Genomic DNA, 144,179 nt, shown 5'->3' on the forward strand with positions numbered 1-144,179 from the left:
ATGAACTGGTCTCCATGGATACTGCCATTGAACAACTGAGTAAATAATGATGTTGAGAGCTAGGTTTCTCACTGCTGGAGTAGGGGGCTACAGGTACGCAGGGGGCTACAATGATCTGTACAGTAACAGATTAGAGTTGTATACATCAAGAAAAACCCACCTTTAGCTTCCCAGAGATATAGATGGTTACAGATGGAAATATTTCTAGACACGCATATACAAAGATTAGTGCACACACACCTGTATCTCCTGGCTGTGTCAGCAGAGAGGTCCTAGAAATAATGGCTCTCCCGCAGTAGTGGACATGCCTACTACCGCTAGATCTTGTTTTCTAATGCCATCCAGTAAAAGAAACCAGGGCTCCTCGGAGAAGTGACTCATTCCAAGCCTGGGGCTGTACATACACGATAAGCCTAGAGCATCTTACAGTGCCGGAAAGTTAAGAAGTGCTCAAAACCGGGGCGCCTGGGTGGCTTAGTCGGTTAAGCGTCCGACTTTCGCTTAGGTCATGATCTCACGGTTCGTGGGTTCGGGCCCCGCGTCGGGCTCTGTGCTGACTGCCAGCTCGGAGCCTGGAGCCTGTTTCAGTCTGTGACTCCCTCTCTCTCTGACCCTCCCCTGCTCACGCTGTTTCTCTCTCTCTCCTAGAAAAAAAAAAAGTGCTCAAAACCAAGTAAACCATCAACTGCAATAATAAGGGTATGTCAAAGAAGCCCACCAAAACAGCAGACAATGGCATCTGCTGGAAAAATTCAAGGAATAACATAAAGTAGTAATGGACTATAACCCCCAGTATAAAATGAATATCCATGAGTCTATACTGATGGGAATAGATGACTGAAGAAGTAAATGGGGAAGAAGAGACAAACATGCACAGAAGAGTTCCAAGTAATCTCTTTAGATACTCCGCCGTAAGAGATGGAGCGTTTAAGTCCTCGTTCCTTAAGTGTGAGCTGAGTATACAGAATTTCTTCCAAAGAGTACAGTACGGAAGCTGAAAACAGTAACTTTGCAGCACAGAAAGCTGACGACTGTTATCTCAAGCGAGGTGATAGTTAAACTCAACAGTGATAAGACACATGGAGAGTGTTCACTCTTGATCCGGTATGAGGAGAATGGCACCCTACCTCTATGATCCCCTCCCAATCACACAGAACTCCAGCCTGGTCATGAGAAAAGCGGAGGACATGCCCAAAGGGAGGGACCTTGTACAAAATTCCTGACCCATACGCTTCACAACTGTCCAGGTCATCAAAAACAGAGAGAGTATCAGAAACCGTCTCAGACCAGAGGAGACTAAAGACACACAGTGACGAAATGTAATGTGGTATCCAGGCTGGGCTCCATGACAGTAGGGACACACTGAGGAAATCTGAATCAAGTGCTGCTTTAGCTAACAATAACATTTCAATATTGGTTCATTAATCGCAAGCACTGTACCATATGGTGTGGGATGTTAATGATAGGGGACACTGGGTATGGGCTACGTTAGAACTCTTTCCACCACTGTCACAGTAATTCTGTAATTCTAAAGCTGTTCTAAAATGTCTGCTTTAAAAACGCAGTGGAAATGCCTCACTCTCAGTAAGCTCTCCACAAAATATTCCGACTGCCGAAATCTTTAGGGAAGCGTAAGCACTGGTGATTCTCCAGATCGACTGGCTAGAACAAAAGTCACTTGTGAAAGACAGCCTCTATCATACCCATTTGCCTGACTGAAGAGGCCAGCTGGCACCCCGTACTCCACCCACTTCGGTCCCTTTGAAAGCCTGAAGGAGACACGGAGGACACTAACTGCGGAAGTGGAATCTGGAATCGTTTGTCTCCAAGGCCATTGTGTCACTGGGAATCCCAATACCTTCTGCATCTGAATACTGACCCTTTGACATTCAACTCAGAAGTCTTATGAACTGCCATGAAATCATAGGAAGGGAAAAAGGAAAAACCCCACAAAACTGTGTCATCTCCAATCCGTTTAATAGTTGTTAACCTGCCGCGTGTCTTGTCAACAGTTAGCAGACATCACGAAGCTCCCATGGTTAGGACAGACAGACCGCTGACACCTTCACAGTCTAGGGGGATGGCGAATGGGGAAATGTTACCTTGGTGGAAGATATTTGAGAATGAGGTTTTAAATACTAGAAACCACTGACCTGTTATTAACTTAAAATTTTTTTCTGTTTATTTATTTTTGAGAGAGAGAGAGCGTGAGCAGGGGAGGGGCAGAGAGAAAGGGAGACACAGCATCTGAAGCAGGCTCCAGCCTCTGAGCTGTCAGCAGAAAGCCTGATGAGGGGCTTGAACCCACAAGCCGCAAGATCGTGACCTGAGCCAAAGTCGGACCCTTAAGCGACTGAGCCACCCAAGCGCCACTGACCTATTACTAACTTCAAAGGAAGTGCCTTTCAGGGGGGGATTCTTTCCCCCCCGCCCCCCCCCCCCCCCACAATATAGGGTATAGTAAAGAATGATAGATGCTGGCTTGAAGCATAGCTATAAAAATATTCAAAGATTATTTCCCAAGATCATCAATTCTCAACACAACATTAAAAGGGAGTCATACAGAAGTCAACCTATATTCTCTGGCATGATATCTTTTTGTTCATTGCCATTTGTAGACTATAACAATACAGAGATCTTTGGTCTAATGCAATATCTATCATCTATCTCTCATCTCTGGAAGCTGCCAGTGATTTATCAGATCTTTGATGAATCAGCTGGTGGTAGATTCTATCCAAGTGTTGGAGAACAAAAAGCTTTCAGTGCAAAGGTGAGTGGAGGTGAGACTGACGGATGACAGTGGCTTGTGGATCCAAGGAGGGTAGGGCAATATAAATACAAAATTAAAAATACCAGTTATCAACCGTAGCTACATACAGATTATGTATATAACATCATATATTATACATTATAATGCATGCATCTTGTATCTGTAGTATATATAATAGATATTATATGAGTATGTATGATTAATATATAACTTAAAGTTAAAAATATAGAATTATAGATTTTATATAAATAATTGAGACCAGGAAGGAGTCCAAACATCAGACAAGAAAGCATAACTACAAAGAAGCAAACAAAAATTCTTGGATAAATGTAGAGAAAAGAGTAATAAAGTAAAATGAACCCAAGGAAACAGGAAAGAAAAATACTGCAAAGAACCTCACAACACGGCGAGAGAAACAGGGGAGACATGACCTGGGAGGAGCGAGCTGGGTGCAATTTGGGGCTGCCTAACAAACCATCTAAGGGTCACCTGGATAGGCCAAGGCTGGTTTGAAGTCCAGCCTTCACTCCACTGAAGCCACCGATACTAGCCGCAAAGTCCCAGATCTGAGAAGGGGAGAATTTGCTCTTCATTGAACATCAGCAGTTCTGTTTTCTCCTTGCGATTCCACATTAGCGCCTCTGAGCTGACCTCTCTTGTTCAAAGCATTGCATCTGCCTCTTGCTGTTGACATTGCACTTCGAATGCAATTCTTTTAAGAAGATTCACCAGAAAACCCCACTCAGCCTATCTTGGGTGCAGGTGCCTTGATTTTTCTTGGAACTGCTGTCTGGTGCAATGCGGCCTCTAACTATTCATCACACACACTTAGTCCATGTGTTACACGATTAACTATTTGCTTTATAGGAAAAGTCTGGAGCCACTGGGCCCAAACAGGGGGAATATCATGAAATCCAAGTATCCCCACAGTAGGGGTACGATTTCACAGTTAAATAAATTATTAAAGTCAGGTGAATACCTTCTTTTTATTATTCAGTGGCTCTCGATTTCACAGCTGTAAAAGGGCAGGAGGCACGACTGAGTACCCTGCTTGGCTTTACTTTATGGAGGAAAAAAAAAAAATCCCACCACTCTAAACACTTAAAAATAAGTGAAAGCCATACCGTTTCCTTTGGAAAGAAAAGATTTTTATGAACTGCGACCATTCTCTCAAAGGAGTCAGAATCCTGCCTTCCATATTCTGAAGTCACATTTCCTCCATGTGTCTGGCTTGCTGGCTCGCTCTGAAGGCAACGCGCAAACACCTCTATTATTTCAGGGCCCTAGCTCTTCCTAACTTTGTGCTTGAAGAATGGGGTGTCTGAACGGGGACAGTGTAAACTATACACGGACAAACTAAAATAGGACTTGTCCTTCAGAGCAGTCACCTTGGGTTCCCCACACTTACCCAAAGGACTCTGTCACTGGAGGTCTGCTTCGGGAAATTGCCTTTACAAGAAAATCAGACTCCACTTACAGCTTCCAGTTGTTTCTGACTACCAGTGCTGCTGCCTAACTGCATCGTCTGCTTGATGGAAGATTACTTTGGGCTTGAAAAACGGGAATCTGTTCTCCAAGGTCAAAGGTTTACCATGTGGACTGCCAAAAGGTATCTAACAGAGCCTGAAGAAGGCGGTGAGGCACGGAGGAGTTCCGGGCTCCTGTAAGCGCCCCGGGAATATGTGACTAGACGCCGGGTGCTCACGGGCCAGGGGATCGCGTTTATTTGGGGACAGAAACTGTGGTTTGAGGGCCAATGACACAAACCAACCACACTGCTTTCTAATCTCACAGAAGACGCCATTCTTTGTGTCTCTCAGCCTGACTCTCAGATTTGAATAGCTGCCCCCAAATGTGTCTTTTTCGACACTCCTGGGAAAAGATTCTGATGAGATATTTCCCTCTTCCGTTGCTGTCATTCAAAAGCTCTGATCACAAAGACTGCAAGACAAGTTTTGTTACAAACTCCTATTAACTGAGGAGAGCAAGAAATTGGTCTCACCTCAAGTATTTTCGCTCCAGCACCAAAAAAAAAATCCACTTAGACATATAACCAAATGTTATTTAATATCTTAAAAAGTAACACAATCCAAAATGGATATTTCACACAACACTACATAAACAACATGAACACAATATTACCATATGGAGGGACTTTCAAATATAGACTTACAAAAAATCCCTGTGCTTTTTTTTCCTTTTAAGTTATTATACTAAGCATGACAGTCATCATCATTTACAATATGGCACACCGGCACAATAAAAACCATGTTACAAATGTGCTGTCATAAATCAGTAACATTAGGGAAGACATTTCATGAACTGTAATTATTTCATATGAAATACTATACAATATAAACAGAACATCCATCTTGGATGACCTTTACAGCAACCAGAGACCAAGTAATTTAAAGTTTTTTTTTTTTTTCAGTGCAAACACATTTTATTCAAGGCAGTCTTGGCTGCAAAACTCCTTTCTAACATACAGTAAATCCCACTTGCACTTCTTAATTCATTTACCCTAATGCAATAGTCACATTCAGTCACTCAGAGAAAGATACCTGCAGAATTATGATCCCTTTAAACTTAACGTTGAAACTTAATTCTCTTCTAGAAAGTAGTATCTATGTCAACTACTCTACGGACCTTAATTTGTAGCTGTCAGTACTTACATGAAGGTGACCTCAGGGCAGCCCTAGTCCTAAGCCATCACGTGTGCACAATATCGCACACTATTTTGCCCTTCCAGTGTGGAAACCGTGGTGGTGTGTCGGTATCCAGGCGGGGGAATGGGAAGAGGCAGGGAGGGAGGACCTCCGAGGAAAGGCAGGCAAGGAGCTGCTGAGAATTTTCCATGACTGCAGAGGACGGACACTGGAGGGGTTCTCGGATCTCAGATTTGGTACCTCTTTTTGGTGGGAGCAAGGAACGGGGGTGTCAAGGTCAGCCCCTGGACAGGGAGGCATAGGCGCTGTACGCCGACCAGCCAAGCCTCTAGCCTTACATTTGCTTCCAGAGTCACTGCTGCCTCACTTGTGAAACTCCCCCTTCCCTCGCTGGCAGGGTGTGCGCGTGCGCGTGCGTATGTGTGTGTGCGTTCACATTTGAAGCCAACAATGAGCAATTAAAGCCCTGTAACTGATAATATACAATCATAAGAAGGTTTAGTCCCCCATGAGCCTTGTAGAATTTTCAACCTTGCAAATCAGCAACTGTAAGTCATAGAACAACTGTACAAACACAGGATTATGTGTTGGAGGCGCAATCACGGGGGAATCTCTATGGGATGCTGCTGAAGACGACGCAGAGAGTAACTCAATCAGGGAGATACCAAGGCCTATTTCAACATGCCAGGAGATTTAATCATGAATTTTTTCGTATATATAAATTTATGAAATGTCTCCTAAATAAAAATCTATCGGAAAATACCGGATGTATCCTTAAAACTGTAGAACCTTCTGGGAGAATGACGGAGTGACAGCTGATTCTTTTATCTTACTTGGCAAAGATCAGACTGATCGTAACCTCCTTCCTGCCCATATTTTAGTAACCCAAAGCAAAACAATGGTTTCCATGCTTTTGCATTCGTTCTTCCCGTGTCCTGGCTTCCCTGAGCCCCAAACACTTGCAGAAGCATGGCTCGCGAACAGAAGAGAACGGGCAAGGCAGTACCGGGGGGGGGGGGGGGAGGACAGGAAAGGACAGGATCACTTCTGCTTGGGGTCCGCTATCGCCTGACAGCGTGCTGCTGGCTGGTTCTGGGACTGGCCCGTGGCAATGGGGAAGGTTCCCCAGCAAGGATCTGATATCTCCCAGTTTGAGAAAACACTTAGAACTAGATAAGCTCCCTGGGAAATCCAGATTCTTCCAGTAGGACTCAATATATTGTACTAAATTTCTATCGTGCCCAAAGCAGCACTGGGAAGAGTACTTAGATAAAGGTTTAAATCACGATTCCCATTTTAGCACCTTCCATTGCCAGGAGCGCGTGTTCCTGAAAGATGGTGTTTAGCACGGGACTTACAGAAGCCCAGTATGAAACTGTAAACAAGGGTGTATGTCTGGGATCTGCCTCTGACCGCACTGGGTGGGTTTTGTAGGATTCCAAACGCCCTGAACTTTTTGAATGAAAATGGACAAAAGTGTACAGTTGTATTTGTTTTCTTCAACTTTATTAGCACACATCAGAAAAAATAGCATTGTGTTTAGTGATTTCTCAGGACGGTCTATCAAACAGATAGAAAATAGATCACCAGTAGCTGCCACTGAGTTTCTGGGTCATCTTAAGTCACTCCTTCTGTTTGTCCATTTCAAGTATGGGTATTACAAATAGGACCTGCTTTGTTAATTGTTTGTCAATCTGAATGCTTTGGAAGCACTTTGAGATCCCAAAATGAATGGGCAAAGTCACGATAGTTTGTTGTTGGCTTTTAATCAAGCTCCGAATACCGCCCACGTTATAAATGGTGGGACTTTTCAAAATAGGTTCACTATTGGATTGTGAGCAATACGCCTATAATTTAAGTTAAAAACTTTATCTTCAAGTACACTTGGTGGCAATAAGTGGTTTGTCCTGGGTAGGGTTTTACAGAGCTGTGCCAACCTCAAAAAGCACACAGTGCTTTCCTTTTCATCAAACAGGTTTTTTCCTTCCCCATGGCGATTGCGATATAATTTAAATTTACATCTTCGAACCGCTGGCTGGGCTCTAAGAAAGGGAGACTTGGGAACAGCTGGTGTTCAGATCATCGTTACTTCAGATTAACTTTCAATTTATGCTTCCTGAACTTGTACTTCGCCACATCAGAGAAGCGGTAATTTGGTATTTTTATCCTGCTTGGTCCCCATTCGGCTCTTGTGTTTGTTTTCTCTATTTGGTGGCACCCCCTTTTCATATCCTCATTAAGGTCCCCTGAGATGTGCAAAATAGAGAAAATGGAACACAAATTATTTAACACACGTGGCGAGTACACAGCACTGCTCTTTTAATTAAAATGAAGTTTGGGCTTGGTATGGTAGCGTGTGCGTGAAGGCAGCGAGGCCCAAAGTACTTCAAAGCTGGCACGGTCCACATTTCTGGTGTGACTTCTGTTACTGAAAACCTAGAATTCAAATCAGATTCTTACAGGAGTAAAGAGCTTGCTAAATTATGTTTACCGATCGGCTCTTGGCCAGAGAGAACTCTTAGCAGAACGGGGGGGTTTGTGGGGGGTGGGGGTAGGGTGAAAAGACAAGAAATTTAAACTTCCTTTCGTTCGTAACAAAATTGAGTGTGCTTTTGTGGGAAAGAGAGGAGAGACAGGTTTACATCTGAAAGCGAAATAATGCCGTAAAACAAAACCACGGCCATGAAAAAGTCACGAGCCCGCATGGGCAGTCACTGACACACACACAGAACGCCATGGCCGAATGTTCACGAAAGTTTTCAACTTTGCTTTTCTGAACAATACACTTGAACACACTGCTGCCGCTTCATCAAATTTATGGAGGTAGTTCTATGTAAAAATAAAAATTACCATAAAGTAATATGCTGTATCATAATAATACATACGTGTGCAAAATGCCGACAGATGGGTTGACCCTTTAAAGTTGAACGCTACACAGAGATTCAACCAGATTCAGCTTTGTAAACCTTTCAGCTGAGAAACTCTAAGCGAAGACTAGATAAGCAGCCACGGAACACAAAGCTATCAGCGCGGGGGAGGAAACGGGTGCTGGTAACCTTGGTGCGGGCCGAGCACATGGTCACCAAGAAGCTCGCCGTGGACCATCTCGGGTCACATCTGTAACACGCTTCCTGTCGCCTCACTCCTCCCCCATCTGAGAATCCTGATTAGATTCAGACGGGGCTAGTTCCACACGGAACGTCTGCTTAACATCGTATCGTCTTTAAAGCCCATCTTTTCTACGCTAATGGCTCCAGGTCTAAGGGAGTTTCTGGTTGTTTTTAAAATCACGTTACCCCAATAGCATCAGGCTAATAGTATACACATTTTATTTGAATACCGTCTTTTGTAAACCTATTTCTTATGAACTATTGATAAAGTCATATTTTAAAGCTTCTCTTTAAGGGTAATGCTTTTCTTTCCTGTCCACACAGCATTTGATTATAATAATGGCCACTTTCAGAGGATCAACTAGAGGCTGATGTATTGTTTCAATGGTTACGTTATTTATGAGCTGATAGTATGATTCAACACTTGCGAGCAGTTCTTGGGGGGCGGGGGGGGGGAGAAAAACGAATTTAGAAGAATTTGGTAACCGTATGGTTATACAACTCCCCAAGGAAACGGACTCTGTGTATAGTCTATTAGATACATTATCATTCCTTCTGGACATATTTAAGCAATGAGACAGTTCATTTCTGGGCAATCAGGGCATGCCTTGGAAGAAATAAGGCATGAGATTCAAAGCCAACTGACTTAAGCATTTTAGTGGTATAGGGGCTTACCAAGAAACGTGCTTACGTTTCATTATGAGCATAAAAAAAGGTATCTTAAGCTTGATGAGTCAAGTTTGACCCAATGCAACTTGCAAATATCTGAAAATGCATGAGGGAATATCCATATGTTTCAAGAATCAGTCCAACTATATCTAGGACCGTGTTCTTTAAACAGATCCCTACTGATTGAACCTAATGCTGAAGCAGAAATGTTTCACACATTTTTATGCCGCTTACTGAAGTCTGAGGTGGAATGACTTTAGATTTATTTTTGGATATATTATTTTATGGTATACGGCTCCAAACATCACATGCCACCAAACTAAATAAAACTTTCTGCCAGACGTTGTGTCCTATGTAACCCTTCTGCAAATATCTTTTCGTCATCTACACATTTAGCCCATGGTTCTCAAAGAATAAAATGGGGGGAACTTTGAAGTGTCTCTTTTCTGTAAAGTGGAGCCCGATCATTTGTAATCCCTTTAATGCTTAGAGTCTTTTTCGTATTCAAGGTGACGTTGTAAACCAAAGCCAAATGCTGACAAACCATTTTGAAATAAGTTGGGCTGATAACTATACATCCACCTAAAACGGCCTCCTATAATTGGTTACAAAGTATCTGTAAACATCACTCTGGCATAGTTCATGTATGCATAATTGTCATTCTGATAAATTTCAGGGGAGTACAAGTTCGGATTATACCGTACTTGCAGAATGAGCACATTCTGTTGGTAAGTATGTGGGCACATGTATAGTTCTCATCAAAAATTATTTTTTAAAGTTTTCTCTATAGATATCTTTCCAGGAATAAAAGGCCTGAAGTTCAACTCTCCCTAAATCTGCTCTTTCCTATAACCACTAAAAATGATCTCCCGTAGCCTAATTTAGGCATTCTATTTAAAACTACATAAAATAGATTAATGTCCTTCCATTAGAAAGAATAACATCCCCAGGCCATACTCTTCATTTGTATCACAAAGAACATTTTGCTTTTAAACAAACTAATTATCATTATCTATTATAGTAAGATAGGATCATCATAAGTATCACAAGGAGGAAATGATCTTCCTTAAATATTTGATTAACACCGGTTAAGAGTCCACATTTCCCTCTTCGATCACCCAGTGCCGTGCACCAGCCAGGCTGGGGGGTCCCCTTCCTTCGTCCACTTCAGAATCAAAGGCCTATATTCCTGTTTGTGATTATGGAAGGTTAAAAAATCAGACAAGCATCTGTTACACGTAAAAACAAAATCCTGAAAACAGACACTCCCAGAATTTCGACCACAACCCCTTCTGACACACTTCACGGGCTCCTGCAAAATCGTGTCACGAAAACTCACAGTGAGAAATGACTGGTGCATGACCAATTTACACACAAAGGGGCTGGGGTCCCTTCTGGTCAGTCTGACATGGATCTCCCTCCAGGCGGACCCTCGCATTTGTGGACATTTTGTGGTGGCTTATGCTTTTTTTTTCCTTTCTTTTTTTTTTGGAAGTGTCAAGGATCAGTTCCGTGGCACCCTCTGACCACAGACTGGGAGCAACACGCATCTGTGGCATTTAAAAATGGAATTGGCAACTTCATGACATTGGAATGCATATCACACTTACAGTGTCTAGACTTTCCTTTTGTGTGCTCAGTTACAAGTAGTGAAGCAAAAGTATACATATCACCCCTACTACTGCTATTCGGTTGCTACAGAGCCATACATGTGAAAAGCAATACTCAGAAATAAAGATTTTTGTTCTTTTTTTTTTTTTTTCCCTAGCCTACTTAGCAGCACAGTTTAAGTAAACACAAAAACTGTGGTCGAGATGCTCGTCTTTCCCAAGATGTAAACATCAGTCCCAGTGTCGTAAACTTGGCTGTGTCGGAAGGAGCCGGGATATCTGAAGCAGAGCGACCGTCACACACTAGTAACAGAAGCCTGCAAGCAGTTGGAAGGTTTCTGTAATTTCTCAGCTTCGTTTGTCGCGGGGTCCGTACTTGCTCGGAAGCTGAAAGCCGGTCCGGCCCCACCGTGCACCGGGCTCAAGGTAACGTTCTGACGACGGTTACTTTCAACAATGCTTGACGTGTTGGAAGCCAGGCTCTCCCGAGTGCTAAAAGAGTAAAAAGGGTTTGTTTTGTTTTGTTTTAAACACAAATAATTATCTCTGGAGCCCCAGAGGAAGAGCAAATGATGTAGTTAATGGATTTCCTCTGTCGGTTCATGATGTCATACATGCCCCATCTCACACTGATTAGTCACATATGCTCCTCCAGCGTGGGCTCCAGAAGCTTTCACACACATGTTACAGTAAATGGCACCCCGAATGACGGCTTTTCATCCTACTAAATGCATTGAAAATGTTTTGCCCTTCCCTTCCCATTCAAGGAAACTGCTTCCAAATTTGATGTGCTAGATGGCTATCACATTCATCAGAGAAGAGAATCCTCCCAAATACATATATGTAACGACTTCATCTCAGGCTGGAAATTCATTGAAAAACCTGCTCCTGAATAAACTCAATTTTGTCCCTAGTGATTCTGTTTTCATTCCTGATTAGCAGATCTTGACTGTGGTTAGACTTCAAGCATGCCATTAGCTAATCGGCCACACTGATGGGAATACAATTCCTCTTAAAGCACTTGGGACCTCTGTTTCCAATCTTAACACTTTCATGGAAATACATTATATTTTCAGAAAAGGACTCTCAGAGTTTCCTCATTCATTTGTGAAGTTTACATCCCCTCTTCCCCTTTAGTAGAAATATTTTATTTTTTCAGAGTAGAGTGATTTAAAGGCTTTAGTATTTCTATTTCTCTTTCAGTTTTTCTAAGTTAGAAACTCTTGAATTTTATTGTTCCAAGAGATTTGGAACATTAACATTTTAAGTGTGTAGGGCAATAGCATTAGAAATAAGATTCCTTGGCCCGATTGATAGGAACTGAACAGGTTCCGTGTTCAAGGTCCTCAAAACTGTAGTAAGAAGCTTAGTTTATAAAGAGATTGAAGAAACCACAAGGACACTCAAAATATCCATCCATCCTACTGGGCAGATTCAAAGTTTAGAAAATATTCTATGAGAATTGGCCCCCATCCCTGATGTCAGCCTGCCGAAATCAGTCAACGGGTCCAACTACTGCAGTGGACGACCTCACCACCTCTCTTCTACTCCCGTACGGAATTAACAGCACTTCTGTCTGAACCCCATGCAGGTTTTTCCCACTATCTACAGTAGGATGTTCCCATGAAACCTTTCATAGGCCGAAATCGCTCTGAAAGTATACAGTCGCTTTCCAACTGTTTGCACTGATGCCTCTTTGCTTTTACAGAAGACCTACATTAGTACCTGTTTCTATGAACCGAAAGAAATCCAAAGAAGACTCTTGCTTTCCGAGGAAAAGTCATTACTAACATAGGGTCTTTCGTCCAAGCAAAGGGCTGTGAACGCAAACTTTGGGAAGGCGCGACATGCCTGTACGTTGTTTGGCAGCACTTCCTAGAGAATGGATTATTTCATCCTAACCCCTTGTGACCTTGAGTTTGCTTCTCATCCAGGAGCCAGGTAAACAGGGAACTGTTTAAAAGGAAGTTTGTTCATCGACTACCAAAAACAACAACTGGACCTTTCTTGACTGCAAAGTGCGTGTCCAGGAGGTTAATATGTTCACAAGAAGTAAATCAAGTTCTTTTGTTGTGCTCTCAGTGGTTCTGAGCATACCTAAAGACTATGCCAAAACATCAGCACTAAAGGGATGGAAAGTGCTAGATTCACCTATTTATCTGCCTTACACTTTCCCTAAGAAAACCCATCAGTGGCTTTCTAGTACCATAGTTGAAGCACGTGGTCAGGTGGAGGAAGGAAGAAGGACAATCAACATGGAGAACCCCAAAGATTTCCTGACATGTTCTTCAGTTTCATTCTTAATCGTGATAACAACTTTTTATGGTACCTGATTTCCTCACCTCTAAAATGGGGAGAGTCATGGGATTCACCTACTCATAGGGTGACTGTGAAGAAGAAATACGCATCCAAGAAGCTGTACATTAAAAAGCTAGGTACATATTATTATTTCGGTTGTACACCTGGCCTCTAACAAATTAAGTAGCTACGATGAGTTGGTTTCAGAATCCATACATGACTAAATGACATCTTTTCTAGGGCAAAATGCACTGTAAGGTCCAAAGGACCTTAAACCGGCTTAACCCTTTTCAACCGGCTTTTAAGGCATGCCAGTCACCGTAAACACATCTCACTATCAGAGACCATCTAAGTTGGGAGTAGTCTGGGCTCTGAGATGCCTCTGACCGCCTCTGGCCAGAGTCATTAAGAGTGATAAATATCTACAGCACTCCAGTTTCTCCAGAGGGATCGATCTCATTATTGCCACAATCATAAGTGCAGGGCACGCAGTATTCATGAGGGTTCTGGGTGTCATCCTGAAAAAGCTGATGGTAAAAATACTCCTCAGACTAAAAGCTCTTACTTTCTTGAAAAAAAGAAAGCCATAGTGGAGGGCAACCTTAAAAATAAGATTTCAGGATTTTGTAAGCAGAAGAGGCAAACCAAGACGCTGTGTGGCTCGGCGCCCTGGCTGAGAGAGCCCCCTCCCCCAGCCCTGCGTGCCACCAGGCACGCACTCCCACGGTGCATTAGGCGGACACCTCCTTCCCTGGCTTTGCTACCTGATTTTCACCTTGTGTTTATCAACCAGTTTTTGGCCTCAGGTTTGGAATAGCAGGCTTTTTAGGTCAAGATGTTTCATGTTCAATGTTAGACCTCCCAGGACTGAAAGCTGGGAGTGTGGACATCATCTAGGTTGGTCCATCTTTTTTTGATTGTTATTGTTGTTGGATCTTAGTTGCCCAGTACTTAAGTACTGGAAGATTCGAATAGATGGCCCACTTAAGACTTCTGTATCTCATGGCAGTAGAGAGGTAGCAGCCTCATAATGCTCTATGGCTAAAACACTCCTCGTGCTGGAGAGTAAACCTCCCTGTAACTCACCCATTCTCCTTCACAGACCCTCCTCACGCATCAGAAAACAACCGAATCAAGTGAGGTGTACAGAAAATACAGCTGAAAAACAGAAATGGTAAATAAGTGTTGACCTAACTTCTAGCCAACGGATTAAATATGAAAGGGGCAAAATTTGGAATTGTTCTGTAGATTGTCTAACTGCGTGAGGTTTACAGGCGGTCAGCATATTCCTGTAGAGAAAATCTCCCTAATAGGAGCGGATGGACATGTACCTAAATGTGAGACAGTTGTCTCCTCAGAGAGATCTTACTTCCTACCAGAACAATGTGTGTAACCTTACGTACATTATGAAAGAAATGAAAACTTATTTCAAGAAAGAGTCCCATTAGTAAATTCTATATCCTGCATCTCAAATTTAGAGATAAAACAATAGATTCTGTGGCGAGGCTGGTTCAACGATTTCATGAAAGTATGTGTTTATCTGCTCCCAAACCAAAAACCTTTCAGTATTATGTGCTGGTGGGCTTTTGAGTTAAAACCCACTGAGCGACTCTTAACGTCTTCTTAGCAATGATCTCTGGAGCACCAGCCTTCCCTCTGTGGAGGTACAGGGGCCAAGCGGGCACTGTGCTGGGTTGAAAGCTGTGGTATGCCAAGCACTGGTCAGGTAGAGTCTATATGGTAAGAAACAGTCGAACATAAGGTACAGGCAAAATTAACCACACCTTCCGTAAGTGACGATTCTGAATATCTATCCATCAGTTACAGATCTTCAAAGTGCCTCTCTTGTGCCCACGATTAGAAATTCAAGAGGAAAAAAGAGCAGAAGACAGAAATAGAAAGAAAAGTATTTACACATTTGATTTGATTTGATTTGATTTGGGACTTAAAAAATACTCAGCAAAAGCTATATTTTAGAAAAGCTATTAATAGGTAGACCAGTAGTTTTCAGAGTGCCATGGACCCTGAGGTCAGTTAGGGCTCTTTCACGGACAGGTAGAGATGTGGGGCTCCTGGCCTCACACTCTCTTTGGCCAGAGCACCATCTCTGTGGTTTGTTTAGACATTAGACTTCTACACAATTGTTAACTTGGGAGAAAAAGGTTACATGGCAAAAATCATCATCATCATAATCAAGAACCAGCCCTTTAAGAAATAATAAAGGCCTAATATGGGACAGACAGATTAACGATTCCCAATTCTGATTTGGGAATGCTCCATCCCCAAATTATCCAGACTAAGGTGAAATCACAACAGAACTACATTGAATTTGTAATAATTAAAATAATACATGAAGCATGTAATCATATCTGGGTACTTGTTAAAATGATAAAATGTATCGTAGAATCTTGGGAAATCGCAACTCATGAGAAATGTCAACCTGTCAGTAGTATTTCTGCATCTCAGAGTCACCAATCTGGAGTAGAATTTAGAAGAAGGATTAGGTCCCCAGTTGCCCTTTGAGGAGAAGGAAGAGTTAAGGAGAAAAAAAGGAAGTTGCATAGACTCTGTTTTGCTTTCTTAAGCCCTGAACCACGTTAGTGTGCTGGACATGCCAGCCAGGCATTACACGCTCTCTGCTGTTAACCCTCTGCTGAAGTGCCAGCTGTAATTAGAGCGCCTAAATGGGTTGTATCAGTTCTGCGGGAGGAGACAGAAAAGCGTGGGCACACGTTTTGATCTAATGGAGCAAGGCCCCTAATCTTTCTGCGAGAGATACAAGGTTCCATTTCTCTGTGAGTCTGAAGTGTATGAGCAAAGGGGGGAAGGGGGTGCATAGTCAGGGCTGCCGTGGCAACAGGCATCGGAGCCCCGGGAAAGGTGTTGGAATCTGTCATTCCCACTAGAGGGACCCCCATCCTTGAGTCAACTAATTGACACCCGCCCCCCAACTGACTACTAACCACTCATTCTACTCAAAAAGGTACTATTTTTGAGGACCTAAAAAACCAAAAATAACACCCTTCTTTTACCAGCACTGGGGGGCAATATACACACAGAAGAAAAATACTGGAAAATGTTGGTCCTATTAGACTGGCCTGATGCAAGTCAGAGGGAGGGAGCCAACCCACCAGTCCAGATTGGTGATCTCTACAGCTGCAGAAACCTGTGTTTCAATTCCTGAAAGAGAAGTCAGAAACAGGGTGTTACCGATACAGCTCACACACCCCTTTCCCCGCATTCACAGAACGAAAACTGGGAAATCAGAACCTCTTCAAGTTATTTGCATCAAGCCCCAGGCCCGGGATGCGTGCGTGCGTGCGTGCGTGCGTGCGTGTGTGTGTGTGAAGAGGCGCCTCTCCCTACCGTGGGGAGTTGAATCCACTGTCCACGGTGATGCTGCTGCTGTCCATGCTGTCGAGGCGCGCCGAGTGGGTGGCCCTCTGAGTGCTGCTGCTGTCGCTTTCTTTTGGGGCAAGGAGGGTGAGGTTCTTCTCGAATTTCCTCTGTAAGTCTCTTTCCTTCTCCCTCTCAAGGAGCCACTGCATGGTGCCCACGTCATCCCTGTTTTTCTCCTCCTCCGTGTTTTTATTGGCCCCTTCCTCAGAGTCGTCGTCGTCAGAGACGTTGTAATAGTCAAAGGAGGCTTCCTGGTTCCCCCCGGACTCCTGCTGACGCTGGGAACCAGGCATGGCCGCGGCCACCGAGGTCCCCAGCGGCGGCTCCAGCTTCTCGCATCGGCCTGGCAGTGTGTCGGCAGGGGTCTTCGGGAGAGACTTGAGGAGGGACAGGCTCGACTTGTGATAGCTGTTTACAGACAGGGTGCTGTGAAGCGGTTTGAACAGCGTGTCTTTGCTGAATATCTCTTTCCTCTTGTCCAGGCTGCCGGGCTCCGCGCTGTGGTGCTGGACGAGCCGTCCGTTGGCCATCCCTTCTGCCACCGCGCCCGGAAGAGCCGGGCCCCCACCTGGCCCTTTGGGGGACTCCTCCTTGTGCCCCACGGGCTCCCTGGAAGAATGTGGGGCCTGCCTATCGGACAGAGGCAGCTTTTTCACCCCTTCCGCCAGAGTCAGAGTGTCATGATCCTCTTTATTCTTTCCCAGGGGCGATGGTGCCGTGAGGACCGTCTCACTGGAGGTGTTGCACTGGAAATAGTCGTCTGTGGCTGATTTTGCTGGACAAGAGTTGAGTTCCCCGTGGGACGGCAGGCTTTCAGGCGCTTTGCCCGGCTCCAAGAGGCTACAAGCGCTGGAGAGCTCCTTGCCGCCACCGACTATTTCTGGAATGCACACCTCTTTATAGCTGCTGGACGAAACATGAGCCCTTGGAAGACCAATCGCTTGTGCAGGCCGTAACGTACTGTCGTCAATGTAGGATTGGCTGGGGGTTTGGTCGTCTTGGCTACAGCCTTCGGCCAGGTCTTCGGGGGTCCCTAGGGAAGAAGCACCCAGCGGGCCCTTTGAGTTGTCCATCGATCTGGATCTCTCCTTGGCTTTGTTGGATCTCTCATTCCTGGACCTCCGGTCCTGGGTATGGCTGTGGCTTCGGTGCACTTTTGAATGGGAGCTTCCCCTGGAAGGTTCAGGAAAAGGCATCTCAGTTCTCCTTTTGGCCAGTTCCCCAGACACATCCCATTCTGGTGTCATGGGGAAGTGAGACTCAATCACGTTCGTGTTACTATGCATGATGAAGTTATCTCCTTTGTGTTCAATGATGAAGCAGCCCTCCCTGGGTGCCCTGGTAAGAGGATCACAGAAGTCATACTCTCTGTCACCTGGGATATCCAGATGAGAACCGTCTGAAGGGTCTCCTTTAGACACCCGGGTCTTGCTGTGGGACCGAGACTTCCCGTGGGACTTTCGATGAGTCCTACTCTTTTTACTTCTTCCGCTGTGATGGGCCGAGGACCCCGCTTTACTCCGATGCGCTTTCTCTTCTTCAAGTTTCTTCATCAGTGCAGTGTGCCTCATGACATTTTCCACGGTCAGGTCCGGGTTAATACGCCTAATGATTTCCATCTCCACCTCCCTCGGGATAGTCGTTGGCATGTCTTCATCTCGCAGGGGCCACTCCTCGGGAGGAAACTGGGCAGAAAAATTGGCTAGCTGTTTGGTCTTATCTTTTTTAAAACTTAGCCGGAATAACTTCAGCCCAAATTTTTTGGACTGCTTTTCCCCGTCTTTAGGTTTTGAGAGAGTTTCTGTCTTGTAGGAAAAGTTGACAGTACTTTTGCTCTTTTCAGTGGGGGGGGCCTGGCAGAGTGAAGGGGGGCAGTAGGGGTCTTTGCAGTCCTTGGCAGGTCTCCTCTGCAGAGTCGAGGCGTGCATGCTATGCACATCTTCTCTGCAGCAGTGGCAAGAGTCGCAGTGGTTTCTGGGCAACGTTCTTTCCCTGACGCAGCCTGAGGCAGAGGGCGTGATGGTTCCGGGTTGCGGGGAGGTACACTGAGACCTGTCAGGTATCCTCTCGTCCAGATGGTACCATTTACTGTTAGTTCTTATGAGAGAAGGAGTAATGAAGTAAGTCTGCGGGGTCACGATGAAATAGCCATCCGGAGTTGGGTAGATCTTCCTCTCCCGCACCAGCGTGTTCAGCGTGTGCCGGAGAATCTCTTGGCTTGGGGTGGGAACACCTAAAAACCAAAGGAACACACTCATGAGAATGTAGAGGGAACTTGTCGTTGGTTCCCGATTTTTCAGAATCTGCTGTGGACCGAACATTTGTATCCCCCCCGCAAACATTCATATGTGCAAATCCTAATCTCTGGTGTGAGGGTGGGGCCCTCAAGATGCGCCCTTGTAAGAAGAGGAAGAGACCAGAGGCCCCCCTCCCTCTGCCATGGGAGGGTATGACTGGCTTCCAGCCAGGAAGAGGGGCCTCACCAGACACCAAATCTGCAGGTGCCTTGCTCTCAGAGCTCCTAGCCTCTGGGACCATGAGAAATAAATGTCTGTTGCTTAAGCCACCCGGTCTATGGGAGTTTTTACATAAGCCCAATCTAAGACAAAATCCTAGTACTTTTGCCAAGCTTCAACATATCATCACAGGGCAAGCCAGTGGGACTCAAAGGTGTTCAGGTAGAGAGACAGAAGTTAGTGAGATTGTTACAGAGGCGGTGCAGTGAGATCGCTACCGTTGTCACAAGGCCTTTCCTGAACAGAGCCGTGAAAAAGCCGAGTATTTTTAAAGGAGGGAAAATGAAAAATGTTTTACATGATATAATAGACATTTATAGAAAAGCCTTTCTCAATACAAAAAACAAAGAAAACTGGGTTGAAATAGCTATCTTGGAAATCAAAAACCAATAGGACATATACAGAGGCCACCATAGACACTTGAAGCTACTCTATACACTCATTTTTCAAGATTAAGCTTACTTAATAAACTTTGTAAGTTACATAAAAGGGCAATTAGACTTGACCATTGTTCATGATGTACCTTCCAATTCTGAAATCATTACCTTTAGTTTTTGTTTTGTTTTTTTAATGTTTTACTTATTACTGAGAGAGCGACAGTATGAGCAGGGGAGGGTCAGAGAGAGACACACACACAGAATCTGAAGCAGGCTCCAGGCTCTGAGCCATCAGCACAGAGCCCGACGTGGGGCTCAAACTCACAAACGGTGAGATCATGACCTGAACCGAAGTCGGACGCTTAACCAACTGAGCCACCCAGGCGCCCCTCATTACCTTCAGTTTTGAAAGTGACTACATTATTCACAAAGTTTGGGTGAGAACGTTCTCCTTCTTGGACTAAGTCAGCAGGATAGAGGTAGTATTTCTAACTCATAACCAGAGAGCCCTAATAAATACATTTGTAAAAACCTAGAAGCTTCTATGTCTGTCTGGTCACGAAGTCCAAAAATGCCATTTTCATTAGACTAGAGATTCCAGAAGAAAATGCCAGATACTTCCTGGTACCATGACTGATAATGTGTTCAAAGGGTTTTGTGTGCATGTTTATGCCTTGTCTGTCTTTCTTTCTTTTTCTTACATTTATTTATTTTTGAGAGACAGACAGAGATAGAGCACAAGTGAGGGAGGGGCAGAGAGCAGAGGAGACACAGAATCTGAAGCAGGCTCCAGGCTCTGAGTTGTCAGCACAGAGCCTGACACGGGGCTCGAATTCACAAACTGTGAGATCATGACCTGAGCCAAAGTTGGACACTTAACCGACTGAGCCACCCAGGTGCCCCTATGCCTTGTCTTTCTTAAGAGATGGAATTACAAGTATAAATTCTTAAGAGAGTGTAAACTCTCCAGGTTATAGAACATTTACTTATTTCTGGGATATTCTTCATTCCTCAGTGCCAGGCACACCAGAGGACGATAGAACTGACTAGTTGGATCTGGATGATAGAATTTGGAAATAGGTCAGGTGGAATTATACTGCCAATATTCAACTGTGTCTGACCCACAAAATTGTAATTTCATGTGATTCAACTTGTGACACAGTTAAGGTAGCGTAATGCGGAGACTGACAGCCTGGAGCCCAGGGTCACACTGCGGGACTGAAACCCCAGCTCTATTACTGTTAGCTGGTGGCAGTGGTTGAATTATGCTAACCCCTGCCTACCACACCATTCCTCCATTTAGACCTTATCCCCTAGACCTCAGCATGTGACCTGGTTTGGAGACAGGGTCTTTACAGAGGTAAACCAGTCAAAATGAGGTCACCAGGGTGGGCTCTACTCCAACATGACCGTGTTCTTCTAAAAAGAGGAAAGTGGACATAGAGACATGCACAGAGAGAAGACAATGTGAAGAAACATTGGTAGAAATGTCCATCCACCCGCCAAGGAGAGAGGTCTGGAACAGTTCCTAACTAACCTCACAGACCTCGGAAGGATCCAACCAACTCTGCCGATACCTTGATTTTGCGCTTTTTGAACTGTAAGAAATTACATTTCTGTTGTTTAAACCACCTGTACTTCGTTAGGGTTATGCTAGAAAATGAGTACTGCTGGTATCACCTTAGGCAACTTACCTAACCTCTCTGAGCCTCAGTCCACAGTCATCGGGATGTGGATAATAACCACGTGTACCCTCATAGTATAGCTGTGAGTTTAAATGAGCTTAAGGCAGGGGTACCTGGTGGCTCAGTTAGTTACGTGTCCAGGTCTTGGTTTTAGCTCAGGTCATGATCTTGCGGTTCATGGGATTGAGCCCTGCGTCAGGCTCTGTGCGGACAGTGTGGAGCCTGCTTGGGACTCTCTATCTCCCTCTCTCTCTCTCTCTGCCCCTCTCCTGCCCACTATCTCCTTCAAAATAAATAAATGAATAAACTTAATTTTTTTTTAATGAGCTTAAGGTACGTAAAGCGGTGCCGGACTTATACGGGGGCTCCATGAACTTGAACTATATAGTCTCAACTTTGGGGCAGGACTCATGGAAACCCAGATTACCTTCAAAGAACATGTGTAGCAACCTAGAATAGCAGGGTAAACTAAGTTTAGGCTCCCCCAATCCTTCCAAAACCACAAAGGTGGGATATGACAGCACTAGTAATGGCCCAGGAGACAGTCTACGAATGTGACGTAACATACATGTCTGTCTGTGTTACCATCTTCAGAAGGCATCCGTAGTGGCAAGGTGGGAAAGGCAGTATTGCTTATGAATAATGCATTGTTTAGTATAATTATTTAATTTTTTAGCTGCATAGTTTCCCTTTAGTCTAGAGCTCTGCTCTTCAGAGATGTACTCTGGTTTTTACGCAAATGGCTTCAAGGCTGATATAATAACAATTTTTTAAAATTTTATGATCGTTTCTGCACAAAATGAACTCCATATGAATTAGTGATATAACCCAAACCATACATATGAAATTCTTGAGTGCCGTCATAAAATAAAAAAAATACTTGCATATAAGAGAAGCAACTTCAAAGAGCTCCTATGCCCCACTAACAACGAGGGCTCCTACTGAACAAGTCTGGGGTACCATTCAAACTGACACAGACTAAAACGCTCCAGATGAGACTGGATTCACACCAGAGGCTCATGAATGATGCCACTTGGGCTGTGTGGCATAGCAATCCCGGGTATCAAACCCATACTGAAAACTAACTGTATCCTACATGGTAGCTTGCTTGCAATCAACACTGTAACAGAGATGAGTTTTTCCAGAACATGGCACGCCTCATTTATAAGAGTTCATGACTGGCCAGTTTACTGTGCTGTCATAATAAAGGAGAGCTGAGAACAGCTGTTACTATGAACCGGAACTGTAATGGTATTACAGAATGTGCTGACTGTAGACCTTACAAGTGCTGATCACAGAAAACCTACAAAACTATACAGAATCATGACCACAATGTTGTCATGTTTACTTACTATTAAAAATAAGTGCTCCTGATAAATGGAAAATAAGAACGAGTTTCCAAAGAGAATTTACATCTAAAGTCTTCATGTCTTGGATTCTCATGTATATTGGTCAAATACTGTCTAATTTGAAAAAACAGGTTAGAAACACCTCTTGTCCAATTTCCCTTCCACACTTCTTACCTGTGAGTTTTCAAAGCTTTAACTGAAAGTCACTGATATTTATGATGCTTATATTATGATGAAGCCTCAGTATAATGTATTGTATTTTCAGTTGTCTGTGAAATCCAGACTTCCATGAGAGGTCTGCAGGGCTCCCCTGGGACAGAGATGGCTGTGATGCGTACTTTCAAAGTTTGCACATTCAACCACTTCCAGATTCTCTTCCCAAAGTTCATCATGAATTTGGATTTTGAGGGCTTAAAGAACAAAAAGATAACCTCTGTATCCAAATAAGGCTGACACCCGACTTCTCTCCTTTTCCACACCTTTACATCTTCCAAAGCAAAACCAGAGACCTAAAAACACTGCATGACAATGCGATGTTGCTTAGACTTACATATCTCTTTAATCCTGCAAATCCGAAAATTGTAGGAACAGAGTGCTTACATATACCTTCTATATGTTAAACATTTTACACGAAAACTTGCAACGGGCTTCTCTGGATTATTTCTTCTCATTGGTGAAGAATACTGGCTGAGGGAGAATTTCCAAGAACCGATGTAAGGGGATGAGATGGGAGACAGAATATGATGAATATGTATACGTATCCCCTCATCATGTATATTCATGTTAATATTCTCTAGCAAATTCAAAACCTCAACCGCATCAGCAGCCTATAGGTCTCTTTCTCTGAGGGTCAGCATTCCTCCCAGGAAGATCCAATCATAACAACCCAACAAGTACTCATCCGATTTAAGTGATCCTTCTGGATGGATGGATGAGGAGTACTTACATAGCTGAGAAGCAAGTACTTATTCTTTTTTCTACTTAAAAAAAATTCTTGTTTCTGTAAAGGAAATTTCAAAACTCAACCAATATAGAAAGGTGATAAAAGAGTTTACATTTCAGTAGGTCAGGGATTTTGACTAGGAGACTTTTTGCTAAAAGCTTTCTTTAGAATATGGGTGTCCGGGGGTGCCTGGGTGCTTCAGTTTGGTTGTGTCCAATCTCAGCTCAGGTTATGATCTTGTGGTTCGTGGGGCTCAGTGAGCCTAGCGTCAGGCTCTGTGCTGATAGCTCAGAGCCTGGAGCCTGCTTCAGATTCTGTGTCTCCCTCTCTCTCTGCCCTTCCCCTGCTCATTCTCTCTCTCAAAAATAAACATTAAAAAAAAGGATATGGTTGTCCAAAACAGTAACAGAGGTCCAAATCTAGACTATTCTTTATACCTATAACATATGCATTAAATACAAGAGCTCAAATGTTTTAATGATACTCAATTAGCTTCCAAAACTTTATTTTCAAGGAGTAAGTCTTACCTTAAGAAGATAAAACTGCCATAAATATGATACTTAAATCCCTTCAGAGTTTTAGCACTGTGTTTGAAAATACATTTTCAAATAGAATTTGAATAGTATTAAGTTTCTAAATTGTTTTGTTCTGAAGTACTTTATAAATTTTTTAAAATGTTTTATTTATTTCTCAGAGAGAGAGAGTGAGCAGGGGAGGGTCAGAGAGAGAGGGAGACACAGAATCTGAAGCAGGCTCCAGGCTCTGAGCTGGCTGTCAGCACAGAGCCCGACGTGGGGCTCGAACCCACAAACTGCAAGATCATGACCTGAGCCTAAGTCGGCCGCTTAACCAACTGAGCCACCCAGGCGCCCCTGTCCTGAAGTGCTTTAAATGATAGCGCAAAGAAGGAAGAAAATCAAAGAGAGAAAAGAAAAGGATGGAGGAAGAGAGACAGGAAGGATGAAGGAAGACAGCCAGGAAACAAAACCTCATTTTATGAAATACTAGTTTAAAATATGGAGCTATTGGGGCACCAGAGCCCGGAGCCTGCTTCGGATCCTGTGTCTCCCTCCCTCTCTGCCTCTCCTCCACTCAACTCTGTCTCTCTCTCAAAAATAAATAAACATTAAAAAATAAAATGAAATAAAATGTGGAGCTATTGCTGAACAAAGCTTTAAATCATTACTACCATGCCCTAAACCAGTAGCTGGCAAGAGCCAAATGTAATTATTTTACTTCGTGAGGCATCTGACCTTCTAGCTGCAACTACTCACTTCTGTAACTGCCACATAAGCAGCTAAAGACAATACATGAACAAACAGGAAAGGCTGTGTTCCAACAGACTTCCAAATAAAACTTTATAAGCACAAGTGGTAGGCCACACGAACCTGCACCCATGGTTTGCCACCCCCTGCCCTAGACTCACATTTGTACAGCGTCCCCGCAATCTGGGGTTGTCATCAGTGTCACAAAGATGACAAAGGTGGGGTCAGCTCCTCTGGGTCCGTCTGACAACAAGGCACTGGGATCTAAGTTCATGGACCATAGAAGCTCGCAAAGCAGTTGCTCATTTAAGTACAGGTGACCTATGAGTTTCTCTACAAAAGTATTCCAACTTAGTGGTATTGTAATCAACTGCTAGGCAATTTACTATTTTCTTTTGCTATTTTTCACAATATATTCTTACCTACTTGGCTCTGGGTTCTTTCCATTCTCTATTTCATGGCCCAGTAAAGGGAGAGGTCTAACCAATTTTGGAAAAGCTATGTGATCTCTCATGAAGCTACATAAAAATAGATTTTAAAAGCTGCTGGGGCGTTTGATGTCAGAAGAGGCCAACCAGGTATAAGGCCACCAGGAAGGGTCTCCCTTCACAAGGGCATTACGTCCATGAACGGCATCTGTCGCCTTAGATCGCTCTCACCTGGGATTCTGCTTAAATAACTACTGAAAGGACAAGGGTTTGCCTGGAAGTTAACGACGAAAGACAATCGGGCAGTGAAGAATATTCAGAGATAATGTTAGAAAATTTAAGGTAATTTATAGGCTGCAAAAGGTCGGTTCATGTTAGAGTTTTTAAACAGTACACATAATTTCAAAACATGTTAATTAGAAAACTGAAGGAGGAGGAAAAAATCACTGGTGGAGAAATGTAAAGCTCCTTTGGGGCAAAAGGAAAAGTGGGGAGACTCCATACGACAAACGACTATTTACTTTAGAAGAAGTCCTTTCTTGGGGCGCCTGGAGGCTCAGTCAGTTAAGCACCCGGCTCTTGATCTCAGCTCAGGTCATGACCTCACGGTTTGTGAGATCAACCCCTGCTCCGGGTTCTGTGCCGATAGCTCAGGGTTCTCTCCCCCTCCCTTTCTCTGCCCTTCCCCAATCACACGTGGGTGCATTCCCTCAAAATAAACAAACCTAAGAAGCAGTCCTCTCGCCCTCTGCCATGGCTGGCGTGCATGTTCTTACACCTGGACTGGGAGTTTGTCCAGGTCCGTGTTAGCCAATGGAACGTCAGCGGGCATGGTGTGACCACAAGGCTGAAGAGCCTCCGTACAACCAGACTTGTTCTCGTGTGGCCTCTCGCGTTCCTCTGAGCAGAACGGGCCTCTGCTTGTCCCCTTTTCCAAAGAAGATGGGGCACAGGTGGGACAGGGCCACCTGAGCGGGGCCGGTCTGGATCAGCTGATTCCCGGAGAACCCACAGTGACTTGAATAAACGCTCACTGCTGTGTGCCACTGATGTGCTGATTATTACCCAGCATTTTGGTAGCAAAAGTGAACTGATTCGGCCCGTAGCTTCTCTTTTACCAAGTTCTCTTCTAGGTCGAATGAAAACCATGTCAAGGGCTCATTTCAAGACTTCTATTTCCATCTAGGTATATCTTGAGTCCAAGGTGGCAAACTGGTGGCCCAATAATGTGTCTTATTCGACTTGCAAGTGGCTGGCACATATGTGTTAAAATGTACACACACACACAACACACACATAACTGCTGATAGTTAAGGAAATCTACAGATGTCACATAAAGCTGAATTTCCAGATTGTCTTGAAAAAGCAGTGGAAGATTTGAAGCTCTGGAAGGGTTCGACATTTTGGGGTGCAGGGGGCAATACACTGGAGCTGAGCAGTGGGCTATCTCGCTTGAGGTAGGGCATACAGTCCTCAGCTCATCACCATTCCTCACATCTTCTTGGGCTGGAGGCACTGAATGCCGTTCGTATGGCAGCTGGCCTACTGTCCCCTTATTATAATATTTAAGAGAAAGGAAACATTTTTTTTCTTTTAAAATGAGATCTTAACTAATTTATCAAATGTCATATTATTAAAACTCATCAGGCCATGAGACAAGCATGCAAGATACGCTTATTTTTGACCTTACTGTCTCTTTAGTGTAATCCCTTGGGACTAAACTTTTCTGACACGCTCCCATGCATCATGTATTTAAAGAAGGTCAGGGGAGTCTGGGTGGCTCAGTTGGTTAAGCGTCTGACTTCGGCTCAGGTCATGAGCTTGTGGTCCATGGGTTCGAGTCCCGTGTCAGGCTCTAGGCGGACAGCTCAAAGCCTGGAGCCTGCTTCTGATTCTGTGTCTCCCTCTCTCTGCACCCCCCCCCCCACCCAAACCATTCATGCTCTGTCTCTCTCTCACAAATACATACACATAAAAAAATTAAGAAGGTTATATTGAAGTTGACTAGGGGTGGTTTTTGCCAGCATTCTTCATGGATCCTAACTGCATTTTGTCTTCTCGGTGCCACTTACAAAATGTATCACACTATTACCTGAAGATGGCACATTATCTCAGAAGTAAGAGAGGTGCCTTGATTTTTAATTACAGCCCTAACAAACGTTTCTGGTCAGTTTTGGCAAAGGATTTTTTTTTTCTATTACATTTCAATGAGAGGAATGGTCCATGTCAGGTCCCACAGCGACCGGCACACATGTCTGTTTGGAAAGTGATACAGCCTCTTCCTGTTACCTGGGAAACATGTGGTCAGGTGCTCTGTCAGTGCTTCCTGGGTGACGGGTTTTCTCGCGGAGTTCATTGCCGAGATGGCCAAGCACAGGATTTCCCCGAGTGGAATGAACTGAGATTGACTGATGGGAGACATGCTGATGGGTGACACATCACCTGCAGGAAGACAATTTTCAAGGAAGCGGTTCATTAGAAGACCCAGCCTTTTCTCACATGCGTACATGCGCGCGCACACACATGCACACACACACACACTACGACCCTTCCCTGTTCCCTGTATCATGAATACGATCAGCTCTGAACACTGAAGCCTGTTACAGCCACACAGCCGATGCCCCTCATGTGGAAGGGTGCCCCCAAGAGCAGTGGAAATTCCAACGGCCTCGACAAATAGAATCTGCCTCTAAACCCTGAGTTCTCCTTTCCAGACTTCCAGCTGAAGGGCGTATGACACGGGACTGAAAAATGATCTCTGCTTTTATTAACTTGGAGCCAGTCTACTCAGGAACTGCCACTTCCACCTCAACAAATGCACTTGTGCAAACGTGAGGATTCATTCATTCAGATGTTGAGTGGCTCTTTCCGGGTCAGCCATCTGCTGGGGGCTTGGGATTTACGTGGGAGAGGGAGTGAGCTCCCCTCCCCAGATCATCTCTGTTCTCAAGGAGCTTTTACTTAAGTGGAGGAGACAGGCACGTAGACCAAAGTTCTCAGTTCACCAGAGAAGGCTGAATGACAGACTCTGGGACAGAGGGGACAGGGTGGTGGTATAGCAGCACCGGGGGTGGGGGAGCTTAGAAGCTGGAAGGGAGAGGTTTCCCCAAGGACGGGCAGCCTGAATCCAGTGCTGAAGCGGGAGTGTGCCCGGCGGCTGGGAGGTGTGGGGGGACGGCGCCTGCAGGCAGCTGCGTTCTGGGACACAGTAAGGAAGACTCAGGGCCACCATGAGGAGACAGCTGAGTGCCCAAGGCCTTCATCCTGTGAGGGACGGTCAGCCACAGAAGGAATTTCAGGAATGACAGAGTCAAATGTGAATTTCAGAAACCAGATGGACTGGCGGGAGCAGGAGAGAGATCACCATCCGCAAGGGACCTGGCCTCCCGCACATGTTCGCAACTAAGAGACTCCGTGGCAGCAGGAGAGGCTGAAGACCCAGCAGTGAGAGGCTGCAACGTGAGGTCTGCTGAACGTCTTCATTTCTGTGACCTTTATGTCACAGGGTGCTGTTTTTCCAGTTATGTTCTATGGGTTCCTAGAACTCCCTGGAATGATCTTGGGGGTGGGGCTGGGGCCCCGGCAGAGTGAGAGGCTGGAGGGGCAGGAAAGCCTGATCCTGACACCTGGGGGCCACCTGTTTCACACATCGGGGCTCGGCTGGGTCTCCCTCACAAAAGAGCCCCACAGGAGGAGGGTAAAGTTACCAGCGGAGCAGAGGAACTAACTGTGAGCTTCTGAGCTGATGTCCCACGTGTAGCTACATAACGTCTCCTTTTTTGTTTCCTAAGCCTGATTCGCTTGTGTAATAAACTACCACATGGCTGGCCAGGGCCTGGGTACTGGGCAGCCTGTGGCACTGGGCAGTGGCCTCCTGGGATGGTGTCAGGGGTCAGGGTGGACCAGCCTCCTCACTGTCGGGCACTTAACGCTGTGACCGGCCACACCCCCTGGTTTGCTGGGAGCCCGGAGGCCCTTTGAGAAAGAACCTGAACGTGCTTGGGTGGACTAGATGCCAAAAGGTTTGATGGATGAAACCAGGCAATAGGGCGAGGACTGAAAGCCCCAGAAGAGGGTTACAGCTAACAGGTGCAGGGGTGAAGCAGCAGGGACCCAGGGTCAAAGGCTGGAGCCCCAACACCGCCCACCAAGCGCAGCTCAGTCCAGGGCTCCCGTCAATTCTGCTGTGGCTCCGTGCTCTGCAAGACGGGGAGAAGAGTAGTCAGAGCGGAGGAGGGGTGGGGGTGGGGGGTGGTGGTGCCCAGATCCAGAAGGAGAGAACTGCAGAAGGCAGGAAGTGACCAGAACCCAGGCATGTCTGGGGCCAATGGAACACAGAGAAGTATCATAAAGAGAGGCCTCTTGCAAGCATCCGGTGGGGTAGCAGTGGGTGGAAGTGAGAACGCGAAAGTTTGGCTGTCACTGGGGATACAATCTTCACTCACTGGCTGGTAAAGCTCAATTCATACTCATGACTCAAAAATGAAAGAACTCTGTGGGCTGGAACCATCTCAGTGGGCAAGGATGCTACTGCCTAGAACAGTGTATATCTTCTTTTTTTCTTAAGTTTCTTTATTTTGAGAGGGGGGAGGGGCAGACAGAGGCGGGGAGAGAAAGAGAGAGAGCGAGAGAGAATCCCAAGCAGGCTCTGCACTGTCAGTACAGAGCCTGACGCAGGGCTTGAACTCATAAACCTTGAGATCATGACCTGAGCCGAAATCAAGAGTCTGACGCTTAACTGACTGAGCCATCCAGGCGCACCCAGCGTGTATCTTCTTAAAACCTATTGTACCCTCAGTTCAGACTAGATTTTATTCTAAAGGCTCAGGTGTAATAGACGAACCAGCAGCAGCAGTGAGGTGCAGGGGAGGTGGGGGTCTGGAGCTATCTTCGTTCAAATCTCCCCTCCCCACAGTGGGCCCTGTAGCTCAGCCCCAGCCACCCAGTTAGTTGCCAGGGTAGCCGGTGTAGACCCTAAAGTCACCTGGGGTCTATGTGACTTTATACATGAGATGAAAAGGCAGCTAGAGTCAGCGGGCCATGGGGGAGATCAGTGCAGATCCTGTGACCTTTAGACCTGTGACCCATTTGGGAGTTGAACACCTTCTGAACTTTGCCTATGAGGATTAAGGACTTCTCAGAAGGCCAAGGACACAAAAATACTAAATACGATTTTTCTTAACGCAGGTCTTCCTTCTGGTTTTATAGAGGTTACAGGGAACATGCAGTCTCCGTAGAAAAGGTGGGGCTGTTAGTGAACTGACCACTTGAGTTCAGGCCACTCTTGTCCTTTTGCTTTTAGCTGAAACCATTTGTTTAGTTGAACTGCTATCTTCTAAGTTAATTTCTTTTCATTCTTCACTGCCAGCTACAAGGGCCAGCACACTTCAAGTGTGTCTGAATTGCATTTGGGTTCGAAAAAGCTCTGTTTTGCTACAATATTAAATATATGCGCCGTAACTTCTCACTCAGGGTATAGATGGGAACGGAATGTGGATGCCCTCCGTGACTATCGCGTCACTTCAGTTTTTATACTGCACCAAGATAAATTATTTTCCACTCCCCCCTGGTCCCCAAGTCCGGTGGCAATCCCTGTCTAGGCCATGCCCACGTGCTGGCTGGACGGGCCCCTCCGCTCCACACCCACTGCTACCTGTCCTCCAAAGCACCACTCTCTCCCCTGACCCACTGGGATGGCTTGATGTTGTCGGTTTTCCCTGTGACCCGACACTGCCTTCTCCACAGGGCAGCCAGGTCTCTGAGAAACAGAAAACATGCCGTCCCTCTGCACAACATCCTACAGCAACTGCACACAGCACCCCGGAGAAGGATCGTATCACCTGCGGGCCCACAGGGTCAGGGTGTCCACCCACATCTGGGCACTACCGCATCCCCACCGTCTCCCTCGGCCATGCTCACAACTTCCTCTATTCTCTGATCACGACAAGCTTTTTCTGCACTCAGGGCCTCTACATTTGTTGAGCTCCTGGGATGCTCCCTGCACAGACCTTTGCTGGACTGGCTTCTCTTCCTTTGGGTCTCAGTTTAAAAGGGGACCTCCTCAGGGAGCCCTGTCTTGACCGCCCGATGCAATGCTGTCCCAATGCTATAAGCGAGACACTCTCTCCTGTTACCCAAATGTGATATGTGATTTATAGTAAATTCATATTTGGTCTCTATCCTCATTTCTTGCACAGAGCTTCTAAAACGGGGAATGGGGGGGTGGAAGGGGATTTCCTAAATGATGAGATATAAGGTGTCTTTTGTTATGTTAACAAGGTCACTTTGAAGCTGCAGATGGGGGCTGGTGGCCAGGAGGCTAACTGTGATTAGAGAGATGGAACTCTCAGTCCTACGCCCAGCCTCCAGGGAGGGGAGAGGGGCTGCGGGTTCAATCAGCTGCCACTGGCCAAGGATTTCATTAATTATGTTTCTATAACGACCCATAAAAACCCAAAGGATGGGGTCCAGAGACCTTCCTGGTTGGTGAACACGCGGGTATTTGGGGAAGAGGGGCGTGCTCGGAAGGTTCCAGGGTCATGGAAGGTCCCAGTCCCTTCCCTGCACTTGACCCTATCAGCTCTTCTGAGTTGTATTCTCGTCTAATAAACTGGCGCTCTAAGAAGTAAAATGTTTCCTGAGTTCTAGGAGCAAGTTAACTGAATCTGAAGAGGGGGTCATGGAAACCTCCAATTGATAGCCAATGGTCAGAAGTACAGGTGACAATTTGGGCTTTCGGTGGCTTGGAAGGAAGGCAGTCTTATAGGAGTGAGCCAATCACAGCTACTTCGCGGGTGAACACATTTTTTCTGAGCCGCCATAATTCATACTGTTCTAAAACGAAGGGGTAAATGGGTTTTACTTCACCTTTGTTTCCTTACAAACATCCATTGAAGTACAGTCCTCAGGGAACATCTGTCAAATCCAAAAGAATGCAGGCAACACCTGTGGGATCTGATGCTATCTCCAGGAAGAAGGTATCAGAAATCAGCTGAACCAGAGGACATCCCACTTGTATTGGAGAACTGCTTGGTGGTGTGGAAACCCCGCCCTGCCTGCATTGGTAGCAGAATCTCAGCAAACTACTGTCTTCACTGTCTGAGTGTGTGCACGCGTGTCTGTGTGTGCTGGGTCACTGTCTGTCTCGCCCACTTGACTATAAGCTCTGTAAAAGAGCAACACATCAATGCTACATTCCTACTAGATTTCCAATGCCTAGAATCATGCCTAGGGTACACCAGACATCCAATAAATGTTTGCTGAATGAATGAATGAATAAATGAATGAATGAATGAATGAGTGGATAGCTATGGATAACACTGTAATCTCAGGAGCTTCTCAGGGTCTTTAAGGGATTGTGACTTCCCTCATGCATTTTGCTAAATCATTTCAAACAAAATAGCAAGAGACCTAATATACTAAACCATGCAATTTCTAAGACTCCCTCTAATAATTTCATCAACAACAGAGCAACCAAACACAGCAGTTACCATGGAAAAATAATCATACACTAAATGAGGTTTAGGACACCCATTTAAGGTCTGTATTAAAGGAATCATAGGTATCTCTCAATACAACACAACATATCATCCAAGTTTGCCGTGATTTTCTATGGATCTTTTATATAAAGACCTGCTTAATGAGCCAGCTAATCGCTCTTAATTAAAATACTAGAAAATTCTTCCAACAACTGGAAGTTACAGTCAAAGAAGAAAACAAGGGAATGTAAATACTGCCAAAATCTCATGGATCACCATAATCTATGGAAACTACCACACTGTGTATAAACTATGAATTGTTACTTGTCTGTAATTTATGGGACAGATTTTCTTATTGTCAGAATTAGTTCAGAATGCATTCAATAAAGACAACTCATAGCTACTTTGCAGACTAACAAATTCTTTCTGGGCCACAATTCTGTCCAGTTGTTCCACAAAGAAGGGGTAAATGGGTTTTACTTCAGCTTTATCTTCTTGCAAACATCCATTTAATTACAGTCCTCGGGGGACATTTGTCAAATCCAAAATAGTTCAGATAAAACCAAGCACGGAGCCTTGGACAGAGGAGGCATTCCATAAGTTCCTGGTAAATAAACTGAAACTCTGAGAAGACATGAAAATATTCCAACTGTAAGCAACCCTCTTTGCTTTTAAGAGCATTCGATATTAAAGTTCAATGCCTCAGCGAACATTTGGACGTCGCTTTCATTTAAGGTACGGGTCAGCTGAGAAGCCTGAGGACGGAGGAGACCACCTGCCCAGGGTTACGGGGAGAGGGTGGGGATCCCCGCAGAGGCGGGAGAGAGCACATGCGGGGCTGGGACCACATGGCAGCCCCCCCCCCCCCCCGGGGGAGAGCTGGGCACACCTGGGCACAGCTGGGGCAGGCTGGGGTGGGAGGGCGAGGAAAACAGGAGCCAGGTCCTGGCTGACCAGGGGCTTAGATCTAATGCTTGATGCTGATGGCGGATCTTTGCGTGTGTTTGTACAGAGGAATCAGGTGACGTGCTGATGTCAGAAACTCAGTCCCATGCCACTGTGGGAAACAAACCAGGACTGCAACAATTGCCCAGGCAGTTGACAAGGGGCGTCTGGCACAACAGGCAGAAATCGCCCATGTGCCGACTTTCTCCATCCCGCCGGATCTACAGCTAGTTATTTCCACCTCAGTAATATCTGTAGCACGAGCGTATGTTTTTACTAGTGGAACCCCTCTCTCTATTTTCCCTTCCAACTTCTGGCCGGTTCGTAGTTGGAATTATTTTAAAAAAACATGCTCGATGGGGCGCCTGGGTGGCTTAGTCGGTTAAGCGTCCGACTTTCGCTTAGGTCATGATCTCGCAGTTCGTGGGTTCGAGCCCCGCGTCGGGCTCTGTGCTGGCTGCCAGCTCAGAGCCTGGAGCCTATTTCAGAGTCTGTATCTCCCTCTCTCATTCTGACCCTCCCCTGCTCATGCTGTCTCTCTCTCTCTCCCCTAGAAATAAATAAAAATATTAAAAAAAAAAAGCTCGATCACGTAATTCATCCTTTCAAGAAATACATTTGAGAGCCTGTTATATATTCAATACTTTTAGGCACTTGCCTTGCAAAGTGGTCCCTATCTTGATTCTATTCGTGAAGAAAGAAAGAAAGAAAGAAAGAAAGAAAGAAAGAAAGAAAGAAAGAGGAAGGAAGGAAGGAAGGAAGAAGGAAGGAAGAAAGGAAGGAAGGAAGAGATAAAGACTGTAATAAAGCTTAGTTCTTTTTAAATGCCATTTTTTTTTCAGTCATTAATCTAGGTTCTCTGTATTCCTCAGTCTCTGCATATGAGGGAAGGCAACATATAGCCTATGAAGACATCACTTTCGTAACAATTTATACCTATCTCTTCCCAGATGATACCTGCAGCTTTCCAAAAGACACCTCTCATCTTCAAGTCCCCATCTTCACACAGCTCTGTAAAAGAGGACAGCCAAAGGGGCACCTGGGTGGCTCAGTCAGTTAAGTGTACAACTTTGGCTCAGGTCATGATCCTACGGTTCATGAGTTCGAGCCCTGCGTCGGGCTCTGTGCTGACAGCTCAGAGCCTGGAGCCTGCTTCAGATTCTGTGTCTCCCTCTCTCTCTCAAATAAATAAATGTTAAAAAAGGAAAAAAGAGAAGGACAGCCATAGTTCTTCCAGGTGAATCACATCATAATAAACTACAACACTGAAAGTACCCTGAAGCCCATTTTCTATCTTAACCTTCTTTAAATAATCCAGTTTTTTCAAGCACCAGCATTATGTTTAAATTGCCCTGTTTTCCTCTTTATTTTTAAAGACAACTTTTCCCTGTAAATGTCAATTTAATCTGTACTCCGGATTGAAGAGTTACCTTTGACCCTAGTGAAGTTCATGAATCAAAGCGACCTACTTCCAAGTGCGGTTCTGAAACTGTACTAGTTTATAATCGGGAAGTTTCCAACATACAAAGGCATTCAGTAGGTACTTTGCTAAGCACCCGGTTTCTCATAACAAAACGCAATTACCACTCCGCGCTGCTGTTTCCTCGTCTGTAAAATGAGGGTTTGGAAATAATGTCAAAGATTCCTTCAGGCTCTCACGGATTCTGTGACTCTGTATCAGTGCAGCAGGATTCTAGCATCAAAGCATAATACAGTACTCATGTAAAGCTCTATTTCCACCTTGCTGGAGAGACTATTTTAATAATCAATCCAATCTGGAAAAAAAAGTAGGCTTTAATTTTAAAAAGAATAGCTAAATATATTGGTTATTAATCTTTTCCTTTGTAATAAGGGCTTCGTCATTTACTCTTTCTCATTCAAAGTTTCGCTCAGCTTTGCTCCTCGGGACGAAACTGTGCCTGTTTTTGTTCTCTGTGTTGCCAAAATTAACACTAAAGTTAAAATTATAGATGCCAATAAAATTACCACATGCGGTAGATACTGTGACTCATAAAAATGGTCAAACATGCCTATAAAATGTACAGTGGGCACAGTGGCAGTTCGACTCTGTTCCTTTCAATGAACTATTCACAGAACTGACAAGCCAAGTTTTATCTGAAATGCCCTTGAGCCTGGAGAAGTCATAAGCTCTCTGAGGTTAAGGGTACAACGTCTCTGATGCAGGACACTGGACAGACTTTGTGTTTGACAAAGGAGTTCAATTTATGAACGCCAATTTTATTTGTAAGTGTTGTTTACTTCTTTGAACAGACGGTCTACAATATTTTTTTTTGCTCGAGAGGAACACACAATCCCTTCCCATACCCTCTGGAGCACACAGCGACCCCTGCAGGAAGGCAGAGCATTACAGCCACGTTATTTTAAAACAGGTTTCCCTTGAAACCAAATTATTATACTTGACGTTCGAATCTTTGTATTTGAAATCTAAAAGGAAACTAGCATGTTTGGTTTAAGTGCCACTGTCTTCAGAAATTTAAGGCTGGGCCTTCACTGCAATAAATAGTCTGTAGCAGTAAAGATGACATTTTTTTAAAAGGAATTTTAGAACATTTAGAAATTCTGCAACAGCTTTTCTAAAGTCACCCAGTGCTTTATTTCAACACATGATGGATCTCTTAGAGAAGGTTCATTTCCTAAGCTATCCTTTGAATAAATACACTGTCTTAATCCCAAAGAGAAATGTAAATAAGGGGTTCCCATTAATAATACTAAAGTTAATGGTGTCCGTTCCCTACGACTTTACTAAGAAACTTCTGATGAGAGTAAACAAGAGCAATCATGTTGGCATATGGCTTGTGTGCATGTGCGCGTGTGCGCGTACACACACACACACACACACACACACACACACACACACTAATGGGTTTGTGTGTACCACATCTCCTGAATCTTTCTGCTAATCAGTCTGTCTAATGCACAGACATGCAGCTAGGTGTGATGACAAATCAATTGGTTCACCAGTTTCTAGAAGAAACCCATTATCTTCCTTAGTCTACAAGCCTTCATTAGTTACATTAGCCATCACTCTTGTTACTGAAATTTGACTACTGATAAAAAAACGTGTCACCGGATAAGCAGAGATGGGCAAGCCGGAAAGGGTGGGGAATGAGGTAGAGAAACGCAAGAAACGGGCAGTGATGGCTGAGAACTCCCTGCTGGGGGCCATTGTCACCGTCACCAGGAATGACTACTGACATCTCTCTAATCAGAGCCAGTTAACACTGCTGGACCATTCTGCTCTTGTGCTAGATTTGTAGCTGAAAAGTTAGGATGGAAATATGAGCCATCAGGCCAATCAAATGCTTCAGGAATTCCAACCTTTGCTTGGGCCCCACACTGTCCCATGTGGTGTCCGTTAGGCCCTATGGAATAAATCCTGGCAGAGCGCCATACACAGGCAGGCACGCAAATGTTTGCTGGATACCGAGGTACTGCACATACATGGACAAGGCAAGGTAAGACCCTGCTAGCTGCCAGACATTTCCATCACCGGCTGCCTCCTTCTCTCTAGACCCTCACCCAGGGCTAAGCGACAGTCATTTACCCCCAGGGATAAAATCATGATGAAACACCAGTCCTAGTTGAACAATTAATAACATCTGAGACGTCACGCACCTGTAGGCACCTGGCCAACAGAAGTCCTGAGGAATCCAGTGTCCTCCTTGTGCACTGCGTGGGGCAGTCTCCAGGCCTATGGTAAGCTACCATGAGCTTCTCTTCCCTCTCCACCCTGGACCAGCCAAACACCAGTGACATATAAGATGCTCCAATTTCTACTGATGACATTTCTCAGCGACAGTTCAATACAGGAGTCTGACATCTCCAGGGTCATTCTCTTCCACCATTTACAAGTTAGAATCACCACCGCTGTTCCTCGGCTTCCGTACTCCCTAATTCCGCAGTGCTGGTATTGCAACCATACTCTGATGGATTTCTCTAAAATGCGATCACACCAGAACAAGACGGCCTAATTAAAGGACCGTTCCCACACTGCAGCACAAGGGTACTGAATGACGGCTACCAGCTCCCCAACAACCGGACATTCTAACCATCCCTTCCAAAGGCCATGGAGGCTGTTAGGAAAGTTCCACGTATGAGTCTGGAAGGAGGTACAGAGGTCAGAGGAGACACACAGAGAAAACACCCAACTCACTGTGCCAAGAAGGAACTATTCTCTCCTGAGCCTGGCCTCACAGGACGCGTAGAGGCCATGGACTCCGCAGCCTAAACTGTAGGCTTGGAGCCCAGTCCTGCTCTTTGCTGGCTGCGGGGTTTGGGGCAAATCATTTAATTTTGGGGGTCGCAATTTCTTCTCAGGCAAAGCACACCAAGTGATGCTCACCTGACAGAGTTGAGGGGGTTAAAGAAGATAAGGGATATTGGGTGCTTACACCCCCGCCGAGACCTAATAAATATTTGACAAATGTAGTAGTATTTTTACAATTACCTTCCCTAGCCCATTTAAATTTATTCCATTTATTCTTTTATGGTGTTTGAATTTCCACCGATAGCAATTCAATAAAACCATCACTCTGTCCTAAAAAGGAACTTTTTTTCCTAAACAAAACTGAGACATGTGCAAAAAAGACTAAGAGAGTAGCAGTCTTTGTTACACTAGTATGAATTAGTTTAATCAGACTGCTCATCTCTTAAATATGAGCATGAGCACTGAGCAAATGGAATAGTTTGGGAAGCAGAAAATTTAAGATATATGTATTATATATGTGTATATATGTGTATTATATATATAATATATATTATATGTGTACATATACACACATATATTTATATGTATATATACCTATATGTGTATATATATGTGTGTGTGTGTGTGTGTGTAAACATCAGCATTTGGGATGTATTCCTGGGCTGGGGGAGAATGGTGTGAAAGCAAGGGGGAAGAGAGAAGGGCACCAGAAGATGGGAAACTGTATAGATAGAGAGTTACGAGGGCACCAGACAAAGCTGGCCTCTCAAAATTCTGGCTGGGCCACTCTTACCTGAGAGAGGAAACTCGGCCCTTGAGGAGGTACTCTTAGGTACCTTAGTGTCACTAAAGACCAGTGACACTAGGAGCTACATCTATAATCTCCGACAGGACCTGGGCACAAGGAGCCATGATGGTTACTCCTTTTAAGGAAAATATCCTGTGGGATTCAAGAGAGTCACCTATGCACAAAATCTCGGAATTCTGCACACTCCTTGGCTTGTCCGGTAATATGCTTTGTAATCAGGTAAACCATAAACAATGTCCACATGGAAAGGCCACATCTTTACATGTGTTCTTAACAGTAACAACCCTCTATGAGCCACGTACAGCACCGTCCGTAACCACATCTCAAGGTAAGAACAATCACCATGGCTATAGTCTGAACTCCTGACATCCACCCTGCAGTATCTGCCCTGTGAAGACTCTTAAAATGAACAAAACAGACCATTCTTGCCCTCTAAGATGAATGAATGCATTTTAAACTGCCTCTCTTCTGAATCCACTATGTAAGGAGTGGTTCCCGTGTGCAGTAAACTAGTAGGAGATGGGTTCGAGCCCCGCATCGGGCTCTGTGCTGACTGCCAGCTCAGAGCCTGGAGCCTGTTTCAGAGTCTGTGACTCTCTCTCTCTCTCTGACCCTCCCCTGCTCACGCTGTCTCTCTCTCTCTCCTAGAAATAAAATAAAAAAAAAAAAAAAAAAAAAGAGATGGGAACTGTAGACAAAGGCATAAGTCTTGATCCTTGCCTTCAGTGAGCTTATGATTTGGGTGGGGAAACATGAAATAAATGCATGAAAATATAAGCAGTTAGAACATATTCAAATTACTGTTTACAACAACCTTAAATGAGATACAAGAAAATACATGAATGACTAGCAAATTAACTCAATAATAGCAATTTATTAATATATAATTATATTCATCTATCCATAGAGCGAAGTAAGAATTCTATACCAGCATTAAGGAATGACTTCCTGTTGGAGTAATCAGGGAAGGCTTTACACAAGAGGGAGACGTTGAAAGGGTATTTAAGGAAGAATCAAAATGATGGGTGTGGGGACCTTATATAATTACTGTATATTCTCAACACACTACGATGTCACCAAGCATCCTTTAACACTGACTCTACATCCTCGACTTTGCTTTGAAGATGCAGAGCACTGTGCACAAAGAAGAGACACCTTTAACCATGTGGAAAGGAAGCATGTTTTCTGCCCCTCAGTGGAAGAGTGAGCAAGGACGATGGATATGAAAGCAAAGACAAGAAAAGAGGTTCAAGGAGCCTACCCAATGCATAAGTTTGCATTTTGAAGTGTTCTCATTATGATTACAAATGACATCAGGGATTTAGTGCTCTCGAAATATCTTTAATAGAAAAGAGTGCTAACCCTATAAATTTGACGAGATGGCTAAACCCATGCTTTTGGATTTGCCAAGTTTGCAAATCACTTTGGAAACATAGCACGTAATGGACTTCCGAGGACCGCATTTTGGCATCTCACTATTAAAAAAAAAAAAAAGCTTCTGTGTGAAAAGCCCATGGATGTTGTTAGAAAACAGCTATGTAATCACTTGCATCCTAAAGAGACGAGGAAGAAATACGCTTGCTTCCTTAGTGGTTAAGAGCAACCTCAGTCTGATGTTAGTGTTGGAAACAGTCCCTGAGCGTATAAATCAGGCTCTCTTAGATTTCAGAGCATGTAGGTTAACAGGCCAAATAACATGCCAAATTTCAGGGACTATATTAATTGAGAAGAAAGTATTTCCAACAGTATTTGTAGACTGCCCCCACCAGAAGAGTAGAAGAGATGCTAGGTGATGGAAAGCCGAAGCGGTTTCATTCTCTCTTATTCGCACATCCTACAGCTGTCTGACTTTTCGGCTCTGACGGGACTTAGGATGAGTCATGCTGGTGAGGTGGCCTCTGGTGGGCGTTTCCGCTGCCTGAGATGGAGGCTGCCAGGGGTTTTTTACAGCAAGACCTTCTTTCAGAGGACAGTGTACCTGTCGGTACCGGGTGTCGGCAGTTTACCACATTGCTTCGCACACAACAAGTCTTGAGAGAAAAGCAGGGGACACGTACCTGGCCCTTTCTGGACTGGCTCCATACCCCAGGCAGCTCTGACGCTAAAGCCTGGTGCATGCTAGGGGGTTGCATCCAGGCACAAGAAGGAGCCAGTGACAGAAACGGACGTCCTAGAATCTGGAATAAGAAGACAGAGTAAACCTTCGAGTAATAATATCCTGAATGAGCATTTCAGATTGGCCACTGAGGGCATGTGGAACACAGCAGGAATCTGGTACTTTACCTTCGTAGATCTACTTTGAAAAGCTGAGTTTTCCAGAACCCTCAGCTCTTCTTACAATTCGGGGCTTGACAGACTGGTTCAAGTTTGGTTCGAAAGCTGGCCAAGAAGCACCTTAAAAAGGCTCTGTGAATGGGCTCTGCCGGTAACGATTTTAGAAGAAAACACAAACAAACAAACGCATCCTCTTTACCAGTCTTTCCTCCTATGCGCCCACACGGGACAGCTGGGGCCTGTCCCCTGCCTACTCCACGCTCCACGGCCGCTCGCACCGAGCCAACATGGCACTGCAGTGCCTGGGGAGTCTGCAGTATCACTCCTCTTCTGCCTTGTTCTCTGCAAAGTGAAGTCATAGGGACGGATCAGCCGACCTGACTTCTCACTACCCTGCCCAGAATCCTTTGTGAACTGAAATGAGTCATCGCTCCAAGAAAAGCTACAGCCTCTGGTTGTCTGCGCTGGCTCTTTTGTCTGTGCAGCGCGGAGACTCTGGGCTGGGAACGCACCCCGGGCCTGGGGCTGTGAAGGGGTGCATCCTCATTCCGAGGGGCCCAGGGCCCCTCCCATGTATTGGCGCCAACTCAGATCTTTGCATCATTGAAACAGCAAAAAAGGGCAAATGCCTCCGGATGCTTGATGAAAAAACACACACATAGTGAAATTGATCTAGCGTCATATACTCACCAGTCTGTAATTATAAACCTGACACATTTTCTCTCTCTTTTTAAGGCTGGCTTTTCATTGTGATGCAGGACGGATCTCCCTCCTGTGTGTAACAGGCGGCTCAACTGTAACACTGGATCAAAGTTTAGCCGCAGTGAGCTATTTGTCATGAATTCCAGCCGCTGCGCAGGCCCTCGCACGCCCGGGTCTCCCCACTGCTGGCACAGCCCGCAGGCTTGCAGCGCGGCCCCCGCCGCAGCCCCGGGGAGGCGGCCTTGGGAATGAGGTCACTGTGTCAGGGACTCGTTCTGGCGTGAGCTTCTCCTGGGCTCGCCACACGGCACGGAGTGCTAGGATTCACAGCGTGGTGGCTGGTTTTCTTTTCTTTTCTTTTTTTTTGTATCATGGCTTCCTCTGCCTTTTTTTAAAAAATTTTCTGTGTCTCTGATCAGTAAGGCCAGAAAAATCAATTATATAGCTGTGTGAAAATGTCTTTTTCGCTGCACTGTGTGTTAGCCCTGCACCGACGAACTCATGCATACGCATGTGTACGTTGCTGTATTTATAGACCCACGTACACAGCACGGGGCCTTATTTCATCAGAACCAGAGAGGAAGTGCTCCATCTCTATTTCGAGTACAAGGAACGACATATAAACATCTCCAGAGGAAAAGGGGGCGGGAGTTTGGGAGACAGGAAAGGAAGATGGGGATATCAGCCACCTGCGTTAAAAGCGCAGAGAAATGGAGTCAGAGAGGAAAAGAATAAGTAGGGAAGGAAGGAATCCTGTGCTACTTGGAACGATGCTGTCCAGTCTGCCCCAAAAGAAAAGAGACCACAGCGGGCACCTGTCACTCTCTCCACTCAGGAACCAAAGAGGTATCAATAAATCATCCGATACACAGAAACCAAATAGATTTGGGTGGCAGAGGATGTGTGTACAGCGAATTCCCCACATCCTCGTGAACACGGCAACTGGCCTTCCACAAGTATGACTGACAAGGCCAGCCAGGGCTGGAACAAAAAGGCACGGAATCTCTCGGTGAGGCTACCCCAGATTGCCGGGTTAGAAGGGCCCCCAGGCTAGAATCCTACTCAAATCACATCCTATCATACCTCCTGTCACGTGGCCTGTCTCCCACAACCTCCTCCCACAGCAGCTGGGGTCTCTTCCCAGCCTGGGGAAGGCCCCCACTCCACGAGCTGAGTCCTCTCACCCCAGAGGGATGCCCATGAAGCCCTTGGAAAATAAAAGACTTCTAAGCCTCTTCTGCCTGACCACTCACTCGCTATCCACAGATAAAAATCTCATCCCTACAGATGATCTAGTCTCTAGTCGCTTACAGTTTGGGACACTTCATAACCACACACACTACATGCTCATTTATTGACTGACTGATACACGTAGTCTTTACATCATTAAATAAAGCTTCTTCAGCTACTTCAACCATCTGACACTTTCCAAATCCTCTGCCCTCATGGTTTCCCTCCTTTGCTTCTGCTCTGGCGTATCAACTTCCCTCCTAAAATGTTGTACAAAGAACCAGGGCATCTGGGTGGCTCAGTGGGTTAAGCATCTGGCTCTCGATTCCAGCTCTGGTCATGATCTCACGGTTTCGTGAGCTCGAGCACTGTGTTAGGCTCTGCATTGACACCATGGAGGCTGCTTGGGATTCTCTCTCTCTCTCTCTCTCTCTCTCCCCCTCCCCCACTGGTTCACATGCTTGCTTGCTCTCTCTCAAAACAAATAAACTTAAAAAATAAATGTATAAAGAACTAAATAACTCTAGCTGTGTTCTCGGGATCACCTCCCTTGTACTGGACTCTATCTTCACACAGCCTGAGATTATACAGTAGGCTTTTAGCTGAGTCACATGGTCAACCCCAGAGGACTTCTTCACATTAGCTGCTATTAAATTAGGTCTCATTCATGCACTTAGGAAAACCTCATCCATGATGCCCTATGCATTTCCTCAGAAATGGTTTAGTTTTGATTTTCCTTCTGGATGTATTACTTCCTCTCATTTAAAAAAATTTTTTTAACATTTTTTTTTTTTTTGAGAGACAGAGAGACAGAATGTGAGCAGGGGAGGGGCAGAGAGAAGGGGGCACAGAATCTGAAGCAGCTCCAGGCTCTGAGCTGTCAGCACAGAGCCCGATGTGGGGCTTGAACTCATGGGCCATGAGATCATGACTTGAGCTAAAGTCATAGGCTTCACCAACTGAGCCCCCAGGCACCCCTACTTCCTTCCTCTCATGTAGTATGCCACCTAGAGTCTCATCCATGACACAGACTGAGGCTGTGGCCCCTCACTGGGGCCTCCTACCAGGACAGCTCACCTTGACTTGACCCCCTCTGAGCGTGGTTGTGTCGTTAGTTATAAACCCACCAAATCCTTCCACCTCTCTGGCTATAAATCCACCTTACCCGCCTCATTCTTGTCGGGCACAGTCTGATCACTGCAAGGTTAGGAGGTGTGCCTAGTAAGCCACTGTACTGTAAGAGTGCAGTGATGTAACTATAGAATAAATGTATTAAAAATGAAGTTCTAAATAGAGATCCTTTAGCTCTGGCAACATAAGGGCCTCTGGAGAAGCTCTGGGTCACTGGACCACCTCTTGATAGCTAGAAATTCAAGTTTCCTCTATGATATAGAGAAGGTAAAATAAACGGATAAAGAAAAAAAACACCCAGAGAAAAAGGATGGAAAAACAACAAATAAAAATGTATTCAAAATTTCTAACATCCAAATACGTATGTTTCCACCTATACATGGGCCTCCAAGGACCGTATTAGAAACTCACCTAAGCTTTCCAAGGACCCAATACAGTAAGTACTGTCGTTATCCCCATTTTTTTGGTTTATTTATTTTGAGAGAAAGAGAGCACAAGCAGGATAGGGGCAGAGAGAAGGAGAGAGAATTCCAAGCAGGCTCCATGCTGTAAGTGCAGAGCCTAATGCAGGGCTTGAACTCATGAACTGCGAGATCATGACCTGAGCAGAGATGGAGGGTCAGACGCCTGACCGACTGAACCACCCAGGTGCTCCATTATTGGCTGCATTTTAAAAAGATTCACTACCTTCCTCAAGTGCACACAGCTGCTAAGAGGCAGAAGCAGGATTTGAACCTGTGGAACAGGTCCCAGAGTCCGTGCTTTACACCACCACACACTGGCGCTCCTAGGGGGCTCAGCCGGTTGAGCATCCGACTTTGGCTCAGGTCATCACCTCATCGATTGTTGAGTTCCAGCCCCGCATCGGGCTCTCTGCTGCCAGCGTGGAGCCTGCTTTGGATCCTCTGTCTGCCCCCTCTCTGCCCCTTCCCCTCTGTGCTCTCTCTCGCTCAAAAATAAATAAACATTAAAACAACGACAACAACATCACCACGCAGAGCCCTCAATTATTATAATAAATAAAATAACCACTGGTAACAAAAATTTTTAAAAACCCATACCTCAATTTTTACATTTAAACTGAGGGCAATTCACGTTGTTAGCACACGGAGCCAGCGAGATCAGGTTCATGGCGGGGGGTCCCCTTCCTAGCAGTTACCTTGCCCAGTTCTGCACCCCCTGATGGGCTGGCTCTGGCCTTGGCCTCTGCCAGCAGACCGTTACTAACTGATAACCATAAGCTCGTTCTGCTGTCCTACTAACAGCACAGTGAGTTTTCCGATGGACGACCGTTAGCCTCAACTCAGAAATAGAGGCAAGAAAGGTACTGATGTTCTAGGCACCGGTCTCTGATGGGGAGACACACTCAACAGAGACATTATTAGCAGTCCTCGTCCTCTTCCCCCCTGCCTCTTGCTCCTCTTTTTAAAAAAATTTATTTATTTATTTTTGAGAGAGACAGAGAGAGTGAGTGGAGGAAGGGCAGAGAGAGAGAGGGAGAGAGAGAATCCCAAGCAGGCTCCACACTGTCAGCACGGAGCCGATGTGGGGCTCGAACCCACAAACGCTGAGATCATGACCTAAGCTGAAACAAAGGGCCAGACCCTTCACTGATTGAGCCACCCAGGTGCCCCCTTCTCCCTCCTGTTAATAACAGCTTCGGTGTTACAGCAAAGATTTACAAACATCACACAGACTACCGCAGAGGTGATCTGATCAGTTGATAAGGTGTGGGCAGAGGCTATGCCTGGCATTTGACTGGTTCCTTGGCAAAAGACATCGTAGCACCACCCAGTGACACAGTCACGCAGCACCTTACAGCCTTAGGGCTACTGTACGTGATAAAGCACAGCAATAAGTATCTTAAATCGGTTAAAAATATTTATCAGGTGCCCAGCTGCAAAGTCTATGGTAAGGATGGAGATGTGAGCGTGTGTGAATAGTGTGCATAATGTCGGATACGTGCAGTGGTGCACACACTTTTTTATGAACAGGTGACATGGTTTCTACTCATAAGAAGCTTATCAAACACTTAAGGAAGGAAGACACCCACACATAAAAAGTGCAAAGAATACAAGGCAGTGTCGATCCAAGAGGAGGAACAGGTAACAGGTGCCTCTGAGAATTCTGGAGTAAAGCAGCTGGCCGAGGCAGTCAGGGATGGCTCAAAGGCAAGGGCAAGCCTGTCCTAAAATCTGAACCGGCGAGAGATAAGAGAAAGGGCATACCATGTGTTAGAATGTGAGCTCCGTGAAGAGGAAGGATTTGGCATGCCTTGTGTTTACAGCTGTCGTCCTGAAAAAGTGCCCAGCCAATGGAAGGCACGGAATGAATATGTGATGAATGAATGAATGAATGAATGAATGGCACGGAGAGAGGAAGGATGAGCCCAGGTGTGGAGGTGCTGAAGGGGGGAGGTGGGGAAGCATGAGGTGGACCTGCCTGGGGCAGAGAGTTCCTACTGCAACACGGAAGAAGAGGAGGCAAAATGGGTGGCTCAAGAGGAGATTAAGAACAGGCTCTAAAGGATTAGAAAACAACCCGCCTTATACTTGCAACAAATTCCCCTTGGCATCTGTTACGGCGATGAGCAGTCTCCTTGTGAGAAGCACTACCCCTACGTGAGCCCCTCATCCTCCCAGAACAAGTGTTTATATGCTAGGGCAGCCCATCAGAGGGATGATATGTTGACAGTATGGCCAGATGTCGCTTCCCCCGGGGGCTTCACTGCCCCCGTCGCCACCCACAAGTCTGTGATGGCCAACACTCTCTCTGATTTGCAAGAATGTACCAAAGGGGAGACAAAAATCCTAGTCTGCAGCAATATTATACCAAACCCACCCTAAGTCAACGTAGTTCAAGTCAACAGACACTTATTAAACACAATATGTAAGACACTGCTGGTTGCTGAGGTCAGAATAAAGGTGAAGAAGTTACAGCATCTGTCCTCACGGTTTTGTGTCAACATCTGAGACGTTCAAGGCAAGGAGAGAAAAGAGTGCGGTGAGACCAGAGAGAAACGGCAGTTTCTGATATAAGAGACAGGGGTAAGGAAGCATGGTAGCACCAGGGCAGCACTTCAGGCAAGAAGCTACCATTGAGGTGGGCCCCGAAGTTGGGTAAGCAAGGCAGGAGGCAGAAAGATGGTGGGGATGTCTTTCCAGGCAGCAAAGCCGTGCACTGAAAGACCACGTGGGTTAGAGGGCACAGCGGTCTTAGAGAATGACCTTGCTTGGCGAGCATGGCGGGATACATGAAGGAGACGGGTAGCGTTAAAGCCAGAGCAGCCCGGCTGAGACACGATTTTGAAGAGCAGGCAAGTGTAGAAGGCATTAAAGGTTCTTACAGGGGGTGGCGCTATTCATGCGGAAGGTTTATGTTACTGTGACAGCAGGATATAGGACATGTCCAAAGAGAGAAGATAATGAATTACTGACACGAAGAAGAGCCTATTGTGTGAGCCCCAACAAGATGCAAAGGTTGCCTGCACAAGGAACAGAGACAAGTGCAGAGATGGGAGATACTTTTCTGTTTCACAAAGGGACTGTTCAAAATATCCGGCATGAAATATTAGAGTACTATCCGCGATGCATTTCTAGAAGCATCAGGTACACCTAATAGGACTCGCTGAATAGGACTCGCTGAAAAACTGTCCAAAAGCCTGTGCTGTGATGATAGTCTGACATCTGTAGTAGTGCCCAGGGCAGAATATTAGTTCAAATAAAGGAGAGAGGAGGGGCGCCTGGGTGGCTTAGTCGGTTAAGCGTCCGACTTTCGCTTAGGTCATGATCTCGTGGTTCGTGGGTTCGAGCCCCGCGTCGGGCTCTGTGCTGACTGCCAGCTCGGAGCCTGGAGCCTATTTCAGAGTCTGTGTCTCCCTCTCTCTCTGACCCTCCCCTGCTCACGCTCTCTCTCCTAGAAATAAATAAAACATTAAAAAAAATTTTTTTTAAAAAAAAAGAAAAATAAAGAGGAAAACTATTGTATCATATGAAAAGATGAAGAGAAGCATTTGATAAAATTCATGATAAAATTCTGAGCAGACTAGTAAGAGAAGGAAACCTCCTTAATCCAATAAAAGGCATCTACAGAACACTTCAGCAAGCATACNTCTCTCTCTCCTAGAAATAAATAAAAATATTTAAAAAAAAAACTGTTAAAAAAAAAAGGAGAGAGGAGAAATCCTCTAAAGAGAAATCCTTGAGCACCAGTAACAGACCAGATTTTACTACTTGCACAAAAGCTGATCAAAGGCACAAATTTAAAATTCAGTCGATGTGGTTTCAGAAAGAGAAAGTTCCAAAGTTTTCAAGGGGTTTTACATAGCCCAGGGTTGACCGAGGTAAGTGCATTATTGTTATGGTGGAAGAAACCATTAGAATTAAGGTTGGATTCAATGCACATGGTATGGGCAAGAAATCACATACTTGCTATCCCTACAAGCATTACCAAAAGGACCACAGAGTCAAGAACAAGGTTATTCTATGTTACTAAAATTCTCCAAAGTCTTTGGATTAGATCAATTCTCACGGGATTAGGAAGACAGAATAATGACATTTTAGAGCTGGACAAGGCACTGAAAGTCATTTGGTATGTCATCATTTGACTGAGGAAAATCCTAGGGTCCAAATGGGAGAGAGGACTTCCCCAAAGTTCAGAGAAAATAACAAAAGCCACAACCAGCCCCCACAGATGTCCTAATTCTCAGTGCAGACACCTCCTCATTACTCTGCAACACCTTGTACAATTTATTAAAAGAATATTAAACTTTAAGACTTTTCTGGATGCATTTTCAGTAAGACACTGTAAGTAGGCAGATGTTCAATTTTCCATACTTCATTGTGGTATAAATTATTTTTCAGCCCTCAGTTCTTCTAATCAATGTCCAAAGACAAAGAAGGAAAAGATAAAAGTGAAGTGAGAAAAATGGAGAGCTGGTGAGTTTATGGGTAAAAGACAGATGTTAAATTTGATGTTTTGAGGGGCGCCTGGGTGGCTTAGTCGGTTAAGCGTCCAACTTTTGCTTAGGTCGTGATCTAGCGGTTTGTGGGTTTGAGCCCCGTGTCGGGCTCTGTGCTGGCTGCCAGCTCAGAGCCTGGAGCCTGTTTCAGAGTCTGTGTCTCCCTCTCTCTCTGACCCTCCCCTGCTCACGCTGTCTCTCTCTCTCTCCTGGAAAAATAAAAAATAAAAAAAAAAATAAAAAAAAATTTGATGTTTTGATATTAAATGTTAAGAAAACTATGGGAAAACATGGGGAAATGAGGTGATATAATTTAATTTAACATAACATAATCCCATTATTTTATTACTAAGCATCTGGAATTGTGGGCCATTTGTTTCCAACCCACTGGGTGAAAATTCACCTGAGTACATTTCAGACAGTGGTACTCAGTATTTTCTCTTTTCTTTCTTTCTTTCTTTCTTTTTTTTTTTTTAGTACTCAGTATCTTCATCTGCAGATGACAGGGATGGTGTGTCCAAAGAAGCCTGCAGTTTGCCGGGAAAAAGACTCCGTTTGGAAGTCTCCCTGAAATTCATGCAAGCTATATATTAAACTCTGTAATATATCACTTTTTGCCTTGATAGTAAAAGCTTAAAAAAAACATGTTTCCACTGAAGATCATTCAACATCATTTTCCAAAATCTACAAGGGAACTAGGTCCAGGAAGCCAATCCACATTTGTCCCAAGGGGGTATAAACCTGCAGTGTAGGCCTCAGTCCCTGGAGGCAAATATGCCCCCAATTTGAGAAGCAATAACTACATTTGAAAATACACCAGGAAATGGTTATTTCCCAATTCATTTTCAAAGCTCTCATTGGTCCTTCTGCAGCTCTAAGACATACTGTTATAGAGTCTGAGAGTTCTTTTAGTTGGAATTAGTTAGAAGGTCAAAGAGCTGAGAAATTGTATTACTTTATCACTGGCTTATTTCATTATGGCCAAGTTATTCTTTCTGTGGCTTGCATTCCTTCGAAGATGGAATCAGGAAAGAAAAAAAGAGAGAGAAAGAAAATGTTGCAAAGGCTGCCATATTTTTTAAAAGGAGACATATCTATAGAACTAACCTCTGACCTCAAGGTGCTTCCAATTAACTAAAGAATGAAAAGTAAACACACATGAAAAGAAGGTATCACACTACTTCCCCAAGAAAACGATGAATAAGAGGGGAAAAATTACTGCAAACCAAGTCCAGACGGCGTATAAAGAAATCCCAGCCAAACATTTCCATCCCGGAGCTGAACTCAGCATGCCTGGATTGTGTTCCTCCTTCTTCCAGGCTCCAACAGAACCCTGCGGGAAGGGGGAAGCCACTAATCTAACACACGCTTCAGGGGAATTGCGGTCCCTTCGTTGTGCTGCTTTCCTGACACTTCCATAAACTCTGGGCTGACTCTAATGTCGACACAATTCCAACTAACTAGGGTGAAAACAGGATTTGGACTGTATTTTCAGTACTCTAAACAGGGGTTGCAAACTGTTTTCAACACCTAGAACAGGCAATAGTTATTGACAGAAAGACAATGACATTATTTGGGCTTGAGTTTCCCTTATGTATTCAGTATCACACTTCTACCTGGGTGATCACACTACATCACACTACCTCTTGGGTGATGTTAGTCCAAACCTCATGCAGTGTCATCCTCTGCATGTCATCTCAGGGAAGACACAGTCTACATTTTTATTAACAAATAAAGAGTTTACAGAACTAGGAAAAAATAATAAAATCCTGGAGTCAAAAAATAGAAACCAATCATATTCTCTTTTATCCCTCTATAATGAATAGATAAAATTAATTAGAATTTCTTTGCTGTCTGGGATCACAGTGGTTATACAATCATTTATATTTGCTCTCTTCAGTACAGTAGCTACTAGCCATATATGGATTTTTTAAGTTACTTTGAATTAAATAAATTGAAAGCTTAGTTCTATTTCAAGTGCTCATTAGCTAACATGGGGCTGGTATTCACCATATTGCACATAGCATATAGAGAACATTTCCATCATCTCAGAAAGTTCTACTGGACAATAGGGATCTAGTTAATTAATGAGCAATCACAAGAATATCAGGTACCATTCACTTTTACCATGGAAACCAAAAGTTTTTAGATATAATTTTTTTAAATTAATGTACCAAAATCAAGGACTTTCTTAATATGTTCAAGATCTATAGGTTTTAACACATATGTAGATTTGTGTACTCATCATGATGAGTCAGACACAGAGCAATTCCATCACCCCCTTCAAAAAAAACTCTTTCATCCTGATCTGTATATACTCCTAACCCCTGGGAACAGCTGATATGTCCATGTTGTTGCATGTAGGAGGAATAGGATCACAGGCCACATGGTAAGAGTGTGTTTACCTTTATAAGAAACTACTAAACTGCTTTCCAGATTGGTTATGCAGTTGTTCAATCCAATGAACAATGAAGTCCAGAAGGTTTTTCATAGATTTCTTGAGATTTTTCTACACGATCAATCATGTTGTCTGCAAATAGGAATGGTTTTATTACAACTTGTAAGCCTTTAAGTTTCTTTTTCCTTAGGGATTTTTTTAGGCATTCTAGCATGATGTTGAATTGGAACATTGAGAGTGGACATCCTAATCCCCAGTGTTAAGGGGAAAGTGTCCAGCAATTCTCTGTTAAATATGATGTCAGCAGCAGAGTTTTGTAGATGTTCTTTATCAGGTTAAGGAAGCTGTCCTCCATTCCCAGATGAAGAGCGTTTATTATGAATGTGTGTTGAATTCTGACAGTTGCTTTTTCTGAATCGACATTATCATGTGATTCTTTTCTTCCTTAGTTTGTTAATATGGTGGATTATGGTGATTGATTTTCAAATGCTGAATTAGCCTTGCATTCCAGGGCTAATCTCCTCTTGGAGATGGTTTATTGTTCTTCCTATATATTGCTGGAGTCAATTTGCTAATATTTCTGGAAGGATTTCTGCATCTACGTTTATGAGGTACATTGGCCTGTAATTTTTTTGTAATGTGTCTGGTTTTGGCAGGAGGATAATGCTGGTTTCATAAAGTGAGTTGGGAAGTGTAGCCTCCTCTTCTACTTTCATGTCAAAATGGTGGTATTTCTTCCCGAAGTGTTTGGTAGAAGCTATCTGGATCTGGAGATTTGGGTTTTTGACAGTAAAAACTTAACTGTGAGTTTTAAAATGCATTTAAAGGATAGAGAACTGTTCAGGTAATCTACTTCTTGAGTGAGTCCTGATAGGATATTTTTTCTTGGACTTGGTCCATTTTCTCTAAATTGCTGAATTTATGTACACAGACCTGTTTGTGGTATTCACCTGCTTTTAATGTCTGTGAGATCTGTAGTGATACAGCCTTTTTCACACCTAATATTGACAATTTGTATCTTATTTCCTGTCAATTTGCCTAGAGATTTATCAATTTTATCACTTTTTTTTAAAGAACCAGTTTCTGACTTCATTCACTCTATTAATTTTGTTTTAAAATTCCTTGACATCTACTCTTTTTTTTTCTTCCCTTCTGCTTCCTTTGGATTTATTTTGCTCTTCTTTTTCTAGCTCCTTCAGTTGAAAGCTTAGATTGTTCATTACAGACCTTTTCTTCTTTTCTAACCTAAGCACTTAATCTATATATTTCCCTTTAAGCTCTGCGTTGTCTGCCTTATATGAATTGTGATGTGTTGTATTTTCATTTTTGTTCACCTCAAAATACTTTCTACTTTTTCTGAGCCTTCCTTTTTGATCCATGGATTACTTAGAAGCAGTTGTTTAATTTCCTAGCATTTGGGGATTTATCAGTTACCTGTCTGTTGTTGATTTCTAGCTAAATTCCATTATGGTAAAATAACACACTTTGAACTATTTCAACTCGTTTAACTGCTTTTAGATTTGTTTTGTGTTTCAGGATATCATTTATCTTTGTGAATGATCTCTGAGGATTTCAAAGGAACATCTATTCTGCTACTTTGAGGAGGAATGTTTTATAAATATCATTTTGATCTAGTTGGTTAATGGTACTGTTCAGTTTTTCTACATTCTTACTGTTTTTTCACTTACTTGTTCTATCAATTACTCTAAGAGCCATGCTGAAGTCCCCAACTATAATCACCGATTTCTCTTTTCAGTTCTATTTTGTTTCATGTACTTTGAAGCTCTGTTGTTAGGTACATATACTGTTAACATACTCTTTTTAAGAAACAATGTTTTTGGGGGGCGCCTGGGTGGCTTAGTCGGTTAAGCGTCCAACTTTCGCTTAGGTCATGATCTCACGGTTCGTGGGTTCAAGCCCTGCATTGGGCTCTCTGCTGACTGCCAGCTCAGAGCCTGGAGCCTGTTTCAGTCTGTGACTCCCTCTCTCTCTGACCCTCCCCTGCTCACGCTGTCTCTCTCTCTCTCTCTCCTAGAAATAAATTTAAAAAAACATAAAAAAAAAGAAACAATGTTTTTGGTAAGAATACTTACCATGAGATCTATCTTAACATAGATTTTTAAGTGTACAATGAAGTATTGTTACACAATGTTGTACATCAGATCTCAAGGACTTATTCACCTTGCAAAACTAAAATTTCATACATTTCATTGATTAGCAACCCCCATTTCCCCCTCTTCCCTGAGTCCCTGGCAGACATCATATGGTAGTTCTATTTTTAATTTTTTGAGGAAATTTTACATTGTTTTCAATAGTGGCAGCACCATTTTTCATCCCCACCTACAGCATATAAGAGTTCCAATTTCTCCATATCCTCACCAGCATTTATTTCTCTTTTCTTTTTCATGATAGCTACCCTAACAGGTGTGACGTGATATCCCATTGTTGTTTTGATTTGCATTTCGTTGATGATTAGTCATGTTGAGCATCTTTTCATACATCTGTTGGCCACTTGTATACCTTCTTTGGAGAAATGTCTATTGAAGTCTATAGCCTATTTTTAAATCAGGTTATTAGTCTTTTGTTTTTGCTTTTGCTACTGAGTTATAGAAGTTCCTTATTTAGTTTAGAAATTAACCTGTTCCTGAATATATGATTTACAAATATTTTCTCCCATTCTGTAAGTTGCCTTTTTACTTGATTGTTTTTGTTGCTGTGGAGAAGCATCTTTTAGTCTGATGTAGTCCAATTTACCTAATTTTGCTTTTGTTGTCTGTGCTTTTGGTGTCATATCCAATGACAATCACTGAAGTCATTGAAGTCATTCAATGATAATCTTTAAAACAATTGCCAAGACTAATGTCATGAAACTTCCCTTCATGTTTTCTTCTAAAAGCCTCATAGTTTTCGGTCTTACATTTAAGTCTCTATTCCATTTTGAGTTGATTTTTATGTATGGTAAAAGATGGACATACAGTTTTATGTCATTTTGGTGAACTTTCCCATTTATTTTTGTGTAATGATCCTAGCTCTCCCCAGTAATTTTCCTCGTTCTGAAGTCTACTTTTTCTGACACTGATGTGGCAAGTCCAGCTTTCTTTTGATTAGTGGTTACACAGTATGTTGTTTTACCTCTTATTTTAACCTGCTCGTGTCATTATATTTAAAATGTATTATTTGTAGACAATATATCTCTCGGTCATTTTTTAAAAGTCCATTGTGACAATCTCTGTTATTTATTTGGGATGTTAAACCATTTATATTTAATGTAGTTTGTTTATGTGTTGCAGTTTAGATTTACCGCTGTTTATGCTTCTACCCTCATTTTGTTCCTGTTCTCCTTTCTTATTTTCATTTGGATTATTTGAATATTTTTTACTATTCTACTTTATCTATTGAGTTTTTATTAATTTCTATGAATAGTGTTTTTAGTTGTTACTCTAAACATTTCAGTATATATGCTTAACTTTTCACAGCCTACTCTAGAATTAATATCTTACCATGTCAAATGAGAAATCTTACCATGATATTGGTTCCTTGACCTTCCTCTATTATGTTATAGTTGTTACATATACTATAGGTATACACACTGAGTTCATTAATGTTACATTTGTTTTCTGTCATTATACATAGTTCATAGAACTTAAGAGAAAAGTAGTTAATTATATTTAACCAGATATTTATCATGATTGCTTTGCTTTCATTCCTGATGTTCCAAGATTTTCTCTGGCATTTTCTGTCCATCAGCATTTCTTTTAGAGCAGGTCTGTGGCAGTGCATTTGTTTTGGTTTGTTTGTTTTCTTTTATCTGAAAATGTCATTATGTCACCTTCATAGTTGAAGGATATGCTCGGTGGATATATTAAAAATAAGTATCATTCTGGCCTTTATGGCTTCTAATGAAAAATCTGCAGTCATTCAACTTATTGTTTTATTATAAGTTATGTATCATTTTTCTCTAGTTGCTTTCAAGATTTTTTTCTCTTTAATCTTCAGCAGTTTATGATGTATCCAGGAATGGATTTTTTTTTTTTTTTTAAGTTTATCCTATTTAGGATTTGCTGGGCTTCTTGAGTCTGAAAGTTTATATCTTTTACCAAAATTTAGGAAGTTTTCAGCCATTACTTCTTCAAATATTTTTTTTAAATATACCAGGCCTTTGTTGACAAAAATGTTAGACATTTTTAGTACTACCCCACGTACCCTGAGACTGTTTATTTTTTTCTTTCAATCTTTTATTCCCTGTTGTTGAGACTGAATAACTTCCATTGATCTATCTTCAAGTCCACTGACTTCAATTATCTCCTTTCTGTATTAAGCTCATTTTTAACTTTGGTTATTATATATTTCAATTCTAAAACATTTGATTCCACATTATATCTTCTATCCCTTTACACTCTACCTTTCTGTTTCTTTTTTTAAGAGAGAGACAGAGCACATGTGAGTGGGGAAGGGCCAGAGAGAGAAAGAGGAAGAGAGAGAAAATTTTAAGCAGGATCCATGCTGGGCCTGCATAGGGCTTGATCCCATAACCATGACATCATGACCTGAGCTGAAATCAAGAGTTGGATGTTTAACTGATTGAGCCACCCAAGTGCCCCCTTTCTATTCTTTTTAAGAGTGTTTACCCATACTTCTTGAACCATTAATTAAAATAGATGATTTCAAGTCTCTAATAACTGCAACATGTGATACTTCAGCACTGGCAACTGCTGACTGCCCTTTACCATACAAATTGAGATTATCCTGGTTCTTCATATACACTGAATAACTTTGAGTAATGTTGATTATTATGTTACGAGATTCTGAGTCTTTAAATCCTTAGGAAAAAGCTGATTTTCTTTTTAATGGGGGTGATCAACATGGTAAATTCAGGCTCTGATTTCCAAAGCACCTCTGTTTGGTGTGATTTGAATGTCAGCGTTCTCAAAGCCTTTACAATGCTATCTGGATCTGGCCGCTGTGTGTTCCATCCAGTGGAATCATCTAGTTCATATGTCAGGTATCAAAGTGTTTAGCATGCTGCTTAGGGTTCAGATCCACACTTGCACACTTTGGAAGTGAACCCACGAGTTCATACAACATTTTGTGTGCTATCTCTCTTGAGCTCCCTCCTCTTATTGATCTCTTCAACACTTTCAAGTTCCCTGGGGTCCTTCTTCCAGAAGGCTGGGACTTTTAGTTTCCTTGCTCAACCAAATACTTCTAGCTACTGTCTCAATCAGTCTGGTGCCAAGTTATAGGTGTACAGCTGGAGGGAGAGAAACTAATGGGAATTCACCTCCACAGTCTTGGGACCATGGTTCTTCTCACTGGAGAGCATTCCTCTATCTTTACAGTTTGAGATGACTGCCCAGCCTCTATCGCTGTTCTCTCTCTGAAAGATGACTAGAAGCTGGACAGGAGAGAAAGAAAAAAGAAGAAACAAAACAGTGACTTCCCTCACTCCTTTGAATGTAGGAGTCCACTTTTCCCCTCAGCAGACCAGGCAGCGAGGACTTCTTTTGAAGGTCTTCCTGTCCACACCAGTGTGCCACCTTTGAGTCTATACCACGGGAAACCAAACAGGGTACAAAAAGGAAACTCAGATTCTGGTCTCCCTCCCCAGTCTGCCTGATTCCATTTTTTGTCAGAGACCTCAGATGGCAGCTTAATGTCTTCTGTGCAAACTTCACAGCTACATGCAGTAGGAAAGACGGGGTGGATATGCTTCTCCATCTTACAAGTGGAATCTTCTTTTTATTCTAATTACTTTTTGTTGTTTAGATAAACATAAGAATACATAAATAAGCTCTGTTGATAACAGAAGCAAATGTTAACTTTGGTCTTTGTTTTCCTTTAACAGAAATGTCCTTTATTTTAGGATGATTTAATTGATTTTTAATTTTTTTTTTAAAATTTTAGCTACAAAATGATTTCCCTTCAGCTTATCCATTCTCACAGACGAAACCCCTCTCCCTTTCCTACCTTGGTGATAATGGTATAACTAGACACGGTTAACGAAGATTCACTTCCTTTTCTGTGGCCCCAGCCTCGCAGCACAGTATTTTCTTTAGAGTCACCACCGAGAAGCTAATGTGATTGACACAAGTGCCATTCTCTCATTCTCTGCGCCCAGCCTCCGGCACAGGGACTAATGAGCTTTGTCATCAGTGTTAGATGGATCAGAGCAATGTGGCACCCACACTCCCCCACACATCAGATCATTAGCATCAAATGTCATTATTGCGTTCTTTGCTTCCCTTTTTGACCGCTCTCTTTTATCTACGCTACACACGGAGCCGTAACACGTGCTTCAAAGACTCCCTCCTTAGCGGGGACTGAGGCCACCACGGTAGAGAGGCGAAACCAGCGTGGCCTGAGACTTTTACTCACGAAAGTTCACTCCTACTTTTCCTCGAAACGGCTGGCATTGTGGTCCCCCGAGGCATGCGTCCCTCAATTTGCTCACTACAAGGGCAAGGCGAGCCTCTGTATTCTATGGACTCAAAGCATTCCGACGGAAGCAAAGCTCTCAAACGTTACACCCGGGCAGCACGCTCCCATCCATCCGTAAGTTAACTTTACCCCAGATGCCAGTGGCCTTCTCCCTGGGGGGTATTATCCAACGGCACAGTAAAAAGGGCGGTGCGAAGACGACGTTCTTGCCACCCACACTGGGGCCGGCACCGGGGCACCCGCCGGGGTCGGAACAGCACGTGTCCAGGGGGCAGAAACGGCGGGCAGCACCGGGCGGGGCGAGGCGCGCGGGGCGGGGCGAGGTGCACGTGACGCTCTGGGCGACGCCCGCCTTGTCTGCAGCCCCGGCAGATGCGCTAGGAACCCCTTACACATAACGGGCAAACTTCCCCACTCAGCGCGTAGGAGGACTTTAACTTGGCTAGTGTCAGCGGCACTTTGGTGGCCGTGCCGGGGGTGGGGGGGGGGGGCACTCCGCCCTCAAACTGCAGCGTGGGGAGGCACCCTTGCTGTTGGTGGGAAGCCACCCGTTTTCCTTCAGCTGAGAGGTGACTGCCCTTCCTTCTGTGGGACGTCTCCATGCCACGCGAAAGGGACACGTAAACCAGGGTCCGGTGGGGGACAGTGATGTGACCTGGGTCAGGGAATGAGGCCCAAGGAGTGACAAACTGTGCTGGTCTGTTCTGCACAGCGTGGCGCCCCGTGGAGCTCCCCCGCCCTTTCTCGTCCATCCTGTGGCTGAAGAATCACTTAAACTGAGCTACGAGTGTGGACATCTCTGACGGGTACAAACAGCACTTGGAAATGTCAGAAATACTGCACTCAATACCAGTGTTCAGGGGCCTGGGGGGCTCAGTTGGTGAGGCATCCCACTTCGGCTAAGGTCATGATCTCACAGTTCGTGGGTTCGAGCCCCGCGTTGGGCTCTGTGCTGACAGCTCAGAGCCTGGAGCCTGTTTCAGACTCTGTGTCTCCCTCCCTCTCTGCCCCTCCCCCACCTGTGTGCTTGCGAGCACTCTCCTTAAATAAAATTTTCAAAAGACCAATGTTTCTTGAAACAAAGACAAATTAAAAAGTGAGTAAGATCTGGGGCGCCTGGGTGGCTCAGTTGGTTGAGCACCTGACTCTTGGTTTCAGATTAGGTCATGACCTCACGGTTTTGGGAGTTCAGGCCATGCATCAGGCTCTGTGCTGGGATTCTCTCTCTCCCTCTTTCTCAGCCCCTCCCCCATCTGCGCTGTCTTTGTCTCTCTCAAAATAAATAAACAAGCTTAAACATAAAAATAAATAAATAAATGAAAACGAAAAGTGAGTAAAATCTGATTTCTAACTCAAACTCAGGACAGAAAATTCAGCTGAACCCCCACCAAAAGGATTATAGAGAATAAGGGCACTCACAAGGCACAGAGCAGTGCCGCACAGTCTACACAGAGAGAAGGTGTCTAATCCGCTCCCTTAGACTGGGGTTTGCTTAGACGTCTAGACCCAAATCAATAGTTTCCACAGCAGCAGATAAGTAAGTTTAACATCTAAAAACTAAACCCTGCAAATTATAAACCCAGAGTTAATACACCAGGAATAAGTACGAAATTGAACTAACTTACAAAGTAAATGTCTCTGAATATTAAGCTGTTAATATACAATACTTCTAAATTCATGAAATTTATCAATGAACATTAGCTATAACCTTCTTTATAATAAAAGAACCATGGGGGGTGGGGGCGCCTGAGTGGTTCAGGCAGTTGAGCGTCCGACTCCAGCTCAGGTCATGATCTCAAGGTTCGTGAGTTTGAGCCCCGCATCTGGCTGTCTGCTGTCAGCACAGAGCTAGTTTTGGATCCTCTGTTTCCCTCTCTCTTTGCCCTTCCCCTGCTTGCATTCTCTCTCTCTCTCAAAGAAAAAATAAACATTAAAAAAAAAGTATCATGGTACATTTTTGCTTCCACGTTTTACCTTTTATCCTTTCTTACTGATGAACCAATTCAAGTTTTTAAATTTTATTGACTTTTTGGTTGGTTGTTTTTTTTCTGAGGGTCACACATACATTGATGAAAGAGGGTATGCTCCTAATGATCTGTTCAGATTAGGAGAATGTTTCTGTTAACTTAAAAACATCAGCATGTCTACCACATTCATATTGAAGTGATGGAGTCGAGTCTTGTAGGAATAGCAAAACCATCCTGTTTAAAGTTCCACACCCTATAAAATTCCTTTTTAAGACCAAATGACTGATAAAGATATTATTCTCATTGTGATACTATATAATATTCCTTTATGCTAAAATATAACAATTCTTGCCTATATTTCTTAAAGTCATATTATTTGGTCATTGTATTTAAATTTTCACTTTCTTGTGTTATTTTATCCTTTTTTAAATGTTTATTTAATTTTTTTTTTTTTTGAGAGAGAGAGAGACAGACAGACAGAGTGTGAGCAACGGAGGGGCAGAGAGAGAGAGGGAGACACAAAATCAGAAGCAGGCTCCAGGCTCTGAGCTGTCAGCACAGAGCCTGACACAGGACTTGAACTCACAAATGGCGAGATCATGACCACAGCTGAAGTCAGATGCTTAACCGACTGAGCCACCCAAGTGCTCCCATCCTTTTTTTTTTTTAAAGAGAGTGAGAGAGCACAAGTGGAGGGGGACAAAGAGAGAGGGGGACAGAGAATACAAAGTGGGCTCTGTTCTGACAGCAGCAAGCCCAGTGAGGGGCTCAAACCCACGAACTGTGAGATCATGACCTGAGGCGAGGACAGAATCTCAAATGACTGAGCCATTCAGGCTCCCCCCACCTCCTTTTTTTAGTACCTTTTATCCCTTCTATCCTCATTCCCTCCCCAGCCCAACCTGGCCTCAGAAAGAAAAAAAGGTCCCCTGGCAACAACGATCCCTTTGGTAAACTGGCTTGGGGACAAAGTGGTCTGGGGGAAGTGTTTGTCTTTTCAGCACTTGGTTTGAGCAGTGGCAGGCAGATCTCCATCCCCCACGCTGTCCAGGCTGATGGTGACCTGGGAGCCGGAAAATGACAGTTGGACTTCCCAAATGCTGGACCTCTTATTTCATCAGTCCCCAGTAAAAGGAAGGAAAAATCAGGACAACAAAGAATTTTTTTCATCAAGGTAACTCTACTTGATTAAAAAACTGTCTTTGACCACGATAACGTTTGATGCTTTTTTTTAAAAGCACTTCCTTGCTGGAACTGAAAGGTGGTAATCTTATGTTGGTCCACATAGACTGTATTGAAATGCTTTTGGTCTGTGAAGTCCAAATTCTGAGACCTCTTGGATTAGATTTCAGGTGGGAAGGAGGAGAAAGGCACAGGTATCTATAATCCTAACACATCCTGAAACCATTCCAATCCACGGGTGATGCCCAGGGTTTGGAAACCAAAGTATTACTGACCTTGTTATCTTTGGGATTAAAGAAAGGCAATGTTTTTAGCTATATAATTAATGTGTACTAATGAGTTTTTTTAAGCAGACTGTCTTACTGTTTTTCCTTAAGCTTTGTTTTCTTTATTCTGTTTTTCTCCCACTTTTTAGAAAACAGGGTTTTCTGGGCACCTAGGCAGCTCAGTTGGTTAAGCTTCAGACTCTTGATTTCAGCTCAGGTCATGATCTACAGTTTGAGAGTTTGAGCCTCACGTCAGGCACCGTGCTGATGCACAGACACAGTCTGCTTGGGATTCTCTCTCTCTCTGCCCCTGTTCCCTCTCTCTCTCATTTTAATGTTCTGTACTCTTTGGGGGCACTATTTTGTAATCTGAAATTGATCATTTTAATCCAATACAATGTAACAACTTTCCTTCTTAGCTTATCACCATTTTCACCATATCCTACAGTCCAATACAGCACTACAGAAACCAACAAATTCAGTCAGGTACGCATTGGGTCCCTAACATCCACCGGTCAAGTTTGGACAACACACTAGAATGTGTTCCAGTGTCTCCCTCCATCCTCACCCTTAAGGACACCAGATATGGTCAATGCTCGCCTTTCTTCCTCCTCCACCTTCACCCTCCTGATAATGCCACTTGCTGTAAGTATCTTCACTCCCCTCCCCATACCCCCTTAACCACTTTCCTCTTATTAATAACTCCTATCCAGCACCTGCTAATATTTCTCCCTCCCCTCCTCCTATTGATAGCAATATGCACACTTACTGAGTGCCTATATGTGCCAAGTATTACCGAGGGGCTTTACATATATCCTTTCATTTGTTTGTCACCAGAACATTAGAGCCTGATTACCATTATCTCCATTCGATGGATGAACTCCAGGAGAATTTGGTAACTTGCTTGGGGTCACAGTCAATAAACGGCTTTCATGATGGATAATCATAATAATTATGATATTGATAGAGTTATATCCAGAGATAGAAAAAAAAAGGTTGGAAGCAGAATTTGACAAAGTCAAGAACAATTTGTTTCTTTAAATAGCCCTCGAAAGTAGAGATTAGAAGATGAAGTCACAGTTTCCACATGCATCCTAGGCCATCGCCTCTAATTATAAACTTATTTATGCACTCATGGTGAAGACAGTTAAAAGCTATTTCTAACTCAACATTTCTGGCTTAGTATCTTCCTCCATTTTCCACAGGCATCTGCAGCACTTTTATTTCGTGCAAGTTTGAGTCCACTGTGTTGTTTGGCCTGAGGACAGAACCACCACTGAGCAGCAACTGCTTCTGGGGCAAGTGCATTACGGGAAGGCAGCCGTGTGATGAAATGGCAAGGTCTCCCATGGACTCCAGGGACCCATCAGTCTGTCAATCAAATGCAGAAGAGCCGACTTAGACGGCTGTAGCTCTTTCCAGCTTCGGCCTTTCAGTTCCAAACGGTTGACTTTATCAATTTCTTTGGGGAAACTAGTCATGTGCAAATCATTAAAAGAAAATCTGGATTCTAAATTCACATCTAGGGTCTGAGTTTCCCCTGGCTGCTTCTAGAAAGGAGTGCCTGCCAGGGCTCCAACCTTCACCCCCCCCCCCCGCTCTTCTGCAGCTATATCCCCGGCAGAGGCACCCCCATCCACTTTCCCAGCTGTAACCCCCAGCGCTACAGAGCTGAGAAGGGGCCAAACCTTCCTCTCTGGTCCTAACACTTTCCTCTGACTTCCAGACTCACCTCTCACTTCTCTCTTCACCAGACAACTCCATCTACATGTCCCCAGTGCCTTAAACTCCACATGTCCAGAACGAAATTTGTTATCCTTCCCATAAATCCAGCAACCTCTGTGATCTCCGAATGTGGATTACAGTGGCATGATGCATGCAGACACATGACCCATGAATGTCAGATTCCTGTCTTTTCCTCACCGACCACCCCCCTGCCCCCAATAATCTAAAGAGTCAATAAAGCCGGTCTACTCCCTGCCTGGATGTCTCTAAATCTGTTCCCTTTCTTCTGCTTTGCTGTTAGCCAGTCTCTGCCTCTCCGGACCTCTAGGAAAGCCTGCTGTTTCTCATACTACCAGATACTCTTCATGTCTGATGCTCCTGTTATTATGTAACCACCTTGGTTTCATCAGCTTGAAAACTGGAATATAACCAACATCAAGTGCTCTAAGTGTGTTGATAACAATTACATCCCTATTTTGAAGCTAATAAAACCAAGGATGTTATATAAATACAAGGGATAAAATTTTCTTATATCAGAAAGATATTCCTCTAGAATAATTTATGTGCATTGAAGAACAAATCATTTTTCTCCTGTCCCAGCAGCAAAGAGATCCCATTAAGGTTAAAATAATTTGATCATTGTAGCAGTTCAATGCAAACAGGAGAGAGAGATACTGACATATACTGGGTGTCTACTACGTGATAGGTATGAGCGGCCAGGTACTTTATGTAAGTTACTGAAATTAATACAACCCTGTAAGAAAGGAATAACCCTCATTTCAAGGGATAACACTGAGTAATTTGTTCTGTCTCAGCACTAAGTGGTATGTCCAGTATTCAAATGTCACTCTGTACAGTATCCCAGCCCTCTCACTTGCCACCACCCCACATCCTGCCCCACCAAGAAAACGCTGAGGCTTACAGGGGCAAGGAATGATTAAGATTCACACACAGGGGTACCTGGGTGGCTCAGTCAGTTGAGCATCTGACTTCAGCTCAGGTCATGATCTCATAGTTCACGAGTTCAAGCCCTGCGTCAGGCTCTGTACTGACATCTCCGAGCCTGGGCCCCGCTTCTGACTCTGTGTCTCCCTCTCTCTCTGCCCCTCCCCTCCTCATACTTGGTCTCTCTCTCTCTGTCCCTGTCTCTCTCTCAAAAATAAATAAACATTAAAAAAAAGACTCACATACATGGTATAATTGCTTTCGTCATTCAACCACAGTATTACCTTTTTTGTCCAAATTTCAGATTTCAAGGAATATAAAACTTTTATGTTGATTGAAAGAGACCCTGGGTAAAGATAAGAAATGCGAGTTGATGATAAAATTCAATTGGCAACACAGCTCAGATTCCACAGAACCCTTCCTTTCCCTGGGTCTAAGGTCAGGAGTAAGTTTTCCATAGAAAACCCCACCAATTTTTTAACTTGGTAAGATAGATGGATCAGTATCTGTCGTATACTTAGTACTGGGCTAGGTACTCCGAGAACAACAGGAAAACAAAGCCATGATACTGGCCACCTTGAAGTAAACTATCAATTCAAGGGCACCAAGATAGGCATGCAATCATTGATAAAGGCAACGTTTGCTATTCTGGCATTGACTGTACACACAACCTCACCGTATATTCAATCTAAACAAAATAGTTCCATATACAAAAGGATTTGACATATTAAAACCACACAAATGTATAAATTACACCATAACAAGGGAGATTCTACAGCATAAAGATCTAAAAGGTAGTCCTTTCTAAACACACCATCTGAGTATTACTGAGAAACTCATAGGAGGAACTGAAGGGACTCACATAGCTTATTCTCTATAGCAGACATTCCCCTTACGTACTTTTCAGTGCTATTAACTCAACTAGAAAACCCTTTCTTCATGAAGGGAAGACGAGGACATTTCTAACCAGCCCCTATTTCAGTGATTAAACTCTGAATTAGCACACAGTGCATTTGTGAGGTTTTATCATATTAGAAATAATATAACACCTTAAAATGGAAGCCATCAACATCTGACGTGGAAGTCCCTTTTACAACACATTGTACCACTTACAAAAACTATTTTAATGGCACTTTACTAATGAGGTTATTAAGTTATAAGGTTATAAATACAACTTCTTAATTTAAAGATCTTTTAAAATGTTTACTGAGAGAGAAAGTCGGAGAGAGAGAGAGAGAGAGAGAATATGAGTGGGGAAAATGCAGTGAGAGAGACAGAATATGAGTGGGGAAAAGGCAGTGACAGAGGGAGAGAGAGAATCCCAAGCAGGCTCTGCACTGACAGTGTGGACTCTGATGTGGGGCTCAAACCCATGAACTGTGAGATCATAACCTGAGCTGAAATTAAGAATCAGACAGAACCGACTGAGCCACTCAGGTGCTCCCAAATGCAACTTTTTGAGGTTGAAATAAAGTCCACGAGAATAGAGACCACAAGGGGCGCCTGGGTGGCTTAGTCGATTAAGCGTCCGACTTTCGCTTAGGTCATGATCTCGCGGTTCGTGGGTTCGAGCCCCGCGTTGGGCTCTGTGCTGACTGCCAGCTCAGAGCCTGGAGCCTGTTTCAGTCTGTGACTCCCTCTCTCTCTGACCCTCCCCTGCTCACGCTGTCTCTCTCTCTCTCTCTCCTAGAAATAAAAAAAAAAAGTAAGAAAGAGAATAGAGACCACATTTTTCTCAACTGGGGGTAACAGCTACTCCTTCCTCCTCATGTTTCCATGCGAAGGAACTTTCCTGAGAATAAAGCTGCAGGTGTGTGCCTCAGTCCCCGTCATTCCCATCTCCAGAGGCACTGACTTTTGTTACTGGTAAACATGGCACAAGGGTCAACTGAGAGAGGGTAAGTGACCAAGTTTCACGGAAGGAATGAAGAACAAGTAGGATTTTGTCTAATCACAAAGCATGGATATTTTTGCTATTCTGCTTTTCAGAATCCTTCATTTTATTCTTTTGAAGTTTTGCTTTTCCTACAAAAACTTTTGCTTCTACTACTCAATAATCCCCATTTTATAAATCTGGAGCTGGGCACGTGATTCACTTGTAAAATGTGAATCTTTAAAGAAAGGTATCTTTTAATTCCCTGAATCCCTCAAATTATTTAAAAGCATATTTTGTCTCCTTTGGGCTTCCCCAAAGGGTCATATTTTTACAACTTTACAAACCAACAATATCATCAATCGCCCTTATTGTTTTAGCAAAGCCCTTTGCTAAACTACTAACTTCATTTGATACCATTAGAGATGAAAGTTAAGCACTGCAATACCATACCTGCCCCTAATCTCTATGCATCGGGCTCCGCATCAATCAGAAGTCATTTATTGTGGAACGTGTCACAGGACAGAATGACTCATGCTAGTTGAAACTTGCAACTTCCCTCTTCCAGAGGGCTTATGAACTAGTAAACAGCTTATGAAACAGTACATTAAGCAGAAAGTTTCTTTATGTTTTATTTCACGTACTCTTTAACATGTTAATTTCGTATGTGTTCAAGGCTCTAAAATGACTTAATAATGAAGATTTTGCAGTATCATAACCTGATCCACAGAGACACACTAAATCACCTAAATAAAAGATTGGGATTTTACGATTTGATTAAGAGAAACAAGTTCGCATATATAGTTGCACAATATTAAAGGAAAGACCTTTTCTAGCCTGCAAGATAACGAAGGTAACAAATCTTGCCAATAACAACTGGCCCATGTTACAGAGTATCCAACCTTATGAAAACTCTGAATCACTAATGAACCTTAAAACTGTTCAAGTTAGCCAGGCATGCCTGAGATTTGAAGCTATACAATTAACTTATCCCCAGAGAAATGAAGGTAGCGAAACATCAAATTTTGCTTAGAGGACAAAGTCCCTGGCTTATCAACAGGTGGGTTCTCCTTGCACTGTCCAGGAGGGTCACTGCATCCGGCTTTGTTTTAGACAAAGGACCCCAGTCTGTTTGCAGGGCCTGCCCCTACATGAGGAAGTCCAGGCTGTCAGGCTCTGGCATCAGGGCCACAAGACAGAGTCAACATGTTAGTGCAAAGTCACCACCTAAGACCCAATCTGTGCACAAGGACAGTATTTGAACCAATCACCTAAAACCTAGATATACTATCACATTTCTTTACCCTGGATTCTGTTGATAGTTTTTGTTTACAACTACATAGCCGAACGAAATGAAAGCAGCCTTCAAATTCTTTAAAGGAATAAGGAGAGCGTGGTTTGCAGCAAGAGCAGAGCCTGCCTGCTGGCCGCTGCGTGGCCTTGTATCTTACGAACCGTGATGGCTGGGCCGGACAGTCACCTGGTTCCAACTGCATGCCCGTGGCCTCCCCCCAAATAAAGCAAGGGAGAGGGCCGAGTTTTCCGTTCTGTGCAGGAGCAGACAAGGCTCGAACCATTATTGTTAGTGGTATCTTCATTCTTTGTTTATCCATTTAAAGGCTGATAAATTTTTATGAACTCTTTGCAAGGTAAATACACAGGGTGGCAACAGGAAAGCCCGATGAGCTCGGTCCGAGAGCTAGCTCCCATGCCTGTTCCACTGGTGACATGAGGAACCAGGTCACCCCTTCAGCTCCCCGCACCCCCCACCCCCACCCCCCCAAGCCAAACAGCATTCAGGGATGCGGTCCTAACCTTTCCAGGGCATGAAGTGACTGTTTATGAATGTGATAAAACATTCTCCAACCACCTGAGAAACCCTGGCGCCAACCCAGGTCACTACCATCACAGAGGACCCACATTTAGGGCTGTATCTTGTGTCTCTGTCACATAAGCACCTTGATGGGTTTGTTTTGTGAACCGCACACAAATATTTCTAGATCTCTGAATCTGTAAATACAGCTTCCCCTGAGAGCTTTAAATTTAAACTGTCAAACCATTATTCAGCAGATAATTTTGGAGCGGTAAGATATTATGTCCAATTAATGAAAAACTACATAAGATCAAGATCAGGATATAAAGCAGCCAACTTCAAGGAATCTAGAATGAACTGAACCCTCCTGACCAAGCACATCCGACACTCTTTACACCTCCTTTATATCTATTAAAAGACTTACCATAAATAAAAGACTCTACAAAGTAATCAACACTGACATTTTCTCTAGAAATGAACAAGTTTGCTTACCCAACGTAAATGCACTTTAATACATCATTTATCCATCAATAGATATTGTCACTGATGCCAGGAATCAAAAGAAATGTTGACTCTAAGCAGAATGACTAATATGGAGGGTTATGTCTCTCTTTTTTTAGAAGACGCATGAGATTCTATATGCAACATACACACGTGTTAAGTTATCTATAACATACACATGCACGTCTAAAAGAATGAATAAAAACAGCTGTAAAACTTCTTAACATGTTATAGTCTGTAATTAACGCAAATAGGAATGAAAACACTCTAGAATGCAGTCTTTTGGAAGCAGGAGCTCATAATCCCCAAAGATTCAGAAGCATTACCTCATTGCAGCCTTGAGACGAGCTGAGCATTCACTCTAGGTCTTACCCAGCATCCTCCGGTTCACACAAAGACAACAGAGGCGTGACCAATCACATTGTGGCTAGCAGGCACTGTTTCAAAGCCCTCTCCCAATATTACCCATTGACATGCTCGCTGGCAGCCTGCTGAACTTGTCGTCATGGCAACACATCCCAGCTGCTCACCGAGGCTTGTTCTATTACTTTTCCTTTTCACCACTCACTTAGCTAATTAAAAATTTAGGACTATGTTTTGCATGGTGGACGCAAATTGAAACAATGCAGCGTCCTTTTTCTCTTTTCTTCTTCTTTCTTTATTTTTTTTTAAATGGAGCTTTAAAAAATGCTGGGAAAAGCGATTTGAAGGACCCTCCCATGAAGTCCCAATATAACCAATCAATAGAGACTGCATGTAGCTCTAGCCAGATGGAATTTGTCGCTAACCAAACCATGAACATCGCTAAAGATGTTCTTCCTGTTTTGAAATGTATACGCCAATCCCGCGCAGATGATTTACGTTGAAACAGTCATATTCCTGGTCAAAATGTTCTCTAAATGCTTTTTGTTGAACACGATTCTGATTTAGAGCAGCTTTACCCATAATTCCACAATGCAAGCAGAGTAAATAAATAAATAAAGCACAGAGAAAAAGATCCTGTGAAAAACTGCCAAGATAGCAGGTGCTTGGGTTCCAGCAGAAGGCATGTTTACGGACCTGCCACATGTGTGAGATCTGACCCCCAAAAAGTATCATGCTCGGGGTGGGGCAAAAACCCAGGTTTGCAGCTGAAAACCCCCGGAAAGAGAATGCCAGTTTTTGTTTACCAAAGCACAGAGAAATAAATGAAGCCTCCCAAACGGGCTCGGAGATGGTGGCTGCCTCACATCCATTGCCTTTTTGAAAACTCCCCTCTATCTCTAGTGATCGCTTACGGCTGGAGTGGATGCCAGAGACGGTCTTAGGATTCTAACGTAGAAATTTCTCTGGCCTTTTTTTTTTTTTCTTTTCAGCTTTCCACTTAACATATTTATTTATTTATTTATTTATTTTAATATTTTTACTTATTTCTTTTTTTTTTTTAATTTTTATTTCTAGGAAAGAGAGAGACAGCGTGAGCAGGGGAGGGCCAGAGAGAGAGAGGGAGACACAGACTCTGAAATAGGCTCCAGGCTCTGAGCTGGCAGTCAGCACAGAGCCCGATGCGGGGCTCGAACCCACGAACCGCGAGATCATGACCCAAGCGAAAGTCAGACGCTTAACCGACTAAGCCACCCAGGCGCCCCTCCACTTAACATATTTAATAGAGTAGGAAGAAAATTAAAATTTGAAACGATGCTCATTGTGAATAAGCAGAGATAACAGACATCGAAGTGGTTTTTAAAAATCCAAGTGTTATAGATTATGGGAAAAGCCTGTACTAATTTCGGTTAAATGAGAAAACCAAGATATCAAAAAAGAGGCTTGGAGCAGGCCTGGCTGCTGCTTCCGCCCAGGCAGGTCTGCTGATTTTCCCGCTGGAAGTCGTCCACAGCTGCCTCACTCGTGGCATCTGTCCTCAAACGCAGGGCAAACACATAGGCAGACGGGCAGGTCGTATTCTCCCCAGTGTCCCCACCTTCCCCCCAACCCCATCTCCGAATTCTCAGTCTACCACTAAATACCACTGAAAAGAAGTCCCACCCACGGAGATCTTTAGAAATGTCAGAGAAGCCGTATAGAATTCTAATTCGCCTGTGAGGGATATGGGAACGATCCCTGCCTATGAGAGGGAGGAGAGGTGATTGGCAGCGCTATTTTGGGTATTAAGGGTAAATACTGTTCCCTCTCCTCCCCCCCCCCCCCCCCCCCCCGACTTCCCACTTCAAGGAAGCAGGAGCGAGCAAATAAATGAGGCTGGTCTCTGTTAAACATGGGAGGCTGTGAACAGTACTTCCGAACTGCCACTAAGGGGACAGTAAGAGCATAAGAAAGAAAAGATTGACAGGAGGGATGAAACCACTGAACAATTCTGGAAGCTGGAAAAACAGATGGATGAGAGGTAGCTGAATGAAGACAGTAAAGAAAGTTTAAATATACATACAAGAGGAAGAGCGAACCTCGGATGGTAGTGTGGGTGGAGTAATTCGGAAATGATGTTGTGCGTATGGTGAGAGGAGAAAGCGAGTAAATACAACGTGGGAGAAGGAGTATACACACACGCCCGGGGGGGAGGGAGAGGAAGAGCCCCGTTTCCCTGCTCTGTCACTGTGCTACCCCAATAGCAGCGAACCCACACAGCATTCAGGATCTGGGGTTCTAGATACCATTCCCCACTGCAAGAGAAAAGGATTCTTAGAGAAATGATCGATCGGGGGCGCCTGGGCGGCTCAGTCGGTTGAGCATCCGACTTCAGCTCAGGTCCTGTTCTCACAGTCTGTGAGTTCGAGCCCCGTGTCGGGCCCTGAGCTAACAGTGCAGAGCCTGGAGTCTGCTTTAGATTCTTTGTCTCCCTCTGTCTCTGCCCCTCTCCTGCTCATACTCTGTGTCTCTCTGTCTCTCAAAAACAAATAAACATTTAAAAAATTAGGAAAAAAAAAGAGAAAGAAATGATTGATCCCAGGTCTGAGACAAGAAACACACAAGTGAGCCAGGAACATCTTTTGTGCCAGAAAACAAGAGAAGGCCCAAAACCTGATGGGAACACCTCAAAAGACTCGGGAACCAAACTGAAGGGGTTTCCTTGGCCAAATCAGGAACAAGTTGAACATCAGATAGTGTGTATGCAGAATACTATACAGCACACTGAACAAAAAGACATCCAGGAGTACCTTGTGACACCAAAACAAACAAGCCAATACAGGGTGTGCAGAAAAAAAATAAGGCTATTCTGGGTTCACAAACAAACAACAATTCATTACTCCAGAAGAAATTCGAGAATTAGAATCTGCATTGGTAACCACCATTGAAATCAAAGTGATGCAAGCAAGAATTACTGGCACATGATAAAAGCACGGGGTAAAAGATGGTTGGAGAATAACCCATTCACAGAGTCTCAAAGTATCAATAGATGGGTTACTTATTAATTACAGAAAGAAGAAAATAGCAAAACCAGGCTCTCACCACTATCACCGAGTGATCAAATTTAGCATCACCAACGAGGCAAAGAGCCAGCATATGCGTCCTAACATTATGCACTGAAAAGCACACAACCCAACCTATGAAATATTCTCACACACACACACAAAAGTTTAATCTACATCTAATCATGAAAAGATAATAAGACATACTTCAAATTGAGGAATGGTCTTTAAAACAACCAGCCTGTAATGTTCAAGAAGGTTAGTATCAGGGGCACCTGGGTGGCACAGTCAGTTAAGCATCCGACTTTGGCTCAGGTCATGATCTCATGGTTTGTGGGTTCAAGCCCCATGTCAGGCTCTGTGCTGACAGCTAGCTCAGAGCCTGGAGCCTGTCTTCGGATTCTGTGTCTACCTCTCTTTCTGACCCTCCCCTGCTCATGCTGTCTCTGTCTCTCTCAAAAATAAATAAAACACTAAATTTTTTTTTAATAAAAGAAGGTAAATATCATAAAAGACAAAAGGAAACCGGAAAACTGTTCTAACTTAAAGGAGAATCACAACATACAACATGTGCTTGATTGGAAGTTGGAATGAAAAAAGAAAAATCCGGGGCGCCTGGGTGACTCACTCGGTTAAGTGTCCCACTCAGTTTTGGCTCAGATCATGATCTCACAGTTGATGAGTTCAAGCCCTGTGTCAGGCTCTGCACTTGGGATTCTCTCTCTCTCTCTCTACCTCACTCCCTGCTTGCTCGCTCTCCCCCCCGCCCAATAGATAAGCTTTAAAAAAATAAAAATAAAAATTCAAACAAAACAGCCATAGAGGGAGTTAACTAGGGGGATAACAAGACAATATTAAATATGAGCTGTCCACTAGATAATAGCATTCTATCAATGTTCAACTTTCTGAATTCTGGTTTCATTATGTGACAGAATATCCTTTTTCATGGGAAATTTGTCCCTACAAGTGAAGTGTCATGACATTTGCACCGAATCTCAAATGGGACTAAAGACAGAAGCCCTGCCTTGGGCTCCACACTGACCATATGAAACCTGCTTGGGATTCTCTTTCCCTCTCTGTCTGCCCTTCCTCCACTCATGCTTTCTCTCTCAAAATAAAAAACAAACTTTTTTTTTTTTAAAGGTAAGGAGTGCCTGGGTGGCTCAACTGATTGAGCATCCAACTTCAGCTCATGTCATGATCTCGCAGTTCATGAGTTCCAGCCCCGTGTCAGGCTCTGTGCTGACAGCTCAGAGCCTGGAGCCTGCTTCGGATTCTGTGTCTCCCTCTCTGCCCCTCCCCTGCTCACATTCTCTCTCTCTCTCTCTCAATCTCACAAATAAATAATAAAAACATTAACCAAAAAAAAAAAAAAAAGTGAGGTAGGAAGCAGACTGAATTTAATACCCTCCATTTAATACGGTAACCCCTTCTCCTAGACAGACACAGAAATTTTACATTCCGGAGAGGTTAAGCCAGATGATCTTTAATTTAGGGACCCCAAGCATAGCTCAGAGGGCAAGTCGGATACTGAATCAAGTGGGATTATGTGAAAAGTGACACACTTCATTCAGCCTCTAGAATGCCGGCAGCCAATCAGGAGAGGCAGACTCGTCCGGGGAAGCTGACCGGGCAAGAGAAAAGCCCCACGGGAGGCCCTCTGGATCTCTCCGCAGGAAGGTTCAACAGAGGACAAACTCTGTGTCCCACAGAACTTCCAGACAGGACTTCAGTGCCTCTAGAGATCAAAACAAACACTAGAAAGGGAATTCTAAAAAAATGGAGACAAGGCATAGAGCAGAAGAATTCTTCCCCAACTCCCCAAATATTCTCAGGAAGCTACTAGAGACATGGCCTGGCAAAACACGGAGGTAAACTGAGGAGTACAAAGACATGGGGCCTGGAAAACAGTGGATCCAGCAAAGAAGTGGTAAGAAGAAAACTCCCAGATAATAGCTGTTCGCCAGCCTAGAAAGCAATTCGTCCGGATCAGAAGAGGTGGACAGGCGCTCTCAAGGGAAATTCTCCAAGAAAATAGTGGAATGGGTAGATTATTTGAAATATGAGAGCACTTTGAAAAAAATACTGGTGGGTGTATAGCACGTCTCATGGAGCACTCAGGGAAAAAATAAAGATAGGATATATAAAAAAACCTATGCAATTCAAAAAAAAGAATCATAAACTGCAGGCAAAACAAATAGTTGCATAAGAAATAAATGTCCAAGGGGCACCTGGGTGGCTCAGTCAGTTGAGCATCCGACTTAGGTTCAGGTCGTGATCTCACAGTTTGTGAGTTCGAACCCCGTGTGGGGCTTTGTGCTGACAGCTCAGAGCCTGGAGCCTGTTTCAGATTCTGTGTCTCCTTCTCTCTCTGTCCCTCCCCCACTCAGGCTCTGTCTATTTCTCTCAAAAATAAATAAACATGAAAAAAGTATAAAAAAAGCAAATGTACTCACAGTACAATTCTTGGTCCTTCATAAACCAAAAGCTATACAGTCTTCACAACCTGAACACTGCTTATGGATTTATCTTTAAATCTTTATACAATTGCAGTGGAAAGATCAGGGGGAGAGGAAGTGAACTTATAAGGAAAGCAAAATGTTCATTTACCCTCCCAGGAAGAGATAAAATCCTAAACTTAATAAATCGAGATACAGTCTTGGAAGCACATTATTTAGAAACTGAATAAATACCAAAGAAACACCTAAAGGGGTTGGCAGGGACTATTACCCATAGAAAGTAAGAATCAGAAAGGGTGGGGAACAGAGGGTGACAGGTGGTGCACGTTTTTCATTAGACTAGACAGGAGAGAAGCAGTGTGCCAGTCTGTGCATGTGTGCTTACTATAACAACTGTATCATTTGACTTTTTAAACTTTTTACATATTATTTTTGTAAAAGTAAAATTTAAATTATAAAACCAAAATTATGATGACTAGCCTAGATGTAGGTATTAGTAATATTTTTTTTTAAGTACCTCCTGTGGGCCCAGCACTTACTAGCTGTGTGACTTTGAGCAAGTTCTTAACTTCCTTGTGTCTTAGTTTTCCTTGCCTGAAAAATGGGTATAACAATAATATATATCTCACTAATAGTGTCACAGAAAAAGTGCTGAATCAAGGAAACAATTACTTGCATTATTATGAATGGGGTCCTGGTCTTGCCGCTGGGGAACAACACAAACAAGAAACAGCACCTGCTCTCCAGGACCTCCAGGGACAGTAAAGTGGGCAGTGACAGTGCAAGGTCAGAAAGGGGTAAGACAGGGGGCCCTAGAGGAGCTAACTTCCGGTACTCCACTTCCCCTCAGCACCTCAACGTGAATGGTCAGCGTTTCCAACGTAAATTCCAGAAAACACTTCTTTAAAAAAAAGTTGTGTGGTTGGGGCACCTGGCGGGGGCTCAGTCAGTTAAGCACCTGACTCTTCGGCTCAGGTCATGATCTCATGGTGTGTGGGTTCGAGCCCGACGTCACGCTCTGTGCTGACAGTGTGGAGCCTGCGTGGGATTCTCTGTTTCCCTCTCCCTGTCCCTTCCCCACTTGCACGTGTGCTCACCCTTTAAATAAATAAATGAATGAATAAATGAATGAATGAATGAATAAATAAATAAATAAATAAAATTTTTAAAAAGTTGTGTGGTCAGACCGATCTGGAAAATCATTACACATTATACCAGCTTTGGGAGACTTACCTCTCCTATGGCCTATTTACGGACCTACAGCCCCACAGGAAAGAAAAGGGTTCAAACCCAGTATTTCCCAAACTCGTTTGACCGTGGAACTCGTTTTGTTCAAGAGGCCCGCGTGTCACAGCACTGGTGCTCCAGTGAGATGCTCTGAGAGCCACGGCCGTGGACTCTGAGTCTGTCAAGAGGGGGAAACTTTTATTCTGCTCCTCCTGTTTCATGGCCTTTCAAACTCCCTTTTCGTTTACCTCAATTATTTTGACACATTTAAAAGTGGTGACAATACGGTTTGATAGAAAGCTCCCCTAATTAAATTCCCTTTGTGAAAAGGAATAGAGTCAGTATTGATGAGATCCACATCTACTTTTGAAAATGATCATATGGTTGATTTCAAATAAGTCACAAACCAAGAAAAAGCCCCAATAAGTTTTTAGAATAAAGGTAAAATCAGTTAATAAATTCTTTACTCTTATGTTTAGAAGGCTACTATGAATCATGGGTAATTTGTGAAATGAAACATGTGATGGTTTTTTTAAGCATATTATAACAAATCTGCACCACAAGGCCTCTGTTAGAACACTTTCTTAGAAACAACACAGCAGGTGGGTTCTGCAGTTTTCCTGTTTTGAAATATGCATGACTTGGATGATTTTATATTCACTTGCTTCTCTCGCCTTTTGAGAAAACTCAAAATACATTCTTTTGGTACTGGCACTTTCTGAGAAAGTGAGCCTGGAAATCCAGTGTTGTTTATTTCACCGAAAATAAAACAAAACAACTACTTTCACGTGTAAAAACTCTCTGAGAAGCGTTATAGGAAAAACCCTGGTCAGTGAAAACGGTCCATCACGCCCTTTTTGAAAACCAGAGAGAAGATGGCCCTCCTCCAAGTCAATGCCGATCTGCCTTTCCCCAGTCTTGCTACCCCTCCCCCACCGTCAGCACCCCCTGCACCCCCTACATGCTGAGGAAAGGGGCTTTCTAAGGTGCCTCCGCATGGTCTTGCCAGACCCCCGAGGAAAGCCTTTCAACTACTCGCTTCTCTCTTCTTACTGAAACGAAACAGTCTAACAGGCGCTGGGGGGGGTGCTCTGTGCCTTGACCCCCGCTAACGGCTCTTGGCAGCCATTCTCCTGTCCGGTCCTCCCGTGGGACCACGAGTTCCTAAAATCCGTCCTCTCTGGGCTTCCCACAGCTGTTTGCTGGTCTGGAGTCCCCAGCACCCCCGAAACTCCTTGGGGTACCAGGAACCCTCAACTATCTAGCCACGTGCCATCATGCCATCCCATTGCCCTGGTACACTGTGATCTCTGACAGCCTCGGCCTAATCAGGCCCCTTGCCTTGCTGAGGACAGCCGGTGACTCCTGGGTCACTCGGTCTCTCCATCCTGCCTCCACGATCTCCTCAGAAGCCCCAGCCATGCGGGCCTCTCCATGGCTTCCTGCTGCCCGACACTCTACTCTCCCTGGGTCTTGCTGAGGGTAGATTTCATGGCGGCCTCCGTGTGCGATGCTGTCTCTCTCCCATGGACTGGGTCCCGTGCTGGTCCACGAAGGACCGCTGCTCACCAGCAGATATCCTCACACAATCCCTAGCACCTACACCAGCACCAGGGCCACAGTGAGTCTCCATGAACGTGTCCTGAGCATCCAAATGGACGCATGAATGAAGTGTCTGCCTCTACCTGAAGAAACCCAACTAAAAGAACTTCAGCTGGAGTTATCCTTTCTATGGAATGGCGATGAAATTTCACAAGTGCAATGCAGTCAGCACATTAATCAAGTGTAAAAACGCTGCTGTAGAGTGGGGAACAGAGCCGAACAGAGCCTCTCTCAAATGAAAATTTTGTGATTTGTAATTCAAGATGTTAACTTTCACTGGGGGACTTAAAATCCCTCAGAGGTACACGATGTGGGGAAAGTGGCTCAGGGAGACAAGGGATGAGGCAGAACACAAACGCTGAAAAGAACGAGGCAATCATGTGAAAGCACAAAATGTGAGGCAAAATTTGACTAAATTTATAAGACTCTCAGCCTGAAACAACAGTAAGAACTCAATAAAGAAATACGATTTAAAAGTATAAAAATTGGGGCGCCTGGGTGGCTTAGTCAGTTGAACGTCCGACTTTGGATCAGGTCATGATCTCATGGTTCTGTAAGTTCAAGCCCACAGTCGGGCTCTGTGCTGTCAGCGTGAAGCCTGCTTTGGATCCTCTGCCCGCCCCCTTCCCATCCCTCGCTTGCATTCCCACTCTCAAAAAATAAATAAAACATTAAATAAATAAAATAGAAAAATATATGGTGAAAATGTGAAATAAATTAATACTAAATTTTTTAAAAGTACATCAAATCATGAATCTAAAATACTAGGACTCTAATGGCAGTTTACTAAAATTAAAAGAAAGAGAAGAGAGGGAAAAGGAGATCTCTGAGCTCCATATTTAAGGTATTAATTTTCTGATTCTTTAAAAACTTGCCAATTTGAGTGACTGTTTAGCAATCTGGCTCCTGAGTTTTCCCAACTTGAGGTTATTTCTGAGAGCTCCTTCTCTTCTCGTACATTTCTCCAACTTCCTCTGGTGCCTGGACTTGGGGTCTGGTTGGTGGCTGTGAACTCTGTCATACCCCTCCTATGCCACCGATAACTTCAAGCTCCCGTTACGACATGCAAATAATTATCAAAACTGTGACGCCACTACTGCGTGGAATTGTAATTAGCAGATGTCGCTTCCATTATTTTTCTCACGACCTCTAAGAATTAGCATCTTACTCCAGGAACGGATGAACCGGGAGGAAGGAGAAGAAAAGATCTCACATTCAGCGAGCACTACCTCAAGTACCAGGGACAGTACTTTACCCGTCATCTCATTTCATCCTCACAGCAACCCAGTAAGTTGGGTCTCATTATCTCAATTTTAGGAATAAAGCATTAAGAAGTTCATAGCTTGTCCAGAGACTACACTACAACAGCCCTAGGCACACATGGGTCCCCGCCGAGTGATTAATACCCAAACTAGGAGTTGAACTGACCAACAGTATCGGGAGCTAAACTGGAAAACACTCCACTTGCCAATTTTGAAATGCCACATATTAGTTTAAGGACAAGTAATAAATGTACAGCCTAAAAATAGTCTAAAGAGTCTATCTACTGGCTTCTACTTTTGAAAGGAAATAAGGCTCCACACACTTGTCAAGCATTGCTCTCTACCTACCCGGAGATGGACGCTTATTACGACAGCACCTCGTTGCCACCTAGGAGAGTACAGAATCAAGTAAAAGGCCAACTCATTGTAACACGAGATGCCAGCTGCTTTGTTAGTTTCTACCACGTGGTGCTGGGACATACCAAGGGCGCATAAACTCTGCTTGGGAGAACCCCAAAAATGCACAGAGAATGGTACAACCACAGAGTCTTCAGGACAGAGTAAGAGGGACAGGCATTTCGAGCAAAGGAAGCACTATGTTTAACACTAAATCAGCAAACATTTGTTGCGTGCTGGAGAGTAAGGTTAACTATTCCTTTATTTGATCCTCATAACACCCCAGTGAGAGGTGGTACTATTACCGATCACTTTTTATAGACAGGGGAACAGAAGCACAGAGGAATTAAGCAATGTCTACACCCGTGGGAGAGTAGAGTTCTGTGTGTCACCAGAGAGCTGAGACAATAGGGCATATTTTGGGATGTGTGTTGCATCGAGAAGCAAAAGGCAGGTCCGCTTCACCAGCCACACAATTAATACACCCGTAAATGCTGAGGCCGACAGGTAAGTGTTCCTTACGATTAGGTTCTTGCTACGTGCTTGACACTTTTCACCTACATAACCTCACTTGATCCTCCCAACAGTGACCTCTGAAGTACTTAGTCCTACAACGGCCCTTTTACAAATGAGGAAATCAAGGCTAAGAAAAGGTATGTAACTTGCCCGAGATCACACAGCAAATAAATGCCCAATTCAGGACCTGAGATCAAGTCAGTCTGACTAGCAAGCCCATGATTTTAAACACTATTCTACACTGCCATCTGATTAACCACCAACAGGCCATTTGAAACAATTAAAAGGCTGTTTTGTTTTTCTTTGGTTTTGTTTTATCTCGGATTCAGCCAATACCTTGTATTTAATTGTTTTAGAACAAGACCAGTTCTAAGGAAACACTACTGCATTCTTACCAAAATCATTTACTCTGAGTGCCCATTTACGTGGAAAATATTTTAAATTGTTCCATTTAAAAAACTGTAGTCCTGAGGGAGCTCTGCAGCTAGATTCAAAATGTATTATTCAGACTTAGAACATTAAACATTTCATGACTGAAGTTTTTTAAAGAGCTTAAAGAAATACATTTTAAAGGGAGGGCAAGATGACTGGGGTTCTTGGCAAGGAGAGAGGAAGTGATGCGTCCTGGCAAAACAAACCGAAGATAAAAGAACACACTGAATGAGGACAAGAACTCATTTCCAAAAAATCTCAGTCAGGACCAGAGTTACAGTGTCTTTCGGCTGACACAAAAACGTGCTCTGACTTTAGGGACGGGAAGTTTGTCATGTGGTTTTCCTCAACCCTTTTTGCAACCCGCATAAAAAATGGAACCTTCTTTGTTTCCACAAAACTTCTCCTAAGAAATGCCGCAGGGACCATTTTTAAATGCATCCTTCAGAACTGACTTGAGCACAACTAAATTTTGCACAAAATAAACATACAGCCTGGAAAGGATCTATAAAATCCAAAGGACAAAATTACTTATTGTTCTAAATAGATCAACTGTTTATCGATAACTAATCAGTAAGTCCCTTTGCTGTTGCTTTCTCACCAGTGAATGGCAGAACTCTGACCTTCTCACTCCAGGGGAAACGAGATCTGTCTTCTGTCGCCCCCTCCCCCATTCCCCAAGTTCTGCAATTCGGAGTCTCCTGTGTTTTCCTGTCTTGGAGAAAATTTTAAAAATAATAAACACCTGTATAGATTCTGTGCCTCCTCTTCTCTCTGACCCTCCCATACTCATGCTCAGTCTCTCTCCGTTTCTCAAGAACAAATAAATGTTAAAAAAAATTTTTTTATAAAGGGGGGGACGCCTGGGTGGCTCAGTTGGTTAAGCACTGACTTTGGCTCAGGTCATGATCTTGCAGTTTGTGAGTTTGAGCCCCACATCTGGCTCTGCGCTGACCGCTCAGAGCCTGGAGCTGCTTCAGATTCTGTGTCTCCTCTTCTCTGTGCCCCTCTCATACTCATGCTCTGTCTCTCTCTGTTTCTCAATAATAAACATTAAAAAAATTAAAAAAATAAATAAAAATAACAAACACCTGTATAGCCACCATCCCACACTGGCAACTGTTGAAACTTTGTCATAATCTTCTCTACGGAAGGAATGAAATCTTTTGGGGCAAGGTGATATAAACATGGCCTCCATACCCACAGATCATCATTCTCAACTTGATGTCAATCCTTCCAATACTTAAAATTTTTTTTTAGTGTTTGTTTATTTTTGCAAGAGAGAGAGAAAGACAGAGCGTGAGTAGGGGAGGGGCAGACAGCAAGAGGGAGACAGAATCTGAAGCAGGCTCCGGGCTCTGAGCTGCTTCTTCATCTTCTCTGTCGATGAACCCAGTGTCTGGCACAAGGTCCAGACATGGTAAACATTAGATGAATATTTGCTGAATGAATGAAAGATAGGTTTATCGTAGGGCAGTTCCATCATTTGCTGAATAAACGCATTCTTCTAAACAGTCTTTCCAGACATCAATCTCAAATGCAAACGGAAAACTCACACAACTTCTTCACCCATACATTTCACATGCATGCTCAATAAATACCCACTTGGATAATGACATCATCTTAATGTAGTATTTGAGTATCCACTAAAGTGTGGAGCACCCATTACACATCAGGACCACAGGAGTTAAACACTGGTGCTCAAAGAAAGACATTATTATCCAGGACATGGTGGGGATGACAGTTTTAGTTTCCATGACACACACAACCTGGCGGAGACACTCACTTTGCAATAGGAGTGACCTGATTTTTCTGCTTAGTACAGATGACTATTCTGTGATGTATTCCCCAAGTTCCTAGCATGGCTTCATTCTCCCCTGCTCTGCATACTCTGTTACAGCGTTAAGGATGCCATAATGTAATTTTGGGGGGTTACACGTCTGTCTTTGATACATCAAACCATGGGTCTCAAGGGTGGTGCTTCTTTCTAGCCATCTTTGCACACATAGTACTGAGCTCAATACCTAGCTGTAGCTACCATGAACTGGATCTCGTAGATTTTAAAAATATCATAAAACTCAAGAATGATTCTGTGCTTCCATATCTCCTCATATGTTTTAAATTCTTTTCAGTTTCTATTTTTCTTTTAAAAACAATTTTAACATGGATAATTCCCAAAATTCGAAAACTTGACAGAATGGTATATACTGAATACTTGTGTACCTATCACCCAGCTTCAATAATTAAGTCATCAAAAAAATATTTAATATTTATTTTTGACAGAGACAGGCAGACAGACAGAATGTGAGCGCATGAGGGTCAGAGAAAGAGGGAGACACAGAATCTGAAGCAGGCTCCAAGCTCTGAACTGTCAGCACTGAGCCCGATGTGGGGCTTGAACTCACGAACCACGAGATCATGACCTGAGTTGAATGCTTAACCAACTGAGCCACACAGTTGCCCAATTAATTAACTCATTTTTATCCCTCTTTACAGAAACCAAAACTGGATGTATCACAGATGATATATTATGGGTATGCTGAGTCAAGGAAAACTACGCAAAATCATATGCAAAGAAGAGTGCTTGGCCCTATGTCAAAAAGGTGTTTTCAGTTAAAATATTTTGGATTTTTAAAAAATGACTCTCTGCTTTAGCTAAGTTTATCCATTAAACAACTAGCTGCCAGTTCTGTTCATGACGACATGTTCTGGATTGTCAACTCTGCAGACACAGGGTCCTAATACCCTACACCAATAGTTAATGCTAGTAAACTGATTACGTGTATTTAATAATGGAGGAGGGTCACTGCTGCATTCCAGCCTAAACTTTCTTTTTTTAAAAATTTCTTTAACGTTTACTTATTTTTGAGAGACAGAGAGACAGAGCGTGAGTAGGTGAGGGGCAGAGAGAGAGGGAGACTCAGAATCCGAAGCAGGCCTCAAACTCTTGAGCTGTCAGCACAAAGCCCGAAGCGGGGCTCAAACTCACAAAGCGTGAGATCATGACCTGAGCTGAAGTCGGACATTTACAGGAATGAGCCACCCAGGTGCGCCAAGCCTACACTTTCACCTGCAATAGTGAACCTTATTACATTTGCAACCTCCCCGTTTCTTCTGTATGCCACTCTGAAAATCGTTTGCATCCCAGAGTCACACATTTCTCTAGAAAAGTTTTAACTCACTCCTTTAACTCACTGGAATTCAGTGTCCCTACAATTAGCCGGACTGATAAGTAATGCTCATACAGCAATCCAAAGAGGCCTACCTTTTTATGAGATGAAAATATTTGACTAGGAGAGTCATAGTCATCAATCTGACTTCCATAAGAATTGCTTTCAAAAGGAAACTTTTTTTATTAAAAAATTTTTAATGTTTATTTTGGGGGTGGGGGAAGGGCAGAGAGGGGAGGGGGACACAGAATCTGAAGCATGCTCCAGGCTCTGAGCTGTCAGCACAGAGCCTGACAAGGAGTTCAAACTCAGAAACACCAGTTTGGTGCCCCAAAAAGGGAACTATTTTTAAAAACATGTTCTCTGAAGACTATGTGAGAGAGAAAATCCTTAGAAATGTCATCTGTCTCTCCATTTGAACCCGTCCTAGCTCTGTAGTCTACAAAGGTCCTGTTTTATGTTCTCAAGTTAAAACACCAATTGCCCTATATTTTACAAATAAGCGTTTTCCCACCCCCTTTGTGAAATGCCTACAAAGTCAATTTACAAATGTAAATTAGGCAGGGGCGCCTGGGTGGCTCCGCTGGTTCAGTTTCTGACTTCTGACTTCTGGCTCAGGTCGGGGCTTATGGTTTGTGAGTTCGGGCCAGGAGTCAGGCTCTGTGCTGACAGCTCAGAGCCTAGAGCCGTGCCTCAGATTCTGTTTCTGAGAATCCCCCCACAATGCTCTCTCAAAAATAAACAAACATTAAAAAATGTAAATTAGGCAACAGCAATTCCTTTTTTTTTTTTTTCTGAGAAAAGGAAGAATATGGTTGAAGGGGAGCTGGGAGACTACAGGTTTTTGCATATAGGTCACGAAAACGAAAGAGACAGGGTGTGGCTGTATCCTAGATTTGAGTGACCTCTCAGGCACTTCTCAGCAGGTGCATGGAGATCCAAATCTAACAATCTCAAATCTGGTATGTTGACAGGCTGAGTCGTGAGTGTCCTACAACCATCTAACCATTTTTTTTATTTTTGTTTTGTTGCATTTTTAGGCAAGAAGCTTTGCACATATGCATATCACAAATGTGTAAGAAAAGCGATGACAAATGTCTAAACTGAAAGGAAATTAGCTGGTTGACAAATCAATAGTAGATTTGATTGTGCCTTTGTTGACATGTCTGCTCTTGGTGTCAAAGTTTATTTAACTGTTGGCTGCTGATCTGTTAACATCAAAATTACATTGATTGAGCCAAAATCAAAGATTCCTCTGCTGTTTACACATTAGGCATGAAGGCTAATTACTTACTAATCCTTGAGGGTTTTAAACACTTTTGATGTACTAAATACCCCTGAGGACCATACATATTTTTTAATGGGTTGAGGACAGATCCTTCAACACATGTGCAATCTAATAACTGAAGAGCAAGGCATGACGATGTGACAAATGTCGACAAGGGAATCATTATGTCTCTTGTCATAGAGAAGTCCCAAATTCTCTCTCTAGCCAAAGTTTACAATAAAATATTCACGATCTACTGATTTATATTTCATCTCTGTGTTCCTTCTGGTGGAGCTTTTTAATGCATAATACATAAACTTAATAATATTAACATTAATTCTATCTGCCACTTGCCATGACTTACTATGTGCCAGGCACTGTGCTAAGTACTTTGAGCACATCATGTGGTATCTGTCTCATTTACCACCGTAGGTATACATGCCAGCTACACTACTACTGGGGTGCTCAAGAAATGTTTTTTGAGTGAATTAAAGAACTGAAGAGTAGGAAGAGAGCCAGAAGAATGGGTAAGAATGAATATTACAAACAAGTACATATTCCTCAAAGACTCCATCCGTCTACTGATTCCATAGTTGAGTGCAGCCATCTCACAGAATCATTAATTTGGCTCATGAAAAGACAAACTGAAGATAACCTAGTGCTTTTTTACTAAATCATCCTGATCTCTGGCCCATGTCAAAGAGGCTTGATCAGAGCCTGTTTCATAAACAGAGGCTGGTCCGCCATACAGATCAAAAAACACAGAGCAGGCTTTGTGTCCTCTGTGTTCATCTCTGTTAGCCTGAACAAAACAAAAACAAAAATGGTTTCTTTGACATGGTATTCATCAAAAAGCACTTACTGAACAATTATTTTCTGTCGGAATCATAAAACAAAAATTTAAAACCGTAAAATGGGTGTGCCTGGGTGGCTCAGTTGGTTGAGTGACTTTAGCTGAGGTCATGATCTCGCAGTTTATGAGCTCAAGCCCCCAGCATTGGGCTTGCTGCTGTCACAGCAGAGCCCACTTCCAGAACTCCTGTTTCCCTCTCTCTCTGTCCCTCCCCACTCCCACTTGCACTCCCTCTCTCAAGAATAAATAAACAGGGGCCCCTGGGTGGCTCAGTTGGTTAAGCGACTAACTTCGGCTCAGGTCATGATCTCACGGTTCGAAGGTTCGAGCCCCCATCAGGCTTGTGCTGACAGCTCAGAGCCTGGAGCCTGCTTCAGATTCTGTGTCTCCCTCTCTCTGCCCCTTCCCTGCTCATTCTCTGTCTCTCTCTGTCTCAAAAATAAACATTAAAAAAAATTAAAACTAAATAAATAAAACATCAAAAAACCCCAGTAAAATAAATAAGGCTGAACATTCAGGAAAAAAGTACTATGTTCAGGGTATAATGTAATATATAAATAATTCAGGATAATAAAAAGTAGGAAATTCTTAAAGAAAATGTAAAGTAGGCTTTTACGTCACTGGTTTGGGAGTAAATTTAGTATAATCAAATTAGGAAACAATACTTGACCCTCTGTTTAATCTCATGCCACCAACCAACCTGGGTTATCTGATAGCCTCAAATTAGATTGGGCCACATTCCTGTTGATGACAACATCTCTGAGAATCTGGCTCTTTGATGGCTGTGATAAAAAGCAGCGCTGTGTGAATATCAGTGCGGAGCATGGGTAAAGGAGGCTGTGTCCAATCTAACTCCCAGGAATGAGAAGTGGTCCAGTGTCCTGCATATGCACACATCTCCTCAGTAAGTAAGCAGAGTTACTTAAGAATTTAAAAAAGGTAATTTTTATTAAAAATATACTTAATTTATTAATTATTATTAAAATTGTTAGTAAGTTGTTAGGACATCCTTTAAATGGGCCTAGCTAATTATAGTGAACTGCACGTGAGGTACTTCTGTGGCCTTAGGAACGGGAGCGCCACGACAAAATCACGGAGACGTGAAAGGTGCTACAAGTCAACAAAGTCAGGAAACCAGTGGTTCCCGTCCAGGGACACCCTGACTTCAGAAATGAACAAATAAAAACCACATCTCCAAATAAGAGAATACCATAGTTACGATAATAATATTATGTATCTCTCACACTGCTCAGAATTTTCAGGAATAGTATGTCTCCTCACCATGTCATTTGTAGATGAAGAGGTTGAGATGCAGAGAATTTAAGAAAGAGGCCCCCCAGGTCCCAGAGCTAGGAATGTGCTAGAACCAGAACTTGGCCCTGGGACTGAGTTGGCCCTCTTCACCCTGGCACTGCTCCCAGCCCTCCAGCAACGACCAGCACACACTATACAACACTCCAGAGATGCTCAGTAATCGTAAAAAAAATGTGTTACCACCTATAGCAGATTGAGTGGTGGTCCCTGCAAAGGTATACATGTTAAGTAAGCCCTAACCCCCAGTACCAGAGAATGTGACCTTATATAGAAAAGGATCTTTATTTTTTTTTTTAAGTTTATTTCTTTATTTTGAGAGAGACAGAGAGAGGGAGCGAGAATGCAAGCATGTGAGCAGGGGAGGGACAGAGAGAGAAAGAGGGAGAGAGAGAATCCCAAGAAGGTTCCAGGCGATAAGCACTGTCAGCGCAGAGGCCCGACGTGGGGCTCAATTCCACGAGCCAAGAGATCACGGCCTGAGCTGAAATCAAGAGTTAGATGCTTAAAGCGACTGAGCCACCCAGGCACCCTTAGAAAAGGGTCTTTAAGATAAGAATCTCAAGATTGAGAAGATCATCCTGGATTAGCTGGCTGGCCCTAAATCCAATGACAGGTGCCTTATAAGAGAAGAGAAGGCCCCATGAAGACAAGAGACCAGAATGATGCAGCCACAGGTCAAGGAAGGAAGGAAGAAAGAAAATATCCATTAGACGCTGAAAGAGGAAAGAAAAGATCTACCCCTTAGAGGCTTCGAAGGGAGCGAGAGCCTGCCGACACCTCGATTTCAGACTTCCGGCTTCCAGAACTGTGAGAGAACTCTCTGTGATGGTAAGCCACTTAGGTTATGGTACTTTGCCACGGCAGCGGCAGCGCTAGAAAACTCGAACCCCATCTACAGGCTCAAACCACCACATGACTCAGTTGATAATAAATCACTTAAAATTCCAAATTGCCCGGTTAACTACTCAACAGCCTTTACAAGCAGAAGCACTGAAGGCAGTCTCCTACTCAGTAGATGCCAAGGAACTGACTCTTGACCGATTTCCTCAAGCAGCTCTCATTTTAAAAATAATTCATTTTCAGAAAATATCCATAATGAGTAGCCTATTAAAAGATGAGTATTTTAAATCAGAGTGGACGGAGTGTAACACCTGATGTTACATGGCTAGAAAAGAACATTCAACCAAGTGAGCCACCCAGGCGCCCCTCAATATAGCACTGTGCTGTACACTTAAAATTTTGCCATAAGGGTAGATCCTCTGTTAAGTTTACTTATCACACATGGGTGCGCGTGCGCGCGCACACACACACACACACACACACACTAATAAAGAAGGCAGGAGGAAACTTTTGGAGATGATGGGATATAATTATATTTCTGTAACTTGATTTTCACAGCCTTTAGGCATGCAACTCACAAACTGAGTAAAAACTTATGTATACGGCAAGAGACAAGAATATGTTTTAGATGATCATAACTAACACAATTTCTAGTCTTACCTTCAAAAGAAGACTTTTCCGCCCCTCTTTGATTGAGGTATAATGACATGCCTACTCTTCATTTTTTAATGTAAGTCCTGGTGGACTGGTCCATCAACCCCACTAAAAGCAGCCCTCAAACTGCTAACATTGCTATGGTAGCACTGTGGTCTCATCTAACAAAGGAGGGGGCTTATTACGGCTTCCTGTGTGCTTGACTTAAGATGAAAAGACATAGTCTTCTCTCCATTGGGAACTCTCTCCTTCAAGTCAGATGAAGGAATTTTCACAGCCTTTTAAGAAAACTATGTCTATATGGGGGTTAAAATTAACTAGGAGAATTCTGGATTCATAATTAAAAAAAAAATGACAGATTTCTATCCCAGCTGAAGCATCACATATGTTAAATCCTAGTTTCAATATGTTTGGGATTTTCCTTGCATGTTACTAAGTTTTCTCTTAGGCAGGGAATGAAAAGGAAAACCCCCAATGACTATCCACAGTCCCTTCAACCGAGAGAGGCCTTAAGTGTACATCAAAGACACCCAGGCACTCTTCTGGTGCATAAAAATAGATGCACATGGAAACTTAAGATACTGTCACGATTACTTCCCTCTTTGCTTGTGATGCCTATTCCAGAGAAAATTAAAATTAGTAAGATAATGCCTTTGTAAAGAAAATTCATAACACACAAAAGCATCAATCCCCTGGCCACAAACGTGCATCTCAAATTGTTATAAGAATTAATCATCCTTACAAAACTCTTTTTAACCACAGTTATAATGGAGACAAGGTAACACAGCATTTACAAGACCTATATAGGTGGCTATGGCAGATAATACTGCATGAAGTTAGGAAATAACGCAGAATGCCACATGGCACAAAGTACCACTAGGAACAGAAGCAGGCTGCTAATTCCAAATATTAAAGAATGCCATGCACTTTTATTTCTTCTTTCAATAAACTTATTTATGATTCAGTGTACTCAAACTGTCCTTATACTCTAGGTTTTTCTTTTATGGTCTTTAGACATAGTTCTTTCTACAGAATGTTCATGTATAATCAAAATTTCAATGTTTTGGTCTATATTTTCCTTTTTTTTTCTTCTATTTATTTTTTTAAGAGAGAGGTGAGGGAGGGGCACAGAGAGAGGAAGACAGAGAGACAATCCCAAGCAGGACCCCTATCTAGCACACAGAGTCCAACGTGGGGCTCAATCTCATGATGGGGAGATCATGACCTGAGCTAAAAATCAAGAGCTGGACGCTTAACTGACTGAGCCACCCAGGCGCCCATTTTTTAGCAACCTTCTTATGCAAACAACAACAACAACAACAACAACAACAACAAACCCATAAGGCCTTATAATAAGGAAAAATAATATTTTATAATAAAGTGAAATAACCTTTTAAATAAACTCATGATCCACTGTAAAAGAAAAAAAATGCAAAATCCTTACAGGAGAAATATAAAGTGATGTACAGCCATCACAGCCTTACGACAAAGAAAAGCCATGCTGAAGCAATGAGATGAATACAATCATGTGGGCATTTGACAACAGGGTGTCTTCTCCAGGACAGGTGTGCAAGAGTCATGTGGACAGTGCAGAGACTCCAGAAGGAAGAACAGCCTTGGCCAAGGCCAGGACAGGGACTGAAGGAGCACTCAAGTTCAAATTCTACTAAGGCTGGTTACCCTTAGGGAGCTGGGGTGGGTGGTAAGGATTTCAAGTTTAAGTTTATTTACAAATGTTTCATTTGAAGTCTCTAGAGCAAAATATTTCTTTTGCAATTTTAAAAAAATAACCTTTTTTTCCCCCTCCAAGGAATGTTTTAAAGTGTAAAATCCAAATCTGAAATGCAGAGGGTTCGTTTCAACAAAAATCCAAAGTGCTTCAAGGTATACAATGTACCATACGTCAAGTTCTTGATCTTAAAATTTAAGAACCTAAGAAATCAAGAACCTAAGAACCTAAAAAAAAGTCACCTAATTACTATTCTTACATCCCCCTCTGGAATGCAAACACCATTATTATAAATCTCAGTTTGTAAGTACATCCTAGGTCCTACCTAATTACTATTCTTACATCCCCCTCTGGAATGCAAACACCATTATTATAAATCTCAGTTTGTAAGTACATCCTAGGTCCTAGGCACAATGTCAGTTACTTCAATATATTACCGTGCCATTCATTCCCATAACCAACTTACAAATGAGGCAAAAGTAGTTGTGTTACAGAAGAAGACTCAGAGAGTTTAAAAGGATTTTTCCTGATGATATAGCCAAGTGCCAGGGCTTAGATTCAGTCTGGTTTGACTTCCACCAGCTACCAAACTGCTCTGCCTGTGACTGCTCACCCACCTTTTGACCCTCTCACCTGTCTGCCTTCTAGTTTTTCTGGGACAGGTAGGTGGATCTATTCACCCTTATAATTCTCTAAGGAGTTCATCCCTGAATGCTGTACTCCAAACCTAGAGGAAAGACAACCCTAAACAAGAATTTGCAATTGCCTTTTTTTTTTTTCCCCTCAGCAGGGTGATACCGATGAGAGAAGTTTTGGATATTAGTGAGGCAGTTCTGTATGCCACAACATTAGAGAGGGTGTCACTATGTTCAGTGGCTGAGGTCCCGGGGATGCAGAGGGTTCTGGAGTGCATGGGGCAGACCCCTAGAGTGCGTGGTCCTGCGTGTGCTCTCCACGTCCTGCTGGGCATTCATGTGAAATACTCATTGGCAATTAGAAAAGAATCCAATTTACATAGAAACACAAAACTGTTTCACCCACCTTTAATAAGCACTGACTTTTCCAGGAGATAACAACTGGACATGGAATAAACTTGGCTTCGTTTAAGATGTTGTCTTAGGGGTGCCTGGGTGGCTCAGTTAAGCATCTGACTTCAGTTCAAGTCATGAGTTTGTGGGTTTGAGCCCCACTTCAGGCTCTGTGCTGACAGCTCAGAGCCTGTAGCCTGCTTTGGATTCTGTGTCTCCCGCTCTCTGCCCCTCTCCTGCTCATGCTCTGTCTCTCTCTCTCAAAATAAATAAACATTTAAAAAAATTTTTTTAATGTTGCCTTGAGTGATTCCCCACTGCCGAAAATTGCGTCATAAGGGCAATGGCAATTGTTGCTTGAGCCAACCCACAACTCAGCTGAGCTGGCCCGTGTTTGCATTTGGGAAGACTCTGCTGACAGGTGCAGCCATCTACCACTTCAGGGTGGCTTGTAGTGAAGTCTGCCCACATACTTACATATTAAACTCCCCATTATCTTATGATACGTTACAGTCCTCTTATTTCCCACAGACTTCACAACTAGGTAAACATATTGGTTTTGTAAAATTATGTGTGCAGGTAAGATTATATTCCTAGGTAGGAAAGGAAGCATTACCAAAGTATTTGTTGTAACAAAGGAGGTCTGTTGAGGCAAAGAGGGTTGAAAACTAGTGCTTTAAATCACAGAAATACTGAATAGGAGAATCTGGATATTTGTTTTAATGAACTAATTACTGTATAACCAGAAAAGGCAGTAAAAGGAGCCTGAGACAAAAGATAAGCTCCATAAAAATAAGAGATGACTATACACTCAACTGAAAGTGTTTGAGTAAGTTCTTACCTGATTTAAGAGAATGAGGGAATGGGGGCGGGGTAAGACATTGGGAGAGAGGGGGGCAGAGATTGTTCAATTAAATATCATAATTATATTTCATCTTTAAATAGTGGGAATCAAGTTTGAATTTTGAGTTACTTCTAGTAGTGTATTCTCTTTCTGTGAATCCTTAAATATTCTACTTTCAGTTTACTTTCCTTTTATTCTCCTTATGTCCATTTTTCCATTTACTGAATTTTTAAAATTGTGCTGTATTTAAATGTGTCCCTAAGACATCTTAAATCTTTTCGAGAGAGGGAGGATAAGGTGGAGTACAAACAAATAAAGTGCTTTCCCAAATATAAGATGCCACAGTTTTAACTACTGCATCCCAAACTGAAATGGCTAGGGATACCCAGGTTGGGCACCATGTACTATCCCCTAAAACCCCCTCATTTTTTTGCATAGATTTTTATATAATGACTGCAGTTTTGGTAAGATTAAATATACTTAAGAAAAGCCATTCCCAATGAGGTCTTTTGCTGAATCTACAGTATCAAATTTAAAATGAACCACTCTCACTATCAGTTCAGATACATTAAGGAAGAGTACAGTATTTTTAACTGTCCATAAACTGAAATAAATGTTGGACGTGAACTAGATAATGTGCTTGGGAAATTATCCAGGAGATTAAGGAGAAGCCTTTATATGGCTGCACATTTAAAAATGTAAATATTAGTATAACATAGACTTTCAATAAAACATTCAGAAAGCATTGTGATATTTATATTTTTTTCATTGTCATTAAGAATGTAAATCTGCCTCAAAAATGAACTATGGGACCTCATCAAGATAAAAAATCTTCTGCAGAGCGAAGGAAACAATCAGCAAAACTAAAATGCAGCCAATGGAATGGGAGAAGATATTTGCAACTGACATATCAGATAAAGGGTTAGCATCCAAAATCTATAAAGAATTTATCAAACTCAACACCTAAAGAACAAATAATCCAGTGAAGAAATGGGCAGAGGACATGAATAGACACTTTTCCAAAGAAGACATCCAGATGGCTAACAGACACATGAAAAATGCTCAACGTCACTCACCATCAGGGAAATACAAATTAAAACCACAACAAGATACCACCTCACACCAGTCAGAATGGCTAACATTAACTCAGGCAACAGCAGATGTTGGCGAGGATGCAGAGAAAAAGGATCTCTTCTGCACTCCTGGTGGGAATGCAAACTGGTGCAGCCACTCTGGAAAACAGAATGGCAGTTCCTCAAAAAATTAAAAATAGAACTACCCCACGACCCAGCAATTGCATTACTAGGTATTTACCCAAGGGATACAGGTATGTTGTTTCAAAGGGGCACATGCACCCCAATGTTTATAGTAGCACTATCAACAATAGCCAAAGTATGGAAAGAGCCCAGATATCCATCGACAGATGAATGGATAAAGAAGATGTGGTATATATAAACAATGGAGTATTACTCAGCAATCAAAAAAATGAAATCATGCCATTTGCAACTATATGGATGGAACTAGAGAGTATTATGCTAAGTGAAACTAGAGAAAGAAAAATATATGGCTTCACTCATATGTGAAATTTAAGATACAAAACAGATAAACATAAAGGAAGGGAAGCAAAAATAATACAAAAACAAGAAAAGTGACAAAACGTAGGAGACTCTTAAATATAGAGCATTGCTGGAGGGGTTGTGGGAGGCGGGATGGGCTAAATGGGTAAAGGGTATTAAGGAAGACACTTGTTAGGATAAGCATTGGGTGTTATACATAGAGGATAAATCATTGGAATCGACTCCTGAAATCATTATTGCACTATATGCTAACTAACTTGGATGTAAATAACTAAGTAAATAAATAAATAAAATTTGTAAAAATTAAAAAAAATGGACAAGAATCTAATTAGATATTTTTCCAAAGAAGACATACGAATGGCCAACAGGTACACAAAAAGAGGCTCAACATCTCTAATCATTAGGAAAATGAAAATCAAAACCACAATGAGATATGACTTCACACCTGTCGAATGACTGTCACCAGAAAGATAAGAGGTAACAAGTGTTGGCAAGGATGTGGAGAAAAGGGAACCCTTGTGCACTAGTGGTAAGCAATGTCAGGAAAACAGTATGGAGGTGCCTCAAAAAATTAAAAATAGAATTATCATATGATCCAGCAATTCTACTTGTAAGTATATATCCAACGGAAATGAAAATCACAACCTTGAAATGATATCTGCATCCCCATACTTACTGCAGTATTATTTACAATAGCCAAGTAAGGGACACGTAATCTGTGTCCATTGATGGGTGAAGGGTAAAGGAAATGTGGTATATAAATACACAATGGAAGAACATTCATTCATAAAAAAGAAGGAAATTCTCCCATTTGTGACAACATGGATGGACCTTAAGTGTGTTATGCTAAATGAGATAAATCAGGCAGAGAAATACAACTATCATAGCACTTATGGGTGAAATAAAAAAAAAATCTTGTAGAAACAATATAGATTGGTGGTTACTGGTGTGGGAGGGGTAGCTGGGGAGAAAGTGGTCAGAAGGCACAAATTTCAGGTGTTAAGATTCATAAGCTCTTGGGATATAACGTACATGGTGATTATAGTTAAAATATTGCATTGTATATTTAAAAGTTGTTACAAGAGTGGACCTTAAGTGTTCTCATCATAAGAAAACAAAATTATGGGAAGTGATGGATGGTAGCTAAATTTACCATGGTAATCATTTTATATATACAGACATATCAAATCATTATGTTGTACACCTTGATCTGATACACTGTTGTATGTTAAATAGTTTTCAATAAAACTGAGGGGAAAAGTTAAAAAAAAAAAAAAAAAGGAAGTGAATCTGCCTCTGCCTGATGTCATATGCACGTTTCAAGGATGTACGGAGACACCCAAGCAAGCTGTTTAGAAGAAGTGCTTTATGACTACTAGGTATTTCTGAAGTAGGATTCTACAAGAGGCTAAAAATATTGTTCGTATGAGGAGCTCTCGTGTGGGCATTTCTTTAGTTCTGAAGCTGCCGAAGTCCCCACATCTTGTCCCGTTGTGACAGGGAGGGGGAGACACTGTTGCTGCAGGAGGTCGGCTCCCCAGTTTCGTAGCCACACCGAAGCGGTTTCAGGAAGAGCAAGCATACTACTTACTCGGCATGTGGCTCAAAACAGTCACTGGATTTTTCAAGATCGACACGATCCCTTGTGGGAAATAAGGCAAGTCTACGCGCTCAAGATCTTTACATTGCAGGGAATTAAAGCCAAACATAACAACACTAGTGTATTGAGCAGGCAGAGTTTCAGGTTAACACAAGGGGAAAACACCCAACAGACATCTCCCACTTGTACCTCTGCAGGAGAACATCTCTCAAACACCGCAAAGCCAAAATGGAACTCATCATCACCCCTTACCCCAAACCGGCTCCTCTCCTCCTGCGTTCCCCTCAGTGAAGGGCATCCCTGCCTCACCCACACAGCTGGGTGCCATCCTCCACTCCTCCTTCCCGCCCAGCCGCTGTATCTGATGGACCACCGAGACCCCTCAGTGGGGTCTCCGGGGTGCACTTCAGGTCTGTCCACCACTCTGTTGTCTTTGTAAGTTCCCGGCCGTTACCTTCTCAGGCCTGGGTTCCTGGAACAGCCCTCACCTGGTACCCGTGTGTCCCACGTTGCCTTCCCCAATGCCAAGTTTTGTTATTAAAAAACTGCCACGGGCTCCTTGTTGACTGTGTCTTAAGGAATATGCACATTCCTTAACCCTGAAAGTTGGGTAACCATGGGTCTCCACCTGTCTGGGATGGTTGCTCCCCGTGCCTGCTATCCTAGAGTATTTTCAATAGTGCCCCCTTTCACTGGCCCGCGTGGGCCAGCTTGGAGGACTGATTGTATGGTCACCCTACTCACAACCCCTTCTGACTTGCCTCACTCTCCAGTGAATTTCTTCCAGGCACAGTGAATTTCTTTCAGTTCCCTTCTTTCCCGATGTCTGCAGACTATGAGAACAGGAGCCTGGGCCTCTCACTCCCCGAGGCACCTGGCACCTGATATACTGCTTGCATACAGACACCAGGTATCACTGAAAAAAACAACCAAAGAGACTACCGGGAATATAGTAGCTCCATGATGAGCATATTGTAGCAGATGATTGATGAAGATCTTTTGAGAAATTAAAAGAAAAAATAACTCAGCAAGCTAGGGTTTGGGTTGAACGCAGTCATGTCAACAAGGACCTCTACTTTCTGGATGACTGTTGTAAAGGGCTATTTTGATACGAATACATTTTCATAATCCTCATTAGAAATTTCTATTATGGTTCAGCCTCTTTGATCTGAAGACATCTCTATAGAAGCCACATATGGGTCTTAGAAGTATCAAGCAAGAAAAACAAAACAAAACACAGAGAGTTGGGTCAGTATTTTGAACCAAGTTTTCAGAAATACTGATTGATGGCATTAAAAAAATATGGCTTCTTCCTCCAAAAAAGAAAAAGGAGAGGCACCCCTGATGGCTTAGTCAGTTGAGCATTCGACTCTCAGTTTCAGCTCAGGTCATGATCTCATGACTTCATGGGTTCGAGCCCCATGCTGGGTTCTGCATTGACCGTGCAGAGCCTGAGTGAGATTCTCTCTCTCTCTCCCTCTCTCTCTGCCCCTCCCCCACTCTCACTGTCTGTCTCTCTCAAACCAAATAAGTAAACTTATGAACAAAAAAAAAAAGAAAAAGAGAGGAAGACAGCTTCATATTATTCTATTATGCTTTAAAAAATTAATACCAAAAATCAATTTCCTTCTTAAAAACCAAAGTTATGCAGCTAGGATAATTAGTTGCAGTAGATACACAAAAATAATAAGAGAGCAGTACACATAATGCCAACACGATAGCTGCTATACTTCAGAAATACATTTAACTACAAGCTAATCAGTGCCACAACCCACCACCACACACTGCTGCCAAAGAGTCTTTTTTTTTGGGTACATGCAGGGGGTGGAGTGAGAAGTGAGAGTTATGAATCCTTAGCAAGAGTCTCTTTGTTCATTTGGTTTTAATGTTTCCAAAAGGTTCAGAAGAACCTGGTGTGATCTATGGCCAGAGATTCTGGCACTTTCTAGGGCTCACTTATGTACCTGAAATATGCCCAACAGTCAACTGGTTATTGACATAAATTATATCTCAACATTACACTCAGGTAGGCAATCCCCAACATCTTGGAACTTAACGTAGTGTGGAGAGAAAATGCACACACTACTTCTAAATCCAGACCAAGAGTATTCTTTTCCTTGAATTCCTAAAACATTTGTATATAAATATGTACTGGGTTAGTCGACAAGGGAAAGGCAAATGTCACCACAGAATCAAAATGCAGCGTAACATGTCTGACTTAGTTATAGCTCATTGCTCGGTATACAGAGTGAGCTCTGTATTCTTTGGACTCAGTCTACAGGCTGTACAAAAGAACCCAATCATTAGGGACAGAGAGGTTCTGGGACTTCAGCAAATCTCCACGTTTCTAAATATAGCTACAGTCCATGTAATTTTCCCAATAACTACACCTTTTAAGCTACCTCTTTATATCTCCAAAGACTGTGTATGGTATGTTCTCACTCATATGTGGGACCTGAGAAACTTAACAGAAGGCCATGGGGGAAGGGAAGGGCAAAAATATAGTTACAAACAAGAGGGAAGGAGGCAAACCATAAGAGACTCTTAAATACAGAGAACAAACTGAGGGTTGATGGGGAGGGGGGCAGGGGGAATGGGAAAGTGGGTGCTGGGCATTGAGGAGGGCACTTGTTGGGATGAGTCCTGGGTGTTCTATGTAAGCGATGAATAATGGGAATCTACCCCCCAAGACCAAGAGCACACTGTACACACTGTATGTTAACCAATTTGCCAATAAATTGTATTTTAAAAAATCATTAAAAAATAAAAAAGACTGTGCATGAAACTTAAGACGGCAATAAAAACCGTGTTCATCTGAGCACTTTCCCGAGACAGTCATGGGCATTATTCTTTCTGGGCTTGAATTACATAGCAGATCCAAACCATCACCAAAGTTTGTATTTCACACTTCGTCCACAGTTTCTGTTTCTCTGTGTAAGAACTGTGGCTTTCTCAGACATTTTCATTGCCTTTTAATTCTTATCAGCAAAAGTAGTGGTTGGTGTTCTTTTCAGGACCTTTCCCAAAAGAGAATATAATATGGCTACAGTCCATGTAATTTTCCCAATAACTACGCATTGTAAGCTACCTCTTTATCTCTCTAAAGACTGTGTGCATGATACGTTTTCACTCATATGAGGGACTTGAGGAACTTAACAGAAGGCCATGGGGGAAGGCCGTGAGGCCTGCCTCAGGAACCTTGAGGGAAGACTCGGGCCACACTGGACTGGGCCCTGGACGGCAGGCTCGGCCCACTCCCTGGGTTGGCCGCCCACACCAGACGCATGCTTGCATTTTGTGCCTCTGCAAAACTCCAAGTTTATTCCAGACCTCCTTCACGGTCACCGGTCAATCCCTGAAACCTCTAGTAAATAAATCCCTGAACATCAAGATGCTCCTCTGCTGTTCTCTCCAAGGTGTTCTCCACCCAAAACAGAAATGTCTCAAGAACCTGGAGAAGGCAAAATCCCAACGCCTTCAGGCAGGGAAGCAGCCTTGTACGTACGTGTGCTGTTACCGTTCTTGGTCTTAATCCTGAGCGCTTATCTTCTGCAAGAAGAGGCAGCAACCAGGTCTGCCAGCACCCGGTGGACGAGTCTGGGAAGACACCGCATGGAACAGCGCGGCAAGACCGGATGCGATCAGGTCCCGTCGTTAGGGCCGAGGCAAGAGCAACCGACAACCTCGGACTCAAGACAGACGGCCGCAACCGAGAATTAATGTTAGGAAGAAGCTGACACAAAGCAAACAGTGTAAAACGGAACAAATGAAACGACTCTCTGGGGATCTCTGGGGCCTCTATTCATCTGGAAACACATCCGCCATTTTGTGCTCTCCGGAGAGGACCCTGACCGCCATGCTGGTCCCATCACAGCCCCTGCAAGACAGCCCTTCCACAGCAAGGGCAGGCACAGAGCCAAGTCTGTTTCTGGACAACATGGTGGGGGGGGATCTGGTGCTCTGCTGAGAGGTCTGCTCAGTGACCTGCAGACAGAAAGTGGGGTTACCTCCCAAGAGAGAGGAGAGAACAGACGAGTGGTAGCTCCTCACAGATGTAGAGCCCTGGGTAAGTCCCAGAAAGGGCAAAACAAGGCAGTAATTAGGATGTCACAGCAGCATACACGCACACTCCTACCTCCTATCAAAAACATCAGTTGGCAACCTCATGACTATTAAGTCCTAATTGCTACTTCCAGATCAGTAACACGTGCACTGAAAAAGTACCACATCTATCCCGCAAAGCCAATCTATTTTAAGCACGCTGTTTAAAACTGCTCCCTATAGGTCAGAGAAATTGTAATTACTGGCAGTTAAGTCTTTCCTACCCCTAAAAAAAGGATATCATTCTAAGAAATAAATGACCCATTTATAGAGACCCAAAGCTGCTTATTGCTATCCTCAGACTGTTAAGATTATTAATAATAATAACTATTAACTGTTACTGAGCACAAGTTAGGTGCCAAGCACTTCTCTCAAAGTTCTGCATTTATTAAGGCATTTAATCCTCAAAACAACTCCATGAGTAGTTGCGATTATTATCCCATTTCACACGTGAGACACAGAGAGGCCAGGCTCCACAGCTGGTCACATGCACGACCCGTGTCCAGATGCTGAGAGCCTTCTCCCAAACCTGGGCCTGGGGCCGTCGGCTACAGCGGACTCCACTCCTGGAAAATCAACTGAACGTTTGTGTGTACGAAGAATCGGTAACTGGCCAGAAGAAAGATGAGGGTCAGTGAATAACACCCACCACGATGTACTGTTGTGACCTTCAGGGCACACGGCCATTTTCTTACTAACTTTTTTTTCTTCCTGTCAGCGGTGAATCGATACCTTACTCACTACCCAGTTTCCATCTCCTAATGCTGTTCGATCTGGTTAGAAACTCCACTTTCTTGACTATAATTCTAAACTGGAGCATGAAGTACTAAAGGTTGTTACTAGGGAAACCTGGATCTGGCTTCCAATCCTAACTCTAATGTTCACTGACTGTGTAAAGTTCAACCTGAGATTCCTCATCAGTAAACTGATATAAGGATAGAACTGACCAAATGGGTTGTCCTATTAAGCATCTATATAACCAGCATCTCACAGACCCTCAATAATGAAGGACATTATTAGCACAAAATTCTAAAATTCTTTGAGAAAAGCAATATGGTTTATTATTTATTTCTTCTGGGATATAGCTTTATTATTCTGAGTGTTCATCTTGTATGCTTTACTTATTTTTAATTTTACTATTTATTTATCTCAAACATGATCTTTTTTCAATTTCACTCTAATTTTTGATGTTTATTTATTTTTGAGAGAGAGAGACAGAGACAAAGTGTGAGCAGGGGAGGGAAAGAGAGAGAGGGAGACACAGAATTCAAAGCAGGTCGGAGCAGTCAGCACAGAGCTGAATGCGGGGCTTGAACTCATGAACTGTGAGATCGTGACCTGAGCCAAAGTCGGATGCTCAACTGACTGAGTCACTCAGGCGCCCCTCAATTTTACTTTTTAAATTTATCCCAAATAAACTCTTATCATGAATATGTATTTATGCATTATGTACTTGCATAGCATGTATTTTTAGTGTGTTACTTAAGAATTTTAGAAACATATCTGTTTTCATATAGACAGCTGAGATACGTATTTCTTTTTAAAAGGAAAGCAAAAAACCTAAGATGTCTTTAAGGATGCATAATTACCTCACCCTACCATATAAGAAAATTTTATTTTAATTTGTAATCTACAAATTCGGAGTTAAAAATTACAGAATAGGGCTAGGCTGAAGATCATCTTTATGTGAGTATGGATAAGGGGCATAAATACAGTTTCAAAGGACCATATCAATTACTGAAGAAGGAAAAATAACCTGTTTTCAAATACGAAAGGAGCAAACTCTTATTCAGCAACAATTGATATGCTAATTATAAATAATTTATCCATTCGTTAGATAGCCTGAGGGCATGAAAGTAATGACTCCATTTCATTAAACATTCTATAAAATTTAAATCTTTCACTTATTTAGACAAGTCTTCCTCCTAATTATCCCAAATTAGTGCAATTCTAGCCCTGGTTATATTTATTACATTGTCTAGTGGGACATTATATATATAGCGAGTCCCATCTGACAGAGGCCTAATTAGATGATCAATTTTTCTTGACTGGAGCTGTAGACGAGCACCAATGGTCCTGAAGAAAAATTTCTTCATGACGCCATACTCAGATCTGAATTATTCTTAAAATAACTTTAAAATGAGTTTGGGATGACTCGGTTTGAGAACAAGACTCAAGATTTTTGCATATTGTATTTCTGCCAAATCTCAATTCACCTTGTGAGTATTTGGAATAGCGCCACCAGAGAACCATCCAGAAGAGTAAAGAGAATCCCTTGTCACCCGCTGCACCTATGCCTCCAGGACCACACCCTAAATGAGACACCGGCTCCGGCTTCACTGGAAGGTGACAACACAGACAGAGAAGGACCTCGATTGCTTACAACTCTTGATCCTTCTGCTTGGCAAAGTGCCAATCCTAGAAAAGTCTAAGCGTCTGGTTTTTCCACTCCTGCACTCAGATTACAGAGCGCTCGTTATGGAGACCACTCAATCAGACTAAATTAAAAATGAAATGTCACCACAAATTGACAGTATCCGGCCTCAGCTGGGTTCTTCCAAGTTGCTCACCAATCCGTCTACACATCCCTCTTCTGGTGCCAACACGGCTATTTTGACTTCACCACCTTGTCCACGTCTCACAGCCAATGGTCAACTTCCTGCTTCAAGGAGGAGACCGACAGACACCATGGGACTGAAATCCCTCCACATCCTGGGTGACTCTTACAGGCACTTTGATGACCACTCTCCTCTCTGGTCCTTCTTCTAGGTCCCTCAATCCATTGTCCCCCCATCCCCCGCCCCTGCCCAGAGCCAGGATGATCTCTGATGCAAAACACAACGCGTCACAACCCTGCTCAGAGTTCGTCTGTGACTCGGTCACGGCTCCTTGGTTTAAACTCAAAGACCCTTCTAGATCTTCACCTCTACTGTTTTTTCCCTTTACCTCCCACCATCCCCAGCTGGCCTCCAAAAGGAGAAAGCTGTTTGTGTGGGTCGCACTCTAGCTGTCCTCTCCTGCCCAGCTGACGCCCACTGCCACCACTGTGCCTCTTCTCAAGTGCCCCCCTGTGTCCCAGATTTCTGGTGGGCGTTCCAGCTGTGTGGTACGCCTCCCTCACCCAAACCTGTGTTGTACTATCTTAGAACTGCTTCCTCGAAGTCTCCAGAAAACTGCAGGATTCCTGAAGGCCAGAAGCGACCTGCACTCCCCCACAACAGGTACAGGCATTCAGCTCTCACACAAGCACTCCTGGAGAGAGCACAGGACCGGAGTGAGCACAGGAAGGCGTGAACTCACAGACGAACGGCCCTGGGCAAGAAATGCAAAACCAGCAGCCACCAAACCTCAGTGGGCCTCAGGATCACCTCAGGAGTTTTTTAAACTACAAAATCCTGGGCCTTAGCCAAAACATACAAACCTAAATACTTGAGGAATGAGGCCAAGCCACGTGTCTGCTTAACAAGCTCTCTGGATGTTTCTGCAGAAGGAACGAACCCAACACCGATCCACAGATGGCACCTAGGAGCCACAGTCCACACCACGTGCTCCCTTCTTGGCTATCTCGAGTGAGTGTATCCAGAATGACAGGATAGGAACACCTCCAAGCCAGCACTGCCAAATGCACCACAGCTTCACGCCACCGCCCTCTCTTTACCCTTGGTTCAGACACCTGCCTCTTCTCACCACCCAGGAATCCACTTGTTTGCAGTTCACTTCCATGTATATTCCGGGCTGTCAAATATGTTTGAAGCACCCTGAGGGTAAGGGCGCATGTCTTTATGTCCCACTGCACTGCCTCATAGCATTCGCCACAGACAGGCACAGCATTTGGATGATTAGAAGTTGACTTTACCCACATTTAAGTAAGTCTCTCATTTGGGGGAAAAAGTAAAAAAACAGTATTTGAAGAAACTAGAAGTTCCCGGTTGCATCAGCTCTACCTCTACCTTCCACTGTGCCCATTAACCAGGAGACTGCCACCTTCTATAAAAAAAAAACAAAAACAACAACCCAAAAACAAACAAACAAGCAAGATAACCCAGCCTCTGACACTCATCACGTCTCTCTGGAAGGCCATCTCCCACACAGAGATCACTCCACCTTCCTTCTAACCTCCTGGGGAAGAAAGATCATCTGGAACATAGTGAGGCTATGAGCATCTACACGTCCTAAAATACATGACTAAGACCAACTCACATCTGTTAGGATGGCTACTGTCAAAAGAAAGAAGCGACAGGGGAAGGGAGGGGAGGGAGGAGGGAAAGATGAGAACAGGTGTTGGTGAGGATGCAGAGAAAGGGGACCCCTCTTGCACTGTTGGTGGGAATGCAAACTGGTGCAGCTGCTCTGGGAAACAGTATGGCGATCGGTCCCTCAAAAAATTAAGTACAGAATTTTATGATCCAGTGGGGTGCCTGGGTGGCTTGGCCAGTTAAGGGGCTGACTCTTGATTTAAGCTCAGGTCATGATCTCACGGTTTGTAGGTTCGAGCCTCACATCGGGCTCTGCATTGACAGCATGGAGCCGGCTTGGGGTCCTTGTGCTCGCTCGTTCTCTCTCTCTCTCAATGTAAATAAATAAACTTAAAAAAAAAAAAGAAAAGAAAAAGAATTACCATATGATCCAGCAATTCCATTTCTGGATATTTATCCTACAGACATGAAAGCAGGGGCTTGAACAGATGTCTTTACACCCATATTCGTAGCAATATTTTTCACAACAGCCAAAAGGTGGAAGCCATCCAGTGTCCATCGAAAGATAAATGGATAAACAAAACGTGGTCTATACAGACAACGGAATATTACCTACCCTTAAAAAGGAAGGACATCCTGACACGTGCTACAACATGGATAAACTCTGAGGACATTATGCTGAGTGAAATAAAAGATGTAAGGACACACTTGTCACAAAGGGACAAACATTGCATGATTCCATCTGTATCAGGTACTTAGAGTTAGTCACATTCACAGAGATAGGAAGGAAAATGGTGCCTGCCAGGGGCTGAGAGGCAGGGGACAGGGAATTACCATTTAATGGCAACAGAGTTTTTGTTTTGCAAGATGAAAAGAATTCTGTGGACAGATGGGGAGGATGGTTATACAACGTGACCATCCTTAATGCGGCTGAGCTGTTCACTTTGAATTGAGATGATAAATTTTATGTGACGTCTATCTTACCACAATGAAAATAAAAGGTAAAAAAAAACAAAACAAAAAAAAACCCAAGATGACTGAAGAATGAGTCTTTAGAGTTAAATATACTTGTACCTGAGGAACAAACTATTCATCTCAAAGCAGCAGGGTACAGGGAATGTGTAAGGAGTCTCCTGGCTGAAATGAATGTAATTTCCATATGTTTAATTTCCTGCATACTGTTAAACCCCTTCCTTTAAAGAAGTGGTTGACTAATCAACTCTCTCCCAGATTGCCGGCCTGGCAATAAGAAGTTAAAACAAAGATATGCAAATATTAAGAAATTCTAATCTAAGGAAACTGAATACCAAGTGCATGTGGACTTTTTCATTCTGTGAGTCTATCTGGTTTGGTGCCTTGATCCTAAAGTTAATAATACAGAGAAGCTATAAGTCACATTTTTTTTTAAAATTTAAGAGCTGGCTATTTTGTTATGTTTGTTTAGTATATTTAAATCCGGTACATAGAGAATGTAAGTATTCGCTGATTAGCCATAAGACAGGGGAAGAGTTAATAAGAGATATGGTTTTTAACTGTTACATAGTATCTAAAAGTATTTTCTGGTTTTTTAATTTATTTTACCTTTTTTTTTTAACATTTACTTATTTTTGAGAGACAGAGAGAGACAGAGCATGAACAAGGGAGGGGCAGAGAGAGAAAGAGACACAGAATCAGAAGCAGGCTCCAGGCTCTGAGCTAACGGTCAGCACAGAGCCTGATGCGGGGCCTGAACCCACGAAACCCGAGATCATGACCTGAGTCAAAGTCAGACACTCAAACAACTGAGCCACCCAGGTACCCCAATTTCTGTTTTTTTTTTCCAAAAAAAAAAAATATAGTGTATCATAAAGCTTTGTGACTGTTCTTAAATTTTCTAAAGAAGAGGGGAGTTTGCTTCATCTGTATTACTTTATTTTTTTATAAATAAATTTTTTAAACATTTATTTACTTTAGAGGGAGAGTGTGAGTGGGGGAGGGGCAGAGAGAGAGGGAGACACAGAATCTGAAGCAGGCTCCAGGCTCTGAGCTGTCAGCACAGAGCCAGATGCAGGGCTCGAACTCACAAACTATGAGATCTGACCTGAGCCAAAGTCGGACGGAAGCTCAACCTACTGAGCCACCCAGGCACCTCCACATTTGTATTACTTTAAATGTTATATACACTCCAGGGGCACCTGGTTGGCTCAATAGGTAGAGCATGTGACTCTTGATCTCGGGGTTGGGAGTTCAAGCCCCACATTGGATATAGAGATTACTTAAAAATAAAGTCTTTTTTTAAAAAAAAATGTTACACGCTCCAAGAGTTAGGGAGGTGTTCAACTTTGCAAGTCCTCTGACCAGCAGAAATACAAAATAAAGATTATGTTTTCATATTATTCACATTCACTACAGTACGTTACCGAGCTACCATTCTTGGGCCAGTGACAAAGTAGGAGAGACTATACAGGATTTTCTCACAGTGGCTCTTGTAGGGAATCCCAAGGACACTTTCTTCATTTTCCCCCAAACTGAAGATTTTATAACATACATCCAATGTACTCTAAAACAGTTAACTGATCCTTTTCAAAGATACAACCCATTTACCGAATTTTAGCCATCTGTACTTTTTTTTTTTACCATATTCACCCAAATTCCTAGTTTATTAACTTCTTGACTACCTTGTACTTAATCCTATCATATACCACTCAGACCCATGTAAGGCCTCCTCCTTTGCTCACCCTTACCTGATACTGTCATTTAAATTGATTGTGTGGAGTACTGCCCAATCACTCCATTATTTGGATCCTGGCCTATCGTAACACACAGAATAATGTTCAGTCGGAACTCTCACAACAACAAGGCAAAAGTTCGACTGTGATAAACTAATGTTTCGTCAGTGATTTTTCATAACTAAAAAGTAAAGAAGAATACAAGACAAAACAAACCTGCAGAAGAAAATGGTTTACAAATAAATGAAATGTTTCTGTGGGAAACTTCTTTCCATTTAAAGTTTCCTGTTTTGGGGCGCCTAGGTGGCTCTGTTGCTTACGCATCTGACTCTCGATTTCAACTGAGGTCATGTTCTCCGGGTTCATGGGCTCAAACCCCTGCTTAAGATTTTCTCTCCTCCTCTTTGGCCCCTCCCTCTCTCTCTCTCAAAATAAATAAATACATAAAAATAAAGTTGCAAATTTTGTTGTCAGGTCCTTTTGTGCCAAACAAGTCAAGACCTGAAAGTATGTGTTCCCAAATACTCCATCACTTCCAAGAATCAGGGCTGTTCACTACATGGAAACACGAGGCCAATTAAGACACCACAGGAGCTCACGCGGATGAGAAACCCCCCCCCTCCACCCCCCGTCTAAGGTGCTAAGGGAAACACCAGCAAGGAAAGAGTCTGGCAACTGCTCCCCCACCGTCCCCCGCCCCCCCAGCTGGATTCTAGGAGACTACTGTTCTTTAGGAAAGTCACAGTCATGCTCAGAATGTTCGCTGACAGAGTAGGGATAATTTTCAAGTAACATACACAAATGTGTGAGGTTAGATTCCCCAGAATATGCAGGTAAGGCTCAAATCTGCCCTCTCAGTCTTAACACAGGCCTCACAAGAGGGGGCGCTAGAGTAAGGGCAAGACGACCCGCCAAAGTGGCCAAAGAAATCACTTAATATTTACTTAAAAATAAGAAGTTAATTTTACAAACCTTTTACATAGAGACTAAGAGTTGAATATGTATCTGATTTAAAGTGTGTGTGTGTGTGTGTGTGTGTGTGTATGTGTGTGTGTGTGTGAGTGAGTGAATATATGAAATCTCAGTTTTGTCATCTTGCTGCTTATTAATTAGTGGCTGCCCCCCAGGACTGCTGTGTGAAATGAATGAGCTCATTCTTACCCACTGGCTGGTGCCAAGTTCGTGTCCAATAACCAATGATTCCCTTCCACTGGGGGAAAAGGGGACTGAGGGTAAAAAGGCTCCCCCGGGATATCTTTGCATCAGGACCACGTGGGAAGTCTGTTATCTTTTTACACATTTCTTTGGGGGGGAGTGGGGGGAACTCTGTTATCTTGTTGGGAGCTTGTTTCTCAGACTGACAGAGGAAGCCTGTGCTCATGCCCCAGGCCCTTCGACCTCTGGCTTCCCTCCCGCAAGCTGAACAGAAGCCTTGTAGAGCCGCACTACGCACACAGTGGTGGGAAACACACCTTCCACAAGCCCGCAGCCTCAACCCCAGCCTGAGGACACTCGCAGGACCCTGGTGCAGAGAACGCACTTGCACACCTTGGGCAGCATTTGATGACTCAAACCTCTGTTTCTGGTCCTTGAGATCAGGAAGGCATATCGTTTTTTGCATTTGGCATCCCAAACACGTCCTTTGAAATCCGCACGTGTTTAAATTACCCACATCAAGGACAGGACAACCTATTGGGAAACAAGGTCTGCATGCTCCAAAAACAATGCTTCGACCAACAAAAGCCAACGCTTTTGAGTTACATTTTCGAGTTACAACTGGAGGAGGCTTTTGAAGTTCAGTCAGTTGGCCATGGCCACATAAAGCAAGGTCCTTAGTACCCAGGTATTTTTACCTGGACTTTAAGGAAAGGGGGTCCCGGGAGGGAAGAAGTGTTGAAAAACGAATAGGTAAAATGCAAACTCAGGAGTAAACAAGGCAAAAGTGGAAAGCTCTGAGTTCCCAAATCCTAGTGGATGCAGCTTGCGTGTCTGCCTGGAATGGGGGGTGAAGGGGGCGGTAGCAGCAGTGAAAGCTGTGGGGGGGGGGCCTTTCTCCCCCAGTTTGGCCGTTCTAGTCTGGTGGCCAAACATCTGCTCTTAGGAAAGCTGCTGAAATATTAACATATTTGATGAGTGGGCCCCAACCTTCAGCACCCCTTTACGTCCTACACCATTCAGGGAGACTTCTGACCTGAGATTCCACGGGACCATCACTAAACTCCCCCAAAGAAGGGAAATGGGCTTGGTTTGGAGGAGAGAAGCCACTGGGCCTCATTTTCAAAAGTGCCCTTGATAGATGGACCTTAGACTCACGCTGCATCCCTACCTCACACCGTGTTTCTGTGATGCTCGATTTTATTGCATACACAAACACACACAATCACACAGCTCAACCCTCACCTCAGAAGCAGCTTTTTTTTCCTTTGCCTTCAACTGAAAAGCCAATGCATATATCTCAGATTAAGTGGAGTCTGATCATACGGGGCACTGCCTCTCTGACTTTCATGAAGCCAAGTTCTCTTAGATGTAGAGCCTACAGGGGCACTGAATACTAAATGATGCTCTACCATTCTTCCAAAGACGGACATTCAAGGAAAAGCAAGCCCACTTAGGTAAATGAACAGTTCTGTAGGTTTCCTAGAAGATCACACACCAAAATCAGGAAGAAATGGAATGCATGGCTTCTGGTTAAGTGAGTACCAAGCATAAGAAATAAGATTTAAAGCTGTTTTTAAACCTACCTGGTCATGGACAACGTCACCTTTTGTCACCCTTCTTCGGCATCCTCAGGTGTTAAACACTGAGGAACCAGTCAGCCCCGTAGTTATACCTCCAAAGAAATAATAATATCGGAGTAAAAATGTACTAAGTTCTTACTGTGTGTAAGGCACTTTGCTAATTGTTTTGCATACATTTGCTCCTTTAATGCACAGAACAACTGTAAGGAAGATACTACTTTATCCTCATTTTACAGATGAGAAACAGGACAGACTGATCGCACAAACTACCAAGATCACACAGCCAACAAGTGGGTGTCAGGACACCAACGTGCAACCCTCTGACTCCAAAGCCCTAAGTCACAACACTCTGCTGCTCTCTAAAGGCACTTCATGAACTTAAGGCTGAAGCCACTATTACAAAGGTGGAAAACGCCATCTGACGCCATGACTGTCTCTCCTACTCAGCTCTTCTGGGCATGTTCAGTCCCTGGAGAAACAAACTCTTGTAAAGTGTTTTTTTTTTTTTAAGTTTATCAACAGCTGACCATTGTCTTCATTATAAATAACCAGTTACCAAGTGTGCAGAAAAATGTCCAAATATTCCTTTCAATTATTTTAGAACCAATCAAAATGAAAATTCAAATGAGTTCACTGGGTTAGCAGAAACTAATGCTGGCTCTTTTGGGGCGCCTGGGTGGCTCAGTCGGTTAAGCGTCTGACTTCAGCTCAGGTCATGATCTCACAGTTCGTGAGTCTGAGCCTCGCATCGGGTTCTCTGCTGTCAGCACAGAGCCCGCTTCAGATCCTCTGTCCCCTTCTCTGCCCCTCCTCTGCTCATGCTCTGTCTCTCTTGAAAATAAAGAAACATTAAAAAAAAAAATCAGTGCTGGCTCTTTTAGTAATGCTAGTGACAAACAATACTGATGTAATGCTTCTTGGGTGTCACGCTTGGTGATATGTGTTTCATGTATATTAATTCACATAATTCACCCCATATCTCACGGGTATATACCATTATGATTCCCATTTTGCAGGTAAGGAAACTGAGGACATAGGTAATTTATCCACGTTTACCCAGCCAGTATTGGAAAGGCTGGGTTATGAAGCCATGTGGCCTGTACCTCTGCTCTACATCGCTATGCTACACAGCCTCTCAGGGAAACAGGCTGAAATATTTACTGAAATTCTGAGTAATCTGGAGAATTTTGGGGGCGGGGACAGTTGGAGATCCAGGCTTGGACTCTGCAGCCAGAGCCGCTTCGGCAAGTCCTCCTCAGCAGCCTCTACGAAGCACGAGCACTACCAAGCAGGCCACACAATGCCAGCTGTCCCTCCTCACCCCTCACTGCCAGGCTCCAGAACTCAGTCTCGCACACCACCACCACCCTGTGAGGGGAACGTGCCTCACAACCCCCACTGCTCTGTGCACAAGCGAAGGGCGTGCGTGGGTAACAGGGGAAGCCTAGGTCACAAACTCGGGCCCTCCAGGCAATCCCAGGGCAAGTGCAGCATCACCACGGAGAAGTGTGGTTTCCAACCTCCCTCCGACCTTCATAAAGCGGGTATATTCATTCTCTGCTGCCACAACCAAGCACCGTAAACCGGGTGGCTTAACGCAAGAGACGTTTATTCTCTCAGCGTTCTGGGGACCAGGCAACACAAGCAGGACCGTTTCCCCTCAGGAGGCCCTGAAGGAGAACCCATTCCGCGCCTGTCCCCGCCTCACGGTGGGGCCGGCAGACCGGGGCCTTCCTTGTGGCTTGCAGATGCATCACTCAAGCCTCTGCCTCTGTCTTCACACGACCGTGTGCCTGCCGTCTGTGTGTCTCCTTCTCATGAGGACACCAGGCTTACTGCAGTTAGGGCCCACCCTGCTCACGTAGGACCACGCTGTAATCACATCTGACCCATTTCCAAAATAGTTCATATTCACAGGTACCAGAGGGTAGGACCTGAATGGTTCTTTTGAGAGGGTGGCGCTCATTTGACCCCTGGGAGTGGGGAGTTCAGATGCCGGGCAGCCAAAAAACAAAGGACAAATATCCAATGTATCCCAACAGCCATGAGGGCCCTTCGTTCCATGTAAGCATAAAATAAATGATTTCAAAGACAAAGTTGGATGTGCCGAAAGCAATAAATGGCCTGTTAGCTCTCTTTGGAGAATCAGCGAGACAGGAATGTGCATTTGGGGTGAGGTGGGGGTGTTAATTGCAACGCTGGATGGCTCCTCTCTCTGAAGCTATGGCCATCAGAAGGAGAGGGCCATGCAGACGTCCTGCTACCAGTAATGCCCACAGGCATCTGCCAAATCTCTCTCTTTTATCTTCAAAAGGAGAAAACTTGGCCTGGAGGGGCCATCATGGATTTGAGTAGAAAGATAAATGGAGATTTTAACTGTGTGTACGAGTAACCTAAGCCATAATTTTTCAACTGTATAGGTGTATGACAGATGTTTGAAGTGTACATTATTTACATAGCTGGTCTAGTCTCCTGGGCGGCTACACCCACTATTCTAAGCCTTTTCACACCTGACTATGCTCACCAAGCATATATCCCTTTTATCGACAGCACTGTGGCTTCTGAATGAACGCAAACACCAATAAAACAAATCCCAGCATTAAAATGCACTTCACATTTGGGAACGGGATAGCAGGTGACCTCCAAGCAATCTTGATCTTGGTCCCCCACGTTTTCAGAAAAACCCAAGTGGGACTGAAAGTTCGCGGAATCCAACTGACCCTCCATGTACCAGGAACAAAAATAAGTCAGTCATCGGCTCCCCTCTAAGAAACAGAACACCAAGCACAAAAAAGCTTAGCTAGTCTCGTGTTCTCAACCGACATTGGTAAGTGGATGACCCCCAAAACTGTATCTCTAACTTTTACTGTTCCTTGTGTGTCTCATCAGCCCATTAGGGCCAAAATGGAACTCATCTGGTCCACAGCCCCTGCTTTCTGGTCGTATATTGCATTCCTCCAACAAAAATCTGGTTTATCCCTCTCCTTTTTTTTTTTTAACATCTTAAATCCAGTTATAAGGAATGGCCAGTTCTTTGTTCTTGAAGATTCTCCCCTTCCCCTTCAGACCCACCCCTCCTTTCTTGGCTGATACAAGTTTCCCACTATGTGGTGAGACTACCCCTCAGGTATGTGAGGTCATTTCAGGTGATATTTAGTTGAATATTTTAATTGAAACAGTAATATATTAATTTTAATGGACATTAGAAAAATGGAATTAGCAAATGAACTCTGTAATGTCACAAAGAATAGAAAATTTTCTTTTGAATTCACGTCAGTCGAACAGCAGAGTCAGGTTACAGGAAAATACTAAGTAAGTAATGTGGGTGGTATATGAACCCGGTTAAAATCCTGGGGGTGGTGTGCAAATGCCTGGCAGTGCTGGGGAGGCCTGCTCTGCGGTGCTCGCTCAGCATCTTAGGGCCTGGTCACATCAGCCCCTTCACCCACGTCCCGGCTGGCTTCCTCGCCTCAAGACTGCCACCTGTCCTGCAGGCCACCGGACACCCCTGAAATGCTCCTTTCATCGGTTGGTGCTGCTTCTACAACCTTCCCTCCATCCTCCTCCTTCCCTGTCTCCTCAAATCCTACCCAGTCCTTCAAGACACACGGAAGGCTTCCCTCCGGGCGGCCCTTTCTAGTTGATATCCTTCTCTGAACTCCTATTCCATTTACAGCAACCGTAACAATGGCCCCACTTGACTCTTGATCATATCCTATTATTTACTGCTTTCTAATGGTCGATTCACTGACAGCTGGTCATGTCTTCATCTAGTTTTTAAAGAGAAGTCATATTTTGTTCATTCATCCAATAAGCATTTACTGGGTGCCCAATATGTGCCAAGCCCTGTGGTTGATGGCAAAATAGAGATGTGCATAAAACACGTAGTGCCATTGAGGAACTTGCCGGCTCACACTGGAGATCCACGTGTGAACTCGTGGTACGACACAAGGTGGCCGTGCTGCTATAACTCGAGTATGGAACAAATGTCCTAGGAGCGATTTACTCTAGGGAAGAGCTAGGGGTCGACTGAAAGAGAAGGGGTATATGAGCTGGTTCTGGAAGGTTCAATAGTATTCCTTCAGACCTTTAAAGATGGGGAGCATTTGGGGCACCTGGGTGGCTCAGTAGGTTAAGAGTCTGACTTTGGCTTAGATCATGATCTCAAGGTTCGTGGGTTCAAGCCCTGCATCAGGCTCTGTGCTGACCATTAGCTCAGAGCCAGGAGCCTGCTTCAGATTCTGCGTCTCCCTCTCTCCCTGCACCTCTCCAACTCATGCTCTGTCTTTCTCTCACCCTCAAAAATAAATAAACATAAAAATTTTTAAAGAAATAAAAAAGATGGAGAGCGTATTCTAAGCAGTAGAACAGACATTACAAAAGGCACGAAATGGCACAATGGTATTGCTGAAGGTATTTCTGGGAGCCTAGAACACAGGATGGTGGGGAAAGAAAGGGAAGAAGAGGTAAAAAACACGGGGGAGGTAATGCCAAGAAGAGCCTTGGTCTAGGACTTCACCAACAGGCATGAGAAACACTGTGAAGAGAAATGATATGACCATAACACAAAAAGCCTCTGGGGACCCTCGGAGGATGAACCGGACCTGAAGACAAGTCAGTCTGGAAGACACTGTAATAGAACAGAAGAAGATTTAACCAACACAAGATGAAGAAGGAAGGGCAGATTTTAGAACTACTTAAGTGGGAGAAACTGGATTTTCTGACCAAGTGGTTGTACACTCCAATGTCACATAGAAACCGTCTAGGGATTAACCACTTAAGGAAAGGTTTCCTATCTACCTAAAAAAATTACCCATGACATTTCTTCCTGGTGGTACTGTGGCTGAGGTTAATTTAGAGTTGACTCTAGCCTACATTCTTACAAACTGCAAGAGCCTCTCCATCTTATAGATTAGGCTCCAGTTTCTCTGATCCACAAAAGGCTATCCTAAACTGAAAAGCGAACATATTATCCCACCAGCAAGGACCTAACCAGATTTTGTTTCTCGGTTACATTTGCACCCAGCATAAGCAATCATGTGCCAAAGAACATGCTATTGTCTGAAGTGTCCTAACTCTCCGGGGTATTGAGAACTTAAGCCAGAATTGCTCTGGAGGTATAAAAATGCTAAGGTTTTTATACAACATACTCATATTCCTGTTTTCAAATAAAAACGTTCATGAGAGTGTAAAAAATATTGAAACACCAAGAGAGGTGACCTTTTGTAAGTGCATTCATGTTCTCCTGGGAAATAAAGAATAAAGTCATTCACCACCAAGTGTAATATTCCTCACTTCCACTTGCCTGATGAAAGGAGTCAACACAGGTAGTTTCAAATTAAAACACAGTTGGAGTAGCTAGCTGGCTGAAAATGGATCTCTCCAAAGAGGGGAAAGGAGCTGACGGGATGCTGTTTATTAAAACTTGCATATGATTACAACTTCGCCCATCACCTCCCTCCCCCGTCACTCTGATGGCCAAGACAAGTGCTGCACACATTTAACGCAATGCTCGAAGATGGCAGGAAATAGGACTGTTTTGCAAAATGAGCACACTTCCCACACACCCCATGTACTGGGAAGCTCGAGACTCCAGTAAGTAGAAAGGGCAAAGGTTATTCCTAACGATTTCTGTGTAAGTGCTCGTGAGTCCCGTGGTGGCTCATTAGAGTCGCCATGGGGCCCGATTCTGTAATGGAAGCAGGGGCCAGAAGGACCCGTTAAAGACGGGAGGGAGGTCATGTTACTCGCCAGGGACAAAGCTGGTCGGTGGCAGGCCCAGATTAGAACCTCGAGTGTCCATCCTCCACTCCCAGGAAACTCTCACGTCTCTTAAAATAACAGAACAGAAGGATCTGGGACACACTGTCAGCTGCACCCCAGAATCCATTTCTATAAAATAAAAACGAATAAAGTCATCAAGGTGGTTGTGCTGGTCATTCTTCCCCACCTATTAGATCAGTCAGACTGGCAGACAAAACGGATTTCAATTTTCTTCAGATGTCAATTTGGGGCTTTTGGGTTATCTTTCTTTTCAAACCCTTTAAAGCCATAGTGTTAAAATTGTCTGCTGTGGCGTTTTTTAAAGTCTAAAAGTACTGCAAGTTTGGAGGAGTCTCCCATCCAGCAACACCTTTTACGGACATGCTCTATAGAACCTTTATGAGGAAAAATGGCTTTCCAGTCCTGATCAACAGAATGCCCCCAGACTCGGTGGCATTCCACATAGGACACCAAGACTCGCTCATCCCCGGGGTGGGGGAGAAGAGAGTGAAGAAAATGCAAAGTTAGTAGCACCATTTGTGTGAGCAGTCTGCAGGTCACAGTTAAGGCTCTCAGAGCTTCACCAACAAAAGGTTTGGTGCCTTGAAAAGTCTTTCGCGGTTGTATGTGAGCATGTTTTCATGGGGAAAGCACTAGAAATTATACAGATATTTCTCTCCTTGGGGGGAGACTAACTTTTACTTCTAGTTAACTGATGTCATAGTTTCTAGTTTTAGAAAATTCAGAATGATTCCACATCCATTTGATCTAACCTCTTTTCTTCTTCAGATAATGCATGTGCACGGAGGTATTCGTCTTGTTTTGAACAAAAGGCAAGATTTTCCCCCTTCTGCCCAGAAACTACCATTGGGAAATTAATATTCAAGATGAACAAGGAATTCATCACATGGCCTGTGAACTTGCTGATTGCCAGAAGGAGGCCTGTGAGTTCTTAGGATTATTTTAGATTTGGTAGCATGAATTGGGAGCTTAAACAGTCATAAAAGACACGGTCTTCAATATTTGAAGTTTCAGAATTCTCTAGCTATACGTCCACAGGATCTCTTTTAAGTTTTCTATGTGCCTGTTCTAATCTCTTGAGTTTAAGTGTAGTTTATCCTGAAGCTATACGAAAAAGCCATGGCTAAATGTCAAGCCTACTACTATAAATTACATTTCAAACTGGTAATTACTTATTAGTGGAGAGAAGGCTGTTTGAAATGGTGCTGTCTCATTAGAAAGCTATTATGGATGCCTGTAATTCGGCCTTAATAAACACAGTTAAACTTCAAGTATCTACTGTGTGACAGGTATGCTAGACCAAAACAACAGCTATTAAAACTTCCAAGGATCTATCTCTCTCTCTCTCTCTCTCTCTCTCCTTTCCTAAAGTTAAAAAAAAAAAAAGTGATTCCCCTCCCCCTCTATATTTTTAGGAATATTTGTTGGGGTGGGGAGAGGTGGATTTCTAAAAAGAGCCTCAAGTGAAGTTATTTTAAGTTCCTTGTTTTAAGTAACTCCCTAACTTATCTTGTCCTTTGAACTCAATAACAAAAAAACTCTTTCTATTGAAAAATGAAGTATGATAATACCAGTTGTTATTACACCAAATGACTGGACAAACAGAAAGAAAAAATATGAAAAGACTCATGTGCTTCTCAGCCGCCTCATTTCCTATTTCATTTTATGTGACAAAGCCTCTGTTTATGTCCAGAATCACTAACTTGACACAAGTGGATTTCCTTTACATTTCTTAAGAGGAAAAGAACTTCCTGTAAATGATCTCTGACTGTTTCAATATACCATCTATTCCTATCAAGGCTCATATTTGCAAAGGGAATTGGTAAGATACCCACCCAAACACATGAAAGATGCGTATGAGCGATTCCATCTACTCTCCCTACACTCATTACAGGTGTCTGTCTTAATATTTACTATTTCCTCCCATCAGCACCAACACCATTCATTGCCCGTTTTAGCTAACATTTAAAAGGATGGGTAAAGAATACCCCTCCCTCCTTGGGCAAGCCATATTACATCCAACCTTCTAGTTGAGAATCTAGCAAGGCACTTGTCACTTGGAGACACTCTGGAAAATGCTGAATGAAGGACACAGCTCTTCTTCCCCTACCTTTTGGGTTTTTTGGGGGGTGTTTTTGTTTTTGTCAGCAGGTACCTAACATTAAATCCACGTAGAAAACTACCATCCTGAAATGGCTTATCCTTCAATATCACCATCCGACCTGCTTACCATGCGCAGGTCAAGAAACGAAATAAGAAAAGAGAATCAAATAAAATTAAGGGTTTCTTCCCCAAGCCTTCAGAAACACCTCACAGATCTGGCAAGCGCAGAGAAGAAGTACTTTAGCAGATAACGAAAATGTGATCATTAATGAAGCTATGCCAAAGACAGATTAAAACAGGCTCTGTAGGAATATGCCTGAAATCATTAAAGAATCTCACAAGTTTTTGGAAGAAATTATGGCCACCTACCCTCCCATAGCTTCACACCTGGTGTCAGCACTGGTTCCTGAAGAGGGATTTAAAAAAAAAAAAAAAGAGGGTGCAGAATGAAGACATTCAAACCCAAGCATCTGAGACCTGGGATTATCAAAACACTCAGTGCAGACATGCACTTATGTACATATGTGTTTTGATGTTAGATTTCGATTTAGGTGCGTTTCAAAATTTACAATTACAAGTCTGAAGACTGTAGCCATCACAGCAGTGATTGACTTGAATTCCTAACATATAAACTGTACTTGTCACTTTGCAAATTTGGCTTTTCATGAAAGAGAGAATCAAGGGCGCCTTATTGCCAAAGCAGCACAACATCCTTCTGTCGCCAGATTTTGCGATAAAAAGATGGTTATTTTATTTAGGTTTTATATTTATAGAAATGTGGTCACAAGGCATGTCTAAAGCAAAATACTGGTCCCAGGGATATATATATATAAACTTGCTGTTTTATGGGGAGAGATAGTAAAGCTACCCTGTGAGCACCAACCACAAGCTTGAAGCAATCTTGCCAGCGAAGGCAAGGATGACTTGGAATAGTATGTGGTTCCAAATATAATCTCAGCTCTTCCCTCACACTGTATTTGGGAGAAAATTAATTCTGTCAAAATGAAAAAAAAAAAAAAAAAAAGAACCAAACTGATGGCTGACCACTGCACACAAGTGGTCAACAATAAGCAAGAAGAAAACAAGGAAAGAGTTCCAGGATTTTCCTCCTCCGGCATTTCCTCCACTATTTTATCCCTTGGGCTCCGAAGTCACAACCAAAGCCATTCCGTTGTGTTGCCAAAAGGAACCGGGTCCTTCCGAGACGCTCTTAACAGCACTGCGTTTTACGATGATGAAACCCTTTCTGAAGCCTCCGTGTCCATTCACCGTTTTGTTCGTCCTTCCTCTCTGCCACGCAAATACAGCCTCCATTCTTTCCATACAACCGAATTCGAGGCAACATACGTTAAATCCACACAGAATCATGTGAGCGTTCCATCCGCAGACACACCATTACCCCCGCGGAATGCATCCAACGAGCTCCCAAGGAGTTCCCTGCGCGCGAGGCGGCCGGCTCGGGGAGGCTGCGGGGCTCCTCCCGGGCGCACCCGGCCGGGGCTGCGCGTGGGACCTGTCCGCCCGGGAGCCAGGGGCCGCCGGGACGCCCACCAGGACGGCGGGCCCCGGGGCAGGCGGCGGCCAGCGCGGTCCCGCGGGCAGCCCCTCGGCCACAAAGCTCCAGGCAGCCGCCGCGCAGCAGCCTTGCGGTCATTTCTCTCCCGCAGCCCAGCGCCAGGCACGGCCCCCTCCCTCATTCTACCTACCGAATAGCGCCCAAACCCCATATTGAGAGGGCCTGCTGCGGATCCTGCGGAGGTACAAAATGGTGGATAGGCGCTAATTTCCCCGGCTTTCCCCCTAACTTATCGCATCCATCACCGGCCGTGCTCCCACCGAAGCGCCCCGGCGGCGGCGCGCCGAGCAGGGCCCGCGGACCCGGCCCGGGGGGCAGAGACGCGGCTACCCACCTGATGTCATGTAGCCCCGCGCAGCCTGGGGCGCGAAGGCCGCGGGGAAGCGCTTGTGCAGGCGGTAGTCCTTCTCGCTGCGGGACCTCATTCGGTCCGAGGCCCGGTCGGAGAAATCCGAGCTAGGCCAGGCGCGCCGCAAGGTTGTGCTCCGGGTCTTCTTCATGGTGGGGGAGCGCGACCTGCCGCCCCGATCCTGGGGGCCTCAGCGCCTGGGCGCAGCGCGCAGCTTCATCCGTCTACGGCGGGCACGACCCGGGCGGACTCTGCGCACATTTTCCCAGCCCCTCCTCGTCGGCGTCTACACCGCCAGCAGCAGGTCCAGCCCTCCCCACGCCCCCACACACCCCCACGGCGAAGGCTCCGATTTTACACACGTCCCACAATGCATTACACTTCATTTGCAATCCGCCCGGCTTATAGCTTCCAGATTCCTGGGGGGAAAGGCACGTTAGGAGGCTCCCCGGCCAGGAGGAGGCGGGGAGGGGGCGGGCGGGGTGGGGGCGCCGAGACTTGCAGCGTGAAAGCAATGGGAGCGCAGACAATGGCCCGATTCAGCGCAGGAGTGCTTAGCCAACTGTGAGCCACGGCACAAAAGACCCAAACAAATAAGGAAGCCGAGGCCTCCGGGGCTGACCCGGGATCGGGCGCCCGGGAAGCCGGAGGGGCGGCGGCAGACCCTCTCCGCACCCAGCGGGCTCAGAGCGAGGCGTGGGGATGACAGCGTCCGAGTCGTGTCCCCCAGGGCCTTCCGGCCGCGCGGCCCGCAGTCCCGGGCGCCGGCTGGCTCTGCCTCCCCTGCAGTCCTCGGGAGGCAGTCTTCATTACAGAGGCTCGAAGGGGGGGCGCGTGTGCACAGGGATCCGAGTGGGCTCTGCAGACAGCAGCTGCGGCGGGCGGGCTCCTGCGGAATCCAGGAAGAGCCCGAGTCCTCCTCGCAACTGCAGCGCCTCGTCAATCTTCCTCCTTCCGAGGCTCAGGGCGGTGCGTGCGTGTGTGTGTCTGTGTGTGTGTGCGCGCGCGCGCGCGGCGACACGCATGTGCCCCCCTACACATGCATGCTCCTACCTACTGGCCGAGGGGGCGTCGGGAGCCATGGCTGCCGGCGATGCCGAGCCTGCCGATCCACACCCGCGCGGTGGCACCAACGCCCGGTCGCCAACACGCAGAATGGCTACTGACGGGCAGGAAGCGGGGCAGCCGCCCAGTCTCATGCTAATCACCGAGCTGCCTTAAGTTAGAGCACGGATCCTGGCAGGCTTCTCATTTTCATGCAAAACACCCTGCGGCGGCGCGCGGACCTCGGCTGGTGCCCCAGCCCCGAGTCCGCGCTCGGGTATTTACATCTTTTTAGGATAGTCCCTCCCCCTCGCAGAAAGAGGCTGAACCCCCTCGGTGGGAACAGGGAGATCTGCGGTGCCCTGTGTTGCCCACCTGCGCCAACCCCGAAGTCAGCTAGAGCCGGAGAAGGGGGCGCCCCCGGGAGCTCCTGCGACGGCCGCAAACGCCGGGGCACCTGGTCCACGCCGCCTGGGAAACGCAGTGGTGGTGGTCTCCGGCTCTTCCTCTCTCTCCCTCGGTCTCTCGTGTAAGTCACCAGCAGCCCGCTAACCTGCATTCAGGTCCTTTACCCAGCACGGCTCTGCACAGCTGCTTCTGGTCCAGCAACCAATCGCCAAAGGACAACAATGCGCGCGACGCGGGAGGGGCGGAGAGGGATGCGCCGCCCCGGCCGAGGCGCGGGGCCCGGGACGCCGCCGAGGTCACGCCGAGTTAAAGGCGCGCGGTCACGATGCTGCGAACCACGACGATGCTGTGCCGCTGCCGTTTTTTGTTTGTTTTTTTCCTTCAAAAATGCTCATACCCCCATTTAGGTTTCCAAAAATGCTCGGGTGTTCTAAACAACAAAAATAAACCTGATTTTCCTTTTTCATTATTATATTTTATTGTACATCTTTGCGCCCTTTTTTAAAAATTACTGACGGTGCAACGTTCAAAATCATTTTTATGCTGTTGTTTCATAGCCACACGTGCCAGATGCAGAGACAAGGATACGAAATTTTATGGGGCTACTATCTTAGAAAAAGAAGAAAACAACAGAAAAACAGCAGACTCTAAATGCTTAAGATTCAAGAGTTCTAGCTGATTTGGTGCTATTCTGAGGCTTGAATTCTTTGCTGGGGGTGGGGGCAGGCAGCAAGGTTCTTGAAGAACTATGCAGCGGGGGAGGGCTAGGTTTAAGCCACAAGCGTTAGATAATCTAGAACCAGAGCTTCTATTCAGTAATTTAAGGCTGCCCTCTAAGGTGCCAGAGCTCCTCTATGGAGCCAGGTAACTATCTCTTGTGATACTGGGGAGTTCACAAGCAAACAAAGAAAATCCCCAAATATCATATGGAACTTACATTTACACTCATCAAAATTTACTACTAACTGTGAAACAATTGGCTACAGTTCAGTGACATTTTTTAAAAGTTAGGAAAGGATACTCCCTCAGAAGGCACATTTTGCTAAAATGTCTTCTTTACTGTAAGAGATCTTCTAAGAACAGGAAGACCACAGCGTTAGAAGCTACAGAAGACTAAATGTGTAAAGAACCATAAAGGTAATATAAAATAATTGTATTAATGAATGCATGTGAAATTGACATTTAGATCCCTCAATCCAATTCAACATACAATTACTCAGTACCTCCCATGAGCCCAGAGTGGTGATATGAATGATTATAATAGTTATGACTGAAGGCTAATGGTGAATGCTGTGGCAAACATGGCATTTACTCATTCGGCAAATAATTATTGACTATCTAGAATATGCCAGCCCTGTGACAGGAGCCGAATAGCACACGTGGCCCCACACGGTTTCTGGTCCAGGTGGTAAGCAAATAAATGCACCAAGTGTGCTAAGTTCTAGAAAGAATAACCTCTATGGGGAAAATAAATGATAGTTAATCTGAGACCTAGGGAATGAGGAGTCAGCCAAGCAAAGAGTAGGGAACATGATATTACAGAAAGTGGGAACACTACATGCAAAGGACCTGTGGTAGGAAAGAAGTGTGGCTTCTGTTGGAAGCAGGGAAAGAGGGCCAGCGTGACTGGCACTGGAGCATCAGGGAAAGGCGTGTGATGAGGTCATGGAGGAAGGCAAGGGCCAGATCATGCAAGGACTTGCAGGCTGTTTTAAAGATTCTGTATTCTATTCCAAGTGCAGTGTGAACTGCTGAAGGGTTTAAAGCAAAGAAGCAATGATAGTTTTAGAATTTCTATATGGAAGGAGCTCAGAGCAGGGATTCTGTTTGAAGGGAGGGGTCGGCCAGGAATCTTCTGGAGAGTAAGTCTGAACTGCCCTTGACTTAAAACTGAGAAAATAATCATTGTTCATGTGAAAAACAAATGGGGTGTGGTGATAGAGATCTGGGGAGGAGAGCTACCCTCAGTCACCCCTGAATGTGGGTCTTAGAGGGGAGCAGCACTGTCCTGTGTACCTACTCACAGAGCACCCTTAGTTGCAAGGCCAAAGAGCCAGACACAGAAGCATCAGAGAGCAAACAGGCGGGGTTAGCTGGCTGGAATCAGTAAATGAAGTAGGGAGACTTAGGGACAGTTAAGTATTTATCCATCCAAATCAGGGGGCAACATCAAAGAAGGTTATGAAGGTAAGGCTTGACTCCAGTAAACACTAAGAAAGCAATCCTCTCAGAAGACAGTGGATGTGGAAACCCGTTACTGTAGCCACTGCTGAAATGAGACTCAGTAGGTCCCGTGGAAACCTTCACTCTGCTCATCTGCAGCCTGTAGGGCTTGGGTCCTGGTCCCAAGTCTCTCAACCTAAATGAGACCATCATGTGTCTGGGTCATCAACTGTCTCTCAAGGAAGTTCGGCTGCAGAATCTAGTCTTCAGTTCTAGGAAAGTTTAGAATTCAATAGAAAAATGATAAAGCAAATCAAGTTTACGGGGTTTGTAATTTTTAAAATCAGGCTTCACTGTAATTTGTACATTTGGTATTTACATATGAAATTACAGACACTAATAATTAGATACACAGTTGCTTTGTGACTCTAATTCAAATGTATAATTGATTTTAGACTTCTGATTTTAAGTTAAAAAGGGCTGGGGCGCCTGGGTGGCTCAGTCGGTTAAGCGTCCGACTTCGGCTCAGGTCATGATCTCATGGTTCGTGGGTTTGGGCCCCGCGTTGGGCTCTGTGCTGACAGCTAGGTCAGAGCCTGGAGCCTGCTTCGGATTCTGTGTCTCCCTCTCTCTCTCTGACCCTCTCCTGCTCACACTGTCTCTCTCTCTCAGAAATAAATAAAAAACATTTTAAAAAATTTTTTTAAAAAGAAAAGGTAAGAAATTTGACTGAAATTCTCATTTAAAACTCTGGTTTATTAGGTTTCGAAGGGTTTAATGAACTTACGAGTTGTAAGAATATAAACTCCATGAAGGCAAGGAATTTTTCTGTTTCACCCGTTGCTGTTCATTTTTGTTGTTTTTAATTTTTTATGTCTTTATTTTATTTTGAGAGCGAGAGACAGAGAGTGAGAAGGGGAGGGGAAGCCAAAGTTGGATGCTTAACTGACTGAGCCACCCAGGTGCCGCTGTTCATTGTTGTTTTATTCATAGTTGTATCTCCAGTGGCTAGTACTGCCTGACAGTATTTGATGACTAACAAAGCCTGTGTGTATACTCTGGAAGATTTGGTTTGAAGCCTTCCCAGTCAGATGTAGTAAGTGCTTTTTTAAAAATTAAATATACCAAATTTATAAATGCAGTTTAAATTTTTAAGGGAATATACTTAACTGTGTTTCTGAATGGAAACTAATTGTTATTTTTTTTTTTAATGTTTTATTTATTTCTGAAAGAGAGAGAGAGCTTGAGCAGGGAGGGTCAGAGAGCGAGGGAGACACAGAATCCGAAATAGGCTGCAAGCTCTGAGCTGGCTGTCAGCACAGAGCCCAACGCGGGGCTCGATCCCACGAACCGCGAGATCATGACTTGAGCCAAAGTCAGACACTTAACCGACTGAGCCACCCAGGCGCCCCTGAATGGAAACTAATTGTTGAGTAAAGGGACTTTAGTCTTCAATGTGAATTAATCAAATATTTTTCAACGTTTCCCCAGGAGTTATAGTTTTTATTTTATTTTATCATCTTAAATTTACAAATAGAGTAAACTGAACCTAAAAACTTAAGGGCATTTTTATTTTTTCCATTTGTATCTCTACTAAAAGAAAATTTGATTTTGTGAATTTGTATCTCCAGTATACTGAGCATTAATTAAAGACCTAAATAACTGTAAATGATGTTTTCTGTGCACAGAAAGCCACCTGTGGACATTAGAAAACCTGCTCTGACTACAGACTGAACATGTAATAGATTAGGGCAAAAACAAATCGCCGGAGTAAAGAAAAGGTTGATATGAGTGAAAAATGAAGACAAGCATAAATGTAAGTGGTAACAGGTCTGAGCCTTGACCCTGTCACCTAGAAAAGATGAATTTCAATCCAGGACCTCCAAAGCTCATGATAGGCTGGGATGCAGGGACGCCCATTCACAGGGCACCGCAATTTCCAAGGGCATATTAGGCCCCTCAAACTGGAATATCCAGGGGACATTCCATTGAAAAGCAACCAAAGTTGCCTGTGGCCTCATTTTCCTGCCCAAGTGTGACTGTAGTATGGTAAGAGACCTCAATGTGCAGAAGGGAAATGGGCATTCTTGTATTTATGTATGTTATGTGATACAGGCATCGAATATTGTGATTAAAATATTTGTTACATAAAAATGAGATTTCTGAGTCTGAGGATAATTTACCTTTCTGTTTCTTCCTGAAACATGATTTGCAGATGATATTAACAGGTTAATTTGATGAATGAGCTGACTTGTCAAAAAAAAAAAAGGAGAGACATAAACACACACCTTGAAGTTGGGCAGTTGGGTGACCCCGGTTATAAAAGCTAGATGGGAGTCTGGAAAAGAACATGCCCTTGAAGGACTAGGGCTTTTTCAGAGGCTTGTGAGGTGGAAAACCAGAGGAATTTCTTATGGGACACATATCTACACGCATTATGTTCATATGTAAACATGTTTGCACGTATGTTGGCCTGGGGTATGTTGGCCTCGAAAAGGCAGCTGACCAAGGTAGCTGATCAAGGCTTTGTCCCCAGGTCAAATCTATCCACATCTCATCTTCCCTAACCCAGGCTCCAAATGGCCAGGTAACAATTTTAACAGAAAGCTCCAGTACTTACGGTCTGTCTTAAAAGATGCGAGACAGGTGGTGGCTGAAACACCCTGGGAAGTGATAAATCTGTAGGAGGAAACATGGGTAAGACAGTGCCTAAGAATAAGGAGAATGTACGTATATATTGTTCTTTCCATTGCTATCAAAATCTAAGCTGAATTTCTCTTGTTCTCCACTTGGGTACATTGTCACCTGTCATTTACTCCTTACAGGGCCATAAGGAGTAATGGTTGTCAATGAATGTCCCTTTAAAGACAGCAATGTTAGGGGATGGAGGGATTCACCAAAGAGAAATAACTCGAGAGGGCCTGCGATCTGGAGGGCTGTTGCTGGAGGAGGCTGGCATACCCGTGATGCCCATCTCCAGACCAGACTAATCTCAGGCAGAGAAACAGACGGCAGGAAGCATGGTGATGCCCAAGGTACCGCATCCGTATCTTTGTTGGGGGCCTGGGAAAAGTTCATTTTTGAGTTCCATTTGTTTTTTTCAGTTGTGATGGTAATAGGATTTCTCTTAAAGGGTTGCAGCAAGCATCTGAGGTAAATATACGGACGTCCCAGTTCACTGCTGACACGTAGAACACATCAATAAAAGCCAATTTTCTTATTACTGTTGATCACTGAGAGGGGAAAGCATTTTTAAAACAGGAGTCCTTTCTAGATCCTTTTGTTCTATAAACACTGCTTTGTATCAAATTAACAAAAGAGGCTGAGTTCCAGAGGGCTCAGGGATGCCACCAGCGAGCCCACTGACTTGGTGGGTCCTGCTGAGTTGACCAGTGGAGATATATAACATCCGCAGACTGGTTTTAGAATAAAAGAAGAAAGCACCCAGCCCAGCTAACACACATCCAGGAGCGGAGGCGTTCAGTGGTACCCAGCAAGCACACCTTGATTAAGTGGAGAAATTACTGGGATCAGGAACAGATTCCAGAACGTGGAAACAACCCAAGTGTCCATCAGCAAAAGGACAAATAGAATGTGGTCTGTGCAGACAATGGAAAGTGCTCAGCCTCAAAGAGGAAGGCAATTCTGACACAAGCCACAACATGGATGATAAAGCTTGAAGACATTAAGCAAAGTGAAAGAAGCCAAACACAAAAGGACAAAAACTGTGTGGTTCCACTTAAATGAGGTACCTAGTGTGTAGATAAATCCATAGGCGCAGAAGGAACAATCATGGTCGTCAGGGCCTGGGGGGAAGGAGGGGGAGTTAGTGATTACTGAGTATAGACTTCCAGTCTGGAGAGAGACGGTGCCAGTGGTTTGCACAACAATGTGAATGTACTTGATGCCACACAACTCAAAATGAATTAAATTGTGTATTTCATCAAAATCTTAAAAATAAAAAGACGAGAGTACACGGAACGAAGCCACCGTCAAGGAGTCACTTTGTGTGTGCTGCAGGGAGGGCACGCCGTTGCAAACTGGTCTTTATGCCTGCACACACTGGTTGCACGCATCTTCTCCTTTACTAACACAGGCTAACATCAGGTAGGCCGTGAGCACAGAAAAGGCTCACAGGTAAACGAGCAGGGTCAGGTGCCACTACATTCATAGTGGAAAATGGGTCCGCCAAGGATGCACTGGAATTTGTAAAGATCGAGAGAGAAAAAAATTTTAAGATTTCTTTAACTTTACAGACATTGAAGTAGAAGGAAGGAAGGAAAGAAGGAAGGAAGAAAAGAAAGGCTGACAGACAGACCAACAGGAAGGAAAGAAGGAAGGAAGATTAACAAACACTCCATTCCAACACTCCATGTGTCTGCCAGCTGACAAAAGTAGCCTGATCAGTGACACAATGGTCAGATATCAAAGGCGGCACTAATGGTCTTGTCTGGCTGAGAGGTAGCGAGATACAAGGAATGGTAAGCAATGGGGTGGAAACATTGGGGCAGTGGGTGCAGGGAGGGCTGGAGACTTAGGCTGATTAGTCCGTGCAGAACTCACAAGGAAAGGGGGCACAGTGAATACTGAGCACAGGAGAGACATAACTGGGTGGTGCTTATAAATTTAATCCAGTGGAAGCTGGCTGCGAATAGGCAGGGGGAAGCTTTTGGGGACGACGAAAATATTGTTAAACTGAATCGTGGCCACGGCGGCACAATTGCACAGATGTATCAAAACATATCCAACGCTTAAGAACTGGTGAATTTGTGGTATGTGAGTTATACTTCTCAAATGTTGTGTTTTGTTTCCTTTTGATTATTAATCAGCCCAGCCATAGCGTAGAGGATCATCTGGAAAAGAAAGAGACCCGTCCCCGCTGCGGCGCTACTGCAATCGGGCGGTTGCCACGCCGCCATTTGGAATTTGAGTTCTCGCTGGAAGAATGGAGAAGTGTGGATGGGAGACACAGCCGGGTGAGAACCCCAGGCCTCCACAGCTGATGGATGAGAGGGCGGGCGAGGGCGGGCGAGGGGGGAGAGGTGGGCGAGGAGGGCAGGCTGAAGGGAGAGGATTGCGGGCAACTGTGAGGTTTAACAGACTGCTGATTCCACACACAGAAGCCGAGAGGTCATCTTACTTCTGGGCCCTCCCCTTTCTTGAACTTCGTAGCACTTATTGTTTATGCTACATATTTTGGCCCTTATTCTCATACTTTTCAATATTACATAATTCCTAAATAAGATGCACACACATTTTTCTTCTTGCTGATGTAACTGACGAGCTCTCCACTGCAAAATCCATGGACGACTGACGTTCTTATCTGGGCTCTTGCTCGGTACTGGTGCCCACTCTCTCCTCTTCAAACGCATCTCTCCCGTGTCTGTTTTGTCTCTCTCTACTGGCTCTCTTCCCACCTCTCGATTCTCCCCTGCCCACAAAACACTGCCGTTCTCTGGAATCCATCCCCAGTCACTTCCTCCCCTTCCCAGTCTCCCTAGCTGAGCTCAACAACACCCTCTGCTTAGTGTTAACCCCTGTAAGTGAATGCTTTCCCCAAACTCTCACCATCTGACCTCCTCCCAATATCCAAATCCCTATTCCCCAACTGAATATTTTCCCCAGATTCTCCATGGACAATCAAACTCAGGCTGCTCCTTACACAAAACCACTCATCGTTATCCCCATTCTCTCAGCCTCTGGCTTCCTGGCACACATTTCCACATGGTGAATGACGCCACCCCCTCCCCATCCTGTCTCACAGAGCAAAAACATGGGAACGAGCCAGCCCGGGCTTCTCTCTTTCACAGATCCCTCCCATCCATCCCATGCCCCTCACTCTACCCAATCATCGCCACATTCTTGTGTTTCTACTGCCATCCTACATCCCAAAGGCCTGAGTCAAGGCAATGAGGATGGAGTGGCTGGCCATAAATGGAAAACCAGTGTTATTTGCCAAAGATACTTAAAGGGTAACCTAAAATCTTCAATGAAATAAGGACTACATTATAAATTTAAACTGCAAAACTTAAGACATATATAATCATATACCTAATTTGTCTAAATATACACTTCAAAATGAGTTTTTCAATTAAAAATGGAAATTGATCATCAGCAATTTGGTTTAATATTAAATAGGTTAAGGTAAAAATCAGACTACATAGTAATAAAAAGATTATACATTTCAGTCTTTATTTTAACTAGCATGGAGAGGCCCCAAATCACTTGTGAATGCAGTTGGAAATCATAAGACTATTTAACCATCTTCTCTGGTAAGATTTTGACACTGACCATGAGACGGCTGATTTCTGTTCTACAGGCTTTGTTACCTGAGGTAAAGTTCGTAATCGGTGTCTACTCTGAATATGCCACCAATTTAGTATTATGTGCTGCCCTCTTCTTTGGAAAAGTACCCATGAGGATCCTGTGTCTCTTCAAAGTGCTTAAAATATTTTCAGTAAAATCAGAAGAGTTCATCTGGTTGTTTACCACATGAAAATCCAGTTCACCATAATCCTGGTGTGTAGTCCCTCAGTCCAGCTTTGTAACCCCTCCTGTATAATCCTCCTTATACTGAAAAACTGTCTTTGCTAAATTAGCACATGTTGAGGCCGTATTCGTTCATGTAAAGAACCTAAGTTTATACTCACGAGGCTGTGAGTCATTAAAGATAGCACCAAAGTATGGCCTTTTACAAAGCCAGGGGCAACTAGGCACACTCTAACAGAGAACAGGCATCCTCTGGAAAGGCCTAATACTTTTCTGAAACCCAAACAGACCACTACTGTGCTCTCCTCATCAAATCCAAAAAGCTTCCGAATGAAACAATCTTAGTGAATTGAGTGAATGAAAACGTTGAGTTGCCTCACCTCTACATAGATTGAGAGGTGAAAAAAATAGAAAGTTGCCTGACTGGCACAGTCGATAATATTAACAATTGATTAAGTAAATCTTTCTATTTTCCTCAGACGTGTCACGGCTACCCTGTGCACATAATAGGAAGAAATGGCTGCTTCCGCTGAGTTCTCCACTGGACTTCAGTCACAACCCGACACAGTGTCATACTTAACTAACCACAGAAGACCAGCTAAAAATCATAGTATCGGGGTGGGTTCCTCAGATTACAGTGAGTGGTATCAACCTGTACTCAGAAAAGGTCCAGGGGCGCCTGGGTGGCTTAGTCAGTTAAGCGTCCGACTTTCGCTTAGGTCATGATCTCGCGGTTCGTGGGTTCGAGCCCCGCGTAGGGCTCTGTGCTGACTGCCAGCTCAGAGCCTGAAGCCTGTTTCAGTCTGTGACTGCCTCTCTCTCTGACCCTCCCCTGCTCACGCTGTCTATCTCTCTCTCTCTCCCCTAGAAATAAATTAAAAAAAAAAAAACATTAAAAAAAAAAAAGAAAAGGTCCACAAAACTGTTAACTGCGATCATTTTATAATGAAAAATAGCTTTGTGTTGAACAATTCCTTGAAGTGTCCTACCACGAGATGAAGTGGGCTTGGCCAGGGCAGCGATTATTTTCAGTTACTCCTCACCCCGTGACAAAATGTGAAGATCACGTGAGCTGTAAAGCCACTTTCTGAGCACAGATAATTTGCAACAGAGAACAGTATCCTAAAAGTAAAACAAAGCACAGGGCCACACAGAAATGGCCTCCGCACCGTCTTTTTCCAACACATTCACCCAGGGCAGGTCCTGGCATCAATCTGTAAGTCTTCATTTCTGTTGCACTTTTTACTTAGAAGAGCAATTAGGAATACAAGCCCTCACATCTCCTGATGCTCCGGTGAATCACCATGGGCTCTCACTGCCAAGCGCCTGACTAGCTCAACGATTCCTACGACAACGTCATTTCCGTCTCCTGGCCTTCTTGGAAACTGTCCTGTTTGCCGGAGATGCCTGTGGTCCCTCGATCCTCCTGAGAAACTCTCACTCACCCTTCAAGATTCCACCTGTGGTCGGCACTCCGACAAGCTTTCCACCTTCTCCCTCCCTCAGCCCTTCTGTTCTCCTGCGGAGTGAGAAGGCCTTGTTTTGCTCTGATTACGGCGCTCACCACACTGTGACACAACGTAACGCGCCCAGAGATTCCGACTGCTTCCCTGGCTTGTTTGCCCCTTGAGACCAAGGACCGTTCTGTGCACAGATCCCATGTGCTCTGAGCACCTGCTCTGTGCTAATAAAGGCTAGAAGTTCTGGGATAACAAAATAACAGCAGTAAGAACAAAACGTTCTGTCACTAAGGAGTCTGCATCCTAATGGGAAGAGATAATAATAAACAAATAGAGTAGTAAGTTATAAAGAATGTGAAATAGCGATACGTGTGATGCAAGAAAAGCAAGCCAGGGACAAACACTGAAGCTTTGCGACTTATGGGGTGGCCAGGGAAGGCTCCACTCTGCTAATCAGATGCCTCGTGCCTTTCCAAAAGTAGGCCCTCAATAAATGTGTGCTGTGCTGTGCTAATTTTAGAACCTCTTCAGTGCTGTGGTCCTAACAGAAACCCAACAAATGCCATGGATATATAATGTGGATTTTGCTACTCTGTCTTCCCTCAGATCCATCTGCAGCTAAGGGATAGTAAATGCTGCCTAATGTTTGCACAGGACTTTACAGTTTATTGAGTGTCCAAGGTTGGAGGTGAGCAAGATAGGAGATATCATCATTAAAGATGAAAAAATGAAGGCCCAAAGGCAGTAAGTGATGTGCCCAAAGTCGTTCAGAGGTCGAGGAACCAGAACTGCGCCCCTGCCCAGGATTCCGGGTCCAGGACTCCCCGCCCCCCCGCCTCTGCACTGACTGACAGGAGCAGCTGCAAGGGCTCTCTTAACTGCTGTTCCATAGTATGAATGAAGTTCATACACACTTTTACACTGCTAGAACAGCCCCCAAATTTGTGATCTTATTAATAAGTTTTTATGAATAGATGCACACGTAAAACAGAAGACAAATTTCTTCGGATGACTCAAATGACTCCCTCAGCTGGTTTGTACAGATGGTGCATGAGATTTAGAGTTAAATCCACACGCCTCCTTCAGACTAATCAATCTCGAAAGTTTTCTTTTCTCAGTTCTGTTTGCAGGTCACCACAGACCCATTTCCCAAGCCAGTGAAAAACCACACTATACCACAGATGGATTGTGAAGGATGGATCTTTTTTCCAACATGTGGCTTCCTGTAATTTAAGGAAATGTTATACATGAACAATTAAAATCATATATCAAAAAAGAAGCAAAGCCCCAATAGTTTCCTATTCTATCAAATTACAAGAATTGAGGGGGGAAAGGCCCCAGATATGGAAATTCCAGACTCTATTTAAGAATAACTACTTCAACTTATAGCAAAATATAGGACTTTTAGGTAATAGCATGTAATGATGACTAACAACATTTTAAGCTTTAATATAGAGTGAAAAACACACAGATGCAATTATTTAATAAATTCTGCTAAGTCCATTTGAAATATTGTTTTGAGCTGAAGTAATTAGACTTGTGGATAAAAATCTTCATTCTTCCTATTATTCTTCATTTGATATTTTAAAGGTGCTGTGGACCCTCTAGTCCAAACACAGAGGATTAGTTATAACCTAAAAATCATTTGCAGCAGCTTTCATTAGAGTTACCACATTATTTATTATTCCATTAGGACACTTTTTAAAGTCTAAATTTAATTAGACTAGGACAAAACGCTTAAACCAAGGCCCTCCTGGGCAAACAGGGACATCTGGTCACCCTAATTTCAGGAAGGTTAGTCAAAAAATATAAGTTGCGCTCTATAAGAGCACATAAATAAATAAATCTACAGTGGGGAGACAAGTAAAGTCTCCAGGACGATCAGTTATTTGTAAGTGTAAGATAGTAATATTTTGGGTGTCTCTAGCTGCTCTTCTCTCTCCTCTGACTAAAATGGTGAGAAATCGAAGATCTGTAGCAAAAGTTTAGTTCTGGCTAAAACATGTATGGAATCGGTTCTGCTATGATCCCATTTACCAAAAAACAAGATGGCAACTGGCTCAGGTAACTGGCACGTGATGGCAAATGCTCCCTGTGAAGGGAACGTGAACCCAGAATTCCCTGGATTTTCTTCCCTGGCTCTCTCGTGCTTCCCCCAGAGAATGAAGGGTTGTGTTAAGACACCGGTGTCCAAGGTGAGGACACTAGCAGCAGAGGGGAGAGACAGAATGCCACATTTCCTAACATTTCACACGTGGAACACGCTTTAGCACACAAATGAGACTAAGTCTGACAGTCGAACCCTGGCCTCAGCCTACACTTGGGCTTCATGCGGACACATCTCTGTGCCAGTCAGGAAACTCCACCTGTCTATCTCAGTGGCTTCTCAAATGAAAGGAGGGAAAACATCCCAGAAGTGGGAAAAGGCCGAACCCAAATTAGAAGCTACCAGAAAGAGACAGAAGGCAATGGAGGAAAGATAAACATTGAACGCAGAGATAAGAAAGGGTCACAGTTTTGTGACATGGTTTTCTTCCAAAATCTCAAGGACTTATTTCCAGAGGATATCTGATCTGGCTTCCTGGCTCCAGACACTGTGTTTTAAACATCTCCAAGTCCTTGGAAGCAAGCCTTCTACGGAATTTTCCAGAACCATTATACAATTGTAAATCTACATTATGTAAGTTTTAGGCATAAGGGAACCCATCCATGTTTGGTATTAACAAATAAATGTCTCCGGAGCCATCACCCATATGCTAATGAATTGGTGGCTCTCCAAGTGTGAGATTTTAAATTTAGATCCTGTAATGAGTGAAAAATAACTGCTTGGGGTGAGGGACCGAATATGTCCTATGTATGCATCAATTATGAGAAGAATATCCACATGTCATTACAGATTGCTGTAATCCCCACCACAACCCCAGTCACCAAAACATAAAAGCTTAAGAGAAAGCGAGTCTATGCACTTGTCAGAGTTCACGCATGATCCGAGTCCAAGAACACAGTGCTGGCCTATACCCGTGAAATCAGGACAATGAGTCCCCATTGTGTGCAGCTGAAGGTTCCTGGGACATGAGAATGGACGGGAGGGGCCTTGAGCCGTCTGGAGGCATGTGGTTCCCTGGACCTCCTCTCTGGAATTTTGCTAGGACAAGGATTTCCCTGCAAGGATTTTGCCAAGGCACCACGGTTTAGGGGTTAAAGGGAACATTGTGGAATTCATATGTCAGTGTCCAAATCCCAGCATCTCCACTTCCCAGCTGGGTGACCATTTTTCCTCAGCTCTTCCTCTGTAATGTGTGGGGGAAACAAAGGCACCCATCTAATGGGGTTGTTCTGAGGGTCCAGTGAAATACACAAGAAGAGCCTAGACTAGTGCCTGGTAAGTTACTTAGTGCTCAGCAATGTCAATTTAATTATTTTTATTTATTTATTTTTTTAATGTTTTTATTTATTTCTGAGAAAGAGAGAGAGAGCGTGAACAGGGGAGGGTCAGAGAGAGAGGGAGTCACAGAACCTGAAACAGTCTCCAGGCTCTGAACTAACTGTCAGCACAGAGCCCGACGTGGGGCTCGAACCGATGAACCGTGAGATCATGACCTGAGCCAAAGTCGGATGCTTAACTGACTGAGCCACCCAGACGCCCAAATTTAATTATTTTTAATTAACACCCTATACCTGGTCCAGGGCTGGACACAGACAATTTCTTCTGCTCACATCAAGGGGTCAGTCCCTGGAAAGTTCACAAGGTTCTTTACCTGCCACACTAGGTCATTCGAGTTTTCTCTGTCCTCGTCATTCCATCTCTTCCTCTCCTTCTACTCTTTCTGTGATTACCCTACCTTAGCAAACGTTCTTAATTTAAAAAAAAAAAATCTAAAATTAACCACTATCTCCATATTCTCCCCAACAACACGAAGACCTTAGAATGATTCAACTCTGTCAAAACACATGTTGGCTCCCAGGCTACTACTGTCTGTCCAGTATGTTACTTCTTTGCCTAGGTTCCCTTCCTTCCTTCTTTTTCCCCGTCTCCTGCTTCATCTTCCTCCCTCTCCCCATCTTCCTCCCCTTCCCCGTCTTCCCTCCTTTCCCTTTTCTTTCCTTCCTTCTTCCTTCCTCCCTCCCTCTCTCCCCCCTTCCATCCATCCTTCCTTCCTTCCCTTTCTTCCCCCCTTCCTTCCCTCCTTCCCCCTCCCTCATTCTTTCTCCTCCTCCTCTCTCTCCTTCTCTCTTTTCCCCCCGTCTTGTTATTACTGTTTTAAATACTCAGACCTTGTTGCAGTTGGCCCTGTCTCCTAGTTTCCTTGCTCAGCATGAACAAACCAGTTCCCTTGGGTCCGAGTTGCTAGTTTAATGGTGGATGGAGATCCCTGTTTTATGAGATTGAAGAGCCAAGAAATACTATGAGATATTTCACCTGGAAATTTTATAGATTTATTTTTTCTGATCTGAGGCTTTCCAGGATAGGGAGTCAACTATATTGCTAGAAATGGAAGCAAATAGGTCAATTTTCTTTTTCTTTTCCTTTCTTTCTTTCCTCTTTCTCTCTCTCTTTCTCTCTCTCTCTCTCTCTTTCTTTCTTTTTTTTGTGTGTGGTCTCCAAACAGGAAGAATTCTTTAATATTTGTAACTTCTGAATTTTTTCATGCACACAAAAAAAAAAAAAAAATAGAGGAGTAAAAGACACACACACACACACACACACACACACTCATGGAACAAAAGTTCCCAGACACCTTTTAATATGTTCACAATAAGATATTAATATGAGTATGGTTCTCGCTCCCTTTCTCCCTGTTTCCCTCTCGGTGTTGCCAAGGCAACACGGCCACTCTGAGACCTACAGAGAGGGCAGATCTACCAGGCTCGGTGTGGCAAGGGGTGGGGAGCTGGGGTCGGGTGACAGAAGGCACCCCAAGGCGGTAATCAGGGTTCTGAAGCTCATGTCTTGCTTGTGCTACTAACTCTGTTTGGCTTCTTTAGCAAGCATCACTTAACTCCTCTGAGCCTGTGTTTTCTCACCCAACAACCTCAGCGAGGTTCTGGGGAAGATCAGGGCTCTGGGCGGGACAGCAAGTGTGGCGAGAACACTAGAACATATGGAAACTTGAGTCCTATGCCAGGCTTCACAATTCCTGTAACATTCAAATTACAAAGCCTCTATGAGTCTCGACATCTTCATTTAGAAAAGGTGGGGAGCGCAATGGAAGCTGCCAAGTCCCCTTCCTGGCTCAAACTCCATCACATGTTATTATAATGAGATAATAAATAGGAACACACCCTGAGGTCTATATAAGCGCTATATCTCTATGTAGAAGAGTTGATTAGGGCTGGAGTAATAATAAATAAATGGTAAGTCTTCTGTCTACTGCTTTGTGATTTGAGATAAATAATACAGCAGGTTATGGCAAAATTTTACTTTGAAAGTCATCAGGAATAGTAAAGAGGAATTCTGAGGAACCCAGAATTGCTAAGTCTGATATGACTAGTTATGTCAGTGCAAAGCTTAACACAGAATTTGAAGTCAGATCTCAGTTAAGTCCTGGCTCTGCCTCTCCCTATTTCTTTGTCGCTGGACAAGTTATTTAATCTCTGTAAGCCTCAGTCTTCTCATCTTCGAAATGAGAACAATATTACATTAGTGGAGCATTTAAAGAAGATAATAAATGTGGAGCGTCTGCGTGGCTCAGTTGGTTGAGTGTCTAACTCTTGATTTCCACTCAGGTCACGATCCCAGGGTTGTGGGATCAAGCCCTGCATTGGGCTCCATGCTGACCATGGAGCCTGCTTGAGATTCTTTCTCTCTCCCTCTGCCCCTCTCCCCCACTCATTCTCTAAAATAAAAATAAAATAAATTTTAAAAGATAATAAGTGTGAAGCTTTTGGCTCAGACTCACACCCAGTAAGTCCTTACCATTGAAGATGAGCAAATGAGCTAAACTGAGGAAAATAAAGGGTTTTCAGTAAGTATTTATTTGATTAATACCTTAAGTCTGTGGGGGGAAGATAGGCTTGTTTTATCTACCAAAGAGAACAGAAAAATAGAAGTAGCAACCTGGCTCTACTTTGGTATCTGCTAGGGGAAAAGAAAATTTGCTGTCTGGGTAGAACGTACCCATCAAACAAGACGTCCAGGAATTCTGCCACCTTCCCCATGATCCTCCACATCTGCACAGACCAGTCTACAACACAGCCTGAGTCAGGACCCTGCACCCCCGGGGTCCAGCCAGGGCACTGCACACTTTCTCCCATCCCCTTGGTACAGCTCTAGGCCACTCTTCCAGACAGAGTAGATTTGGACACCACTGGGGTTCCAAAGAGAAAAGGAGTAAACTTTTAGAAAGAACGATTCCTGTGAGTAAAACATGATAGCACAGAAAGCATAATACTCAAAGCCCTCCACTGCCTGGGTCCGTGAACTCAGGAGATCTTCATCGTGGGCGACACAATGGCACGGTCCCATGAGTCTCCACACCTCCTCAGCTGTAGGGCTCCAACCTCCACAAGTCCTACTCACTGCCCAGTGCTGGGCACATACACCTTCCACTGCTGCCAGCGACTGTCTACACGGCTGTGCACTTGGTCTGGACCCCAAACCCCTATTCTCAGTCTGCTTGGTTTTTTTTTCCTCTTCTCTTCTGTCTTTGGTTCTCAGCCAGATCCCCCAATTGGGAAGTCGTCTGTGTTGGCGTGTGCTTCTAACCATGGTCTGCCTACCCTTCAGGGTTCACGGGTGCTGCCCCAACACGCTCCTTCACCTCTGACGGCGGCCCGACCCAGTTGCTGGCTTCCCTAACAGCTCCAACGCTACCTAACACGCAGCAAAGTAGGGCAGGCACCAGACGGTGAGGCACAGCATACGCCATCCAAATATACAGGCGAAGGGTAAAGGCACTGGAGGGGATGAGGTGGGAACAAATGTAAAGCTAGGGTGGTGTTTCTTCCACAGTACAGGGGGGTGGTGATTTCACTTCCAGACCAGAGAAAGCTGAAAGGAAGCAGTCAGCGTATTTTTATCAAACGAGGAAGGTTTAAAGGAAAAGGCGGAGAAAGCGAGAGGGGTTAGGGAGCTGAGAGGAGAAGTCTATCTCTGGGACACGGAGCTTGTGAAAGGGATCTGCTGACAAGAGGGAAGGGACAGAGGTGTGGGTGGGGAAGCGCAGCGAGCGGTGCCCCTGGGCTCACGCAGAACCGGCCGCACACCTGTGCACGTCCCCGCCAGCGCGGAGGTCCTCTGCTTCTAAGGTGCGGCCACATTGGAAAAAGGAAAGCCCACCTCCATCAGACGTTTTCACTTTTACCGTTTTCTTTGTTTGCTTAAGAAAAGAATTTGTATTCGTTTGCAAGAGCTGCCCTAACAGAATACCACAAACCGAGTGGCTTAACCAACTGAAATCATCTCCCAGTTCTGGAGGCCGGAAGTCCAAGATCAAGGCCTTGGCAGGGTTGGCTCCTTCGCAGGTCTGTGAGGAAGAACCCATCCCAGGCCCCTCCTCCGCTTCAGGTGGTTTCCTGGCAACTGTTGGCGTTCCATGGCTGGGGCATTGCCCCTACCTTCCCATGGCACCCTCCTGGTGCATGTATCTGTGTCCAACTCGCTCCTTTTCATAAGGACTCCAGTCATTTGGGATTGGGGGCCACCCCAGCTGGGACCTCATCCTGACTAATTACGTCTCCAATAACCACAGTTCCACAGGAGGTCATGTTCTGAGGTCTTAGAGGCCAGCATTCAACATATGAATTTGTGGGGAGACACAATTCAACACCTAAAAGTGTTGTTGATGACAATCCTTTGACATTCCTTCAGAGTCCTAAACCAAAGCCTGATTCATTAAGAAGAAGGCGGGGGGGGGGGGGGGGCGGGGAATAAGATGACCCAGCTTCAAGAGCTTCTTTGGCAGTTTATAAAGCAAAACTTGCCTTTGCCGTAAACCTGTGTGTATCACTTACTCAAGGAAGAAGTCACCTTGTTTTCTGTGTTCTAGAGAGAGGGAGCATCTGCCCCTTTTCCTTGTATAAAACCTAAAGAGTCCAAGAACACCTAAGTGGTAAATCACTCTGCTTTACAGTCACTGGCTGAACAGCAGGATTTGAGCGCTTTCCAAAAACAATAAAGTGGGAGATAGGGGTGGGGAGGAAAAGTAGCGCTTGAGATGTTTAACTCTCATCAACAGGAGCAGGAGTCTGTCTCATTCCTGTGCAGACTTTGTGAACCTCTAGTTTTCTCTGTGCCAAGCCCCAGGGCCCATAAACAAGCAAGTCAGAATAAGAACGAACCACGCGACTGGCAAAGAGCGGGCAAGAGAACACACCCAGATCCCAATTAGGCTGTGGCATCCCGGGCAGACCTCTGTCTCGACTGTCACACCTCACAAAGGCCTCCTCCTCAGGGTCCACAGAGGCCAGGAAGACACAGACAGATGGCGCCTCAACAGTACCTGGGATCCAGAGAGGCCATGGGTGCAGAAGCCAGAGCCAGCTGGCCCAGGCCAAATGCACTGGGCCACTGATACCTCCTGTGTGGACATCTTTGTGCCTTAATTTCCTCAACTGTAAAACGGGGATAAAATAGACCTCTCATGTCTGCTGTGAGGGTCAAATAAATAAATGCACACGAACTGCTTAGAGCCATGCCTGATACAGAGGTGAGCATTGTAAATGTCGGCTACTATCATCACTGCTTGAGGGGCAGAGTCTCAGGGGAGGATCTTAGAGCACTGAACTCTTGTCCTTCGAAAAGTGAAGCTCTCTCAGGAATAATAGAGAACAACGGAGGTCTCCGACTCCCTATTTCTCTCCCACGGGGTAGAAGGATACAGATGGGTCTAAGATGTTCGCCTACCATTCTAATATATTAAGAAGAGCCTGGGTTTGGGAGCTTGGATCTGACATTTATTAGATGCATAACCTTGAGCAAAGTCCAAAATCTTTGCTAAGCCGCCATTTCCTCCAAGGGAAAAATGGGAAAAATAGCTTCCTCCAAATGCAGTGTGAAGAACAAATATGAAAATACAGGTAAAGGGCTCAGCAGGGTGCCCGCTAATAACTCTGTACACATTCAATCATTAGCAGCAATGCGTCTGATCACAGAGCGGGGAAAGCAGGTAGATTCAGAACCTCAACTAGTTCTACAGTGCCTTCGTGACAACTGGTGGGGGGAGAGTGTCCTGTCTTAGGACACGTTACTTCAGCTCCTCCTAGAACAGTAGTAATCGCTGTATAACCCCCTGAGGTCAATGACACCCTCGTAGTTAAACCATCTTGGTGCCGGGCGGGTCTGCAGAATGGTACGAGCTGATGTACCGCAGGAAAGGACTCTCCACACAGACAGAAACATGTCCTCCAGGTACCTGGCATTCTTCCTTGTGCGTGGAAGGCATTTACGGATTCTTTGCAGGAGGGAGGGAGGGAGGGGGTTGTTAAGGATCGTCCTGTGTTCAACTGATGGATGTGAGTGCTCAAGCCCTGCTGTCAGGGGGTAAAAGGGCATCTGACAGAGACAGCTGGAAGAGAAAGACGGCTGCGGCCTGTCCTTTCCTGTGCCTCTCGCCCAGCTAACACCTACCTCCTCCGGGGCTGGGCCTGTCTTCATTCTGCATGGGGGAAACCTGTGACCCAGCGCCCACTGCTGCCGACACGCCATGGCTGCCCAGGCGTTAGCTCTTTCCCTGCCCTTCTTCTGGGTCCGCATGTACCCCCAAAGGGCTCACAGACAGGCAGGGAGGATTTACTCTCCAAGGCTGTGTTACTGAAAAATCCAGGTGACCCATCGTTAGAAACAGTCCATTTACAAAGCATCTCTTAAGGGGCGCATGGGTGGCTCAGTCGGTTAAGCATCTGACTTCGGCTCAGGTCATGATCTCGTGGTTCATGAGTTCCAGCCCTGCAATGGGCTCTTTGCTGACAGTGCAGAGCCTGGAGCCTACTTCAGATTCTTTGGGTCCCTCTCTCTCTCTGCCCCTCCCCCCCAAAATAAACACTTAAAGCAAAGCAAAGCAAAACAAAACATGGGGCACCCAGGTGGCTCAGTAGATTAAGCATCCAACCTCCAGCCCAGGTCCATGATCTGGCCATTCCCAAGTTCGAGCCCCATGTCGGGCTCTGTCTCACAGCTCAGAGCCTGGAGCCTGTTTCAGATTCTGTGTCTCCCTCTCTATTTCTGCCCCTCTCCCCAGCCCGACCTCCCCCCGTCCCTCCCCCCACGCGCCGTGTGTGTGTCTCTCTCTCTCTCTGAAAAATAAACATTAAAAAAATTATAAAGCAAAGCAGAACCAAACCAAACCACACAGCATCTCTTAAATACAAGGCCTATCTCCCAAGATGCTTTCTTGCTCTTATTCTTTCTGCCCTGCAACACCCAACCTTCACTACCCTTACCTTGCATCTGTCTGAAACCACCAAGCAACCATCTGAAACCCCATCACACCCTCTAGCCTTCACACGCTTTTAAACCCCTTCCTTCTGCCCCCTGCCCCTTATTCCCTTCCAGAATCTTCTGTGTCCACCCCCCGCGGCCTGGAGCCAGATCTCTGGGCCGGGGAAGTTCACTCCCTCTGGCCAGCGGTCTCGGCTGAAGGGGGCCGAGGAGACAGGCTGACGCTGGAACTCTCAGAGCAGTTTCCAGGCAGGCACTGGTACACTCTGTTAGTCTGGGCCCTTGGCTATTGGCCAATTGTAATAAATGAACTTTAAACAAATAGGCAACTTCAAAGGTGGGCTTCCTCTAATCCCTTCAGTCAGAGTCACAGACCAACAGGTTTAGAGAGCCAGGCTTTGGATAAATGCAGTATGGGGGTGGGGGAGATACCCAAATTCTACTCATCCATCAGACTGGACATCCAGGTTAGTTAGCTTCCAGAAGCTGAGGCGTTTCCTCTCCCTCCCTTAGCACCACTAACAAGGCAAACACGAGGCGGCCTGCCCAGGGCAGCTCCCACGGATGGAGCATAAGAACTAGAATGACCGTAACTCCAACAGGGCCGAGAGGCCTGCACAGGAGGCACGGATCCGGAGCGCGGACCCCATGTTCGGCCCTGCTGGCCAACAGCCGGTCCAGCTACGGGATCTGTCAACTGCATACTTCCTCTCTCTCGCGTTTCCCTGAAACCCCGGTACTTCAGAGACCAGCCAAAACCAGTGGCAGGGAGAAAAGACACACGACAACGACAACAACAAGAAACACTGTGTGTGTGAAAGGTTGTGGGGCGGCTAGTAACCTTGAGGGGAGCGTGGGAGACAGAACCATAAGCAAATCACAAGTGTGTCTGGGGCTCTGATCACCACAGGATGCCGGTTTTCATTCCATCCTGGAGGTTCGGTCTGACCTACATGGAGCATGTCTGAAACTGGCTTCAGATCACACCTCTCCTCTGTCAGCTTTCACGGGGCCGGTGACAGCGGCAGGCTCCTGGGCACACGCTGTCCCCTCCGCGGCGGCCGCTTCTCTGGCTCAGACACACACACACACCGCAGAGTCCGGGTTCATGACTGCTGTGTTCAGGAAAACCCTGCTTCCTGCTTCTCACTCCCAGGACCTGACTCTCCCTAACTTTTCTCTAAGAAGAAAACGTCTGGTTTTAGCCAGCCTGACAAAATTCATAGCTTTCCCACTACACAAGACAGGCAAGGAGGAAATTTTGGTTTTGTACTCCATATCCTGTAACACAGAATTCCAGGCCAGTCTGGATATATTACTGAGATGGGACACTCGTTCAAAACCTGTTCTTGGCTTCTATCACTGAAGAGATTTAAATGAAGTCGAAGAAATGAGAAATGCAGTTATCAGCCATGATCCCCTAAAGCATCAACCCGCCTCCCCTAAAATGCTTCCCTGGAAAATAACTTGCAGTGAACAGAACAGGTCTCTAATCATAAAATATTTTATATCCCATCCTAGGAAACTGGACCTTTAGGAGCTCAAGCCATTCACATCTCTGGATGTGAAGGAAAAACCCGATACAGACCTAGCCACCAGAAATAACCACAACCTTCCTTTTTTCTGTGGCAATAAGTTTCGTCAATCTGCTGATACTGAACTCAAAGGGATATGAAAACACTAGTGCAATGTCTTTGGAAAACATCGTATTAAACACCGTAGTTTAAGTAGAAAGGAGAATTAAAATGCTCCAAAAATCAAATGAGTATCTAGCAAATTCCTCCAGGATTGTAAAGTCATAGCACATTTTATCAGTGATATTGAGAGTCCTTTAACAGCCTCTCTCTCTCTTCATTGACCTAAAACACTCACCACCCTAACAGTTTGTTTCTCCTTTCAAAGAAAAAACATATTTGAAATTAAAATGGTCCTATGGTATTTATAACGGAGTCCTTAAAGGGCTCTAGGATATTTTGTGACTTTGCGCAATTACTGCTAACTTGTGTAGGTTAACAATAGCATTGTGATTTTTTTTTTTTTAAAGCACCTGAACCTTTAAGAGATTCACACTAAAATATGTATAGAGGAAATAATGTCCGAGTTTGCTTCAAAACAAGCTACGTGGGAGAGTCGGCAGGGACACCAATGAAACAAGGTGAATCATAGCCTGAGGACTGTGGAAGCTGACTATGGGTCTGCATCTCTATTCTCTCTACCTCTGTATACATCAGACATTGTACGTAATAAGGAAAAAGTTCACAACTATATGAAAAGGTCTAAGTTTTAAAATCTCCAACAATAACACGCATTCCTTGAAAATGTTTCCTCTTGATTCTGGACAGAGGTGAAAAATATTACTAAATCCCATTTGGAAATAAATGACTGAAAGTACTGGAGCAGGAAATGGGTTCTATCCTGGGCTTTGTCACTTACCGGCTCTGTGACCTTGAGCCAGTCTCCTGACTCCTACAGGTTGGTTGCTTCACTTCTAAGACAAATGGGCCAAACCAGAAGTTTTCCAAAGTCTTTTCCAGCTATAAGAGTCTACGAAATTCGAAGCCCACTTTAAAATAAGCAGCAAAACATGTCAGACAAGCAGTTTAAAGTGCAACCCAGGTATAGTAAATCCCAACAGCTGCTAAAACTCTACAGTACATTTGCTCAACTACAAAAACTAAGGATTCCACCTAAATGTTGGAAGAAAGAGATTTTCTGACATTGACCAAAGTCTTGGCTTTGTTCCTCTTTGTGCAGCCAGAAGTATACTCCAGAATCCGGATAGAATGAAGTGATAGAATTTAATTGAATTAGGTTTTGCTGAACTCTTGCAATATCCCAGGATTAACTGACCCACTGGGATGTGAAAAAGTTTTATGTCTGGGAAATGCCCTGTTTTCTCTTTTATAATTGCTTTAAGAAGTGGGAGCCCAGCACTCAGGAATCCATAAAGATCAATGTATATGCAGAGTAAAGGTTCAATGAACAGAATACTCCATATACAGAAAAACAAAGACTAACTCGGATCAAGGGAATAGCATTTCATCTCAGGGATTCAGTTTCCCAAATTCCATTTTGAGAGTCCTTGTAAAGAAAGAACAGGCTAGGATCTGTTTTAGAACAAACATTTTCACTGCAGTTTTTCAGAACAGTGAGTTGAGTATTTATGTACATTAGATCTGAAGTCCTAGTATCTGTCACTTACCCATTCTTCTCATATCGCGCTGTTGGTCACAAAGCATATTACAGAGTCGTACTTTACTGGGGCCCTCATCACATGTACTTAATTCAGTTCTAGGTCAGTTCAAGTTCAAACCAGTGGAAATAAGGTATTTTAAAGCTACTCATTCAAATAAGTTCTACTTCGAGAATGGAGGGTGCCTAAAGATGTCTCGATCGGAAATAATTCTGGTCATTATTTGTCAGTGTTACAAAGCCACACAGAGGATGGATGGCTCGGATGCCACACAGAATGAAATCAGACAGAACTTTTGAACTGCAGTAAGAAACAGGCTTGAGTGGAATGAGAGTAGCATAATTAAACACAGAAAAATTATTCTTTCTGTGCATTTCTGCCTAAAATCATTGTATACAGAGATTTCAATAATTTCGTCAGGTTTTTCTATGTACCCCAGGCTATAAATTCATGTTGAATTCTAGTTTTCAAAAACCGACCATTTCGTTTAGTCATTTAACAAATACCTGAAGCCAAAGATGTGCCCCAGTGACATTCTTCCAATTCGGTGACCAAGCCTTTGCTTGTTCTCCATGATTAGGCCTAAGACTTCACCTCCCTCTTGGTACCTGAGGTTGTACTTCTTTCCTGGACGATCTCTGAGCTTACAGGTCACTTCAGCAGTCCCTGGAGCTCAGAGAGGACACTTCACTTCAGTCTCACTGAAGGCAGAAACGATCTGGAAGGGACCTACACCAGCAACAGTATCATTTGTCATATTAGGAGAATGTTTTCACGTCTATTCTCTCGCTTGGTGTCTGAAGCATGAATCATCCAACCCGTGAGACAAAACTAATTGCCATATACAGTATCTAAATTTTAAATCCAACAATAACATGTATTCCTCGGAAGAATTTCCTCCTGAGAGTTTTCACAGATTTTAAACAGTCACTAAATCCTATTCAGAAAGGACTTACCAGTCAAAATTATTATCCTGCAGTGTTCTTTCCCTGAGGTAAGATCCCCAAATCTCACCCTTTGCTTGCTCAAATATTAAAATGAGAGGAAAATAATGAATAGAGATTTGTCCAATCTTTCCACTCTCTTTCACAACCGTTCCGAATGTCTCCTTCCTCTTCTTTCCATCTCGCCTTTAGCAGCATAGACCCCCAACTTAAATCTAACCTAAACATTTCAGTTTCGTCTTTTCCATCTTCCTGGCCTCCAGACCCACTTTTTCGGGTCATATTTAATGTAGATGACAAAATCACCTTTGTTCCTGATCTGGCCACGACATTCTCTTTTTAAAATTCTAACGGTCTCTTTCAGTTCCTCTGCCAACTTAACACAACGTTTGGTCCTCCTCACTGAGACTTTCGGCTTGGTT

At 44.0% G+C, this 144,179-nt stretch overlaps 1 protein-coding gene across 2 annotated transcripts; it reads right to left on the minus strand.

Moving 5' to 3' along the window:
• Window positions 1-6,915: 6,915 nt before the first annotated feature.
• Window positions 6,916-117,829, minus strand: STOX2 (storkhead box 2). Of its 2 annotated transcripts, XM_039253840.1 has the most exons (4): window positions 117,664-117,829; window positions 27,375-27,527; window positions 16,490-18,755; window positions 6,916-11,317 (listed from the first exon to the last, which is right to left on the minus strand). In XM_039253840.1, the coding sequence occupies exons 1-4, from the start codon at window positions 117,827-117,829 to the stop codon at window positions 11,122-11,124; spliced, it is 2,781 nt and encodes a 926-aa protein (XP_039109771.1). In that variant the 3' UTR covers window positions 6,916-11,121. The 2 variants fall into 2 exon arrangements, with proteins under 2 accessions (XP_039109771.1, XP_039109772.1); XM_039253841.1 differs by lacking the exons at window positions 6,916-11,317; window positions 117,664-117,829 and adding an exon at window positions 40,602-40,710 and having other exon boundaries at window positions 16,486-18,755.
• Window positions 117,830-144,179: the final 26,350 nt, after the last annotated feature.

This window comes from Hyaena hyaena, unplaced genomic scaffold (genome assembly GCF_003009895.1).
Source record: "Hyaena hyaena isolate Hyena2069 unplaced genomic scaffold, ASM300989v1 scaffold_467, whole genome shotgun sequence".
Lineage (NCBI taxonomy): Eukaryota > Metazoa > Chordata > Mammalia > Carnivora > Hyaenidae > Hyaena > Hyaena hyaena.

Bases quoted from the DNA above. Each gene is read 5' to 3' on its own strand.
- STOX2 (XM_039253840.1), bottom strand. From the start codon at position 117,829: ATGAAGAAGACCCGGAGCACAACCTTGCGGCGCGCCTGGCCTAGCTCG. The intron at 18,756-27,374 runs GTAACAGGAAGA...TTTGGTTTTTAG, and splicing joins CCTGACCACATGTTTCCCAG to GTGTTCCCACCCCAAGCCAA. The intron at 11,318-16,489 runs GTAGGGAGAGGC...TTACTCTTTTAG, and splicing joins AGTGGATTCAACTCCCCACG to CACTCGGGAGAGCCTGGCTT.